The 144,179-nt window shown below is 43.7% G+C and overlaps 2 protein-coding genes, 2 non-coding genes and 1 pseudogene across 4 annotated transcripts; all 5 read left to right on the top strand.

Moving 5' to 3' along the window:
- Positions 1-16,461: 16,461 nt before the first annotated feature.
- Positions 16,462-19,149, top strand: LOC136377209 (small ribosomal subunit protein uS14-like; annotated as a pseudogene).
- Positions 19,150-33,426: 14,277 nt separating this feature from the next.
- Positions 33,427-33,530, top strand: LOC136377990 (small nucleolar RNA U13). Its single transcript, XR_010746582.1, has one exon. It is a non-coding gene; the product is annotated as a small nucleolar RNA U13 (small nucleolar RNA).
- Positions 33,531-79,323: 45,793 nt separating this feature from the next.
- HSPA9 (heat shock protein family A (Hsp70) member 9) lies at positions 79,324-98,166 on the top strand. Its single transcript, XM_066388184.1, has 17 exons — positions 79,324-79,508; positions 80,863-80,921; positions 81,156-81,243; positions 83,379-83,560; positions 84,321-84,445; positions 85,004-85,077; positions 85,174-85,280; positions 85,827-85,989; positions 86,419-86,511; positions 91,058-91,267; positions 92,685-92,912; positions 93,855-93,959; positions 95,707-95,824; positions 96,232-96,326; positions 96,686-96,778; positions 96,972-97,112; positions 97,419-98,166. Exons 1-17 carry the CDS (start codon positions 79,428-79,430, stop codon positions 97,494-97,496), a joined length of 2,040 nt encoding a protein of 679 aa, XP_066244281.1. The 5' UTR covers positions 79,324-79,427; the 3' UTR covers positions 97,497-98,166.
- LOC136377876 (small nucleolar RNA SNORD63) lies at positions 91,755-91,829 on the top strand. The gene has a single exon (XR_010746491.1). It is a non-coding gene; the product is annotated as a small nucleolar RNA SNORD63 (small nucleolar RNA).
- An 8,205-nt stretch (positions 98,167-106,371) lies between the features above and the next one.
- On the top strand, positions 106,372-136,032 carry ETF1 (eukaryotic translation termination factor 1). The gene is made up of 11 exons (XM_066342975.1): positions 106,372-106,513; positions 106,675-106,778; positions 125,436-125,611; positions 125,977-126,116; positions 129,165-129,303; positions 129,614-129,804; positions 130,162-130,291; positions 131,107-131,262; positions 131,715-131,779; positions 132,967-133,114; positions 133,724-136,032. Exons 2-11 carry the CDS (start codon positions 106,693-106,695, stop codon positions 133,804-133,806), a joined length of 1,314 nt encoding a protein of 437 aa, XP_066199072.1. The 5' UTR covers positions 106,372-106,513; positions 106,675-106,692; the 3' UTR covers positions 133,807-136,032.
- Positions 136,033-144,179: the final 8,147 nt, after the last annotated feature.

The following is a 144,179-nucleotide window of genomic DNA, read 5'->3' as shown; positions in this document are numbered from 1 at the left end:
TGCCTAGATGTTGCCAGCAAGCCCAAAGCCCTATTGGATGTACTGGTGTTCCCCGCAGAGCCAGACTCCAGGGAGAACCAGAGGCGCTGGTTTCTGATGTCAGAAACCAGATCTGAGGATGACTTGGACATGTCCTTCCTCAGAATAAATTCATAAACTGGGGCCTGTGCCCTCAGCTCTGTTGTCAACAAAGTCCTTGTCTTCAGCCGAGAGATCCCTTCCTCCAAACCAGCCACATGCCCCATTCTTTGGACAGGGAGGACCTGGAGGTGCTAGAGCTAAAGGCCAGGCTTTCTTTTTTTTTTTTTTTTTTTTAGAGAGAGACAGAGTGAGAGTCAGAGAGAGGGATAGATAGGGACAGACAGACAGGAACGGAGAGAGATGAGAAGCATCAATCATCCGTTTTTTTGTTGCGACACCTTAGTTGTTCATTGATTGCTTTCTCATATGTGTCTTGACCGTGGGGCTACAGCAGACCAAGTAACCCCTTGCTGGAGCCAGGGACCTTGGGTACAAGCTGGTGATCTTTGCTCAGACCAGATGAGCTCGTGCTCAAGCTGGTGACCTTGGAGTCTCGAACCTGGGTCCTCCACATCCCAGTCCGATGCTCTATCCACCAGCCTTTCTTTAAAGGCTGTATAACCTGATACAGGCATCTTACTCTCCCTGTAAGATGCCCATACAGGCCCTGTTACAGGAAAAGGGGAATTTCTGAGGGTCTGTAAGGTGAGTGGGTAGAGAATGAGGAAGTCTGAGGGAGGCAACTGGAAAGGAAGCAGGAGGGGAGACTTGGGAAGCAACTGATGCGCAGAAAGCCTTGGCCGTGTCAGATACAGGTGAGGAATGTGCCATACCCCACTGACCTGTCAGTCACCTCATCCCCATTTGACTCCCAGACAGGCCCAGGAACAGTCACAGAGCACTGTGTCAGATCGGGAGAGAGAAACAAAAAGGCATTTTCCCCCATGAAGAACCCAGTGGGCAGGCCAGCGGCAATAGCAGCTCATTAATCTGGAAGTCATTGTGAAGAAAAGACAGCCAGACCAGGGTCAGTTTCTGAGGACTGGCAAGGGGGGAGGAGTTTCACTGTGCCCCAAATGGCATTGGCCATGGGCCCAGGATGGTGATCTGCCCCACTAGCTGGTCCCCAAGAGGCAGAAGCCAGGTTCCTTCCTGCCCAACGAACCTCAAGAACAAGTCAGAAAAGTCAGTTTTCTCTCAAGGCTCTGTCTCTGTCTGCTAGAAAAAAAATGCTTCCAGCTCTCAAAGGGTCGGCCTTGCTCACTCTCAGACTGACAAGAGGACAGAAAAAATTTCCAGTGTTTTGAGTCCAGGCTGAAAAGAAAAGAAAAAAACCAAAGCATAACCCTGAACCCTCTCTTGGGGAGACCCAGGAGCGCCCCCTGCTGTCTTGTTCAGCTGAAACCAGATGTGGGGTGAAGGAAGGTTAGAGCAGATTCTAGTTGCCCCCCAGAACGGGCCTGCTTTATGCTGTCCCCTCTGTACACTACCAGCACCTGAGCCAGATCTGGACTTCCCCAGGGGTCACTGGGGAGGCAGTGCCCAGAGAGCAGTCTGGAGAAGGACAACATACTAGGGCCCTGCAGCCTGGCCTCTGGGCACATGCCCAGAGCTCTGATGAGGGCTGTCCAGTCTGCAGATGTCCCTGGCTTTAGAAGAAAAGTCATGTTCTGCATGGCAAGATCAACTGTCTCCTCTGAGCCTCAGAGGAAAGAGGGTGTTCCACGCATCTCAGTGAGTCTATAGTGGGAGACCTCGCAACCTTGGGGGAGCACAGGAGAGACCCCACTTCTTCCCAGGTACCAATGAGACACATCCAAATTTACTATTGATAATACAGATTATAACAGATAACAATAGCTGTTTATAAAAGAACCCCTGGCTACATGTCCATAGATTCTTCAGGTCTCTGTAGCTCTAACACTCCATGAGGCTATAGGATTCCATAGCTCACCCCTAGTAAGTTGCCTTCTCTCCTGATCATCCACTACTCCCCGCTCCTAGTTCTTTTTTTAATCTGATTTAAATCCATCTTGCTGCATCCTGAATAGTGGCAGCTAGAAGAAAGGGTTATTGTCCTACAAGTCCCATTTTCTAATCAGAGAGAGAGAAGAGAGATACTGAAAAACAAAGGGAATAGAAAGAAGCCGCAAGAATAAGGAGTAGAGAGAGGAACAAATAAGACCCAAAATAAATATCTGAGAAAAACCATCTGAACAGCTAGAGAGGTGGGGAGTAAGTCTCAGCACAGTCTCTAGGCATTTTCCCTCTAACACAGTGGTTCTCAACCTTTCTAATGCCGTGACCCCGCAATACAGTTCCTCATGTTGCGGTGACTCCAAACCAAAAAATAATTTTGGTGGTTACTTCATAACTGTAATTTTGCTACAGTTATGATTCGGAATGTAAATACCTGATATGCATTATGTATTTTCCGATGGCTTTAGGCGACCCCGCCGGGGTCGTGACCTACAGGTTGAGAACTGCTGCTCTAACATGTTATAGCTGTATCTCAGCACTCACACTCAATGTAGGAGTGAGTGCACGCACGTGTACACACAAGTTCTTAGATTGTGAGGAAGGCCTGCCTGTGTGGAGCTGGAGGGAGCAGCAGTCCTCTCTTAGCCCAGAGCGTTCTGCCCCCATCTGCATAATTACCTTCCCTGTTCACCGCCCCCCTCTTCCCAGCCTCTGAGGCTTACAGCACTAGGTCTTTGTGTTTCCAAAACAGCTCCCCTGTTGTCTGTATATATGTTATGTGTAGAAGGTGTTATATTGAGTGGGACACCTGAAACCATGTGAACATAATAATTTTTCTTAAATTAAAAAACAGAAAGCAAAAAAGCAGCTCCCTCCCTGATTGCCACCTTCAGGAAGTGCTGAGCTGCTCAGAGGAGGGAACGGAAGGGAGGAGAGCTAGTTGTCTTCTCTCCAGAGCACTATCCCCTCAAATAGCCCCCTTTACCTCCCTTCCCCTCCTCTCCATCTCTTTCATCACTGCCAACAACAGCTGCAAAAACAGCCTCCTCACCCTGAGCAATGGGCTGCAGGGGATATGCCTACTTCCTAGGGCAAGAGACAGCTGGGGGGGAGGGCAGCATTCCCAGCAATGCCAATACCTTTTGCCTCCCTTCCCTCTGTAATTCAAGAACAAAAGGGAAAGCCTTCCCAGTCAATCTCTACAGTCACTCTGCAGGCACCCCAGGTTCCCAACATCCCTAACCAGGTTGCCCCCAACCCTGCCCTCCCAAAGTAGTCTGTATTTCTCAGACCTTGGAAAGTCGCTCCAGGGTGTCACCCTGAAAGACAGATCTTGCTCTTTTTTTTTTTTTTTTGATTTTTTTTTTGATCTTGCTCTTGAATGCAAAGAGACAGTGATGAATTCGCCCACACACTAGCAACCTACTTCCATTAACTCCTATGTCCAAATAATTTCTTTAAATCACCAAGGATGACGTTGGGGGAGGGTAAGGGAAGTTTGTGACATCAATCTTCAATTGGGATTCCTCCTACAAATTTGGCCAGGGCTGGGCAGGAGAAAAACCCTACACACACAACTCTGGGGACTTCTAAGGCAAAGCAAGGAAATGAGACCTCACCTCCCACCCCATCCCCACCATCCCACAGTGCCTCCTCTGACCTAGGTTATTTCCACCCACCCCTTGGGTCCTTGGAGAAACAACAGAGATATGGACTCATATACCCCTTCCTGGAGGTTTCAAGGCTCTGGCTGCTCCTGGGCAAGGTGGGGCTACCTTTTAGGAGCATCCTGACCCCTCAGGCAGACAAGAGAGCATATCCTGTGTGCCCAGCATCCAGGAGGACCCAAAGGAACAGATCAAGAAAACTAAGATCTGTACTACAGTCCCAGGTTTAATCATTCCTTTGCAAATTACTCTACTTAATGACCTCATTTCACAGATGAGGAAAGTGGAGTGTCAGAGGGCTTGACTTGGACTTGTCCAAAGCTACCAGCCAGAAAAGGAACAAATATGCATCAAGCACAGGTCTTCAAAGCCTACTTCAGGGAGATCAATCCTGGTAGGGAGGGGCACCAAGAAGCAGGTGACCTTTCATTTGCTAAGTGTGCCCATCTATTCTTGGATCCAAAACACAGGATCATGAAAAAATAAAATAAAATAAAACAAAACAAAACACAGCCTCATGAGTTCAAAGCCTACAGTTCTAGCCTCTGCCCAGCTTATACTGCCTGCCTGTAGGCCAGCCTCCAGCTGGAAGGTTTGTACATCTTGGGGATGGGCCAGGTGGGGCCCAGAAAGGCAGAAGGGACAGAGAAGGGAAATGCTGGCATTTCTCCAGGGCCCAGGAGCAGGAGAAGGGATGAGAGCTGCGCAGATGGGCCTGAATAGGCCATGTGGGAAGGTTGGGCTATAGGAAAAGTGTGGACACAAAGTGGCCTGGCTGAAACATGGCTTTGCCCAGTTGGCGACCTAGCACTTCTCCCTTCCTCTATTCTCCTCATCTCCCTCTAAATTGCCTGCTTTAAATGTGATTCTTTCCAAATGCCCCCCTCCCCCCAAGGGACTGGCATGTGGAGGGATGCTGCAGACTGATGACTGACATAACCTTCTTCCAGCAGCAGCAGGCTGGGGTGCTGGCGGCCCAGACCACACAGGAACAGCTTGTGATGTTCTGTTCCAGCAGATTGGAGAGGGCTCCCCATGGCTCAGACCTGAGGCTGAGGAGCCAGGATGGACAAAGCAGGAAAGAGGAGGCCACCAAACTATTGGCCAACCAGTGGCTTATTGGTGCCTGGAAATATAAGAGCCCATATGGGCTCTCCCTGCCCAGAAGGAGAAAAATCAGCATTGTCCAGCCCTGTGATGCTGAGGGATGTTGGGAGCTCAGTGTTGGCATCCCCATTAGAGGTAGTTAACTTGTCCCAGGCCCAGTGTTCCCAGAAATGAGGGGCGGTGAGCATAAACCAGTCATCAGCACTTTCTAGCTCCTTCCATACTTTTTTTTGTTTTTCTTTCTGAAGCTGGAAACGGGGAGAGACAGTCAGACAGACTCCCGCATGCGCCCAACCGGGATCCACCCGGCACGCCCACCAGGGGCGAAGCTCTGCCCACCAGGGGGCGATGCCCTGCCCCTCCGGGGCATCGCTCTGTTGCGACCAGAGCCACTCTAGCACCTGGGGCAGAGGTCAAGGAGCCATCCCCAGCGCCCCGGCCATCTTTGCTCCAATGGAGCCTTGGCTGCGGGAGGGGAAGAGAGAGACAGAGAGGAAGGAGAGGGGGAGAGGTGGAGAAGCAAATGGGCGCTTCTCCTGTGTGTCCTGGCCGGGAATCGAACCTGGGACTTCTGCACGCCAGGCCGACACTCTACCACTGAGCCAACCGGCCAGGGCCTCCTTCCATACTTCTTAATGGCAGAAACTCATCTCTTCTCTCGAGCGTTTCACTGAAAGGGGTGTGGGGAGAGAGGAGTGTATCTTTGCCTCTTCACATCCTGTGGAACTACCAGTAGTAGTTGGAGTTGGTAGGACCAAGAGGAGCAAGAGACAAATACTTTGAGATTGGATTCAAGGCATAGCCTCCTGTCTGAGAATATGATCTGGTCACACCTAAATGAGGGCACTCCCAGTATTTCCCCCGTAGACTAAAGCCACAGGACCCGAACTCTTCAAGAGCAGCTGCAGCAATAGCAGCCAACATAGAAGCACAGAGTTTTAGAATTGAACAGCCCTCAGGGATCCCCTAGTTCCAGGCCAAAGGACCTCACCACCTATTTGGTGACAAAACAATGTGTGGGTTTGGGATTTTGGAGGGGGAAGCAGGTGATGTGGGAGAGAGGCCTTCATGGAGAGAAGTGCTCAATAAATGCTCGATGAGGGTCCTGGTACCAGAATATGCTTCCAAAGGAGCCCACTGTCCTTTCATGTGGGGAGTGAGCGGCCGGAGTGGGAGAGGGGAGGGTCTTGCTATCTCACCCACGGTGAGGAAGGGACCTAGTCCGGTATCTCTGCCAAAATGGAAGTGGAAGGACAGGTTCCCATTAGATGGGCCACCTACACTGGCATGAATCATTTTCAGGGCACCTCTGAGCCTGTCTTGGGCCCTGATCTTTGTCTAGATGCTTCCTCTCCAGCTGAGGCCGGGAAGCTGGTGCAGACACTCACAGCCGCACGCTCCACAGTGCTGCCATTAAGGAACCTGATTAGCAGAGCCCCATGCCAGGCTGCTAATGGGTTGGGGACATTAAGCATAAATTGTTTCCCAGACATCAGCATTGGGCAGAGCCCAGGAACAAACAAATATTTTAATTTTAAAGAAATAGAAATGTGGGAAGAGAGGGGGTTCCCTCTGCCTCTTTGGCATCTATTGTTCTCTCATCTCCCCCTTGCAACACTTTCCACAATCCTCAGGACCAGGGCTTCCCTGCCCTAGGAGGGCTGTGCAGAGGGGTTGGGAGACCGGGTGCATGCAGACAAGAGACCTTCACTTTCCTAGACATATGGGAGTGGAAGAGATTCTCAAAGATCTACAGGGAGGGAGAATTCTGAGACTGACTTGGCTAACAACTCTTGTCGGTCAGAAAATGCTTGACATCTAATTTGAATTCATTTTCTAAAAACCCAAGACCCAGTTTCCTGTGTTTGGAGAGTGGGAGGAAAGGACTGGAGTGGAAGATCAAGAATGGAACATTTTGGCCCTGGCCGGTTGGCTCAGCGGTGGAGCGTCGGCCTGGCGTGCGGGGGACCCGGGTTCGATTCCTGGCCAGGGCACATAGGAGAGGCGCCCATTTGCTTCTCCACCCCCCCCCTCCTTCCTCTCTGTCTCTCTCTTCCCCTCCCTCAGCCAGGGCTCCATTGGAGCGAGGATGGGGCGCTGGGGATGGCTCCTTGGCCTCTGCCCCAGGCGCTAGAGTGGCTCTGGTCGTGGCAGAGCGACGCCCCGGAGGGGCGGAGCATCGCACCCGGGTGGGCAGAGCATCGCCCCTGGTGGGCGTGCCGGGTGGATCCCGGTTGGGCGCATGCGGGAGTCTGTCTGACTGTCTCTCCCCATTTCCAGCTTCAGAAAAAAAAATACAAAAAAAAAAAAAAAAGGAACATTTTTAGACCCAAATTAGTTGTTCTAGAGGCTAATGGTTCCACCCATTAGCCTGTGTGTTTGGGATCAGCAGGAGCAGCCATCTGAGAACTTGCTAGAAATGAAAATTCTCAGGCCCCATCCTAGAAGTACTGAATTAGTGAACTCTGGGTGGCAACTGGCAAACTTGTTTTAACAAGCCCTCCAAGTGGTTCCAGTGCATGTTACAGTTCGAAAACCACTGCTCTTGGCATTACCTCTGAGATGGAAGGGGGATGTCAAAAGAGAAATAAGAATTAGAAGGGGGTGCAGACAAGCAGCCTTGTCTAAGGGGGGAAAAGATGGAACTTTCCCACTGTGGAAATTCAAAGGCAGGCCTCAGAGGGGGCCTCTGATCTTTTCAGGCTGTAAATGTCAAAGCAGTGTGTAAGTGGCCCTGCATGGAGGAGTCTGGGAAAAAAACCCAACCCTGACCTTTTGCATTTTGCCTAGAGCAGGAAAAGATAATGGAACAATTGTTTCAGGTAATATATTTCCTACCCAACTTTTCTGAGCTACCTTATCCTCCAGCTGCAACGCCCCCCACAACCCCACTCACCACCCCCACTCCCATCCCTCTCCTCCATCTCCCCCATCTCCCCAACCCTCTGGCCACCCTACTAGTCTTATGTCTTTTTCCTTAGCTATTGAATGAGAACAAGTTCAAACTGTTTCTTAATCAGACCAGCAGTGAGTGAGGCCTTACTCCTAAGAGAAAAAGCACAACGTAACATAGAACTATAACCTATACTGTATTGGGTCAACCTCTCTTTTTTACTTTTTTGTTTTGTTTTTTCTTTTATTTTTAAAGAGACAGAGAGAGAGTCAGAGAGAGGGATAGACAGGGACAGACAGACAGGAATGGAGAGATGAGAAACATCAATCATTAGTTTTTTGTTGCGCATTGCGACACCTTAGTTGTTCATTGATTGCTTTCTCATATGTGCCTTGACCGTGGGCCTTCAGCAGACCGAGTAACCCCTTGCTGGAGCCAGCAACCTTGGGCCCAAGCTGGTGAGCTTTTTGCTCAAACCAGATGAGCCTGCACTCAAGCTGGTGACCTCGGAGTCTCGAACCTGGGTCCTCGGCATCCCAGTCCAACGCTCTATCCACTGCGCCACTGCCTGGTCAGGCTCTTTTTTACTTTTTAAATTTTTTTAATGTTTATTTTATTTATTTTAGAGAGAGAGGAAAGAAGATAGAAAGAGAGAGAGAGAGAGAGGAACGTTAATCTGTTCCTGTATGTGCCCTGACCAGGGATTGAACCAGCAACCTCTACACTTTGGGACGATGCTCTAACTAACTGAGTATACCACCAGAGCAGGTCAGCCTGTCTTTATAGTCTACCCTCTTCCCCCACCCAGGCCACAACAGTTCATGGTGCTGTCATAAATAAAGGAGTCACTCTTTCCTTGATCTTTTATACTATACCTGAGTCGTCATACTTGTAAAGAAAAATAAAAAGGATAATATTAAGGCTCCTAACAAACCTGTAACTCTCCTGAGGGCCAGTGGTGGTCTATCACTTATTTTCCTTTTAAATCCACCATATTAAATACCTAACATACAGAATGGCTAATGAACATTTGATAAATTGAACTGAAATAACAAACTAAAGTGTCTCTGCTTCCAAACTGGAACCATGGCAGAGATCAAGAAATTGGTCCTTCCCTGATCAGTCAGCTCAGCAGTAGAGTGTCAGCCTGGCATGTGGAAGTCCCTGGTTTGTTTCCCTGTCAGGGCACATAGAAGAAGAGACCATCTGACTTTCTACCCTCCCCTTTCTCTCTCTCTCTCTCTCTCTCTCTCTCTCTCTCTTTCTTGCAGCCATGGTTCAAATGGTTCAAGCAGGTTGGCCCCAGGCACTGAAGATGGCTCCATGGCCTCACCTCAGGTGCTGAAATAGCTTGGTTGCTGAGCAATGGAGCTGCAGCCCCAGATGGGCAAAGCATTGCCCCCTAGGGGGCTTGCCAGGTGGATCCCTGTTGGGGTACATGCAGGAGTCTGTCTCTCAGCTTTCCTGCCTCTCACTTAAAAAAAATAAAAGAAATGGGTCCTTTCCTGAAACAATTAGGAAAGAAACCCCTTCCTGCCATTTTTGAGACCAGGCACTGCCATCTTCATCTATCATTCATTTAACAAACATGTATAGCACATCCACTGTATATGGACCCTCAATGTCATGTTCTAGTTGGGAGAAACAGATATAAGGTAAGTGAACATGAAATATTTCAGGTGACATTCATTGACTTGGGGAAAAAAGTAGTGTAAAGGGGCTAGAGATGGTGGGAATAGGCATCACGAAAAGATGCTCTTCCTGACCAGGCAGTGGCGCAGTGGATAGAGCATCAGATTGGGATGTGAAGGACCCAGGTTCGAGACCCCGAGGTCGCCAGCTTGAGCATGGGCTCATCTGGTTTGAGCAAAGCTCACCAGCTTGGACCCAAGGTCGCTGGCTTGAGCAAGGGGTTACTCGGTCTGCTGAAGGCCCGCAGTCAAGGCACATATGAGAAAGCAATCAGTGAACAAACAACTAAGGTGTCGCAACGAAAAACTGATGATTGATGCTTCTCATCTCTCTCGGTTCCTGTCTTTGTCTGCCCCTGTCTATCCCTCTCTCTGACTCTCTGTCTCTGTAAAAAAAGAAAGAAAAAAAGAAAGAAAGAAAGAAAGAAAGAAAGAAAGAAAGAAAGAAAGAAAGAAAGAAAGAAAGAAAGAAAGAAAGAAAAGATGCTCTGAGGAAATAGCATTTGAGCAAATATCTGAAGGAAATAGACTTGCGCTATCTGGGGGAAGAGTGTTCCAGGCAGAGGGAACAGGAATTGCAAAAGCCCTGAGATGGGAGCATTTTGAAAAAAGTACAGCATGGCTAGAGTGGAATGAGCAAGAGGGACAGATGTAGGAGATGAGATCAGAGGACCTTGTAGACCACAGTAAGGATTTTAGATTTCATTCTGAGAGAGAAGTCATTAGAAAGTCTGCACAGAGAAATGGCATGTTCTGATTGTAGAGAATGATGTGTTGAGAGCATCCTGATGAGACGTGAGCAGGGGGATACCTGCAACTTTCAGGTCATTTTCTTAAAGGAATAGCCCTGCCCTCTACTTCTTCCTTCTCCCCTTTCCACAGGCTAGACTCCCATGGGCATGATAGGGGCAGCTGCCACAGCTAGCTTAGGCCACAAGATGAAAGTTACATGTCGAAGATGACAGGGTAGCAAGCCAGCAGAAGCTAGAATCCCTGACCTTGTGGAGTGACTATATCAACCCCCGACTACTAAGCACAGGTTCACACTTGAGAAAGAAGCAACCTTCTAACTTGCTTAAAGCACGGTATTTTGGAGACTCTGATAATACCAGCCTAATCTGAATTGTAACTCATTCAGAGGTGATTGCAATTGCCTAGGTAATGATGGTGGCTATGATGAGAGTGGGAGTGGTATAAGTAGCCAGATTCTGGAGATAATTTAAAAGGTAGAATTGAGAGCATTTTCTGAGAAATCAGATAAAGGTATGAAAGAAAGAGAAGAGCCAGGAATTATTCCCAATGCGTAACCTGGGAGACTAGCTGCACTTATTGCAGTGGAGAAGACTGGGGACCAGTGTGTTTGAGTGGACTAGGACTGACATATACATGCAGGTGTCCAATAGCAGCTGGATATTATTCTACCATTCAGGAGAGAGGCAGGGGCTGAAGATATCCATTTGGGATTTATTAACATGTAGCCGAATTTAACATCCCGAGATAGATGAGATTTTTTAGGGAGAGTAGATAAAGTAGAATAGAGGTGTGATGACAGTCCCCAGGCATCACAGAAATGGGGGAGATGAGAAGGAGCCAGCACAGGAGACCAAGGAAGTAAGAAAAGAAATGAGAGAGAGGTGTTTTGGAAGCCAAACAAAAGGTTTCTTGGGGATTTTTTTAAATTTATTGATTTTAGAGAGAGAAGAAGGGAGAAGGAGAGAGAAAGAAAGGAATACTGATTTATTGTTCTACCTATTATGCCTTCATTAGTTGATTCTTTCTTTTATCATTTGTTTGTTTATTTTTGCAGTAAGTAAAGGAAGATTTTATTGGCCGTATAGGAAGAAAGTTAAAGGAAAGGGGGACCATGGAGACAAGTTCAAGGGGTTTGCCCAGGATGAACTGCTGCTGCCCACTGCTCCCCCAGCTACAAGTCTCGTGGGGTCCCTTAGAGCTTAGAAGAAAGAAAGAGGCAAGGAGAACATGCCCTGGAGAAGAAGAGAAGAAGGAGAAGGGGGAAGGAAAAGGCATGAATGTACTCCTGGAAGGGAGAGTGCCCATTGGTCGATTCTTGCATGTGTCCTGACTGAGGATCGAACCTGCAACCTTGGTGCATTGGGATGATGCTCTAACCAACGGAGCTACCTGGCCAGGGCAAAGAGAGTGTTTTAAGAAGGAATGAACAACCATCCATGTCAAATGCTACTGCTAGGATGAGTAAGATGAGGACAAAGAGATGAACTATGAGATTAGCAACAGGGAAGTCGCTGGTGACACTGACATGAGAATTTTCAGTGGAGCGTAGAGGACAAAAAAGAATAAAAAGAGAGGAAGTACAGACAACTCTGAATTCTGGGCAGGCATAAATCATTCCAGCAATCTAACTCCCACCCTTCCTATCACAGTTACAAGCATTCTGAAGGACATCAGTGTACCCAGCTGCCCTTCCCCGCATGTCTGAATGACCCTGCTGTCTCCTCTCCTGGATTCCCAAGGCTTGGGAGCCCAGCCCTCCCTGCTGCTTTGCCTCTGCCCTGCTGGCTCCCAAGGCCACTGTCAAGGACTGCCTGCACAGCCCAGGCAGCCAGGCCTGACTTTCCTGGATCATAATTAGTGCTGCTGCTAACAATGTTTGGCCCCTGTGGAATAGCAACCTGGGAAATTCTGATAGTTGCAATTTTCTCCCTCAGTGCTTTCCTGGATGCAATTTCCCAGCCAGTGCCTGTGCTGCCTTTTCACCAGGGAGAATGAAGACAGTTCCTCAGATGCCATTCCAGGGAACCTAATCAGTTAGCTGAAGTCATGTCCTAGCCATTATCATGGCATTATCATATTAACACAGGTACCAGCTTTGGGGAAGGTAGGGAGGTTGGGAAGAGGTGAGGGCTCCAAGCCAGCTCTACACAGCACACAGTGAGCATTGTTAGTGGCATGACCAGAAAACTGATGGCTGGAGAGAAGGGAGCCCTCCTGGAAGAGCTCTGCAGTTTCCAGCAGAGATGCAGCTGAACCATTCCCTCTTCCCTGGTGAGAAGCCTCCCTGGAACCCTCTCCCCAGGGGAGAGAGCCTCAGCAGTCAGAGCCCTGGACACTGTCCCACGACCTGCCATCCTGAGGTGGGGCCTGCGCAAATCTCAGACCCAGCTCTCTTCTGCCCCAGCAGCCTCAAGTCTTGGCCTCATCCCATAGCAGTCCTGACCTCCGGGGTCTGGAGACTTCATCGCCCCAGTGGGCCTCCAGCTCTCCAGGGCAGGGGGCTATCGTGGGTGCCATGCATCAAAGTCTTGGAAGAGAAAGTTGTGTTGGCTTAAGGCCCCTGGGGTTGCTAGACCTTGGCTTCTGCTACAGGAGATAAAGACAGAAACCAACAGCCTGACCAGGCAGTGGCGCAGTGGATAGAGGGTTGGACTGGGACGCAGAGGACCCAGGTTTGAGACCCCGAGGTCGTTGGCTTAAGTGCGGGCTCATCTGGTTTGAGCAAAAACTCACCAGTTTGGACCCAAGGTCGCTGGCTCAAGCAAGGGGTCACTCGGTCTGCTGTAGCCCCCTACTCAAGGTACATATGAGAAAGCAATCAATGAACAACTAAGGTGCTACAATGAAAAACTGATGATTGATGCTTCTTATCTCTCTCCGTTCCTGTTTGTCTGTCCCTATCTGTCCCTCTCTTTGTCTCTCTCTATCTCTGTCAAAAAAAAAAAAAAAAAAAAGACAGAAACCAACATTTATAAGACATCTGCTACCTGGAAGACCAATGTAAAGTTATCGACTGTTATTCTATAACCATTTGAGTCCAACTCTTAGGGCACAGTAAGCTCAAATAGGTTAGTGTCAGAATGCATGAAGAGCCACGTGGGGCCTCTCAGGACACTCCAGGGCAGGCACTGAAACTGGGAAGGGATTTAGATTGACACTCTTCAATGGCTGAAGGTCATGGCTCTTCCTTGCCAGGCTCCAATTTGCCTTAAAGTGATTCAGACACACTGGGTAAGTCTGGTTGCTGCTGGGGAACTCTTTACTTTAGGTTGAGGTTTCTAAGAAAGGTAATCTGGCCCTATTTGTCTTTTTTTCATGGGCCCATACATTAGAGTGTCTGGCCAGCCTATGTACTGACTTACCTTGGGCCAAAACCTCCCTCTGGTCCAATCACTTAGGGCAGAGGAGGTGGGTAAGTGGTGGTTTAAGAAACTGGGGGGGGGGGCTGATCAGGCGGTGGCACAGTGGATAGAGCGTCGAACTGGGATGTGGAGGACCCAGGTTCGAGACCCTGAGGTTGCCAGCTTGAGTGCGGGCTCATCTGGCTTGTGCAAAAAGCTCACCAGCTTGGACCCAAGGTCGCTGGCTCAAGGAAGGGGTTACTCGGTCTGCTAAAGGCCCATGGTCAAGGCACATATGAGAAAGCAATCAATGAACAACTAAGGTGTCACAATGAAAAACTGGTGATTGCTGCTTCTCATCTCTCTCTGTTCCTGTCTGTCTGTCCCTATCTATCCCTCTCTCTCTCTCTGTCCCTGTAAAAAAATTAAATAAAAGAAAAAAAACTGGGGGTGGGGGTGTCATGTGGTATATAATATGGCTTACATTCAAGTTTTGGCCAGTACAGAGTCTCTTAAAGGGGGCTGTGGAGTGGGTAGGTGGGTAAGCAGATTTAATATACCCTAATAAATATACAAATTACTTAACCTCTCTGGGCCTTAGTTGTTTTCTCATCTATATAAATGGGATGATAATTCCAACCCCATAGGGTTGTTGTAAAGACTAAATGAGAGAACAAAAGTCAAAGTTGCTAGCAGGTACTTAATAACACAGTAGATGCTTAATAAATGTCGGTTTCCCTTCCCTCTTATAGGAAAGGCCACTTCCAATGCTATATTTACCTGAACTAAAACAATTTTTTTTAAACCAAGAGGGATTCTGTCTTCTACAGCAGATTAAAGTCTCCCTGAGGATAAACATCATGACTCATTCCCCTTTTGTCTCCCTTTTGGCACCTCTACGTGATATATTTTATTCTCTCATGCTGAAATGAGCCTCCTAGCCAAGCACCTAGTAGGAGAGAAATGAGGTGTCCTCCTTTATATTCCTGGAAGGCCAGTATTGCTAGCTAACCTTCTCTGAAAGCCATTGGCAGCATGAATGATGTGGAGCAAAAAGGAATGCTATGTCAAAAGGAAGATAAATGTGCCCCAGCTCTTAGGAGGACACTTTGATTGAAAGCCCAGGACAAGGCAGCATTTTTCTTTTCTTTTTTTTCTTTTTAAAATAGCATTTTATTTTTATTTTATTTATTTTTTTTTTATTTTTATTTTTTACAGAGACAGAAAGTGAGTCAGAGAGAGGGATAGACAAGGACAGACAGACAGGAACGGAGAGAGATGAGAAGCATCAATCATTAGTTTTCCATTGCGTGTTGCAACACTTTAGTTGTTCATTGATTGCTTTCTCATATGTGCCTTGACCACGGGCCTTCAGCAGACTGAGTAACCCCTTGCTGGAGCCAGCGACCTTTAGTTCAAGCTGGCAGGCTTTTGCTCAAACCAGATGAGCCCGCACTGAAGCTGGCGACCTCGGGGTCTCAAACCTGGGTCCTCTGCATCCCAGTCCAACGCTCTATCCACTGCGCCACCACCTGATCAGGCAAGGCAGCATTTTTCTCTGAAAGCTATGAGACAATAGAAATAAAAATAGGTCTTCCCCCAACTCAGGGGCCTGGGGTAGAAGATTTACTTTTCTATGGTTATTCTATGCTCAGAGGAGTTGTCCTAGGCTTCATTTGATCAGTGACTCAAGAAATTAAATATTTATAAAGTGTCTGCTGTCATAGAACTTACAAGCTCATGAGGGAGAGACAATCAAACAGTCCCACTCATGAATATGTAAGTGCAAACATGATGAACATTATGAAACATGTTCTAGTCCAGGCTGGGTAACTCAGAGCATTGTCCTGATATGCCAAGGTTGCAGGTTCAATCCCTGGTCAGGACACATACACAAATCAACCAATGAATATGTAAATAAGCGGAACAAGCCTGACCAGGCAGTGGCACACTAGATAGAGCATTGGCCTGGGACACAGAGAAACTAGGCTCGAAACCTCGAGGTCACTGGCTTGAGCACCGGCTTATCTGGCTTGAGTGCAAGGTTGCTAGCTTGAGCATGGAATTATAGACATGACCACATGGTTGCTGGCTTGAGCCTGATGGTTGCTGGCTTGAGCCTAAGGTCACTGGCTTGAGCAAGGGGTCACTGGCTTTAGAGCCCCCCAGTCAAGGCACACATGGGAAAGCAATCAATGAACAAATGAGGTGCTGCAATGAAAAATTGATGCTTCTCCTTTCTGTCTGTCCCCCCACCCCCATCACTCTCGCTAAAAATAAATAAATAAATAAATAAGTGGAACAATAAATTGAGATTTCTTTCTCTCTCTTTGTTTAAAAACAAACACAAAAACATGTTCTAGGAGAGTATATACCAAAGAACCTGACTTAGATTGAGGAGTCAGACCATGTTAAAGATTTTGACCTTCATTGTGAGAGCAATGGGAGGTTATTGAAAGGTTTAAGTAGGGTTGCCTGACCAGGTGGTGGTGCAGTGGATAGAGCATCAGACTGGGATGCGGAGGACCCAGGTTCAAAACCCCAAGGTCACCAGCTTGAGCGCAGGCTTATCTGGCTTGAATGCGGGCTCACCAGCTTGAGCACGGGGTCACTGGCTTGAGCATGGGATCATAGACATGACCCCAAGGTTGCTGGCTTGAGCCCAAAGGTCACTGGCTTGAAGCCCAAGGTCACTGTCTTGAGCAAGGGGTCACTTGTTCTGCTGTAGCCCCTCAGTCAAGGCACATATGAGAAAGCAATCAATGAACAACTAAGGAGCCACAATGAAGAATTGATGCTTCTCATCTCTCTCCCTTCAGGTCTGTCTGTCCCTATCTGTCTCTCTCTCTGTCTCTGTCACACACACAAAAAAAAGGTTTAGGTAGGATTTTGGCATATGTTTTGAAAAGATCACTCAGCTACAATGAGGAGAATAGGTTGTAAGAATACTGTTGTATTGATAGTAATTCCAGGAAGAGATGATGGTGTCTTTAACTTGGGTAGTGGTGATGGTGGTGAAGGTAAAGAGAAGTTATGAATCAAAAGGATATTTGGGAGATAAAATTAACAGGTTGGTGATGCAAAAGTGCATGTGGTAAGGACAAGGATTCTGGTTTGTATAAATGGATGGAAGACAACAAGGGAGAAGAGCACAAGTGAAATCTTAGGTTATCCTGGAGGAGCCTTTGAGGTATCAAAGTGCCAGTGTTGAATTGGCAGCTGGATACATGGTTCTGGAGCTCCAGGGAGAGGTCAGGGTCAAGTATATATGGTATGTCATTTGTTCAGACATCGTTCGAAAGCAGTAGAAGAACTCACCTAAGGAGAGAGTAGAGAGTGAGAAGAAAAGAGGACCTGAAGAACTCAGACATATCACTTAGGACAATGATTCTTAAGATGTGATCCATGGACCTCAGGGAGGTTTCCAAGATCCTAAGGGTCCACAAGGTCAAAACTGTTTTTGTAGCACTATTAACGCCTGACCAGGTGGTGGCGCAGTGGATAGAGCTTTGGACTGGGATGCAGAGGACCAAGGTTCAAGACCCCGAGGTCGCCAGCTTGAGCCCGAGCTCATCTGGTTTGAGCAAAGCTCACCAGCTTGGACCCAAGGTTGCTGGCTTGAGCAAGGGGTTACTCGGTCTGCTGAAGGCCCGCAGTCAAGGCACATATGAGAAAGCAATCAGTGAACAAACAACTAAGGTGTCGCAACGAAAAACTGATGATTGATGCTTTTCATCTCTCTCCGTTCCTGTCACAACAAAAAACTGATGATTGATGCTTCTCATCTCTCTCCATTCCTGTCTGTCTGTCCCTGTCTATCCCTCTCTCTGACTTTCTCTCAGTCTCTGTAAAAACAAACAAAACACTATTAACGCATTATTTGTCTTTACTACTGTGTTCACATTTACAGCAATGGTACAAAAGCAATGGTTGTTAAATAGATTGCACATTAGCTCAAATCAAAGCAGTGGCACTAAACTGTACTAGCAGTCCTTATACTCCTCACTGCCACACACATTCAGTAAAAAAAAAAATAAAAAAAAAAAATCTCTTTTGTTTAAGAATATCCTTGATTAAACAGTAAAAGTTATTAATTTTTACTAAATTCAATCTCTGAGTACATCTTTTAAATATTCTGCCCGATGAAATAGAAAGTACACATAAAATATTTCCTCTGGCCTGACCAGGCAGTGGCATAGTGGATAGAGCATCAGACTGGGATGCCAAGGACCCAGGTTCAAAACCCTGAGGTTGCTGGTTTGCACGTGGGCTTATCCAGCTTGAGCATGGGCTCGCCAGCTTGAGCGCGGGGTCACTGGCTTGAGCGTGGGATCATAGACATGACCCCATGGTCACTGGTTTGAGCCCAAGGTCACCAGCTTAAACAAGGGGTCACTCGCTCTGCTGGAGCCCCCCAATCTAGGCACCTATGAGAAAGCAATCAATGAACAACTAAGGTGCCACAACAAAGACTTGATGCTTCTCATCTCTCTCCCTTCCTGTCTGTCTGTCCCTCTCTCTGTCTCTTTGTCTCTGTCAAAAAACAACAACAACAAAAAGCCTTCCTCAGTATTCCAAGTGCAATAGTTGTTATGCGTCCAGGGAAAGCACTTATGCAATTGTTTGAGTTTCAGGCTGAACTAGCCTCTTTTTCCATGGAACATCATTTTTACTTGAAAGAACAACTGAAAGACAAACTATGATTATTCATATTTGAGTGTTTGGCAGACAGTTTCCCAAAAATGAACAAAGCAAGCCTGTCACTTCAAGGATAACAACTGAAAGCATTTGTTGCCAACGATAAAACCCAAGCTTTCAAAAGAAAATTAGAATTTTGGAACACTTGTATCTGCCATCATGAACTTGACAGCTTCCTAATGCTTAAAGACCCCTCCAATGCGCTGGTTTCTCTTCAGATCGTATAAATCTTTCGCCTTTTAAAGACTCCTCTAAAGAGATTGATGGTGATATAATAAATGTGATTTTTTAAATTTATTATTATTATTGATTTGAGAGAGAGTGAGAAACATCAATTTGTTGTTTTACTTATTTATGTATTCATTGGTTGATTCTTATATGTGCCCTGACCAGGGATTGAACCCATAACCTTGGCATATAAGGATGATGCTCTAACCAACTGAGCTTCCAGGCAAAGGCCTAATGGATGTGATTTTTAAAATATAGTAAAATATATCAACATTTGGAAGATCTGTATAACTCAAGAGAATCTATATTTTCCAAATGATCAATGCTTGATGTTACAAAATCTATTCATGGGGCAAGATAAGCTAATGGATTTTAATGTAATAGAGTAGGTATTGATTGATATGGTTTCAGATTCCACATTGCAAGTAACCTTTAAGAAATTACCATATGTAGAGTTTTGGTGTAGTATCAAAGAAAAAATATCTACAATTGTTTGAAACCTAAAATACTCTTCCCTTCCCAAGTCTATGGAGGCCAGATTTCTTCATGTACTTCAACCAAAACACATATTGAAACTAACTGATGCATCTGAGAGAGCAAGGTGAGTCACCAGCAGCTCTTCTGGAGTCATCCAAGAAAATCTGGCCAGGGTGTTCATTCTTGCAATGTCTGCTCAAATTGGCACGGTCTGATCCGAAAACATGGCCTTAGTATGTGCTCCCGTGTTCCCTCAGCACACGAAGGATATAGGCTACACTAAGTTGGACTAAGTGAACCTCCTTGAATGGGTCATTCAAGACATCTACCTTACTGCAGAAACAATGCTAGCTAGCTTTTTGTACAGAAAACAAAAATTTTTTAAACTTAAAAAAAAGCTTATTGCCAGTTGGCTCAGTGGTAAAGCGTCGGGCCAGCGTGTAGATGTCCCAGGTTCGACTTCCAGCCAGGGCACACAGGAGAAGCACCCATCTACTTCTCCACCTCTCCCCTTCTTGCTTCTTTCTATCTCTATCTCTCTCTTCTCCTCCCTTCCAGCAGCCATGGCTTGATTTGAGCGTGTTGGCCCCGGGTGCTAAGGATGACTCCATGGCCTCTGCCTCAGGTGTGAAAAAATGGCTCTGGTTGCAATGGGGAAAGGGCTCCAGATGGGCAGAGCATCACCCCCTAGTGGGCTTGCCAGGTGGATCCTGATTAGAGCGCATGTGGGAGCCTGTCTCTCTGCCTCTACTCCTCTCACTGAATTAAGAAAAAAAAAACTAATTGAATGCAAGATTAGAAATGATAATTCAGGTGTCTTCTATTAAGCCAGATATTAAAGAGATTTTTAAAAATGCAAAACATGCCTGGCTGGGTAGCTCAGTTGGTTAGAGCATCATCCTAATATGCCAAGGTTGTAGGTTTGATTCCTGGTCAGGACACATACAAGAATCAACCAACAAATCCATAAGTAAGTGGAGCAACAAATCGATGTTTCTTTCTTTTCCCTCTCTCTCTAAAATTAAAAAATAAAAATTAGCCTGACCAGGTGGTGGTGCAATGGATAGAGAGTTGGCCTGGGACACTGAGAACCCAGGTTTGAAACCCCAAGAAGGTTGCCAGCTGGAGCGTGAGCTCATCTGTCTTGAGTGCAGGCTCACCAGCTTGAGCACGGAGTTGCTGTCTTGATTGTGGGATCATAGACATGACCCATGGTCACTGGCTTGAACCCAAAGGTCACTGGCATGAAGCCCAAGGTTGCTGGCTTGAGCAAGGGGTCATTGGTTCAACTGGAGCCCCCTGGTCAAGACATACATGAGAAAGCAATCAATGAACAACTGAGGTGCCGCAACTATGAATTGATACTTCTCATCTCTCTCCCTTCCTGTCTGTCTGTCCCTTTCTCTCTCTCTCTCTCTCTCTCTCATTCTCACTAAAAAAATTAAAATTACCCCCCCAAAATGCAAAACATGACAATCTTATCACTAATTTTTTAAATATAGTTCTCTTTTAAAGAAAATGTGCTATTTATGTTTACATATGATTTATTGTTGTTAAATGGGTTAATAAATATTCTTTCAATTTTTCAGTTTTAATTGTTAATACAGTAAATATCAATAGATATAACTCATATAAACAAAAGCTCTGAGAGGCCCTCAACAATTTTAAAGAGTATAAAGAAATCCTGAGACCAAAAAATTTGACAACTGGCCCTGACCGGTTGGCTCAGTGGTAGAGTGTCAGCCTGGCGTGCAGGAGTCCCGGGTTCGATTCCCGGCCAGGGCACACAGGAGAAGCGCCCATCTGCTTCTCCACCCCTCTCCCTCTCCTTCCTCTCTGTCTCTCTCTTCCCCTCCCGCAGCCGACGCTCCATTGGAGCAGCGTTTGCCCGAGCGCTGAGGATGACTCTGTGGCCTCTGCCCCAGGCGCTAGAGTGGCTCTGGTCATGGCAGAGCGACGCCCCAGATGGGCAGAGCATCGCCCCCTGGTGGGCGTGCCGGGTGGATCCTGGTTGGGCGCATGCGGGAGTCTGTCTGACTGCCTCCCCGTTTCTGGCTTCGGAAAAATACAAAAAAAAAAAAAATTTGACAACTGCTGATTTATAAACTGCAACCCCCTCATTCTATTCATCTCCATGAACAAACAACTTGGAATACAGTATCTCTCTTAATTTGTAAATATCTCTAGGGAAGAGGAAACATTATGACTGGCACTTACAATGTTTTGGAACTGCAGGGATGGACCCCCCCTGAAGTTTCCAAAATGTACCAGGAAAAGTCTTCTATTGGAAAGCCCCACCCACCCTGTCCTTCTCTCTTTCCCCCAAAAGTAATGGTTCAAATGAGTCACTAAATCTAACATCTTACTCCATCAGTGCCATCACTTCTTCCCATCAGCACATCCTACTCTTGATTTTTTATTTTTATGCTCATAGTGATCTTTTGTTTGTTTTTTGTTTTTTAATTCAGTGAGAGGAGGAGAGTCAGACTCAGACTCTTGCATGTGCCCTGACTGGGATCCACCAGACAAGCCCACTAGGGGGCAATACTCTGTCCATCTGGGGCGTTGCTTGGTTGCTCAGCAACTGAGCTCTTCTTAGTGCCTGAGGCAGAAGCCATGGAGCCATTCTCAACCCCTGGGGCCAACTCCCTCCAATTGAGCCATGGCTACAGGAGGGGAAGAGAGAGAGAGAAAGAAAGAAGCAAGAGAGGGAGGGATGGAGAAGCAGATGGGCACTTCTCCTGTGTGCCCTGACCAAAAATCAAACTCAGGACATTTACACACCAGACTGACATTCTACCACTGAGCCATCCAGCCAGGGCGGTCTTTTGTTTTTAAGTAAATTTATTAGGGTGACATTAGTTAACATAATTATACAGGTTTTAGGTGCCCAATTCTACAACATATCTCTGTACACCATATTGTGTATTCACCCCCACCCATCCATGTCAAGTCAAGTCTTCATCCATCACTATTTATGTTCCCATATCCTCCTCCACCGCCCTGCTCTCCTGGCAATCCTACCCTTGATTTTTCATTCTGAGAGCGAAGTAGTGCTAGAGGAAGGGAACACAAAGAGGCAGGTAGGGTCAGATGTGTTTCTAAAATGCCAGCACATTCAATTTGTCGGATATTTTGCGTGAATTTCCTCTTGAGTTCTCAGTCTCCTAACTCAGCAGAATTAAAATGGAATGAAGTAATTAGAGCAGCAGGCAGTGAGGATGTTCTGGGTCTGGTACATATACAGAAAATGTGGAGCAGAAGGAAATGAGAGGAGAGACCTTTAAGGCAAAGGGCTAGGCAAGAGACCCATCCTAAGGACTAACTCCTTGGGAAAGCCTTCCCCAACCTCCCTAGTCCCTGGTTCAGGAGCCCTCTCCTCAGCTTTGCTTCCTAAGAATCTACTCCCGGCCTAGCCCCTCACAATAAGGCTCTGATCTTCCTTTCTAATCCTCTTTCCAGACATTCCCACCAGACGCACCTCACCTCTACTCATACTAAACCTATCATTATGCACTTACAGCTTGGTTCTTTGTGCCTTTGTACCTGCATTTACTACACTGTATTGAAATAATTGCTTATTGGTCTGACTCCCTTGTGTAACAGCCATCAGTAGTTCCCCAATGTTCATGTGATAAAATACAAACTTCTTAGCAGCGTGCACTAGTTCATTCACAATTCGTCTCCTATTTCCCTTCCTTTTCAGACACTCTCACAGAATGTCCCTAACCTCAACTCATACTAAACTCCCCATTCTCCCCATTCATTTTTTGTAATTCCTATTCCTTCTGCCTAGAATCTGCTTTTTCCCTCCTTCCAGAATGGCCAACTCCCCACTCATCCTAAGTAGATCCAACCTACATGCTTCTTTCCCTCTCCCCTTCATGTTAGCTGTGCTCTCCTCTGAGATCACGTTCCCTGTACAGCGGCAACCACCAACCTGATCACCAACCCTGATTATACTTATTTTCTTTTTTTAAAGATTTTATTTATTGATTTTTAGAGAGAGATAGAAAGGTGGTGGGGGAGGAGCAGGTATATGCCCTGACCAGGCAAGCTCAGAGTTTCGAACCAGCAATCTCAGCATTCCAGATTGACAGACACTTTATCCACTGTGCCACCACAGGTCAGGCCTGGACTGTGCTTTATTTTATGCCTGTGTTCCCCACAAGACTGTGCCTCTTGGAGGACAGGGACTGTGACTTTTTCTATTCTCACATCTCCAATGTCTGGCACTGTTAGTAAATAAATGAATGAATGTAAAAAGAAAAAGAAAAAAACTCAAAACCTAGTTAACCCTCTCTTTCTTGCTGGGCAGTCCAGAGTTAGAGGCAACTGTGGATTCAGCCAATAAAGTCAGAGTCCTTCTTCTGCAGGGTATGAAAGCCATATGAGATAATGCCATCCCTTGACCAAAACTTTAAATGCATCCTTCACTACCTTTCGTGCCTGAGGCATTGCTGAGGCTGAGCAAGAAAAATTCAGGTATCGTTTCCCCCTCAAACGCACTTACACAAACCCACTGAAGTTACCAATACCAAGAGCACCAACAGGGGCCTTGGTGCTCAGTAAAGGAGCACTTCACCTGGGTTGAGGGCTTCAAATTTAAATTTTGGTTGAAACTGAAGTTACAGCTGAAGGGAGAGTAGAGTCTTGGTGTGTTGTTCATTCTTACACTCTCACCAAATATAAAACGTGGGAAAACATAATATCTCACCCGTGAAACAATCTTTTCATGTGGTCTTTCTCTGCTTGTTCCTAATTATTATTATAATTTTAATGAGTCACCCTCCCATCAATTCCTCATTAATTTCTCCCATGTCTTTTAGCCATGACACTTAAAAAGAAGGGACAGGATGTGCTTCTTGACTCATATCTTATATCTTTAATATATACTGCTCACAAAAATTAGAGGATATTTCAAAATGAATATGAAGTGATAAAATATTCTCTAATTTTTGTGAGCAGTAGAGCTAGGGCATGGCTAAGACTCCTCTGACCCAGGCTCCATTGTCTCTGACAGATGAGTGCATTTGAGCAGTTCCTAAATTCTGGGAAACCAGGGATTCCTATACCTGTCTACTACCAGACACACTTGCAGGGCCAGAGGGCTTTAACCTCCATTGGAGTCATACAGCAATCTGGAGCTCACCGTGTAGCCACTTTATCTTCACCCCAGGGCAGAAGGGGAGTTGGAAAGACCAAGAGACAAAGCACACAGAGATTAGGAAAGACCAAGTGGGAGAGGGAGAACAAAGATATTCAGAAAGGAAAATGGCTAAAGGGAGTGGGAAAGGGCCAGAAAGCAACTATGACAAGAAAAGAGGAGAAAGAGTATTGAGGTAAATGACCACATAGGTGAAAACAATGAAGAGGGAACAGGCTGAAGGAGATAGGGCCAATTCCATCAAAAGATATGTTAACTTCCTCAAGAGTAGGGGCAGTCTCATGCTTTTTAAATGCATCTCCCATATAACTCCCCACAGTGTTCAATAAGTACTTATTGAGTCCAGCACTGTGGGTGGACAAGGCTTTCAATAGAATTACTCTTTCCATGCCAGGCTCTCAACCTTGCCTGTTAAAGACAGGATTTTAGGCTATGTAGACCTTGTGCTAACAGGGTCTACCTCAGGGGCAAGATTGCTGTGTCTATATACCCCAAGGGGGCTGCAGACCTTGGCTAACTTATCCAGCTGTGATAATTGCCTACTTGTCCCAACCATTAGTAAATAACTCCCTTTGGCTGGATGCAGAGGAGATTCAAATAAATCTCTGGTGCACACTCTGCCTGTATCTCCTTGCAGGGAATATGTTTCCACAGAGAACGTCTCATTAATTTCAGCATAGGGGCTGTTTTCCCATGCTAGGTCCCTGAGCCAGCCTCTCTTTCTGTTCCCTTCAGGCAGCCATTTACTGAACTGCCTCTCTCTCCCTGTTCTCTAGCCTGGCTTCTAAGGGAAGGCATGAAGGCAGAACTGCTCCATGTGTTCTCTACTCTGCCAGGCTTCTCAATGGCTCGGTAAAGGTGTTTCCAATTTCTTCCCTTCTAGATCCCTCAACCAGTGGTGGGATTCAGCTGGTTTGCACCGGTTCAGAAGAATCAGTACTTAATTTTTTGTTGAGTTCAACGAACCGGTTGCTAAAATGGTACTTATAATCAGGGTTTTCTCTCTAAGGTGGTGCCTGGGCAGCCATCCAATGTGGAAGTCACAAATTTACATTCCTTACTCTTTACTTTTTTCTTTTTTTTTTTTTTTTGGTATTTTTCTAAAGTGAGAAGCAGGGAGGCAGAGAGACAGACTCCCGCATGCGCCCGACAGGGATCCACCTGGCATGCCCACCAGGGGGCGATGCTCTGCCCATCTGAGGCATTGCTCCATTGCAACTGAAGCCATTCTAGCACCTGAGGCAGAGGCCATGGAGCCATCCTCAGCGCCCTAGCCAACTTTGCTCCAATGGAGCTTTGGCTGTGGGAGAGGAAGCGAGAGAGAGAGGAAGGAGAGAAGGAAGGGTAGAGAAGCAGATGGGCGCTTCTCCTGTGTGCCCTGGCTGGGAATTGAACCTAGGACTTCCACACTCCAGGCAAACGCTCTACCACTGAGCTAGCCAGCCAGGGCTCATTCCTTACTCTTTTTTAACTTTCATCTGTGCAACAGCATATTCTAAGTGCCTGTAGTAATGTTCATTCTGTCCATAGGTGAAAAAAATCTGATGGAACTATGCTTGTAATATTTAATTATTCATTTCATAAAACTCATTATACCTTTGATGAAATATTATATATTTTAATTCCCTTGCATTTGTTACTTCAGTAAACAAACATATAATGTAAAGAGAAAAAGTGCCATACAACTAGGGGATGACAAGCTTTCATTGGAAATATTTTAAATAACAGTTATATTGTTTTTTGTCAGGTTTTATTTAATATTTTTCATTAATATTTTAAAACTCTTTCTTATAATATAGTTTTATGTACCTCTTTTATTGTTCTTATATAAGTATTAAATGCATGAAATAATAAACTACCTTTTGTTTTTTGATACTTAAAAAGGTCATTAGGGCAGAGAACCGGTTGTTAAATTATTTGAATCCTACCACTGAATAGCTCATATATTTTTAAAAAATCCTTCAGCAACTAGATAACTAGTCCCCAACTTCCAGAACCTCTTTTCTCATAACCAAAATTAAGTTTTCAGTACAAGCCCTACTGGAACCACCTTTTTTTTTTTTTTTTTTTTTAAGTGAGAGGAGGGGAGATAGAGCAGAGACCACATGCGCCCTGACTGGGATCCAACCAGCAACTCCTGTCTGGGGCTGATGCTCGAACCAATCAAGCCACTTGCTGCGAGAGGGAAATGGAGACAGAAGGAGGAGAGGGAGGGAAAGAGAAGCTTCTCCTGTATGCCCTGGCCGGGGATTGAACCCAGGACATCTACATGCCAGCTAACACTCTATCCACTGAGCAAACTGGCCAGGGCCCCCAGTGGAACCTCTTCGAGCTTCGCCATTTATTTCTAGAAAAGCATTGAATGCAGTAAGAGGCTAAGAGCATGCTGACATGTGCTCGTCAGCAGGCCAGAAATGATGGCTTCACTTTCCTTCCTCATTTCATTTATTCCCAGGCTGCTCCCTCCCCATCTTCATAAGGCAGTTCTTAATTCAAAAAGTCAAATTAAGCCCTGGCCGGTTGGTTCAGCAGTAGAGCGTCGGCCTAGCCGTGCGGAGGACCCGGGTTCGATTCCCGGCCAAGGCACACAGGAGAAGCGCCCATTTGCTTCTCCACCCCTCCGCCGCGCTTTCCTCTCTGTCTCTCTCTTCCCCTCCCGCAGCCAAGGCTCCATTGGAGCAAAGATGGCCCGGGCGCTGGGGATGGCTCTGTGGCCTCTGCCTCAGGCGCTAAAGTGGCTCAGGTCGCAACATGGCGACGCCCAGGATGGGCAGAGCATCGCCCCCTGGTGGGCAGAGCGTCGCCCCTGGTGGGCGTGCCGGGTGGATCCCGGTTGGGCGCATGCGGGAGTCTGTCTGACTGTCTCTCCCTGTTTCCAGCTTCAGAAAAATGAAAAAAAAAAAAGTCAAATTAATAAAGCTTATCTCCTTTATTCATTGGGTGTATGCTTCCTTCATGTCACATATATCTCTCACACCTACTCCTCCACTTCTTCCCACCACCTCCCTGTTCTCCCTTTGTTTCTCCCTCACCCCTTCCAGAGGGAATTTAGGGTCCTTCATTACCTTTCCTCAAAGTCCTACACTATTCCTAGAATCTTCTGAAATTGTTCTTAGCTGGGTTGGTGATCACAGTGCTAAAATACATAATTTATTATATGCTTTGTATTGGTTGATTTCCTCATGTCAACATCCCATGCTATATACATCAGAGAAAAACCTGCTGTCCTAGAGAGAACTGAAAAATCCCAAGGGGGCCCTGGCCAGTTGGCTCAGTGAATAGAGTGTCAGCCTGGCATTCGATTCCTGGTCAGGGCACACCAGGAGCGACCATCTGCTTCTTTCCCCCTTCTCTCCCTCCTCCCCTCCCACAGCCAGTGGCTCAATTGGTATGAACATTGGCCTCAGGTGGGTGCTGAGGATAGCTTGGTTGATTTGAGCATCAGCCCCAGACAGGGTTTGCCAGGTGGATCCCAGTCGAGGTGCATGTGGGAGTGTCTCACTACATTCCCTCCTCTCACTTAAAAAAAAAGAAAAGAAAAATCCCAAGGGACTCATGGGCCTTAACCTGGCTGGGTTTATCCTTGCCCATTTCCAAGATGGGCTGACCCTAACACAAAGGCACTGGCCCTGCAACAAGTTGATGCTTCCCACTCCTCCTGCCCTTTCTCTCTCTCTCTCTCTCTCTCTCTCTCTCTCTCTCTCTCAAAAAAACAAAAACAGCCCTGGCTGGTTGGCTCAGTGGTAGAGCATTGGCCTGGTGTGCAGGAGTCCCAGGTTCGATTCCCAGCCAGGGCACACAGGAGAAGCACCCATCTGCTTCTCCACCCCTCCCCCTCTCCTTCCTCTCTGTCTCTCTCTTCCCCTTCCTCAGCTAAGGCTCCATTGGAGCAAAGTTGGCCCGGGCGCTGAGGATGGCTCCATGGCCTCTGCGTCAGGCGCCAGAATGGCTCTGGTTGCAACAGAGCGACACCCCAGGTGGGCAGAGCATCGCCCCCTGGTGGGCATGCCGGGTGGATCCCTGTCGGGCGCATGCGGGAGTCTGACTGCCTCCCCATTTCCAACTTCAGAAAAATACAAAAAACAAAAAAACAAAAACAAAAAAAGTACACAATAGAGCATGTGGGGTAAGACATGGGATAGAAACTTGAATATAAATTCTGCCCTGACACTTATTACCTGTACATGAACTTGGTTAGGCTACTTAACTTTGCTATGCTTTAGCTTAGCTGTAAAGTAACAGTACCTCCCTGGTTGGAAGGACCAAAGGAACACATATGTAAAGTATTTAATGCAGTGCCTGGTACATGACAGCACCCAATAAGTGTTAGACATTATTATGATCATATATGAACAGACATTAATAAGTCAGATAAACTGTTCAAACTCATTATAGGCCTTTACATAAAGAAATACAGCCTTACTATTTTTTTTTAAAGGGAGACATTGAGACTTTATTTATTTATTTATTTATTTATTTATTTATTTATTTATTTATTTATTTTACAGAGACAGAGAGTCAGCGAGAGGGACAGACAGGGACAGACAGGCAGGAACAGAGAGATGAGAAAGCATCAATCATTAGCTTTTCGTTGCACATTGCGACACCTTAGTTGTTCATCGATTGCTCTCTCATATGTGCCTTGACCGCAGGCCCTCAGCAGACCCAAGCAACCCCTTGCTTGAGCCAGCGACCTTGGTTCCAAGCTGGTGAGCTTTTGCTCAAACCGGATGAGCCCGCGCTCAAGCTGGCGACCTCGGGGTCTCGAACCTGGGTCCTCGGCATCCCAGTCCGACAATCTATCTATCCACTGCGCCTCTCCTGGTCAGGCACAGCCTTACTATTTTTTAAAAAGTATTGCCTTCAGGAGTTGTTTTAATGAGTTGCTAGAAAGGAGTGATTTATAAGTACCATATTGTTGGGATGCAAATAGATACTTCAAAGAGGTGAAAAGAGACTTATTTTCTTAAGTGGAATAAACATTTCCTTTGGGATTTTATTTGTTTACAAGCTCAACTACTTTGTAAGCAAATAGTACTAAAATGAACTGCAGCACTTATTTAGGTGAATGATTGCAAAACTATTCCTGAGCTTTGAACAAATGAGGTTTTACTTTACTGAAAAGGAGTCATTGCTCAGATGAGATGCCCTAACTTCAAAAACACAAAGAAAAATGTCTATCTTGAGGTTTTCCTTTTATACATCTTTATTCTAACTTTGTAAAGTTTTGGATCATGGCGAACCTATTGAACAAATACAGTAAATTTTTAATTATTTATGGGTGGACTATTTAAGGCAGATATTTAACCAACCCTGTGTTTGCTTCTTTCTATTCTGTCTGCCCTTCATCTTTAAAGTCCCCCTGAATTCACACACACATACATACACTCATATACTAACAACACACACTCTCACAGACACACACTCTCACATACATTAACTCTATTTCACAAGCACACACACACAGAGACGCTCACACCCCACTTTGCCCAAAGCAAGCAGAGCACAGAACTGTCTATTCTGGTAGTTATAGAAAATGTTGGAAATATTTCTGTAGGCAAAGCATCTTTGTTCCTTTTCTCCCCTCACTGCAGGTCTCCCTTTTCCTGATCTCATGAGGGCAGGAAGGGAAGGGAAGGGAAGGAAGTAAGAAGGAAGGAAAGGAAATCGTGGTGGATGGCCCCCAGGAGTGCAGGCTGTGAGAAACAGAAGGCTCCAGTTCCCTGTGTGCTGGCATCTCTCTTGCCATTTTACTGAAACTTTGGGGTGTTTTTCTCTCTACAGCACCCACGCTCCCTCCCTTTCTGCCACAGCTACTTATGACAGAATGAGAGGATGATGGGCTGGGGGGAGTGAAATGTAGCTAGGTAGCTTGAGGACAGAGTTACAGCTCCCCCTCCAGGAGCAGGGAGGGGAGATGAATCCTAGAAGCCCCCTCCTGGTGTTGAACCTCATACATGCCCAGAGCAGCTGTATACACACAGAGCTGTGCACGGGCCCCCACCTATACACACACACACACACACACACACACACACACACACACACACACACACACCCTGACTGGAACACGGCAGACACCACCATGCATTCAGTAATACTTGGACAGAAAATCCCATGTCACACTGGTGTGGATCTGTTCAAAGCAACATATGCCCCAGGTCCCCCTTCTTTGATCCCTGTCCTTTCTGATGGGTCAGAGAATGCTGCTGGGTGTTGGGTATACTTACAGTATAAGAGAGTGGCAAGTCCTGAGTGTACAGACTAGTCTGTATCACTTGGCACTTCGCACAGAGGGAACACCAATGGCAGGGCCAGCAGACTACTCAACCCGCTTCTCAGCAGTCTTTACTCAGAGCACCCATGGGTTCTCTTCCAGGACTCCAGAAGCACACCCTGGATAACAGACCGAAGTTCTGGTTAGGTGGCAGAGAAAGTCTGGGCCACAACCCACAGGCTGCACCTCCTCACTCCCCTCTGGCTTAGCCGATATCCTGGGCTTGTCTGAAGAAGAGGCCCTCTATAGTAAGGAAGGAGAAAGGACCCAATGAGCTCTCAAAGCTCCAGGAAGACTAATCAATGAAAGACAATTAATCCATCTGAACATCAGGCTAAAAGATAGATGACCAAACATTGCCAGGCTAGACCCTCACCAGGATAGTCAAAAGGAGGTTCTCAACTGTGTGAGATGAGGCTTTATGAGCTCAACTGCAGGTAGCCAGGCTAAGATGGACTCGATCCTTCTCCCTAGCACTGCTGGACAAATAAATACTCACAGCCTTCCTGTCTCCCTGAACGCTTCTCTTTATTAGACATCTACACTATTCCTTGTACTTTATGCACATTATTTATTTATTTTTTTTAATTTTAGTGAGGGAGGGGAGGCAGAGACAGACTCCCACAAGCTCCCTGACTGGGATCCACCTGGAAAGCCCACTAGGAGGCGATGCTCTGCCCATCTGGGGCCCTTGCTCCATTGCAACTGGAGCCATTTTTTTCCTTAACACCTGAGGCAGAGGCCATGGAGCCATCCTCAGCGCCCAAGGCCAACCCACTCCAGTCAAGCCATGGCTGCAGAAGGAGAGGAGAAGAGAGAGACAGAAAGAAGTGAAAAGGGGAGGTGTGGAGAAGAAGATGGGCACTTCTCCTGTGTGCCCTGACCAGGAACCGAGCCTGGGACATCCACACGTAGGGCCAACTCTCCACCACTGAGCCAACCAGCCAGGGCTATATGCACATTATTCTAATTTAAATCTTCACAGATGTTATAGTAGAGAAAGTTGAGAAAATTTGAGGTTCAGGGATTTTACATGAGTTGATCAAGATAACACACCAGCAAGTGAGGGAGCCAGTATTCACCCCCATGCCTGGGTGACGCCAAAACTTTGCCCTTTCCACTGTTTCTCAAGAACACTCCATTGGGAACCCTCCCATCTGCCTCTGAGTAAGTGTGAGACATTGTCTGGTGGTGAAGATAGTGTTGAAGGAGTTAGAAGAGGAGAAACCTTCCTGCTGACCTTCTTCCAAGGGAGAAAGAAAGCAGTGCAGCCAGAGTCTCCCGACACTGATAAACCTCCAAGTATTGTGGTTGAGTGTAGTTCCCCTGCAGCAGGGCCCCAGCCTGAGTTGGCAGTGCCCGGTGGCATGGGTGATTCATCTAGGGTTGTTTCATCTTTAGGACCCCGTGCTTTCTTGGCCAGTGGGCTGCATAGCTGCAAAACGCCAAGCCCTAGACATGCAGAGAATGTGTTGATTCAGAAACTTTTCAAAAATTAATCAGCACATGGTGATGCAGGCTGTTTGTTTAGGGCAATGTACTGCCTAAATTGTAATGTGCCAAACCCCCTTCCCTCTCCCCCTTGCCCTCCCCCTCCCCAGATCCTGGCCATTACCCATGTCATTATGGCATGAGTGTAGCTCCTTCATTCCCTCAAGGGTGACTGTTTGCAAAGCTCAACTTGCCAACTGAGCAGCTTCCCCAGGTATGTGTGTTCTCATCTTTCTAAACTGAAAAGTGATGAATCTATTGGTTTCTCTACTTTCTGAAACATGCCCTAGGAAGACAGGTACTTCATTTCAGTTTCAAATCTGCTTTCAAGAAGCAGGTATTGCCTGACCAGGCGATGGCGCAGTGGATAGAGCGTTGGACTGGGATGCGGAAGACCCAGGTTCGAGACCCCAAGGTCGTCAGCTTGAGCGAGGGCTCATCAGGTTTGAGCAAAAAGCTCACCAGCTTGAGCCCAAGATCGCTGGCTCCAGCAAGGGGTTACTCGGTCTGCTGAAGGCCCGCGGTCAAGGCACATATGAGAAAGCAATCAATGAACAACTAAGGTGTTGCAACGCGCAACGAAAAACTAATGATTGATGCTTCTTGTCTCTCTCCATTCCTGTCTGTCTGTCCCTGTCTATCCTTCTCTCTGACTCTCTTTGTCTCTGTAAATAAATAAATTTTTTTAAAAAAAGAAGAAGCAGGTATTAGCAGCTACTCCTTGAAGCAAGAATTATGGGTCAGACTTTCTTGAGAATGACCAAACTAGAGATAACAGTAGTCTCCTTTCATCCGGGAGAATATGTTTCAAGGGCCCCAGTGGATGCCTGAAATGCCGGATAGTACTAAATACATATATAAAATATATAAATTTTTCCCTCTACATACATACATACATACCTGTAATAAAGTTTAATTTATAAATTGGGCACAGTAACAGACTAACAACAATAATAGAACAGAACAATTATAACAATATAGTGCAATAAAAGTTATGTGAATACAGTCTCTCTCTCTCTCTCTCTCCCAAGATGGCTACTAAGTGACTAAGGGGTGGGTGGGGTAGCATACACAGCATGGGTGTGCTGGACAAAGAGATGATTCATGTCCTGGGTTGGACGGAGCTGGACAGCGTGATATTTCATCACCCTACTTAGAACAGTACACAATTTAAAACTTACGAATTATTCATTTCTGAAACCATAGTTGACTGCGGATGGGTAGCTGAAACTGTGGAAAGCATAACCATCGAAAGGGGGTACTGCTATATTCCTACTGAAGGGGCTTCCATCGAAAGCTTATTTTATCTTATCTCCTTCCCAACAGGGTTGCTCTTCCCTTTAGTCCAGATAAACAGAATTTATTCAAACACTCAGTTATTCAACAATTATTTATTGAATACCTACTATATGAGTCAAAAACTGTTCCAAGTGCAAGGATACAGTGGTAACAAGACAGAAAACCTCCCACCTTTCATAAAGTTTGCATTCTAGTGGGGGAAGGCAGATAAGAAACAAGTAAACCAATAATCAGTGCCAAATATCAAATAAAATGACATAGTAGGGCAGGGATTAGCAAACAAATTTGCCCACTGCCAGTTTCGTAAATAATTTTTTTAAAGATTTTATTTATTCAATCCTTTTTAGGTTCATAAGTGTGATGATTGGGTGTTCACGCTTTTGTGTGACATGTGCCTCCCTCAAAACTTGTTACGACGTCGGCACATTACCCGTCTGACGTGAAAAAAAAAAAAAAAAGAAAAAAGAAAAAAAAAGATTTTATTTATTCATTTTAGAGAGAGAGACAGACAGAGTCAGGGACAGAAGAAGGGGGGAGGAGCAGAAAGCATCAACTCCCATATGTGTCCTGACCAGGCAAGCCCAGGGTTTCGAATCAGTGATCTCAGCATTCCAGGTCGACGTTGTATCCACTGCGCCACCACAGGTCAGGCATAAATAAAATTTATAAAGTAAATAAAGAATGCTCAGCAGGGGACTACTTTCTTTTTTCTCTTTTTATTTGTATTTTTAATTAACTTTTAAATAGATAGTTTATCCAATGACTAAATTAAAAAGAAAAAATAGAAAAAGATATGCAGCCTGACCTGTGGTGGCACAGTGAATAGAGCATCGAACTGGAATGCTGAGGTTGTTGGTTCAAGACCCTGGGCTTGCCCAGACAAGGCACATATAAGAAGCAACTGCAAGTTGATGCTTCCCGCCCCTCCCTTCCTTCTGCCTTTCTCTCTCTTGCCTCTCTCTAAAATCAATAAATAAAATCTAAAAATGAAAAGGATATACATAGAAGTTCTCTCCCAGCCCTGTTTCCCAGCTATCCAGTTTCCCTTCCCATAAGCAACAAGTTAATTTCTTGTGCATCTGTCCAGAGAAATGTACACATATAGAAGGCAGATACATGTATATAGGCTATATTTTTCCCTCAAGGAAGCTATTTTAAATTGGGAGATCAGGAAAGACTTGTAATTTAGGCAAAGACTCAAATGATATTAAGGTGCCAGCCACGCGAAGATCTATCTCTGAGCAGCAGATTCCAGGTTGTGAGAACGGCTAGTACAAGGGCCCTAAGGCAGGGGTCCCCAAACTACAGCCCATGGGCCACATGCGGCCCCCTGAGGCCATTTATCCGGCCCCCACCGCACTTCCGGAAGGGGCACCTCTTTCACTGGTGGTCAGTGAGAGGAGCATAGTTCCCATTGAAATACTGGTCAGTTTGTTGATTTAAATTTACTTGTTTTTTATTTTAAGTATTGTATTTGTTCCTGTTTTGTTTTTTTACTTTAAAATAAGATATGTGCCGTGTGCATAAGGATTTGTTCATAGTTTTTTTTATAGTCTGGCCCTCTAATGGTCTGAGGGACAGTGAACTGGCCACTGTGTAAAAAGTTTGGGGACCCCTGCCCTAAGGTGAGACTGAACATTGTGGGTCCTAAGATTTAGAGAAAGGAGGCTCCATTTGTTAGGGGCACACTAAGCCAGAAGAAAGTGATTTGAGTAACTTTTTTCTTTTATTGATTTTAGAGAAAGAAGAGAGAGACAGAGAAAAAGAAGGATGTGGAGGAACAGGAAGCATCAACTTGCAGTTGCTTCTCATATGCGCCTTAACTGAGCAAGCCCAGAGTTTCGAACCAGTGATCTCAGCGTTCCAGGTTGAAAATTTAGCCATTGTGGTACCACAGGTCAGGCTGTGATTTTAGATAAGTTGGAGAGAAATTAGGAAGCAGGAAGTCTACTCTTAAAGGCTCTATAGGGTCCATATATCCCTGCTCCTGAGGCTCCATACTGGAGTGAGGGAAGTCATTCCTGATATCTAACTCTAGTCTTCTTTACTATCCTCTTGAATCTGAAGAGGGGCCACTCTGTCTTTCAGTAAAAGAATTCATCTGTATATGCTGTATGTACTTATATGGACACAGAGAAAGGTACAGAGCAGGGCAAGAGGATAGGAAGGGGAGTAGGGAGGAGGTAACACAATTTGCATTTCTAGAGGCAGGTCCTGCAGTAAGAATTCTCAGTCTGGTAGCCTGGTAAAGACTGTGTAAAGATGATGACAATCAACCTGATTGGAGCAGATGGGTCCTTTCCTGGTGGCCAAGGGAGAGAGCAATAATGAACTCTTCACCCAGGGCTTTGCTTTGTAAAGTAGAGGAAATTCTCCATTTATGCAACACCTGTGTGGCCAGAAAATTTGAATCTCAAGTTTTCTAGAGTGCCGACTATGTGGTTAGTACCTTGAAGACAGCAAGCGAAAGAGAGCAACCTGAAGGAGTTAATAGTGCAGCTGGGGTGAGAAGTTGAGCTTGTAAAATAATGGTGGGCTTACCTAGAAGGTGCGAGCTAGTTTAGAAAAGTTAAGAACCAATGTGAGCAAGAGCTGTCCAAGGAGCTCTCATGGAATGGTGAACTGTAAGCTTAGTCTTAAAGGACTGGGCAGGGGACGGGGGAATCTCAATAAACATAGTATCTTGTGTGTGTGTGTGTGTGTGTGTGTGTGTGTGTGTGTGTGTGTGTGTGTGGCAGAGACAGAGAGAGTCAGAGGGACAGACAGACAGGAAGGGAGAGAGATGAGAAACATCAATTCTTCGTTGTGGTTCCTTAGTTGTTCATTGATTGATTTCTCATATGTGCCTTGACTGGCGGAGGGGGAGGGAGGGGGCGGGAGGGGCAGGGAGGGGGCGGGAGAGGAGGGGGCTATAGCAGACTGAGTGACCCCTTGCTCGAGCCAGAGATCTTGGGCTTAAGCTGGTGAGTCCTGCTCAAACTCGAACCCGCGCTCAAGCTGGCGACCTCAGGGTCTCGAACCTGGGTCCTCCGCGTCCCAGTCTGACGCTCTATCCACTGCGCCACCGCCTGGTCAGGCAATAAACATAGTATCTTTCTTTCTTTTTTTTTTTTTTTCTGAAGCTGGAAACGGGGAGGCAGTCAGACAGACTCCCGCATGCGCTCGACTGGGATCCACCCGGCACGCCCACCAGGGGGCGATGCTCTGCCCATCCGGGGCGTCGCTCTATCACGACCAGAGTCACTCTAGCGCCTGGGGCAGAGGCCAAGGAGCCATCCCCAGTGCCCAGGCCATCTTTTGCTCCAATGGAGCCTCGGCTGCAGGAGGGGAAGAGAGAGACAGAGAGGAAGGAGAGGGGGAGGGGTGGAGAAGCAGATGGGCGCCTCTCCTATGTGTCCTGGCCGGGAATCGAACCTGGGACTTCTGCACGCCAGGCCGACGCTCTACCACCGAGCCAACCGGCCAGGGCCAAACATAGTATCTTGATTAAAAAGAGACCATGTGAATAAAAAGGACAGCAATTGACACAGTAACCACTTAATGGCAGCAGCTGCTTCTTATTATTTTTCTTTTTATTATTATTCCTACTACTTACAGTTTACAAAATACTTTCTATAAATTACTTCATTTGATATTATAATAACCTTGTGATTGGGCAGGGTGGGTGTTACTGTTTCCATTTTTACAGGTGAAGAAAAAGAGGCTCAGGATGATTAAATACATTGCTCTAGTCACAGAGCAGAAACTGAAACCCACGTTTGTTTTGAATCTACCTAGTGCAGGCTTCCCTCCCTGCAGGGAAAGCAGCAGGCAGTTCAAGCAGGCAGAACAGTAGGAACCACAGAAAGAAGCAGGGAGCCTTGGTAAACCCAATTACATCTCTCTCTCTCTCTCTGCCTACAGGCTCCACTTTCTCCCCTAGAAAAGGCCCATATTCCCAGATCACAAGTCCTAGATCAGGAAAAGGAGAAACTTATTGGTGGACAACCTCAACAAAGTAAAAAATCTGTAACCAAGAGAAATTCACCATTTCTACAATCTCATTAGCACTACAGACGTACACACACCCATTGGAACCTGCAGGTTGTCAATAGAAGTTACTAAGTCTGAGGCCTAAAGTAAATTAGGCTGCGTCACAGAAAAACAGGCTACCCTTACTCATATTAAGTCCGGTGAATTACAATGCCATCTGTTTTGCGAGTCTTTTCTTTTCTCAGGATCTTGCTGCGTGGCTGGAAGGGCTATTTTCCACACCCTTCACTTACACCCACCTGAGCACACTGACCCTGTCCTGTCACTTCCCAGAGGGGACTGACTGAGACCTGCCAGTTGTCATCAGAGCCCTGGGGCAAGGGGCTTCAGGGACTGCCTTTAAAACGAGGCTGCCTTCTGGGGTTGCCCCTGGCAACCAAGCTGCTCCAGTGGTGTCATCTCTTTGATGAGACAGGAGCCTGGGGAGGTTGCTAACCCACAGGATGCAGTGAGCATGTCAGTCATTGTCCTTTCCTCCTTCTAGCCCCAGACTCCACTCCCCTGATGCATACATGTGCTCTCCCCTCACCTGCTGTCCCCAGGTCAACAGGGTCAGTCTAAGAATCTCTGTGAGGATTTTCCCTGAGGTAGGGAGAACCTGTCCTGTTTGCCCCGCACCAAAGATCTGGGTATTCAACACATCCTCAGCCAGCCCCTGGCACACCACATGCCTTTTTACCCTTTAAGTATCAACATTCTTTTCTCCAAGAAACCTACCCTGAATTGCCTTTGGTGTGCCCTAGGCAGGGATAGATGCCCATGAAACCCTGAGTGTCACTACATCATGTGTGCACCACCCTGCATGGATTCATCTGTTTTTATTAGCTCCTTGAGGTTAAGGACTATGTCTTATTCTAGCACAGGATCTAGCATACCGGTGGCACAAAATAAATGCTGTTGAATGGGATAAGTGAATGAATGAGAACACAAGATTCTGACAGGAGGAAAGGGGTTGGAGGTTGGGGTGAGAGACAGATGTTCAAACACTGGGTGAAGAAATCAGCACACACAGAGCACAGAGGGGCCCCAGGATGATGATTCAGCTTCATCTAAAATGCAGGATGTGAGGAGGGAGTGGGAAAGGAAGGCGGGGCCAACCAGGACAGTCTTGAAAAACAAAATTAATACTTTTGGAACAGGAGAGTGACAAACTCAAAGCAGCATTTTAGGAAGACTGATCTGGCCAGGTGTGCGGGATGGACTGGAACAGAGAGCCAGCTGGAAGACAGACTAGTCAGGGGGCTGTTTTGACAGCCCCCAACTTGACATGTAAAGGGTCTAGACAAAGGCAGTGACAAGGGGAAATGAAAATAAAGGATAAGGCCCTGGCCGGTTGGCTCAGTGGTAGAGCGTCAGCCTGGAGTGCAGGAGTCCCAGGTTCGATTCCCAGCCAGGGTACACAGGAGAAGCGCCCATCTCCCCTTCTCCTTCCTCTCTCTCTCTTCCCCTCCCACAGCCAAGGCTCCATTGAAGCAAAATTGGCCCGGGCGCTGAGGATGGCTCCATGGCCTCTGCCTCAGGCGTTAGAATGGCTCTGGTTGCAACAGAGCAACGCCCCAGGTGGGCAGAGCATTGCCCCCTGGTGGGCATGCCGGGTGGATCCCTGTCGGGCGCATGCGGGAATCTGTCTGACTGCCTCCCCGTTTCCAACTTTAGAAAAATACAAAAAAAAAAAAAAAAGAAAAGAAAGGGATAAACTACCCACTCTGTTGGATGGCTTCCTCCTACAGCCTAGGAACATCAGTTAGTGCCTGATGTTGGTTAATTCACATCTTCTTATTGCCATCTGAGCTACTGGTCACTGACCACTCTATGCTCTCTGCAGAAATCTTAGCTGCCGTCCTAAGTGCAGCCATTACTTCAAGTGGACTGAGTGGTACTGGGGTGGAGAGTAAGCCTAGAAGAGCATTTCCCAAACCAGTCGTCCTGGAACAGTGGTCTATTCTATACTAGTGGGCATCTGGCAAAGAAAAGAATGCATTCTCTGCTCAGATAATTTTAGAAAACTATAGATCCTTCAAAGGACAAAGCCATTTCTTTACTGTAGTATCTCAAGTGTGCCATATACCCTCAAGTGTTTATCAACCTTAAATGGCAATGGAGCCTTATTTATACCACTTTCATTCCTAGCTCCTAAAGGAGCACTAACAGGGGAGCTGAAAGACTCTAGAATCAAATTTGTTTGCCTTGACTCCTGTAGGAGACATCTGGATTACATAGGCAGATCATCCTGCATGCATGCCCACCACCTTTGCTTACAGAAATAGCTTCCCATGACCTTACCCAGAAGCTGTATAGAAGCTGCTTATAAGCTCTGGCTTTGAAGCCAGTCTGCCTGGATTCAAACCCTAGCTCTATCACTTAATAGTTATCTAGCCAAGCCTGACTGGTGGTGGCACAGTGGATAGAGCATCGACCTGGAATGCTAAGGTCCCAAGTTTGAAACCCTGAGGTTGCTGGCTTGAGCATGGCCTCATCCGGCTTGTGCACAGGCTCACGAGCTTGAGTGCAGGGTCACTGGCTTGAGCGTGAGATCATCAGTCAACATGAGCAAGGGGTCACTGGTTCGGCTGGAGAAGCAATCAATGAACAACTGAAATGCCACAACTACAAGTTGATGCTTCTCATCTCTCTCCCTTCCTGTCTCTCTCTCTCAAAAAAAAAAAGTTATCAGCTTCTCTGTGCTTCAGTTTCCTTATCTACACAAAAGGGAAAATATTAGAACCAACTTTAGTGGGGTTGTTTGGACAATTATATTCATGAGATAAACGATTAAGAGCACTAAACAGTGCCTGGTACACAGTAATACCTCAATAAATGTGAGCTACTCCTTTTATCTTATGTGGCCAAGTAGGCTATGATGGGAGTGCATGGCTCTGAACTGAGACAGCCTGGTGAGGCCTGCTATGAAAAGGTAAGGGGGTTAGATGCTCTCTTTGGAGAATTAAGATTGGAACGTGGCTATAAATCTGGCATTTCCACCCCCCCCCCAACCCTCCTCCCCAGGTGCAATAATTTGCTAGAACAGCTCAAAGAACTAAGGAAAGCACTTTATTTATGTTTACTGGTTATAATAAAGGACATTACAGAGGATAAAAATTAACAGCCAGATGAAGAGGTGCATAGGACAAGGTCTGAAAGGGTCCCGAGTACAGGAGCCTCTGTCCCCGTGGATTTGGAGTGTACCACCCTCCTGGCATGTGGATGCATTCACCAAACTGGAAGCTCTCTGACTTTTCTATTTAGGGGCTTTTATGGAGGTTTCATCACATAGGCATAGTAGATTATTTATTCAATCTCCAACCCCTCTCCCCTCTTCAGAGGTTAGTGGAAGAGGAGCTGAAAATCTAGGCTTCTAATCAAGGATGAATCTTTCTGGTGACTAGCCCCCATCCTGAAGCTATCTAGGGTCCCACCAAAAGTTGCCTCATTAAAACAAAAAGAGGCTTCTATCACCCTGGAAATTCCAAAGAATAGCCTGACCTATGGTGGCGCAGTGGATAAAGCGTCGGCTGAAACACTGAGGTCACTATTTCAAAACCCTGGGCTTGCCCAGTCAAGGTAAATACAGAAAGCAACTATTACAAGTTGATGCTTCCCACTTCTCCCGTATCTTCTTTCTCTCTCTAAGATAAAATTAAAAATTTTTTTAATTAATAAGTAAAATGAATTTTTTAAAAATTAAATTCTAAAGAATTTAGCAGTACTGTGTCAGAAATGAAAGATGTTGCTATTCCCCTTCCCACTCAGGAACTTACAAGGGTGTGAGGAGCTCTTTGTCAGAAACTAGGGACAATAATCAAATATGTATTTCCTATTATACCACAGGTACCAACTGAGTAGGTGTTTATAGATTCTTACTGTATGAGAAGCTCCTGTCACATCCTCCATGACTACAGAGGACACAGGGGACACCACTGCACCATACCTTTTACTCTCCTGTCACCCCTCCTGCCCACACCACATCCACATCTGTCCAGATGCCTATCTTGACCCTAGCAGCTTTCACACCTTCCAAGCTGAGGTCTTCATCTTTATCAGATAGAGTGAAGGAATGGGGAAATAATTCCTTCCAGCAATACAGCATTTTATAAAGTGCTTGCATAGTACCTGGTTTTGATAGAAAGCCCTCTGAGGGACATATTATTAACTCTATTTTAGAGATAAAAAACTACTCAAGGTCATACAGCTACCTGAGGTAGCATTAGGACCTGAACCTAGTACTTCTGACTTCTAAGGCAAGGGCCTGTTCACTGTACTCTCCAATTTGGCCTCCACCCCAACCCAGGATGCAGGGTCAGGTCTTGTACTCAAGAATCACAGTCTTGCCCTGGCGAGATAGCTTGGTTGGTTAGAGCATCACCCCGAAGCGCAGAGGTTGCCAATTAGATCCCCGGTCAGGCCACATACTCCTGTAGATTGACGTTCCTGCCTCTCTCTTTCTCTCCCTTCCTCTCTCACTAAAAGCAATAAATAAAAATTTTAAAAATTAAAAAGAATCATAGCCTTCATCTGACCTAGAACTTGTCTCTGGACAGGCCATACTCAGTTCTGTATATTTGTGGGTAGGCAGCACCCTAAATACCTAGCTTTACCTCTGGAAGTGACTTTTGAGAAGAGGTGAGCTGGCAAGGGTATCAGAGAGGCCAGGAGCAAGGTCTTGGGTCAGTACTGCTCTGCCACTTTTGTCACAACATTCCTCTCTGGGAAAATCCCTAGCTGTTATGATATGATTGGCTCAATATTCTGTGCTGATGTGGTCTGACAGCAGCTAAAAGGCTGGAGTGAGAAGACACTAAGACTGAAAATCACTCAGTGGAAAGAAAGTGATTTCTTGTTACTACTCTTTGTGTTCTCTGGGTACCACAGGAAGTCTCAGGCACCAGGATAATCTGACAGTTTTTTAAGTCTCATTCATTAGCCATGGTAAGAGCCGTCTTATCCTTCTCTCGCTTCAGAGAGAGCCTGAACCTAGGCACCCTCAAGCAGAAGATGGGTGTTTGCTTCCCTTGTTTTTCCCTTCAGACCATTCTCACCTCTCCTCCTGCAGTGGGAACCAGTTTCTTCTTGTTCATGAACCAGCTGCTGAATCCTGGGACTTCTTTACCTTTCCATTCCCCTTTTCTCCTCATTCACCAGCATTATCATAACTCTCAGAAGGCACCCCAAGTCCCCCATTTTTTATCTTCTGAATTCCACGACCTACAATTTTTTCATTACAAGGGGAGAAGATATATCCCTTCCTATCTTCCCTATCCTGTAGGGATCAAGAGGCAGGTGATTTGAGCCCTCATCCTACCCTATCCAAATTGCTCCCCTTCCCAGCTTCACCTCAGCTCCAAGCTTTTTAATTTCTCCCAACACATACACATACACTCATTCACTCATCTCTCTCACCCTCTCTCTCCTTCTCCCTGTCTCTTCCTCCCTTGATGCAAGATGTTAATGGAGCACATTGTCCATTAAATGCAGCACCTCACCAGAGTATTAGGCTGACTGCGCAGAGGGCCTGAACCCGTTGATCCACACTATAGCTCCTATCACATATCTCAGGTTTTCACCTTTTCATTTCCACATTGCATCTCAGCCAGGTTGCTAAGTGCCAACTTCAGGTCTGAGAGCCCACATGCTTCCTGGAGCAGACACTGATGCTTGCTTGTCTACCAGCCACAGAAGTAGTGCATGGAGACATGGGAGGGAGGATGGTGGAAGGGGAAATTAGTATACATCTTCCAAAGACCACCCACATCCAAGAAAATATTGCTTAAAAAAAACCCATTGTGGAATCTTTCTCTGACATTTGTCTATAATTGTGACAATCTACTACAAGGTCAGAAACCTAGAAGCCACTCTCAAAAGGAACACTGCCTGTTTTCTGAAGACTCTGGACCTGAGACCAGTATCTGCCTGTCCTTGCTATCTGATACCTGCCTTGACCTCCATCGTGAGTTATTAGAAGGTCATATACTTATAGTAGCAAAGCAATAACTTGAGTCATAGTATGGGAAAAATCCTAGAGTATCAGCTGTTGTATAATCTGGCAAATTGTGGAAACACAGTTTGGTCTAAGAATGAAACTCTGGCATAGCACATGAGTCTGCTTGAACTTTTGGTTCTTCTGCTTCTCCCAGCTTTCTCTTTGACCTGTGATTCTCAGAGAAGCCATTCCACAAATACTAAGTGCCACTATGTTCCAGGCTGCTCCTTCTGGCATAGCCCTTGGGTTAATAGCAAGACTGCCTCCTCCTTATGGTTCTCTGATACCCTCATCTGGTTCTCTGGATACTATGAAGAGACTCTCCTCAAACCAGGTGAACTGATTAGATCCTTTCTTGGGCTAAGATTTCCTTTCTTCACATCTGAGTCAGAAAGCACCATTCCCATTGACTGCTGAATCCCAAATTTGTGTCATAAGCACTTTCATTTGAATCAGTGAGATATACTCTACAAAGAGGAAAATGCACACATGCTGTCATGGACATATGTTTTCTCTAAGCATCACTTCCTTAGGGGATCAGTCGTTCTCATTCTCTAGGTTAGTCTAAGACCACATGGCTCTAGAGAGACAAGATCCTTCCCCTAACTTCAGAGGTAAGTACATGACCCAGCCCTAGCCCATCAAATTACTCCACAACTCTGGGCACAGCAACTGGTTCAGATAAGGATATATGACTCAAACTACACCAATAACAGTCTTTTCTGGGCTTCTGTAGGAGCCATGGGGAAAGGAAAAAAAAAAAAAAAAAAAAAAAAATATATATATATATATATATATATATCCCTCTGGAATGGTGAATTCTAAGGGTAGCACTGGTGGCCATCTGGTTGCATATGTGGAGTACCTATCTAAGAAAGAAGCAATAGAGCAGCAAGCAAAGCCCGGAACAAAAATAGTCTACAACTTGGTGCATCACTTGATTGAACTCATGGATTTAATCTTCTTCTTTTTTTTTCTTTTTTACAGAGGCAGAGATAGACAGGGACAAACAGACAGGAACAGAGAGAGATGAGAAGTATCAATCATTAGTTTCTCGTTGTGCATTGCGACTTCTTAGTTGTTCATTGATTGCTTTCTCATATGTGCCTTGACTGTGGGCCTTCAGCAGACCGAGTAACCCCTTGCTGGAGCCAGTGACCTTGGGTCCAAGCTGGTGAGCTTTTTGCTCAAACCAGATGAGCCCACGCTCAAGCTGGCAACCTTGGGGTCTCGAACCTGGATCCTTCCGCATCCCAGTCCGACACTCTATCTACTGCGCCACCACCTGGTCAGGCGGATTTAATCTTCCTGAAGCAAGTCTACTTTTTGTTAGAGATGTTTGGGATTAAAGCTGATAGCTACCTTTCAGTTGTCTGATATAAGATCCTTATACTACTTCTATTTTATTCTCTGCCACAAAATATGTCAGGAGAAAAGTTACGGAAATGGGTAAAGTTGTCTAAATTTCCCTTTTTCACCTTTAGATCTAAATACAAGCTCCCAAAGCTCTTGAGAACAAGGATTGGGAGCCACTCTCATTCTAGCAAGTCAACAAAATAACTGCTAAAAAGCTTAGGGATATTTGAGGCATGTCCCTAAATCTTTGGGAGCATCTAGATAAGCATTTACTATGCTCTCTCCCAAATTTTTCCTGGGGTCACTATCAAAATAGATGGGTCAAGGTATGTCTGTGGCAAGCCAGGACCCAGTGGGAGTTCTCTGCACCTTTGCCTGCTCCATTCCTTCCTATCTTCACCACTAGTGGAAAGGCAGTTCAACTCAAAGAGGTAACCAGAAGCAGTAGGGAGCTGTCTTGTGGCAGCTTTCTTGGGAGAATGTAAGAATCTACCTGCATCTTCCCAAGACGGAGTCAGCCCCAAATTTTACAGGTGCTGATGATATAAATCTGAGAGCGGAAAGCAGGAGATAGAAAAGAGGGAAGGAAATCATAGGAAACTATCACAAAAAGAGTGAAAAAGAATCTCCCAAGTACAAAATAGAATCATGAAGAAGGCAATAAGCTGAGCCAAACACAGCAGAGGGATGACAGGACCTGAGGACCCGAGGACCTGAAGCCCCCATCAGAGCAGGCGGGTCCTGGGAAGGTGATGGGCTTCTCCTTTCAGGGAACTCTGGCCCCTGCCCCGGGGGAATGTGGAAGCTGGTGGGCTACCAAATCAGAGCACAGACCTGCCTGACTGACTGCTGCCCAGTCATGGCTCAAAGGTTCTTGCAGTCAAGATGCTTTCATATTCGGGTACGCCCATGAACCTCGGCCTGTGGCCCTCTGCTAACAAGGGTATTGAAGCCCTTGCTGCAAGGAAAGCACAGCCGTTCACCAGGTGTCTGTGGAAGAAGCCGTCTATTGTTAAAACATCCTCAGTCTCTTTCTCGGTGGACCTTTATGCCTCTACACTTTCTGGACACAGAAATAGGGGATGTTGTTCCTAATATTCACTATCATTGGGCATTAATCATCAAAGCTATACTCACAAGATACTAGACAGTCATTTGGGTTGCTCAATACTCTATTACTCGGGGCCCTGGCTGGTTGGCTCAGCGGTAGAGCGTCGGCCTGGCGTGCGGGGGACCCGGGTTTGATTCCCGGCCAGGGCACACAGGAGAAGCGCCCATCTGCTTCTCCATCCCCTCCCTCCTTCCTCTCTGTCTCTCTCTTCCCCTCCCGCAGCCAAGGCTCCATTGGAGCAAAGATGGCCCGGGCGCTGGGGATGGCTCCTTGGCCTCTGCCCCAGGTGCTAGAGTGGCTCTGGTCGCGGCAGAGCGACGCCCCGGAGGGGCAGAGCATCGCCCCCTGGTGGGCAGAGCATCGCCCCTGGTGGGCGTGCCGGGTGGATCCTGGTCGGGCGCATGCAGGAGTCTGTCTGACTGTCTCTCCCCTTTTCCAGCTTCAAGAAAAATACAAAAAAATAAATAAATAAATACTCCATTACTCGGGAGAAGTGCTGCCTTAAGTTGGGTTCCCCAAAAGCAGAGCCTGAGACAAAATTCAGGTCACATGATTTATTGAGGTATGTGTCAGGAGGAAGAAAACGAAGGAAGCAGGAAGTGGTAGGAAAGAATGTGGTCGCAGCTTTGTATCTTTCTTTAGCCTGATCCCACAGGGGAACTTAGGAGCCTACATAACTCCAAAAGAATTGGTCTTTGTACCCTCTTGGCTAACAGCTGTAGGGAGGTACAGAAGGGGTCTTCCATCCATCAGAAGCAATTTCCTGGAGAAGGGCAGGCATCTGTGAGCCACTGGTACCCAATAGAGCAGCTGGGGAGATGGATACACTGATGTTGAAGGGGGATTTGGGCCAGCTACCAACAGCATCCACTAGAGCTACTGTATTAGTCAGCTCAGGTTGTCACAAACTACCATAGACTGAGTGGCTTGCACTTATTTTCTCATAGTTCTGGAGGTTGCAAGTCTGGGGTCAAGGTGCCAGTGTGGCTGAGTTTTTGCAAAGGCTTTCTTTTCTTTTCTTTTCTTTTTTTTTTTTACAGAGACAGAGAGAGTCAGAGAGAGTCAGAGAGAGGGATAGACAGGGACAGACAGACAGGAACGGAGAGATGAGAAGCATCAATCATTAGTTTTTCATTGCGCATTGTGACACCTTAGTTGTTCATTGATTGCTTTCTCATATGTGCCTTGACCACGGGCCTTCAGCAGACCAAGTAACCCCTTGCTCGAGCCAGTGATCTTGGGTCCAAGCTGGTGAGCTTTGCTCAAACCAGATGAGCCTGCGCTCAAGCTAGCAACCTCGGGGTCTCTAACCTGGGTCCTTGGCATCCCAGTCCGACGCTCTATCTATGCGCCACCGCCTGGTCAGGCTGCAAGGGCTTTCTTTCTGGCTTGTGGAACTGCTGCCTTCTTGCTGTGTGCTCACATGGAGTGGGGGAGATGGGTGAGGGTAGACAGCAAACCCTCTTGTGTCTCCTCCTTACAAGGGCACTAATTACATCATGACAGTCCCACCCTCATAACGTCATCTAAATCTAATTACCTCCCAAAGGCCCTTCTCCAAATACATATTACCATGTTTGGGGGTTAGAGCTTTTACATATGAATTTTAGGGGGACACAATTCAGCCCATAGGAGCTACCGTTTTGTAAACATTACAAAGAGACCAGCATTAGCCAGATTTGTTCAATGAGAGCCATTTCCCTTGCACCCAAATTCTTCTGAAAGTCCATTTATTAACTGATGCAGGAATGACAGTTAAACCTTAACTAACAGAGCCAGACCAGGATCTCCCAATAGTTTCATTTTTCTCAGTCTCAGCAGGTACTGCTTCTTGCCCTGGAAAAGTCAGGCTGTGACTGTTTGCAAGCAACAGTCATCAGTGAGTATTCTGCAGGTTACAGCAGAGGCAGAGGTATCTGAGTGCGAGCCTATCCAGCTCAGGCTTTGAAGCTCAGGAGCAGAGCCATTAATATTCTCTTCAGTCACAGACAGTTCTCTTCAGCCCTTGTTAGTCTCACTTTTCTTCCCTCCTGACCTTTCCATCAAGAGCAGCAGCTTCCTTGTTCTTAGAACCTTTTCTTTTCTTCAAAGAGCTCTGGGCTCCCAGGAGACCTGTAGCCAAGAGACTTGCCAGATACCTCTGGATTCCCAATGAAGAACAGCCTGTGCTGCCTGCTCTGCAGTGAAGAACCCAGCACCTCCAATTCCCCTCACTTTAGGACCGAGCAAAGGACAGCTAGGAGCCACCTTGGGCTTCCTGGACAGTCTGCAGTGGGTAGACATTGGGTTATGGGAGCTATCCTGCTGCATCCCCCAATCCACCCCTACTTCTGGATTTGGGTTATTTAGAGAGAGGAAGTTGGTAGGAGGTGGGGGTGGGGAAGATTCACAAGCCCTGCCCTCAGAAAGTAGGACTCCTCCACTGCTTATCCTTTATTTTGAAGCCCTTTTCCATTCTTATGGGAGGAGGCAGGGAGGGCTCTCCATTTCACAGAAGGGGTCCTGTAGGCCTGAGAGTAGAAGAGAATTATCAATGAGAGTGCCAGTCATATCTCCATTACTTATTAAGAGCTGCCATATATCCAGCTACTTCTTAGAAAATAGAAGTAATCTTGCCCTAGCTAGGTAGTTCAGTTGGTTAAAGTGTCATCCCATTACGCCAAGGTTGTGAGTTCAGTCCCTCATCCCCAGTCAGGGCACATGTAAGAAGCAACCAATGAATGCATAAATAAGTGAAACAACAAATCAATGTTTCTTTCCCCCCCCTTCCTCTCTCTATCTCAAAAATCAATCAATAAATAAAAAATTTTAAAAAGAAAATAGAAGTGGCCTGACCAGGCAGTGGCACAGTGGATAGAACGTTGGACTGGGATGTGGAGGACCCAGGTTCGGGAGACCGAAGTCGCCAGCTTGAGAGCGGGCTCATCTGGTTTGAGCAAAAGCTCACCAGCTTGGACCCAAGGTCGCTGGCTCAAGCAAGGGGTTACTCAGTCTGCTGTAGCCTCACGGTCAAGGGACATATGAAAAAGCAATCAAAGAACAACTAAGGTGTCGCAACGAAAAACTAATGATTGATGCTTCTCATCTCTCTCCGTTCCTGTCTGTCTGTCCCTATGTATCCCTCTCTCTAACTCTCTCTCCGTCTCTGTAAAAAAAAAAAAAGAAAGGAAGAAATGATGGGCCCTAACCGGTTGGCTCAGTGGTAGAGCATCAGCCTGGCATGTGGATGTCCCAGGTTCGATTTCCGGTCAGGGCAAACAGGAGAAGTGCCCATCTGCTTTAAAAAATAAATAAATAAATGAATAAAAAGAAAATAGAAGAAATAGAAGTAATCTCAGGGAAGCTTAAATTCTACTCCTGGCCCCAAAGTAAATTTCTTAAGTAATGTAGAGATTTTAGTAAGAGAGACCCCAGTGCCTACAGTTCAGACAAGAGTGAGCCGGGCAGATAAATGGTAATGCAGCTTCATTGTTCAAACTTTCCCATTAAGACAGACTGCCCTTTCCCATCCAGAGCCACTGCTTGTAGTTCTGTCTCCCTCAAGGTTTATCAGGGTGAGGGGGTCATATATTCCCTCACCCAGGACTTGATTCTGTCATCTCCATGTCCTCCTTCCTCTTACGCCTCCCAGTTCTGTCAGGCACACAAGCACTCACTCCTCACAATTGCTTCTGCAGTAATTCCAGGGGGACACATGAAAACAACTTTCCCTGGATCATATTTTACCAAACTCCTCCACAGACAGGACAACAGTTATGGCAATGAGGTGCAATCATTTGTATTCATTTCCTTGTCCCCTCTGGCCACAGGCTGGGCCCAACATCATGCAGCATAGCAGCCCGGGTGGGCCCAGAGGCACCCAGAGAAGGACTGCTACTCCATCTGCTGGCTTGTCAGCAGCTCTGGGTTGCAGCCTTTGAATTCCTTACAAGGCAGGCTCCGGCTGAACCTGGAGACCAAGATGTCTTTTCATCATGATAGAGTAAAGATATTCAGCCATTTTGTCAAAACTGATGACATCTACCTTAAACCCACAGACACAGACACAAATACAGCTGGAAAACACAGAGCCAAGGATTATTGATTTAAAAGGAGCTGGCTCTGTTCTAAACGAGCATTGCTTTAGGGCTATAACGGGGACCTGCTTATAGCAAGGACACAGCTCCAAACCGGGTAGGGGAGGGAGGGGTAAGGACGGGGTGTAGAAAAACACTGATGAATTGGGCATTTTCTTGTCTTTCCATTAAGCCCTTCATCTCTACTTCTCTTTATGAAAAATGATTGCTCTGCAGATTACTTAACTATTCCCCAGGGCCTGTAGTCCATCCAGAGTCATTTTATGCTCATAATTTCTTATTTCTCTATCTTTACTGAGGCAAGGAAAGGATGCAGGTCCATTTTACAGGTGAGGACAATTAAGCTTCCTCAACAGAAGAGAGATGGAGATAATGATATTACCTAACCCTTACCCAGAAATTAATTACTTGGTTTCTAAAATCCCTGTTTAAGTGCAGTAACTACATGGTTTTATTTGGAAGTTGACAGGCTCCAGTCTGTAGTATCCATGTCGTGCCAGCAAAGATGTAAATTTTCATAGAAACCAGTTGAAAAACAATAATAAAACTCTAAAACCGCCTAACCTGTGGTGGCGCAGTGGATAAACCGTCGACCTGGAAATGCTGAGGTCGCCGGTTCGAAACCCTGGGCTTGCCTGGTCAAGGCACATATGGGAGTTGAAGCTTCCTGCTCCTCCCCCCTCCTCTCTCTCTCCCCTCTAAAATGAATAAATAAAAATAATTTAAAAAAAAAACAAAAAAACTCTAAAACCTTCACCCATTATCAAGGGAAAAAAGAAGCTGGCGGATTAGGACAAAGTTTTTGGAAAGGATTTATTTGGTGAGAGGTATTCAGTCCCTGTCTGTCTTTTTCTCTCGCATGCACGAAAAAAAAAAAGAAAAGAAAAGTGACTCAGGGCTTTTTTTTTTTTAGACAGACAGAGACAGATAGGAACACACAAGACAGGAAAGGAAAGAGATGAGAACCATCAACTCAGAGTTGTGGCTCCTTAGTTGTTCATTGATTGCTTTCTCATACATGCCTTGACCAGGGGACTCCAGTTGAACCAATGACCTCTTGCTCAAGCCAGTAACCTTGGGCTCAAGCCAGTGACCTTGGGCTCAAGCCAGCGACCATGGGGTCATGTCTATGATCCCACACTCAAGCTGGTGAACCCACGCTCAAGCTGGTGACCTTGGAGTTTTGAACCTGGGCCCTCAGCATCCCAGGTTGACTCTATCTACTGCACTACCACCTGGTCAGGCACTGCAGGGCTTCTTAATACCTGTAAGAAAAACATTTCTCCAGGAGCAGAGTTAGGACCATCACTACTGAGCCTGTTTAAGGAACAGTGGGAGCCAAAAACAAAGTATCTTTTATGACTACTCCCAGAGTCCTGCTTGTCATTTTCCAGTTACAGTTGTAAAAGTTGTTCATCAACCTTTATTTTAAAAGTAATAAAACCACCAACAAAAGGGTCATAACAAGTAGAGCTGCTGTTAGAGCTAAATGTTTTTCACTTAACAGCACTCTAAGGACCTTGTGGAAAATGAGGCCTTTGGATCCAAGCTCTGTCCACTTCCCTTTCTTCTCAATTTCCCATAGCATCCTTCCCTCCCTCTGATACCCTGAAAGTATGTACCATAGTTCTGAGTAAAGTCACTTTTAACAATGTCCTAAAACCTCCTGTGCTGCCGCAGTACTAGCCCACACCCTGCCCCTTGCGTCCTGACCATCCTCAGGGATAACACGGGAAGTCAGAAGTCACCCCCACAGAGTTACAGAATCTCCTCCATGGTACCACTGCTATCTTTCCTATCTTACCTCCTTAGGAGAGACACCCACCTACATCCACATACAAAGCACTATTCAAAGAAAATTATATACATGGATTCTCTGCCCTCCAATAAACTGCAGCGTAAGACAGCTAACATTAAACAGACAAGCATAAATGTATATAGAGCAGAAAAGCAGTAGTAAACCAGTACATGGATGGACAGCACGGGGAATGCGTGATTAAGAGGGGAAACAGAGTTGTCCAGTCAGTGAATGTTTACTGAACAGCTACTAGGTATCAGGCATAGGACTAGGTTCTAGCAATAAAATTTTAAACAGAATAGACATAGAGTCCTTATACATGTGGAGCTTTCAAAATACTGGAAAGATAAACACTAAACAAAATTTTACTAAAATGTAGTTTAGGCCCTGGCCAGGTGGTTCAGTAGATAAAGCATTGTCCCGGTGCATGGAGCTAGTGGGTTTAATCCCCAGTTAGGGCACATACGAGAAGCTACCAATAAAGCACAACTAAGTGGAACAACTAAATGGAACAACAAGTTCTCTCACTCTCTCTCTTTCTCTCTCAAACCGATGGGAAAAAAAAAAAGTTTTAAGGAATCTAATCTAGGGGCGGTTAGAGAAGCTTGCCTAACATAAGTGATATTTGAATGCGTAGGAACTGGAACATGTCCTGTGGTGGTGCAGTGGATAGAGCATCAACCTGGAGCACTGAAGTCATCAGTTCGAAACTCCAGGCTTGCCTGGTCAGACACAAGAGAGGAACAAACAATGAACAACTAAAGTGAGGTAACTACTTGATGCTTCTTGTCCTTGCTCTCTCTCTCTCTCTCAAAATCAATTAATAAAATATTTTTTAAAAAGTAACTTCATGTTCATGATAGAAAATTTGAAAAATATAAAAAAAAATTGGGACTAGAAATAGGGCTAGACAATGGCTGATAGAGAGAACAGTAATCTAGGAAGAAGAAAGGGCATACGGAAAGGCAAAAACAACATATTCAAGGAACTAAAAGAAGGCCTGTGTGGCTGCTGTGAATCTATCAAGTGGGAAAGAGGCCAAGCTGAGGAAGCTAAAGGGATCAGCAGGAAGCTGGGGAATTTTAAATGTTAAAAGCAAGTGAAAATTATAGGGTCAAATATTCAAAGGATTGAAGGAACATAAAGGTCTGAGTCCAACTACCTAGATACTGGAATCAGCCTCCTGCCTGTTTCCTACCACTGGATCAATATAAATGGAGGCCAGACAGGGCTCAGCATGGGGTCACAAAAGGCTGGCATAAGGGAGCAACTGAAGTACCCATGGAGCCCCAAGGGTTGAGGCAGTAGGGCTCTTGATCCCATTCCTCCATCCCAGAGTATGAGTTGGAACTTTCTGATTAATCAGCCTGCTTATTTGTATAAATACACCCTCATAGAATTGGCCAAGGAGATGCAGACAGCAACCATAGCTTGGTGGGAGAATCAGTCTGAACAGGTGTCAGGAAGGTTGGTTTATTTAAGAGGGCTTGGCTAGTTTGCATTCATGATAGAGTCACCTGTTGTTTCTCTAGGCAGCCTGTGAAGAAGCCAAAGGACCAGAATGCCCAGTGCCAGAGGAGCCTGGCCCATTTACTCTGATAGTGGAGTTTGGTCATCACTATTGGGGCAGGTGCTTCTTCTCATGCTGGAGGGAGGACAAGGAGGCTACTCCTTGTTGGTACAAACCAATAAAACACTCATGGTTTTATGTCAGTAATGAAACCTGGGACCCCTTTTCCCTTATTCCCCTGCTTCTCATTGTATGGTAGAGCTTCTCATTGTATGGTATGTGTGCTCAGGAGGGTCCCAGGTCCATGTCATTATTTTTAATTAGAATTTAGTAAGCACCCCCCACACACACACACACACACTGTGAAGATCCCCGTGGTGGCTCAGGATACAAGAAAGTGGAGTCTCTGAATTTGAGAGGCTCACAAATATAGATAAAGAGGTAGAAACATACACCAGAGGATAAACCATAACCTCAGATATCAAATGGATATACAGAGAAGAGCTAGGTGTGGTGTTGGGTTTTTTTTTTTTTAGTTGAAAGTGAAAGGGAAGTGAAGGAGTGGAACAGAGAGAAGGCTACTCCATAGGCAGAGCAGCCAAGAGCGAGGCTTTATGAAGGACTATCACTGTGGAATAGGCGAACCCTCAAGCTCTCTGAAGGAGCTGGCACTTGATCTGGGAGACATACTAGAGTCAGGTGTGGTGAGGAGGCAGGAAAGCATTGGGGGAAAGTGGAAGAGAAACCAGGCTAGACCAGGGACTTCCAATAAAGAAGTAATGGGAAATTAGATTTGAAAAGTAAAGAAAATCATGAAAAGTCCTAATGGTAGACAAAGGCACTTGGAGCTTTGATTTTATTATGGAAACAGCCAGAAACCACTGAGAGTTTCTGGGAAGGAGTTTTAAAATAACTATGCTGATTGAAATGTGCAAAATAATTTGAATGAAGAAGAGGGGAGGAAGAAGGCAAGGAAGCCAGTTAGAAAATCAGCATATGGTAGGATTTGATAACTTTTAAATTTTGCTTCTCTCTCTCTCTCTCTCTCTTTCCTGAAAGAACTGGAATAGAGCTATTTCCCTTAACCTCTCACGGAAATTTAAGGAAAAAGAAATAAAAGTTTTGGTAGTAGTGATTGCAAATTAAAAAACCATCAAGACTACAGTAAAAGAGTACAGCAGAAGCTAGAGCTTGAGGAAACCAGCCTCCGAGCAGCATGATGCAGGGAAGTGCTCCAAGTAGACAAGAGATCCCCTCCTGGGTTGCAGATACGATGAGTTTGTAGGACCTAGAATAGGCCTTGCTCTCTGGCAGCACCTGTAGAGGGAACACAATCCTAGAGAAGACTGGCTGTATGAAGCAGCTAGGAGACAGGACACTAGATCACAGGATTCACAGCCTCTCAAAAGAGGTATGGAGGAAGGACAGGCAGTCAGAACCTGGACTGGAAGGGATGGTGCAAATGACCAAACAGCATTTCAGCAATCAGCAGCAATTCAAAGCCCCCTCTCATCTCCTAGCAAAATAGAAATTCAAGTCTATAGAAGAGAAAAAGGTGAGGTTAAATTTCCCACCAGTCAGATCAGATAGAAGCATATAATTGTAGTTTACCTTTATTTAAGATTATAAATAAATGTGATACTTCCCAGATACATGAATTTATAAGCTGCAAGTCATACCTGCTATAATTGCTATAGTTCAATAGTGAAAGGATGACACCTAGATTAGAATGATTGCAATGAGAAGACAAAGACATAAAGTCCTAGAGATATTATATAGCAATTAAGAACATGTCTTAATCCGCCCAGAATCTATGGAAAACCCCAGGACACATTGAGAATGCAGGAAGTTTCTCTTGCCTGTCGCTCTCTACCCTTAGGCATCCCTGTAGGGGACTTAAGTAAATGCTCTATATGTTAGTCTTAGCATCCATAAATTATGATGAAATGCAACTTTAAAAAGCTTTGTTCTCTCCCAAGGTTATATGTTCGTGCTCAGGTATACAGGGTAAAAAAATAATAATATTCAATCACTGAGCTTCAACGTGTCACTAGCAATACCAAGATTAATAAAGCTGGTCCGGTCCTTGAGATGCTCACAATTTAGTGGCAGGAATGGATAAGCTGACAAATAATTAAACCACCTGTGTCATAGCAGAACTGTGAATAAATGTTCTAGAAGCACAGGGGACCAAGTGACAAGCTCTACCTCAGGAACCCAGAGAAGGCTTTTCAGAGTAGGTAAGAATTAAGTGGGTTTTACAGAATGAGTAGGAGTTCAACATTTGGATAAGAAAAAAAAGAACATTCCAGGTAGTGGGTAAATTCATATAGGCACAGTGAGTTTACAATGGAGCAGCAGGAGAGGGATGAAAAAAAAGTTGGAGAAATAAGCCATCTATTATAGTATTTTCTCCAAGGTTAATTAAATCACAAAGGTCATCAGCCTTGGCCATTAGCTCAGTTAGTTCGAGTGTTGTCCCAATAGGCCAAGGTTGTGGGTTTGATCTCTACTCAGGGCACATACAGGAATCAAGAATGAATGCATAAATAAGTGGAACAACAAATCAATGTCTCTTTTTTGTGTGTGACAGAGAGAGAGAGATAGAGAGAGGGAGGGACAGATAAGAAGGGAGAGAGAAGAGAAGCATCAATTCTTCATTGCACCTCCTTAGTTGTTCACTGATTGCTTTCTCATATGTGCCTTGACCTGGGGGATCTACAGCAGAGAGAATGACCCCTTGCTCAAGCCAGCGACCTTTGGGCTCAAGCCCAGAGACCTTTGGGCTAAAGCCAGCAACTGGTAGCTCATTTGGTTAGAGAATTGTCCCAATACACGAAGATTTCGGGTTCAATCCCTGGTCAGGGTACATACAAGAATTAACCAATGAGCCTGGCCTGCAGTGGTACAGTGGATAGTGCCAACCTGGAGCGCTGAGGGCACCAGTTTGAAACCCTGGGCTTACCTGGTCAAAGCACATACCACAAATAATCAATGAACAACTAAAGTGAAGCAACTATGAATTGATACTTCTCACTCCCTCGCCCTTCTCCTCTCTCTGTAAAATCAATAAATAAAATTAAAAGAAAAGAATCAACCAATGAATGAACAATTAAGTGGAACAATAAATTGCAGTTTCTCTCTTTCTCTCTTCTTTTCTCTCTAAAATCAAGAAATAACAGATTTTTTAAAACACTAATTTGAAAATATATATGCACCCCTATTCTCATTGCAGCATTATTTATTATAGCCAAGATATGGAATTGACCCAAGTGCCCCTCAATAGATAAGTGAATAAAAAAGTGGTGGTACATATACAATGGAATATCACTTGATCATAAAAAAGAATGAAATCTTACCATTTTTGATAACATGGATGAACCTAGAGGATATGCTAAGTGAAATAAGTCAGAGAAAGATAAATGCCATATGATTTCACTTATATGTGGAATCTAAAGACCAATATAAAAAAACAAAACAGATTTATAGCCATGGAGAACAGATTGATGGTTGCCAAATGGGGGTGGGGTGGATGAAAAGGGTCAAGGCATTAGGAAGTACAAATTGGCCTGACCAGGCGGTGGCACAGTAGATAGAATATCAGCCTGGGATGATGAGGATCCAGGTTTGAAACTCTGAGGTCTCCAACTTGAGCATGGGCTCATCCGGCTTCACCATGGGGTCGCTGGCTTAAGCATGGGATCACAGACATGATCCCATGGTGGCTGGATTGAGCCCAGAAGTTGCTGGCTTGAAGCTCAAAGTCTCTAGATTGAGCCCAAGGTCACTGGCTTGGCTGGAGCCCCCAGGCAAGGGACATATGAGAAAGCAATCAATGAACAACTAAGGTGCTGCAACTGTGAGCTGATGCTTCTCATCTCCCTCCCTTCCTGTTTGTCTGTCTCTCTCTTATTAAAAAAGAAAGAAAGAAAGAAAAAAGAAAAGGAGTACAAATTGATTGTAACAAAATAATCATAGGGATATAAAGCATAGCACAAGTAATATAGTCAATAATATTGTAATAACTATGTAGGGTGTTAGGTGGGTACTAGACTCACTGGGGGATCACTTCATAAATTATATAGATGTCTAACCACTATGCTGTACACTTGAAACTAATATTATATTGAATGTCAACTGTAAATGACAAATAAAAATAAATAAGTAGCCTGACCAGGCAGTGGCGCAGTGGATAGAGCGTCAAACTGGGATGAGGAGGACCCAGGTTCGAGACCCCAAGGTCGCCAGCTTGAGCATGGGCTCATCTGGTTTGAGCCAAGCTCACCAGCTTGGACCCAAGGTCACTGGCTCGAACAAGGGGTCACTCAGTCTGCTGTAGCCCCACGGTCAAGGCACATATGAGAAAGCAATCAAAGAACAACTAAGGTGTTGCAATGAAAAACTAATGATTGATGCTTCTTATCTCTCTCCATTCCTGTCTGTCTGTCCCTATCTGTCCCTCTCTCTGACTCTCCATCTCTGTAAAACATAAATAAATAAATAAATAAATAAATAAATAAAAATTTTTAACCAAAAATGTTTAGTTTTTATTTATTCATTTTAGAGAGAAGGGGGGAGGGAGAGAGAGAGAGAGAGAGGAATCAAGAGAGAAGGGGGGAGGAGGAGGAAGCATCAACTCCCATATGTGCCTTGACCAGGGAAGCCAGAGTTTTGAACCAACAACCTCGGCAGTCCAGGTCGATGCTTTATCCACTGCGCCACCACAGGTCAGGTGATATAAAAAAATTTTAATTACAAAGGTCAAATAAGTGATTTTGCAAATTCACTAATAGGTTAGGACCTATTTCTAAGCCTCAAAATTGGGATTAACAGGGTTAATTGGGATAATCTCATCAGAGAAGAAAATTTGATTGCACTCAAAAAAGATCTTCTATCTGGAATTGACCTTTACATCCTGAACCAAAGGTAGGCTACCCCCATGATGAACATAGGAGGGGTAGCTGTTCACATATTCACACCAAAAGGACTTCTCACCAGAGAAGTCACATGTCATCTGTGACATCATATGGCCCCCTGCTGGAGACTACACAAAAAGATGCAGACACTCAACTGGTGGACCTAATAGCCTCAGGCAAAACTTCATTTTTCTCTTTTTCTCCTTGAAGTCCTCACTAAAAGCACTAATTTGTTTCCCTTCAATACTATCTAACCTCATAGCCTTCTTCCTCTACCAAATAGGCAACTTTCAGGGAAGAAAATTTCGTTTATTTTTTAATTTTTATTATTTTTAAAAATTATTGATTAATTTTTATAGAGAGAGGAAGGGGAAGAGAGAGACGGGAAGGCACTGATTTGCTGTTGTACTTATTTATGCCTTTATTGGTTCATTCTTGTATGTGCCCTGAATGGGGATCAAACCTGCAACCGTGGTGTATTGGAATGACGTTCTAACCAACTGAGCAATCCAGCCAGCGTAGACAATTCAGTTTAATATCCATATTCCAGGAGTTTAGATATAGCCTGGGAACTTAAAGGGGTACATCACACTGCACAGCTTTCTGTCCCAGGGAATCAGTTCCCTTCAGGTTCTACCCCTTCCCCTTCTTTGGCCCTGAAGGTACAAACAGTGTGAAAGAGGTTGTGCTTGCCTACTATCCATGGTAACTTCATGTAAAAAAATGGCACAAAAAGAAAGCACCCCTCCAAACTTCAAAGAGTTTTTTCTTAATATTGTGCCTCAAGATTTAATGAAACAGCCTGACCTGTGGTGGCGCAGTGGATAAAGCGTCGACCTGGAAATATTGAGGTCGCCGGTTCAAAACCCTGGGCTTGCCTGGTCAAGGCACATATGGGAGTTGATGCTTCCAGTTCCTCCTCCTCCTCTCTCTCTCTCTCTCTCTCCCTCTCCTCTGTAAAATGAATAAATAAATAAAAATAAAAAAATAAAAAAAGATTTAATGAAACACCTGAATCTCCTTTTCTGCACATTGAAATCTGGATTGCAGATGTTCAGGTTATATATTTTGTAATAGATTTCTGATAGAATGCAGGGATCAGGGAAGAAAAAATATTACTGTTGGTGGATCCTTTGAAGGTGAAGAGAGGGTCCTAGAAAACTGACTTCAACTAAAAACAGAAAGGTAATCTGGTTTAACTTTTCAAATAAAAAATACATTTGATTTTGAAAAACAATCACTGAGACTCACATTTTTGTGTTTAACAACCACCTTGAAATTGGTCTCCCTCAGAGGACAGCATGATTCTGGGCTACCTTGGCATGAATGATTTATGACATTCATGAACTTGGCAACTACATCACTTTTTCTAAACCTGGCACCTAACACCACCTGCATGTTAAGTGAAGATTTATGATTTATAAAACTCAACTCATTATGCAGAGATACATACATTGTCTTATACGTGCAGTCTCTAAATCCCAAGACAGATAAGGAGGCAGCTATATCACAAAATTTATGGCTCCTTCTTGCAAAAGCTAAAGTTTTGGAGAAAAACAAGAGAAATAACTGACCCTTTAGAGAAAAATAGCTTGAGCTAATCATTACACCCCAAATGATGAACTGGCTCTACCCCAACACTATATCTTACAGTAGCTAACAGAGAAAGTCACTTTAATCGCAGCATGAACTATGTGTACATTTTGAACATGGCAGTAATAGGCAGAACCTAAGTGACACTTTGAAACTATCAAGCACTCTGTCAGTTTAATTTCTCTCCCCTAGTTTGGTGTCTGAGATCTCTTGCTGAGATTTCCCATCAAGTAACCCAGCCAGACCCACAGATATGGAAAGAGAATTCAAAACCTTAGTGTGTCTAATGGCTTCCTGCGTGCACCCTCAAAATGAAGAAAAGGAAATGCTGGTCTAGGTTATGAAATGCACCTGTTTTCAGAGATATTTTAGAGATGCAGTAAATCTCTCCTCGTACCCTGCAAAAAAGTAGAAGCATAGAAGATTCATAAGATTAAACTTATAAATCTTAAGAAAGAATGAGATTATATAGACAGCCATTGAAAATGACAAGTATATGGGACCAGGTTGACAAGCAGGTAGGTATCTTTAGACAAGATAATACTAAGCATAAAAAGCAGAACTCAAAAATGGTAAGCATACATGCCAGCTGGAAAAAGGCAAGTGACAGAAAAAACGTTTCCAGTCTAGAGATCTTCAATAGTATAAAGCTTAGTAAAAAACAATAAAATTCTAAGTAACTTATTTTTTTATATCCCTATCAATCAGGAAAAAGATATCTATTCATGGCTGCTAACTGCCTTGAATTCAAGAAGTACACTGTTCCTCTCTTCTCAGCAGAGCTCTCTAAACAGCATTCTACCCTCCCTGGCCTTTGAGAGTACAGAACACTTGCATTCAAATACCTGAGGGCAACAGAAGACAGCTGAAAACATAAGTAGGGGTAGGAAAACTACTTGGAAAAAAGGATATGGGGAACCCACCTCCAACTTTAATAGCTAATTATTAAGTCATTTGATTTATGAAATGTATCCAGGATTTGTCCAGTTCTGACTTTCAGCTCTAATATTGAATGCCCTATGTCCACTTGTCCCAATGTGGTTGCTCTAACTCAAGCAAATGATGTTCTACTCATGAAATGGCACCCTTGGGCAAGAGAGTAATATCAAAGAACCACAAATTATGCATCAGGAAAAGTGAAGCCTCTTTGGCCACTGGGAGTATATCCAAGAACAGAGTAGATGCACAGGGAAGAACTGCATTTGGGTTCAGGGACTCAGTTGCTACTTCTCATTAAGCTACTAGTAAACATTTAACCACTCAAATACAGGTGCTGTTTTTCAGGGCTCCAAGTACTGGTGTTCTGTTGACTGCTTTTAATCTTGAGAGTGAACACCCCAGCTCAGGCCAAAGAGTCAGGCTAAAAATGGAATGAGAGAGAAGTAGGCAAGCACTATACACAAACACACACATCCTGGAACAGCAGCCTGGGCAGAGCAGACTTCCTCCTGGGAAGCCATTCAAAAGCTGTGGAGAGCACACACAGCCTCATCCACAGCCTCTGTGGCGTCACCTTTGCACTATGTCAGGCTCAGAAACAGTTCATAATTCTATGATGGAAGACAGGTGTTCTTGAGACCCATGGCAGCTCTCATGCTCACAGATTCCCCCTTTCCTCTGCAGGGTCACAGGGCTCCTTCCAGATAAATTGCTGTTTCACATTATGTAACACACACACAGAGTCACCACCCCAACCTCAACTGCTAGTTGAATAAAATGAGAAATTGGCACTTAAACCAAAGGTCTATGAGCTGATCCTTGAGACAACTTGGCATCTTCTTGTGCCTTCCTGTGCCCCAATAATATTGTGGGATCAAACCCACAATAAAGGCGCTTTATAGGGAAGGTGCAATTTAAGCCACACAGAACAGTACCAAGGGAAGTACAAGCAGCCCAAGGGGTACACTGGGGTTCAGGAAGGAAATATTCAATCCACTTATATTTATCTTTTCCATTTTTATTTTCTATTTTTATATATATTTAATAATAGTACTATATAAATATACAGTTGACTCTTGAACAACAGTGGTTTGAACTGTGTGGGTCCACCTATACATTCTTTTTGGTAGATTTTCTTTTTTTTTAAGTTTTATTTATTGATTTATTTAAGAAAAAGAGAAAATCTATTTGTTGTTTGTCCCGCTTATTTATGCATTCATTAGTTGATTCTTTTTAAAAATTTTAATAATACATTTATTTAATGTGTTATATAATACATTAAGTATGTAAATGTATTGTTTAATGTATAACAATAATAAATTTTATTTAGTCCAATATTTAATAATATATTTTATTTAATCCCATAGCCAAAGTATTATCATTTCAGTATATAAAATGATAAGTAAGCCCTGGCCGGTTGGCTCAGCGGTAGATCGTTGGCCTGGCGTGTGGGGGACCCGGGTTCGATTCCCAGCCAGGGCACACAGGAGAAGCGCCCATTTGCTTCTCCACCCCCGCCCCCTCCTTCCTCTCTGTCTCTCTCTTCCCCTCCCGCAGCCAAGGCTCCATTGGAGCAAAGATGGCCCGGGCGCTGGGGATGGCTCCTTGGCCTCTGCCTCAGGTGCTAGAGTGGCTCTGGTCGCGGAAGAGCGACATCCCGGAGGGGCAGAGCATCGCCCCCTGGTGGGCAGAGCGTCGCCCCTGGTGGGCGTGCCGGGTGGATCCTGGTCGGGCGCATGCGGGAGTCTGTCTGACTGTCTCTCCCCGTTTCCAGCTTCAGAAAAATACAAAAACAAACAAACAAAAAAAAAAAAACGATAAGTGAGTTAGTTTATTTTTTTTTCATGCCGTGGCTTTGAAATCTAGTATGTATTTCACATTTACATCTCATTTTATTTTATTTTTTTAATTGAATTTATTGGGGTGACAATGGTTAATATAATGATACGTTCAGGTGTCCAGTTCTATAGCATATCTGTGTACACTGTATTGTATGTTCTCTCCCTTGTTGACTGATTCTTATATGTGCCCTGACTGGGGATCAAACCCGCAACCTTAGAGTATTGGCATGACGCTCTAACCAACTGAGCTACCTGGACAAGGCCTATACATGGTTTTTTTCAATAAATACTGTAAATATATTTCTCTCCCTTATGATTTTCTTAATAACATTTTCTTTTCTCTAGCTTACTTTATTATAAGAATACAGCATATAATACAATCAACATACAAAATATGAATTAGCAGATTGTTTACATTATTAGTAGGGCTCCCAGTCAACAGTAGGCTATTAGCAGTTAAGTTTCCAGGGAACCAAAAGTTATATGCAATTTGTGACTGCCCGGTGTGGGGGAGGGTTCAGCACCCTAATCCTCACATTGTTCAAGGTCAACTGTATATAGTTTAAACTTTTTTTTTTTTTTTTTTTATTTTATTCATTTTTAGAGGGGAGAGAGAGAGGGAGAGAGAGGAGAGAGAGACAGAGAGAGAAGGGGGAGGAGCTAGAAGCATCAACTCCCAGGCAAGCCCAGGGTTTCGAACCGGCGACCTCAGCATTTCCAGGTCGACGCTTTATCCACTGCGCCACCACAGGTCAGGCCTCAACTGTATATAGTTTATAGTTTATTATATGTTTATAGTTTGTATACATAAATATACAAATAATGGAGGTGTGTGCTTAAATATTTTTTAAAATTTATTGATTGATTTTTAGAGAGAGAGGAAAGGAGAGAGAGAGACAGAGAGACAGAAACATTGATCTGTTCCTATATGTGCCCTGACCGGAGATCAAACCCACAACTTTTGCATATTGGGACAATGCTTTACCCAATCAAGCTATCCAGCCAGGGCTCAAATATTTTTTTTTTAATATTTTATTTGATTTTTTAGAGAGAGAGGAGTGAGAGAGAGAGACAGAGAGAGAGACAGAGAGAGAGAGAAGGGGGAGGAGCAGGAAGCATCAACTCCCATATGTGCCTTGACCGGGCAAGCCCAAGGTTTCGAACCAGCGACCTCAGTGTTCCAGGTCGACGCTTTATCCCACTGCGCCACCACAGGTCAGGCCTCAAATATTTTTTTTAAATAGGGAGGTGTAACGAAAATGTTTTGAGACCAGAAGATACCATTGTACTTGGGGTGTTTCTGTGTAAGGTGTGGTCCTAATCGCCACCCCACCCCCATCAGAATTCCTGTGGAAGTTGTTAAACAGGCAGATTCCTTGACCCATCACAAATCTACAGTATCTGAATCTCTAGGAGTTGGATGCTTTAAAGAACTTCCCAGTCTGACACTACTGGAGTTTGGGAACTACTGCAATAGAAGAATTCGAGAAGCAGTGCCTGACCTGTGGTGGCGCAGTGGATGAGGCTTTGACCTGGAGCGCTGACCTGAGGTCCCCAGTTTGAAACCCAGGCTTGCCCAGTCAAGGCACATGCAGGAGGCAGCTGCTAAGCGTTGAGGTTTCCTGCTCCTGCCCCCCTTTCTCTCTTTCTCTCCTCTCTCTAAAATCAATGAATAAAATCTTTAAAAAAGGAAAAGAATTAGAGAAGCAGATGTAAAGAAAATGGGCTACGGAAAGGGCAGAGTCAATGCAGACAGGAGTATCAGAAGCCCACTTCTGAGGTGTTGGGGAAACACGTATGTTATAAGTGTGTTAAGCTTGCTTGCTTGTACTTTGCCTGATTGTTGCACGAGCACAAGGCAGTACCATGTGTATATAGTCTATGTAAGGCTGCAGGTGCTTGCCCTCAGGGCAGCAGATTGTAGATTGCGGATTGCCTGCCACCATTGGAAGGGGCCATTTTTTGCTACTGTTTCCTAGAGAAGGGGTTTTACTCCTGGCCTGTTTTGCTTGTGAATCCTGAGAGAGAAAGAGAAGTGGTCTTCCCTGCCTGCTTGCTCGTCTGCCATTGCAAGACTCCGATAAATGGAAGGGCCCACCATTTTCCAGCTTCGCAGTTTCTCTACTCTGCCCAAATCCAATGTGAACCTGCATGGCCATGGCTACTGGCCCTACAGGAGGGGCAGGTCATTCGCAGCAGCTATAAGCAGTTCCTCCTGGGGCCTGACCAAAGAGGAGCCACCCTCCTTGTTCTTCCAGAACTCTGGCTCTAAAGGTATTGAGACAACACCTGTACCTCCCTAACTAGCCTGCACTTAAATCCTCATCACCTAAGGTAACCTGGGCACTTCCTCTCCTGATGTTTAAGGAGAGCAGAGGTGTGGAATCTTAGAAACCAACAGTGTCTGTCCTGTGGCGGCACAGTAGATAGAGCATCTGTAGGAGTAATATAATGTTATAGTAACTAAATATATAGACATATAGAAATATATGGAAGATATATAGAAATAAGTTAGGATATAATATTTATATTAAAAGCCATTAAGGCAAGTGAATAAGGCTACACCCTCTGGGTGGGAAATAATCTAGTATGTACAGATATGATAGGCGGACTATGCCTTTTGCACAGGGCCCAGTTAGTGTGTGTGTGAAGTTATATGTAGATAAAAAGTGGCTTGATGTGACAATTCTGTAAATTAAAAAAAAGGGCTCCCTGCTAAGACCTCCAAAAAAATGGCTTGATGTGATAATCCCATAGATTAACACCTGTTAGAAGGCATAGGTAAAGCTGAGGGGCCCCCACCTGCAGTTAGTCGTTCAGACTCCAACATTGAATGTGGACTATCTCCACGCCCTCTGACCAAGGACAACTGGGGGGAGCAGGCTGACAGGGCCCCATTAGGCTGTAACCAGGCACCCCCTAAGGATTTGTGAGTAATAAACTACTGCCTGTGTGTTTCTTGCAACTAACTTGTGTGTCGGTCGTGTCTTTCCTCCAGTGGCAGTTGTCTCGGTACCAATAAGTAGAGTTCCTCATAGCCACCTCAAAAGTAGTCTCGAACAGACTCCTGTTAAGCAGGAGTGTCCCACTGTAGAGAAGTTGAATTGGGGACACCTGATTGACGTAGAGCTCGGGCTCTACTGGAACAGCATCTTCTTGGAACGCTTGGTTGCCAGTTCAAAACCCTTGGCTTGCCCAGTCAAGGTACACATGACAAGTGTGGACGAAAAAGGGACCACATACTGAACCTGACAAGCCCAGGGAAAGCCGGCATGATGTCCTTAAAGACTCTGGGACTTAAAGTAATACACAGGATGGACTGAAATTGAAACTTTTTAACTAAAAGCAGTTTATGGTGGGTAGTCATGTCCTAGGGAGTTATTCTTTATCTGAACAAGGCCAATGTCTGCTTTAAAGTCTGTCTGTTGTCTTTTGCATCTACAATAATGTACCTGATAACATGCCTTTGAAATGTAAGGTGTATGGCCAGTGGCTGCTGCCTCTGTGGCCATTCAGGTTCTCATTGAATTCAGGCAGGCAGTAAAGAAAAAGTGGAGTCAAATAATGGTGGGCCATTCCATTTATTAAAGTCTCATACTGGCAGATGAGCAAACAGGCAGGGAAGGCCATTTCCCTCTCATTCAGAGCTCCCAAAGCCCTGACGCATTCTCTCGTTCTACAGCCTGGAAAATCTTCTCCAGTTCCTTCTGGAATCAAAGGCCCCTACCAGCCTCAGTGGAGCTCCCAAAACTTCTTAGCTTCGGTTCCACTTCTGCACTCCTTCTCTTCCTGCAAAACCCAGGCTGGGGGGAAATAATCCCTTCTCCAGCAAACATTAGCAGTACAATGGCCCCTCCCAAGCAGGAGGCAATCCACAATTTGCAATCTGCTGCCCTGAGGGCAAGCACCACAGCCTTTCACAGACCACATATACATGGCGCTGCCCAGGCCAATGCAAGATATAAACCAGTGTTGTAAAGTACTGTACCCCAGCCCTGGTCGGTTGGCTCAGCAGTAGAGCGTCAGCCTGGCGTGCGGGGGACCCGGGTTCGATTCCCGGCCAGGGCACTCAGGAGAAGCGCCCATCTGCTTCTCCACCCCCCCCCTTCCTCTCTGTCTCTCTCTTCCCCCCCCCCCGCAGCCAAGGCTCCATTGGAGCAAAGATGGCCCGGGCGCTGGGGATGGCTCCTTGGCCTCTGCCCCAGGCGCTAGAGTGGCTCTGGTCTCAACAGAGCGATGCCCTGCCCCAGAGCCTCATCCCTGGTGGGCGTGCTGGGTGGGTCCCAGAAGCTGGAAACGGGGAGAGACAGTCAGACAGACTCCCGCATGCGCCCGCCAACGGGATCCACCCGGCACACCCACCAGGGGGCAACGCTCTGCCCACCAGGGGGCGATGCTCTGCCCCTCCAGGGGCATCGCTCTGTTGCGACCAGAGCCACTCTAGCGCCTGGGGCAGAGGCCAAGGAGCCATCCCCAGCGCCCGGGCCATCTTTGCTCCAATGGAGCCTTGGCTGCGGGAGGGGAAGAGAGAGACAGAGAGGAAGGAGAGGGGGAGGGGTGGAGAAGCAGATGGGCGCTTCTCCTGTGTGCCCTGGCCGGGAATCGAACCCGGGACCTCTGCACACCAGGCCGACACTCTACCACTGAGCCAACCGGCCAGGGCCAAGTCCAGATGAATTTGAAAAGTTTTATTAAAGGAGGAGATTTATTAAATATGCCAGCTGCATATGGCTGACATAGGGCAGTTGCAAACCCAAATCATGTGTACCCAAGATACATCTCAGGGGCTGGTTATATACCCTTGATCACACACGAGCTGGGGAGAGAGCATGACATCATGGCACAAGCTTACAACATGTGTTTAAGACAGGGGTCGGGAAAACTTTTTGGCTGAGAGAGCCATGAACACCACATATTTTAAAATGTAATTCCATGAGAGCCATACAATATGTTTAACACTAAATACAAGTAAATGTGTGCATTTTATATAAGACCAACACTTTTAAAGTACAATAAGTCTCTGAATTCTTTTTAATAATGTTGTTATGCTATTGCTAACCAATGATGAACAAAGTACTTCTTACCATTAATGCGACTTCTGGTGCTGCATGGTTTTGCTGATGGCTTTGTAGTCTGGTTGATACGTGGTGAGGTTAAGCTTCATGCAGGCATTGAGACTTCCATCCGTTAAATGTGATCGTAGGTTGGTCTTAACATTTTTTAGATGTGAGAAAGACTATTCACATGCATACATAGAGCCAAACATTGTCAGTACAGCAATACTCACACACTGCAGTGTGTGGTATGTGACGGGAAGTGCGTTCCAAGTTTAGACAATCAGCTGGTTCGTGGGTTGAAGTTTTCTCATTTCTCCACACTTGTGTTTGCTTGCCAACTCTGCTTGCTGTCATGCAAGTCTTTCCAAATCTTCATTCAGTGACTTGAACTTATTCACCTACATGTCTGAGGCCTTCAGGTCAGCAGCTTGTAGCTCAAAATCTCTGATGGAGACACCGGGGCTGTAACTCAGGTTGGTGCTGTCCACTGCACACTCGTGTGGATGGGTGATGAACTTAAAAAGATGAGTGCGCTTACAAAATTCTCCAAAGTGCACTTTGAATAACTGCAGGAGATTAGATGTGAAGCCCGCTAGCTGCTGGAGATCAAGATGTTGAGCAGGGTCACTTGCTGTGCATGCATCTTTAAACTCTCCCAGTTTTTCAAAGTGTAGTAAACAACCTGTTTAAATGTCTGCGATGAAGAGTTCCAGCTTGTTTTCAAATGCAAACACTACTTGTTGAAGGGATAAGACTGTATTTGCAAGGATTTTCACATTGAGGTGGTTCAGATGTTCAGTCATGTCCACGAGATAGAACTTAAGGAGCCACTCAGTGTTAGCTAACTCAGGATGCTCAATATTTTTCATTTCAAGAAAAGTCAGGATTTCACTCAGACAAGCCACGAAACAGCTGAGCACCTTCTCTCTTGACAACCAACACACATTGCTGTGCAGAAGCAGACCAGGATAATTATTCCCAACTTCATCCAGCAGTGTTTTAAACTGGCGATCATTTAAAGCTCAGGCAACAATAAAGACCACCTGAATGACTAGCGACATCACCTCACCAAGCTGCTTACCACACATCTGAGCACAAAGCGCCTCCTGATGTAGGATGCAGTGAAAATTTAGGATAGGTCTCTTTTCATGTTCATGAAGAAGCACTACAAATCCTCTGTTTTTCCCCACCATGCACGAAGCACCATCAGTACACACCAAAATAAGTTTATCCATCGGTAGATTTTTTTCTTTAGCAAACTCAGTGAAAGACTTGAATAAATCCTCCCCACTTGTTGTCTCTTTCATAGGCAAAACAGTAAGACTTTCCTCACGTAGTGTGTCACTGACAGCATACCTTGCAATCACGCTGAACTGGGATAAATAGCTTACGTCTGTTGACTCATCCAAAACGAGAGAAAAGAATGGTGCTGCATTTATATCCTTCACTTGTGTTGCCTCAATTTGATTTGCCATCATGATGGTACGATCGTGAACAGTTCTTGCTGACTGTTCTTTTATCCATTTAATTGTCTTGTCTTTATATGAGAAGTCATAAAAAAGTTCATTGGCAACATCAAGCACGAATGTTTTGGCATACTCTCCATCTGTGAATGGCTTTCCGTTTCTCACAATTGCTAAAGCACCAGCAAAGCTAGCCAAATTCCAGTCACCTTGTTGGGTCCAAACATGGAGTCGCTGCTGACTAGCTTGCACTCTGCACAGTAGCTCTTGACATGCTTTCTTCCTGCTGTCCCTGCTGGATATTTCGATGCAAATGTAGTATAGTGTATGTTGAAGTACCACTTTATATTTGACCATTTCATCAATGCAATTTTATCACACTGCAGAACCTGTTCTCTCCACAAAGGCAAATTTCTCTGTTCATTCCTGCTGAAAAGTACAATACTCTTCATCTTTTTTTCTTTTAGCCATCTTCTTCGTCAAAAGGGTTTCTGCAATTAGCTAGCTGACTACTTGATTAAAAGGAGGCAAGTTTACTTTCTGACCTCACAACGGCCCGTGTACGTTATGCATTATCCAATAAAAATTTGGTGTTGTCCTGGAGGACAGCCGTGATTGGCTCCAGCCACCCGCAACCATGAACATGAGCGGTAGTAATAGTACATGAGAATGTTTTATTATTTTTTTATTAAAGATTTGTCTGCCAGCCAGATGCAGCCATCAAATGAGCCACATCTGGCTTGCAAGTCATAGGTTTCCAACCCCTGGTTTAGAAGATACACAGAAACATTAAGACTTTCAAGGTAGCCTGACCAGGTAGTGGTGCAGTGGATAGAGCATCGAACTGGGATGCAGAGGACCCAGGTTCGAGGCCCTGAGGTCGCCAGTTTGAGCACAGGCTCATCTGGTTTGAGCAAAAGCTCACCAGCTTGAACTCAAGGTTGCTGGCTCGAGCAAGGGGTTACTCGGTCTGATGTAGCCCCACGGTCAAGGCACATATGAGAAAGCAATCAGTGAACAACTACGGTGTCGCAACAAAAAACTAATGATTGATGCTTCTCATCTCTCTCCCTTTCTGCCTGTCTGTCCCTCTCTCTGTGTCTCTCGCTAAAAAAATAAAAGAAAAAAAGAAACCAAGAGCCCCTCACATAGAGAGAGCATATAATCCAGATGAACTGAAAAAGATAGCTGACATAATTTCACTAATCATGTTCTCTAAGGAGGGAGAATGAGGTAGGAAGAAAGGAGCATATTGGCCAGAGTTGTCAGTAAGCATTTAAAAAAAGTCCTGTACTAACTGAACATTTAATCTGAATTCAGGTAGGTGATTTCTTTTTTTTTTTAATTTTTTATATATTTTTAAGATTTTATTTATTCATTTTAGAGAGAGGAGACAGAGAGAGAGAGAGACAGAGACAGAGACAGAGAGAGAAGGAGGGAAGAGCAGAAAGCATCAACTCCCATATGTGCCTTGACCAGGGAAGCCCGGGGTTTCGAACCAGCGACCTCAGTGTTCCATGTCAATGCTTTTACCCACTGTGCCACCACAGGTCAGGCCAGGTGGGTGATTTCTAAAAAGCATACCAAGTAAAAAAGAAGGCTGTAGAACAGAAGCTAATGCTATCTATGTAGCCTTGGACAAGTCACTTATTGTTAGCTTATAGCCTATCTCTCACACTCATCTATTAAACAAAAGGTTAGACTTTAAATGATCTAAGGTCTTTTCTCTGTTTCTAGACTCAAGTTTGCATTCAACTCCTAGTTCAGGGCTCCTTTTACTATATCAGGCTAATCAATAATATATTAAAATTCTGGCCCTTTAAACTAAAAAATTCAGAAAAGTCTCCTAAAGCCTTAAGTCTTTTTTTTTTTTTTTTTTAGCATGCACACGCAAGAGAGGGAAAGAGAGAGAGAGCGAAGGAGAGAGGGACAGACAGACAGAAAGTGAGAGATGAGAAGCATCAACTTGTAATTGCGGTACTTTAGTTGTTCGTTGATTGCTTTCTCATATGTGCCTTGCCCAGGGAGCTGCAGTAGACCCAGTGACCCCTTGATCAAGTCAGCAAACTTGGGCTTCAAGCCAGCGACCAAAGGATCACATCCATGATCCCACACTCAAGGCGGCAAACCTGTGCTCAAGCTGGTGAGCCCACACTCAAGCCAGATGAGCCTATGCTCAAGCTGCCGACCTTGGGGTCTCAAACCTGGGTCCTCTGCATCCCAGGCCAATGCTTTATCCACTGATCCACAACCTGTTCAGGCTAATGGATCTTAAAAAGCAAATCTTTTGATGAGTATACAACATAATCAACAGTTAAAAAGCTATAGAAACGTTTACCTGAAATCTATGTACTCTTATTGATCAATGTCACCCTGTTAAATTTAATTTTCTAAATAAAATTAAAAAGAAAAACAAAACAAAAAAAAAAACCAAATCTTTGCTTTTGTCAGCCCTCCCCCTTTCCCAAATGGGGACTTCATATACAGGTCCTTGACCTAGCCAATAGACAATTGTTTTCCAAACCTGAATGAAAACCCAGAGTAAGATTAAATGGCTGATCTTTACCCTGTGTAATGAGACTGCATTATCACTGGGATATAAATGTTCTACCTAATCAAAGTGACTTTTTTTTTTGTTTGTTAGTGGGGGGGGGGGGGAGAGAGAAAGATGGAGGTACAGACAGGGATGGACAGACAGGAATGAACAGACAGGAAGGGACAGAGATGAGAAGCATCAACTCATAGTTGCGGCAACTTAGTTGTTAATTGATTGCTTTCTCATACATGCCTTGATGGGGTGGGGGGAGGCTGCAGCAGAGCCAATAATCCCTTGCTCAAGCCAGCAACCTTGGGCTCAAGCCAGCAACCTTGGGGGTCAAGCCAGCAACCTTTGAGCTCAAGCCAGAGTCATATTTATGATCCCATGCTCAAGTCAGCAACCCCACACTCAAGCTGGTGAGCCCGCGCACAAGCCAGAGACCTCAGGGTTTCAAACCTGGGTCCTTAGTATCCCAGGCCAATACTCTATCCACTACTCCACCGCCTGGTAGGGCTCAAAGTGACATTATATTTTAATTTATTGCTGCCTCACTTTTCTTTCAGGGTCACTCTCCATTTCTTTATTCTCCTATCAGGAGGGTAGGTTGAGGGGCTACCAGACATTCAGTACAAAATGAAATCTGCTAAATCAGTGGTCCCCAACCCCCGGGCAGCAGACTGGTACTGGTCCGTGGGCCATTTGGAATCGGTCCGCAGAGAAAGAATAAATAACTTACATTATTTCCATTTTATTTATATTTAAGTCTGAACGATGTTTTATTTTTTTTTAATGACCAGACTCCCTCTGTTACATACGTCTAAGACTCACTCTTGGCGCTTGTCTCGGTTACGTGATACATTTATCCATCTCACCCTAAAGGCCAGTCCGTGGCCCAAAAAAGGTTGGGGACCACTGTGCTAAATGACACCATCTCTGGAGACAGAGACATCACCTGACATAATACTTCCTATGCTTCACCGGAGCAAGGTCTCTTGAATCAGGCTTGAATGGAGTGACACCATGCAATGCACTCCAATATAGTGTAGCTAATGCCAAACAGAAAAGTGGGGACTGTTTCCTGAAATCTGCTACAGATACATGAAAAATTCCAAGGAGAACAAAAGTGACACATCCCTGCAATATGTCACATTTTTATTTCATGAAGATGGAAGATGCCACAGCATGATATTCGTCTTTGGCAAGACTGAATAAAACCTCATCTGAGTCACCAGTTTAAAGAGACTTTGCTTTAAAAATATAAACTTGATTCTGAGCTATATTACAGATTGAGCTGTCTTTCTAGTTGTCCTGGAATCTAAACTACTTAAAATTTTGAAAATGTATTTCTAACATTTTTATTTTATTGCCTAAAATAACTGTTAATAATGGATTAAACCAGTATTATAAAATCTATCTTCTGTATACATGGAGGTAAAAAAGATCAGACCTAGTTTGGTTATGAGGCAGCAGAGCCTAATGATTAGCATCACAGATTCTAGAGCCATACAGTCTGGCTTCAAATTCTGGCTTTATCATTCTATTATGTGACCTATACAATCACTCTAAGCCTCAGTTTCTACATCTGCAAAATGGGAATACCAATAGTATTTACTTGAGACTATTGTTGGGAGTATTCCATTAGCTAATGTATTTAGGGCAGCAAGTGGCATATAACTAAACACTTAACAACTATATATTAGTGATTACTATCCAATGACAATTCTTATTAATGTCTGGGAGTTACTTAAATACTGAAACTAGTTTCCTGTCTTCAGATATGCTAAAATATCATTTCAGTTAGGATATAATTTAAAACATAGGAAGCACAGGTCTTACACAGCCCCCTATTCTGTCTGGTAAACATTTACCCACATGCAAATCATATACCATCTTCTTTTACTTTTCACTGTGACGCTGGACAAAAGTACAGTACTGTGCTCTATGGTCAAAAATTATACCATCTGGCTGTGGAACTAATTATCGTTCTTATTCATTTGCACCCTATTTCTTTTTAGATTCACACTCATTTCTTCAAGTTCAGGCTGTAAACTAGATTAATTTGCAAAACATCCAGAAGCCTGCCCTTCAAAACGGCTAATACAATATGGCCCCTCTCAGGCTCCTGCTTATCTTCTAGAGCCATCACATCCCCCTGGTGGTCATGGTGAGAATTTGTTAGGCTCTTGGGAAAATATCCAGGAAGGAACATGTACTGCACCTACAAAATAAAGGTCTTAGACACCCTTTAACTCAGTGGTCCCCAACTTATTTTGGGCCACGGACTGGTTTAATGTCAGAAAATATTTTCACGGACCAGCCTTTAAAGTGGGACGGATAAGTGTATCACGTGACCGAGACAAATGTCAGAGCGAGTCTCAGACGGATGTAACAGAGGGAATCTGGTCATTTTTTAAAAATAAAACATCGTTCAGACTTAAATATAAATAAAACGGAAATAATGTAAGTTACTTATTCTTTCTCTGTGGACCGGTACCAAATGGCCCACTGACCTGTACCGGTACGCGGCCCGGGGGTTGGGGACCACTGCTTTAACACTATTTTTTAACTCATTGATTTTATCTTTTTTACAGAGACAGAGAAAGAGTCAGAGAGAGGGATAGACAGGGACAGACAAAGATAGGAACGGAGAGACGAGAAGCATCAATCATTAGGTTTTCGTTGCGCATTATGACCCCTTAGTTGTTTATTGATTGCTTTCTCATATGTGCCTTGACCGCGGGCCTTCAGCAGACCGAGTAACCCCTTGCTTGAGCCAGCGACCTTGGGTCCAAGCTGGGAAGCCTTTGCTCAAACCAGATGAGCCCATGCTCAAGCTGGCGACCTCGGGGTCTCGAGCCTTGGTCCTCGGCATCCCAGTCCGATGCTCTATCCACTGCGCCACCACCTGGTCAGGCGAACTCATTAGTTTTAGAGAGGTGAGGTGAGGAGGAGGAGGAGTGAGAGAGAAATCTTTTTCTTGTATGTGCTCTGATGGCGTCTCAAACCCTCAATCCTTGCATATAATCAACCAAGCTATCCGGCTAGGGCTGGCTAACACTATTTGTTACCAGGGTTCCTTTGACAAACACTTTGCAGCTTTTAAATGTATGCAGGAAGAAGAAAAGAAAGCAAACTCTTTTTTTTTTTTTTTTTTACAGAGACAGAGAGAGAGTCAGAGAGAGGGATAGACAGGCAGGAAGGGAGAGAGATGAGAAGCATCAATCATCAGTTTTTCATGCGACCCCTTAGTTGTTCATGATTGCTTTCTCATATGTGCCTTGACCGCGGGCCTTCAGCAGACTGAGTAACCCCTTGCTCAAGCCAGCGACCTTGGGTCCAAGCTGGTGAGTTTTTATGCTCAAACCAGATGAGCTCATGCTCAAACTGGCGACCTCGGAGTCTCGAACCTGGGTCCTCAGCATTCCAGTCCGACGCTCTATCCACTGTGCCACCGCCTGGTCAGGCAGAAAGCAAACTCTTTTTTTTTTTCTTTTTTTGTATTTTTCTGAAGTTGGAAACGGGGAGAGACAGTCAGACAGACTCCCGCATGCGCCCGACCGGGATCCACCCGGCACGCCCACCAGGGGGCGATGCTCTGCCCCTCCGGGGCATCGCTCTGTTGCGACCAGAGCCACTCTAGCGCCTGGGGCAGAGGCCAAGGAGCCATCCCCAGCGCCCGGGCCATCTTTGCTCCAACGGAGCCTTGGCTGCGGGAGGGGAAGAGAGAGACAGAGAGGAAGGAGGGGGAGGGGGTGGAGAAGCAAATGGGCACTTCTCCTATGTGCCCTGGCCGGGAATCGAACCCGGGTTCCCCGCACGCCAGGCCGACGCTCTACCGCTGAGCCAACCGGCCAGGGCCGAAAGCAAACTCTTAATAACACATTGTTGACCACTCACAAGTTACCTCATGTTTGCACTTGCATTAGCTATTTCAATTTTTGAAATTCAGGGTAATAAAGGATTATTGTATTTGTGACTCTTCGCACTGAGAGTCAAAGTTAAAAACAGCACATCGTTCTATATTCTCATGAGGACTCCTTTTCTTCCCACTCCTCCAGGCGTGAAACTGCAAAATCGAAGGTATGGTAAACAAAAACAATCAGTGTCTAGCCGTCTAAACTTGGAGTATCTTCTAACCACTTGCAGTTTGAACATATATATCAAGGATATTGTAAAATCTTTCTTCATCATGTTCGTGTTTGGTTTATTATAAAAAAGTGACTTTTCTTGATATTTAGGTTTTTATCACAATTATAGTACTGTATTACCCAAGTTTCAACCATGACGGATTGTGAAGGTGAAGAACTTTTCAATGAATTATATGCAGACACTTTATCTGTAGCAGATATGTACAAAGTTTCATTTAAATTCATTATGTATAAATAAAGTATACGGAAGTTTATTTAGATTGTTTCACTTTCATACTCAATTACGAAAAAATAGCCAGTGATATGAGATGACTTCTGCTTAAAACTGCTGGTCAACAATTTGAGGGAACCATTTGTGATAAGAATGTGGTGACTCCAATTATTCCACTTGCCCTCCTCCCTTCCTGTCATATACTACATAAAGATGTAAACTTCTTGATTTCTATTTTGCTTCAATGTTTAATATTATTTCTTTGTCATCCCCCCCCTTTTTTATTTTTTTATTTTTTATTTTTCTGAAGCTGGAAACGGGGAGAGACAGACAGACTCCCGCATGCACCCGACCGGGATCCACCCAGCACGCCCACCAGGGGGCGACACTCTGCCCACCAGGGGGCGATGCTCTGCCCCTCCGGGGGGCGTTGCTCTGTTCCGACCAGAGTCACTCCAGCGCCTGGGGCAGAGGCCAAAGAGCCATCCCCAGCGCCCAGGCCATCTTTGCTCCAATGGGGCCTCGCTGCGGGAGGGGAAGAGAGAGACAGAGAGGAAGGAGAGGGGGAGGGGTGGAGAAGCAGATGGGCGCTTCTCCTGTGTGCCCTGGCCGGGAATTGAACCCAGGACTTCTGCACGCCAGGCCAACGCTCTACCACTGAGCCAACCGGCCAGGGCCTGCCCCCCCTTTTTTGCATCAATATATTGTCTTAGAATATTAATCAAACAGGGGTCATTAGCTGTCCCAGTAGAGCCCAAGCTCTACGTCAATCAGGCATCCCTGATTCAACTTCCCTGTGCAGTGGGACACCCCTGCTTCTCAGCAGGGCTGGCAGCCTCTTTGAGACTACTCTTGAGGTGGCTATGAGGATTGAGGATTCTACTTATCAATGCCGAGACTACCACCGGAGGAAAAACACAACCGACACACTAGTTAGTTGCAAGAATTACACAGGCAATTTATTACTCACAAATCCTTTTGGCGTGCCTGGGTACAGCTTAAGGGGGCCCTGTCAGTGTGCTCCTCTCCTCTGTCTTTGGTCAGAGCTCAGAGTGGCATGGAGACAGTCCACGTTCACGTTGGAGTCTGGGTGCGACTACCACAGCAGGAGGCCCCTCAGCTTTGGTACCTTTTCTGGCCAACGCTTTCTAACAGGTGTGTCAATCTATAAGATTATCACCTCAAACCACCTTTTTGGGAGTTCCTTGAAGGGAGCCTTTTTATGTTAATCTACTGAAATGTTACATCAAGCCACTTTTAAGATGTTCCTAGGGAAGCTTCTTGTTTATATTAACTTACAGTTATTACATTAAGCCACTTCTTATGTATAACTTCACACACACAGTAACTGGGCCCTTCTGGAAAGAGTCTGTTTATCATATTTTTACACACTATATTAATTCCTATCCAGACAGCATAACTTTAATTTCCTTAATTGATTTTAATATTATATTTTAATTACTTCTATATATTTTCCATATTTTTATATATTTAATTACTATAACATTGTAGTATTACTACAACATTTGTAACTTGGATGACCTCAGCAAAGTCTACCTCTGAGGGAATTTTTTAAAATGTAAGAAATGGGTGTCAAGTAGACTAGGGAAGATAGTATAATAGGAACTAACATGGGGGGGGGGGCTTTTTTAAAAAAAAGAATTTGTATAATCTACAACCAGTGTTGTCTTCTAGTTTCTTACTTCCACTTTCATACCCATCACAATGTAAACTCTCCAGTTATCTTTTCTTCCCCAATTTCCACCAACATTTCCTTCATAATTCTTCACACAGTGACCACTTACTAGTGGACTATCTTTTTTATTTTGAAATAGCACTTTAAATCAGTGGTCCCCAAACTATGCCATGCGCCCCCCCCCCCCCGCACTTCCGGAAGGGGCACCTCTTTCATTGGTGGTCAGTGAGAGGAGCATAGTTCCCATTGAAACACTGGTCAGTTTGTTGATTTAAATTTACTTGTTCTTTATTTTAAATATTGTATTTGTTCCCGTTTTGTTTTTTTACTTTAAAATAAGATATGTGGCCTGACCTGTGGTGACGCAGTGGATAAAGCGTCGACCTGGAAATGCTGAGGTCTGGAAATGCTGAGGTCGCCGGTTCAAAACCCTGGACTTGCCTGGTCAAGGCACATATGGGAGTTGATGCTTCCAGCTCCTCCCCCCCTTCTCTCTCTCTCTGTCTCTTCTCTCTCTCTCTCTGTCTCTCCCTCGCCTCTCTAAAATGAATTAAAAAAAATTATTTAAAAAAAGAAGATATGTGCACTGTGAAGAGGGATTTGTTCATAGTTCTTTTTATAGTCCGGCCCTCCAACGGTCTGAGGGACAGTGAACCCGCCCCCTGTGTAAAAAGTTTGGGGACCCCTGCTTTAAAGCTTAGAGGACAAATAGCTTCATTTGCCAAATCAAACTCAAGCTGTGATCAGTGAATTCATGTTTTTTCACAGTATTCTCACTACATGGAAGTGTCTGACACATGGTGGGCACTGCAGAACATATTTGTTGAATCAATGAATTAATTATTTTTCTTAATTCCTGGCCTGTGGGGACGTAGTGGACAAAGCCTCAACCTGGAATGCTGAGGTCCCCAGTTTGAAAGTCTAGGCTTGCTGGGTCAAGACACAACAATGAACAACTAAAGTGAAGCAACTATATGAGTTGACACTTCTTGCTTCACCCACTCCCCTCTGTAAAATTGATAAAAATAAAATCTTTCAAAAAAACAAAAAATCTGAAACTGGTCACAGCGCCGTGGCCATTGCATCTTGTTACAGAACCTATAGCCTGGGCCTAGCAAGCAGCACAAGGTTTGCGATGGACCTGAGGAGTCTCAGTAAGACCCAGCACAGCCCAGCGAAGGAAAAGCCTTAATACAGTATTTTTTCTGCGGGTTTGCATGATAATCAGCCTAATATAACCCAATGCGCTGTGGGAACGGAGATCCCTGTGATAAAATATAGAATGAATTTGCCGAAGGTCTGAGTCTTCAGCTGTTTCAAGTTACTGCAATACGGACAGCCAACCAGAAAATGAATATAAAGGATTGAGACGAGCAACAATTGTTGTGAACCTGATATTTACACTGAACAAATACCCAGGACAAAATGGCGCCCTCCGCGTGGAACGGGAACAGGAAAAACGTCCCCGCGCGAGAAATGTACATACGCCCGGGATCATTCCCGTCTACGTTGGGCCCAAACTCTCAAGCGCCCGAGCATCCAATGAGGATTATAGTTAGACTCCACCCACGTTTTCCGCCACTATCTGAGCACATGCGCTCCAGGCACTCAGCAAGATGCCTACTACGCAAGCGCAAGACGTCCGTTCTCTCACGCAACTGACGCAAGGAGCCTGTAATAATTTCGCAATTCATCCCGTGTGACCTTGAACCTTTGTAGCCTCCGAGGACCGGGACTGTCCAAGGTATTGCCTTTATAACTCTCTTAGTCCTCTCGCCGCTCACTGAGCTCATACATGCCTCAGCCAGGACGGAAGGACATACTTTTTCAACCATCATGATTTGGAGCGTACCAGCCCGTACGCCCTGACTCCAGGGGCGGCGGTCAGATAGTTTCTGGTCAGGCAGTGCAGGCGGCGCCTCAGCGGAAGAGCGGGCCTCCAGGTCCCAGCAACCAACCCCGCCCTGCCACCCCACGTGGTTGGAGGTTTCCAGAAACGTTTTCCCTGTCGCGCTGCGCAGCTCTCGGCTGTTTGAGTGTGTGTTTGCTCTCTCGCAGTTAACATTTAGCCGCCATGATAAGCGCCAGCCGAGCTGCGGCATCCCGTCTCGTCGGCGCTGCAGGCTCCCGGGGCCCCTCGGTCGTCCGCCACCAGGTAGGACTCTGCCAGGCCTTCCCCGATGGGCTCGCGGCTCACGGTCTCGGGCTTTGCAGCAGTGGGCTGCGCGCCCTTCGGGGTCAGTCCTTTGGTAGAGACTAGTGGGAAAGAAGATGACGGGCCTTCCCTTAACCAAGGTTGCCGGCTCAAGGCTTATTTCAGGACTTTGCCTATGCGTCTCGGGCCTTGCTGAGTCTCACCCCTTGCCAGCGTGGAGTCTTTATTTCACGAGGTAGCGGATAGTGGTCAGTTCTGAAGCTGATTGGATGTTTGGCCTTGGCGAGGGACGCAGTTCTAGTTAGGGAGAACCGCTGTTCTAGTCTGTACTCTCACCTACGAATCGGAGACAACTGTCCTCTGTGAAATACAGTGTGTGCAAAGACTCCTTTGCTACGATGAAATGAAAGAAGAAAACATCTTAGTAAATAAAAAAATTAAAATAAAACAGTTCCGAGGCTTTTGCTTAAGAATGTTTGTGTAGTTAGTTCCACAGAGTCTTTGGGGTAAAATTGCTATTATTTCAGAAAAAGTCGGCAGATTAGGTGAAGGCCATAGTGCTCCTTACTGTATAAGAGCAAAAACATACGTCTTTGGAGAACTGTAGTTGTCTCCCTGCTCTCTTGTAGGATTAAAGGAGGGCTTGGAAGTAGCCTGAGGTTCGGTAGTAACAAAGGTCTTTCTTTGATCCTGGTTGAAGGCCACTCCTGAAAAAAAAAATTTTTTTTCTAAACTGATTCCACAAGATTTCTAATCCTATCCCTTTAAAGCAGTTGTTTGGCAAGGTCAGGGAAAATGTCTCTAAATAATTTTATATTTATACTTGCAATACACACATGTATATATAGGTCTTAGATGTAAACTGCTCCTGACAACGAACTTGAGAAGTTTCTGAGTAATATTTTGTAATGCAGTGATTCACAACCAGGGGCAGTTTTGTCTCCCCACAGGACATTTGACAATGTCTGGAGATAATATTGTCACAAGTCGGGGAGCCATGCTACTGGTTTCTAGTGGTAGAGGCCCAGTATGCTGCTAAACATCTTACAATGCACAGGACAGACCCCCTTCCCTAATAAATATTTGGTTCAAAATCAGTTATGTCAGGGTTGAGAAACCATATCGTAATTGAGTTGAGACTATTTTATACTTGCTTTTATTTATTTTTATCTGATTTATTTGGAGAACTCATACCTTATTAAATTTGTTGGTACAGTGCTTTTTATACATGAAATACTTTATCTCAGTATACTTCAAACATAATAGCCACATTCATTTGTTCTTCAGAATAACTGGAACAAGCTTACATTTTCATGCATAGTAATGGCTGGTGCAATTTCTTTTTCTTTTTTAGGATGGTTGGAATGGCCTTAGTCATGAGGCTTTTAGAATTGTTTCAAGGCGGGATTATGCGTAAGTGGAACTTCATTTCTTTTGAGAAATAAATAGTAAACCCCCAACAGTGGTCTCTAGATTTTTGCTTAACAATTCTAATTCTGTTCAGGAAATAATGACACATCTATATTTATTTGCAGATTATGTAATTATTACTATTCTTATAGTATCAGATATTTTCCTATGTATTTCTATAACTATTTTGGAGAGCACTATTTAAATAACTGTATCATTGTTTTAAATGTCTTACAGATCAGAAGCCATCAAGGGAGCAGTTGTTGGTATTGATTTGGGTACTACCAACTCTTGTGTGGCAGTTATGGAAGGTAAACAAGCAAAGGTGAGCATGATTGGAAGCTCTGGATCATGTAATGGTAGCTAGTACCCAATTTGGAATTCTGTGTCCTTCAGCTTAAAGGGACATTTTAAAAGCTTGTAAGTTTTTAAGATCTTTGTGCTTATTTTCATGGTGCTGATAACTGAATGGATTTGACTTCCCAGGATTTAAGTGTGTCCTCTTGGACTACTGAGTTACCATTACACCCATTAGGATGGCTTGCAAATGGATTACAGGTTACTTCTGTAATCAGTCCTGCACTTTTGTGAATCAGTTCAACCAAGGTTGTAGATGCAGAATAGTCTAGAAGCAAGTGGAACTCCACATAACACATGGGCTGAAGCCCAAGTAAACCATGTTCATAGGAGCTTTCTGCTTTGGTAGAGGCTATTTAACAGAAGCCTCCTTAATCTTTTTTTTTTCTTTTTCTTTTTTATGACAGACAGAGCGAGGGGCAGGCAGGCAGGCAGGGAGAGAGATAAGAAGCATCAGTTCTTTTTTGTGGCTCCTTAGTTTCGTTAGTTATTCATTGATTGCTTTCTCATCTGTGCCTTGACCAGGGGCTACAGCAGAGCAAGTGACCCCTTGCTCAAACCAGCAACCTCAGGGTTTCAAACCTGGGTCCTCTGCATCCAGTTCAACGCTCTATTCACTGTGCCACCGCCTGGTCAGGCACTTTTTTTTTTTTAATTAATTTATTTTTTTTTTTACAGAGACAGAGTGAGTCAGAGAGAGGGATAGACAGGGACAGACAGACAGGAGCAGAGAGAGATGAGAAGCATCAATCATTAGTTTTTCATTGCGTGTTGGAACACCTTAGTTGTTCAGTGATTGCTTTCTCATATGTGCCTTGACCGCCGGCCTTCAGCAAACTGAGTAACCCCTTGTTGGAACCAGCGACCTTGGGTTCAAGCTGGTGGGCTTTTCCTCAAACCAGATGAGCCCGCACTCAAGCTGGTGACCTCGGGGTCTCGAACCCGGGTCCTCTGCATCCCAGTTCGACACTATCCACTGTGCCACTGCCTGGTCAGGCTGGTCAGGCACTTTTTACATGAAACCTTTATCCCACTGTGATTCAGTTCTTAAGAGGACCTGGGATTCTTTATTTATTTTATTTATTTATTTTTTAAATAGAACAACTGTATCTTGAAGTGATAAGTGCAGATAATTGGTTTTTATTGTTGATCTGTGAATTTAATGATTTTTTTTTTTAATATTATTCTGAAGTCGAAAATGGGGAGGCAGTCAGACAGACTCCCGCATGCGCCCAACCGGGATCCACCCGGCATGCCCACCAGGGGACGATGCTCTGTTGCAACCAGAGCCATTCTAGCGCCTGAGGCAGAGGCCATGGAGCCATCCTCAGCGCCCGGGCCATCTTGGCTCCAATGGAGCCTTGGCTGCGGGAGGGGAAGAGAGACAGAGAGGAAGGAGAAGGGGAGGGGTGGAGAAGCAGATGGGCGCCTCTCCGCACTCAAGCTGGCGATCTCGGGCTCTTCAACCTGGGTCCTTCCGCATCCCAGTCCGATGCTCTATCCACTGTGCCACCGCCTGGTCAGGCCTGAAACTTTTAAAAAAAAAACACAAGAGAGAGAATGACAGACGGGAAGGGAGAGGGATGAGAAGCATCAACTCGTTGTGGCACTTTGGTGGTTTCATTGATTGCTTTCTAATACATGCCTTGATGGATGGGGGGGCGCTCTTGCCAGTGACCTCTTGCTCAAGCTGGCGACCTTGGGGTCATGTCTATCATCCCAAGTCAGTGCTCTATCCACTGCGCCACTGCCTGGTCAGACCATGCCTAAAACTTTTAGCCATTACAAAAATATTGGGAAGTAGATTTAATTCTCCTGGAAGGAAAGATTCCTTTGGTCCTACATTGACTATGAAAGATCTGATTTATATACTGTATTTTTTTCTGTAGTTTTTGGTTGTTTCAAAGTCAAGGACTAAATATGTTTTAAATACCTATTATTTCTAGCAGAAAGTATTTCTGTATCAGCATTCACAGTAGAAAAGTGTGACCATTAGTATTCTTGAGAATTTGTTTTGCGATTTGGCATCAGTTATAAATCACGGATACAGAGACACTAGGGTGACTAGAACCTCATTCTCTGTCTTTACTTCGGGTGTTTTAGGTGCTGGAGAATGCTGAAGGTGCCAGAACCACCCCTTCAGTTGTGGCCTTTACAGCAGATGGTGAGCGACTTGTTGGCATGCCGGCCAAGCGACAGGCTGTCACCAACCCAAACAACACATTCTATGCCACTAAGCGTCTTATTGGCCGACGATATGATGACCCTGAAGTCCAGAAAGACATGTGAGTAATTGCAAAGGTCACAAGAAAAATCTTTTTATTAGGACCCCTGGAGCACCTTACCTTAGTTATTTTACATGTCCCTGAGGGCAAGCCCTACCCCTGCCAAAAGGTTATCTCCTTTAAAAATTATTTTGGCTCCACAGATTAGGTCTTTGCTTTATATAGACATGGTCTATGAAGGTTTGGCTGATCATTCTTGGGTCATTTAAATTGTTGTTAAACTCATAAGGCAGATAGTGGTCCAGGCTCCATCAGGTGCTGATCAGATATGTTTTCAAGATTTGTCCATGTTGTGGCATATATCAATACTTGGTTACCTTTTATGGCCAAATAATATTCCATTGTGTGGGTATATACTACATTTTGTTTATCCCCTTACAGTTAATGGGCACTTGGGTTGTTTTCAGTTCTCAGTTATTATAAATAATGTTGCCATAATTACTTGCATACAGGTTTTTGTGTGTATATGTTTTCATTTCTCCTGGCTATACACCTAGTAATGGAATTACTGAGCCATATGGTGGTGTTAACTAACCGTTTCCCAAAGCAGCTGCACAAATCTTTTGTTTGGTGAGAAGTCCAGAGTGTTCAGGTTTCACCAGTATGTTTACTTACCAAAGGTTTTCATTGCATGAATTTGAAGTTCTCATTGGCCATGGATCTCTTGGGATGGAGGGTGGATATTCATGGTGTATGGTGGTAACTTTGTTGTGGATTGCACTGGCATGTTTTTTCAAATGTAACTTTTTGTGTCTTGCAGTAAAAATGTACCCTTTAAAATTGTTCGTGCCTCCAATGGTGATGCCTGGGTTGAAGCTCACGGAAAACTCTATTCCCCAAGTCAGATTGGAGCATTTGTGTTGATGAAGATGAAAGAGACTGCAGGTAAGAAGGTATAGTTCACATCTGGGAAAGTGCCAAGAACTGGGTGATTTCTCTGAGATCACTAGCTTTCGTACTCTTGTGTCCCTTGGATGATTCTGATGGCTTTCATACAGAAAACCTTAGGAATGGCAAAACTTTGTTGTTATTCATACTTTCCCTGCAGATTAAATATATCTGCCAAGTTTTCGTGATGGTGGCTTTCTTCTTTTTTTCCAGTAGAGTAGTAGTGTATTGAAAGTCAAAGGACTACACAGTAAGCTTTTGTCTGTTAGGCAGAACTTCCTATTTGAAGAAACTAGTGGCTATTTTAAGTCATTCTAGTTGGTGAACCTTCACTAAAGTGTTAAAGGTGAGGTCTTGGTTTTTAATCAGTATCTTTAATTGGAGTGTTTTCCTGCAGGATCTCTACATTTTAGATCACGTGCTGAAAAACATTAATGAATGCTATTTGTGGCTACAAGAGGATGACATAGGTTGTTAGGGCTACATTAGTAATTCTGTTACCTATTTCACCTGACAGACGCTCATGATTGGATTCTTTCCTTGATTCTTTTCCAGAAAATTACTTGGGGCATACAGCAAAAAATGCTGTGATCACAGTCCCAGCTTATTTCAATGACTCTCAAAGACAGGTTAGTCATTTAGTATTTTTATTTAGGAAAGTAGTGGTACCTGGGACACAAAAGTAAAAAATGCTTTTTTTTTCTTTTTTCTTTTCTTTTTTTTAGGCCACTAAGGATGCTGGCCAGATTGCTGGACTCAATGTGCTTCGGGTGATTAATGAGCCCACAGCTGCTGCTCTGGCTTATGGTCTAGACAAATCTGAAGACAAAGTGTGAGTCTGTACAGTAAACTCCACCAGGACTTATCCAGTCATCTTCATTTCATAGTGAATGAACCTTGTATTTAGAATAAAAATGGACTGCCTTGATTTGTTAAAAGCTATATAATTTGTGATTTTCATTCAAGACTTTTGGTTTTTTTCCCCCTTTGGTATGTATGTTGACAGGTATTTATCCAAAAGAGTGGTTGAGTGCTGTTGATTTTACTTTTATTTTTTATTTATTTATTTATTTATTTTTTGTTGTTGATTTTACTTTTAAATGAATTTCTTTCATTTCAACTGTATGTGTACTTGGCCCGTAACTGTTAGGACCATATGTTAATACAAATGTTACTTAGCAGTTATCGGATTTCATAATAATTACACCTTGGGGAAAATATCCAAGTTTATATTCATTTACTGAAATACGTAGTGGTATAGGCTCTTATCATATACTGGTCAAATATATTTTCAAGGTTTGTCTATGATGTGTAGTATGTATTAATACTTTGTTACCTTTTGTTCCTTAAGGCCCTCTTTTTTTTTCTTTCTTTCTAGCATTGCTGTATATGACTTAGGTGGTGGAACTTTTGATATTTCTGTCCTGGAAATTCAGAAAGGAGTATTTGAAGTGAAGTCCACCAATGGAGACACTTTCTTAGGTGGTGAAGATTTTGACCAGGCCTTGCTACAACACATTGTAAAGGAGTTTAAAAGAGAGGTTAGTTACAAGTGTGGTTAATATATAGATATGAGGGTAGTGGAAATTTCCTTGTTCAGATTGCTGCCTTCATGGGTAGACTTAACTATTCTGGTTATTGTAGCTTCAGAGTGGGAATAAACAATAGATTGAAAGCATATGGCACTCTGTGTGTAATATTGGAAAAGGAATTCTGGGAACTCCTTTTATTGAGCTAGAAGAATCCTGTGGCTGAAAGAACTGAAATCACTTGAGCCCTCTGGCTCTAGGCACAGATAACTTTTAGATTAGGTTTTCTTTTGCCTACAGATTTTTAAAGGTAATAAGTAATTTATGCTTATTTATAAAGGTATGTATGGCTTTACTTTATGCTGTTTACAGCTTATCACTGAAATTTAAGTAGTAGTTATCACCTCATTAATATTAGTTTTGTGTGTTTTCACTTCGTAGACAGGAGTTGATTTGACCAAAGACAACATGGCGCTTCAGAGAGTTCGGGAAGCTGCTGAAAAGGCTAAATGTGAACTCTCCTCATCTGTACAGGTGAGACATAGATAAATGCCAGCAGTCTTTATGGGTCTTTTTAGCCTGAGCTTTACTTGAATGGCATATTTTAAATGCCTTAAGGCTTTCTGGTTGGTGGTAAAAAAACAAACACAAAAGAAAAAACTTCCCTAGTTCTTTTTTTTTTTTTTTTTTTTAATGGACTAGCTTAATTTGTTAACTGTCCAAATAAGTTACACATACTAGAGCTAAAATCTAGGCTAGCACTGTTCAATATTAGAATTGCTAGCCTGTAAATACTAGACTTTCAGAACTGCCACTCAAGATAACCTCTTTGTGTGAGTCACTGATTGTCTCTCATTTAATTTAATTATTTGGATCACCAATCTAGAAAGGGAGCTGTGAAACCTGGCTGAAGGCTCGGGTTTATTTTTATTTTTTAATTTTTTTTTTAAATGTCAGATTATTTTCTTTAAAGATTTTTTTTTTTGGCATGATATATTCTTTTAAATTTTATTTATTTGTTTTTTACAGAGACAGAGTGAGTCAGAGAGAAGGATAGACAGGGACAGACAGGAACTGAGAGAGATGAGAAGCATCAATCATTAGTTTTTCATTGCGAGTTGCAACACCTTAGTTCATTGATTACTTTCTTATATGTGCCTTGACCGTGGGCCTTCAGCAGACCGAGTAACCCCTTGCTACACCTGAGCAAGTTTTTCCCTTTGGGCATCAGATTTGCTCAGCATCTGCTTAAGGTATCAGCTTGTATTTCGTTTCTGAGAGATGAGGCTGCACGTCGTCTTAATCACTAGAATAGAATTGTAGAAAGCATGTTAGATCCAGGTCAGAGACGATGCAAGGTGGAAGGCATGAGGTGTAATTCTGAGGTATTGGGTGGCAGCAGAGACACAGAGCCTATGACTACATTAGTTGTCAGTTTGATTACCTTCTGGGAGGGGAAGAGGTATTAACCTTCAGTAAAACCTGGATTTTTTTTTTTTTTTAAGTAGCTGTAAGGAGTAACAAAGTTGTACAAAGTCACCCATGACATTGATGGTGTTGCTTTGTTTCCTGCTAGTAGAGTGGCAGAACTTGGCATGATAGGTAGGGTTGCAGTTGAAATATTGTGGGACTGCAAGAGAATAGCTTAGAATTCTTCCTAGAGATCTTATACTTCCTGGAAGGAAAGGTTGGTATTAGCATGGCTGTACAGTAAGTCCTCACCTAACATCATCAATAGGTTCTCCACCTTTAAGCAAAATGTTGTATAAGGAAACTAGTTTTACCATATGTTAATTGATAAAAATGAGTTAAATTCCTATGACATTTTATCACTGTTATAACACAATGTTTTTATTCAAAGGCCTGCTGTATCCTGTTGATAGGTATTTGGATTGTTTTCCAACCTCTTGCTATTTACATTGACTATCCTTGTACATTAATGTTCTTGCATGTGTGATTGTAAATCTGTAGGATAAATTCTGAGAAACATCCTAATGAAGTTCAATGTGGTAGGGGAGGTGGGCATTATTTAGAACATTATATTAAACATCAGACCAGAGGTATCAAAATAAGAGTGGCTCTACAAGTAAACTGCTAGGATTCAAGTCCTATTTCATCATCTCAAGCATTGTGACCTTGGATGGATTACTTAACATTTCTGTCTTATCTATAGAATGAAAATAATAGTGCCACTTTCTCCCTTAAAATTGTAAGGATTACTAAATTAACATATCATACATGTGTAACATGCTTAGGACAATGTATAATAAGTAATAAGTACTCTAAATGTAAGCTATTATTAGTGTGATAAAAAAGGTAAATTTAGCTTGTCATAGAGGAGGAGCCTGATGGTTGTCAGAGCTGTTTGACATAACGAGGAGAGCTTCTGAAAGGTGAATTAATCAGGAAAAGATAATGGGTCAAATAAGAGGGACTGGGGTGAAACCCAAAGTGCAGACAGGCAGGAAGAGCATGGGACATGAGGCTGGAGTCTTTATAGATTTGTGATTTGGCATCTGTCCTGAAATGAGTGAGTGTAAACCACTGAAAACATGCTGTGTGGGGCAGTAACATGGTCAGGTCTGGATTTATGAAAAGCACTTTGGCCGAGGTGGAGTGGAGTTTTCAGTGGGGAGAGGTTCTGTGACGGAGGTCAGCCTGAGTGGATGTGGGAAGCCACTGGGAGGCTATTTGTAGTAGATAGACCCTGTGGTGAGAGAGGATTTGGTCTAGAGTGACAGTGGGAGGTACTAGGTTGGATTTGAGAAAGATGAAGGACAGAACTTTGTCGTGAAGGGTTTTTCACATGGTCACTAATTTTAACAATGTCTGGCACTACACGAATACAGTAGCCACATGTGGGTGGTTAAAATTAAGTAAAATTTTAAAATTCTATTCCTCAGTTGTACTATCTGTATCTCAGATGCTCAGCCTGAATTGAACAGCACAGATTATAGAAATTTCTGTTGGATTATGTTGGTTTGGATGATTAAATTCTATTTTCTGGTTTAGGTTATTGACATTTTGCAAAGAAGGAAAGAAATTGTCAATGGTGTTCTTTAAGGCAGTACCCAGTAACACTATATTGCTAGAGAAGGTGAGCCAACTTTCACTGTTTATTAAGCAGTTTAGTAGTTCCAAGTACTTTACCTGAAGAAAGGTGGTTTAAGGATTTCTTCCCCTTCATCTTGATTCCCTGCTGGCTGTGCTTTAATGTGAAGTTAGAGGAGAGGCATAAGGAATTCTGTTCCTGAGGATCTACCCCTCGGATGCCTGTTTCAGCATGTTTAGTGATGAGTTTTGTTAGTCTAAATAATTATAATCTATGCCTTATTAGGATTTATTAAATAATGAATATTACATGGTGTGACTGTGGCTATGTTCGCTGCTCTGTGGATGTGATGTTGGTAAAGTCAGTCCTTGTAATTCTCTCTAAGCATTTCTGTTTATAGCTGTCTAACTATCTTCCTGAAACTTACAAAACCCTGGCTTGGTGGTAAGTTATTTGATTCAGAGCATACTATTGATGGGTTTTTTTGTTTCTGTTTTTTTTTTTTTAACAGAGACACAGAGAGTCAGAGAGAGGGATAGACGGGGACAGACAGACAGGAACAGAGAGATGAGAAGCATCAATCATCAGTTTTTTGTTGCGACACCTTAGTTGTTCATTGATTGCTTTCTCATATGTTCCTTGACCACGGGCCTTCAGCAGACCGAGTAACCCCTTGCTCAAGCCAGCGACCTTGGATCCAAGCTGGTGAGCTTTTGGTCAAACCAGATGAGCCCGCGCTCAGGCTGGTGACCTCGGGGTCTCGAACCTGGGTCCTCGGCATCCCAGTCTGACGCTCTATCCACTGTGCCACCGCCTGGTCAGGCCATTGATGGGTTTTTTTCATGCACATGGAATTTTTTAAAACTTGGTGGAGAAAAACAAGTGTAGTTTTTAATACACAGGGTGGGACTAAAGTAGGTTTGCAGTTGTTTATATGGAAAATAATACATTAATAACAAGCATAAACTATGTTTCATGTACTCACAATTGTAGATGTACTTTTGCCCACCCTGTATATTTATTTTTATTTTTATTTTTTTCCACCCTGTATATTTAGTGTTAGAATGTTTATCTCCTGAACAGAGTTTTTTCTGCTTCTCTACTCTGTACTTCATTATTTAATAATAGATGCTCTAGTGTTTACCTTTGGAAAGATAAGAGGTTGAATCTTAAAGAGGCAGTCTCTTTTTGGTGGCTGTTCCTTTAGAGTGGGTATAACCACTATGGCATTCAGTCTTAGTTTTTTTTGTTGTTGTTGTTTTTGTTTTATTTATATTTATTTATTTTCCAGAGACAGAGAGTCAGAGAGAGCGATAGATAGGGACAGACAGACAGGAACAAAGAGAGATGAGAAGCATCAATCATTAGTTTTTTGTTGAGACACCTTAGTTGTTCATGGATTGCTTTCTCATATATGCCTTGACCGTGGGGCTACAGCAGACCAAGTAACCCCTTGCTCAAGCTAACGACCTTGGATTCTAGCTGGTGAGCTTTGCTCAAACCAGTTGAGCCCGCGCTCAAGCTGGAGACCTCGAGGTCTCGAACCTGGGTCTTCTGCATCCCAGTTCGACACTCTATCCACTGCGTCACCGCCTGGTCAGGCCAGTTTTTAATTAAATAAGAAACTTCACGATGGCCCTGGCCACTTGGCTCAGTGGTAGAGCGTCAGCCTGGCATGTGGAAGTCCTGGGTTTAATTCCCAGCCAGGGCACACAGGAGAAGCGCCCATCTGCTTCTCCACCCTTCCCCTTCTCCTTTTTCTCTCTCTCTCCCCCTTTCACAGCCAAGGCTCCATTGGAGCAACATTGACTCTGGTGCTGAGGATGGCTCATGGCCTCTGCCTCAGGCGCTAGAATGGCTCTGGTTGCTACAGCAACGGCCCAGATGGGCAGAGCATCGCCCCCTTCTGGGCATGCCGGGTGGATCCCAGTGGCATGTGGGAGTCTGTTCCCTGCTTTGCACTTCAGAAAAATACAAAAAGAAAGAAAAAGAAACTTCACAACTACTGGTCTTCTGTTTCCTTTGCAGACCGACATCAATTTGCCATATCTTACAATGGATGCTTCTGGACCTAAGCATTTGAATATGAAGCTGACCCGGGCTCAGTTTGAGGGGATCGTCATCGATCTAATCAAGAGGACCATTGCCCCATGCCAAAAAGCCATGCAGGATGCAGAAGTCAGCAAGAGTGACATAGGAGAAGTGATTCTTGTTGGTGGCATGACTAGAATGCCCAAGGTATAGATGGACTCATGAAATTCTCAACATGGAGAGGAGAGAGGGCTGGCACATAATATACTGCTCAAAAAATTTAGGGGATATTTCAAAATGAATATGAAGCTGTAAAATATCCCCTAATTTTTGTGAGCATTGTATATATTTTCTTATGGCTTATGGGACAGATGGCTTATGATGTGTAGGGACATGAATATGTGGCCTTTCATCCACAGTAGCCCTGATGAATTTTTGCCCTAATTAAGAATTATTTTTAGCCTCTTTTTAAAATCCAAGGGTATAAGAAAAAGGAATAGGAAGGGCAAAGTGTCATTGGGGTGGTAGCAGAAAGAATCCTGAACTGAAGTCTGCAGAATTTTAGGAATGAATGTTTGCAGTCAGAGATAGCTTAAAACCTTGGTACTAATGAGCCTCCATGAGGCAGTATTAGGCGTATGTCTTTGCAGCATAGTGTTCAGAGTTTCTCATTGTATCTCTTCAACAAAGATATGTGCGGTGATGCATTCTGTTCATCAACACATCATGCTGAAAAGACAGGTGTGTAGAAAGCTAACGACTGAGCACAGAACCTGTTGAAGATGCACTTCTTTATAGCTTTCATAGAATTATTTTGGGCCTTCATGTTTTCTTAATTTTTTTGAGTACATGCTCTTAGGAAAATACGCACAGAATAAATCAGGAGAGAAAAAGAGAGGCTGTGGACCAGAAAGATACCTTTATGTTGACAAATTATTCCAGATGCTATTTAAGTAGTATTTTTCCCTAACATTAGTAATAAGGGGTGGGGGGTGGGGGGCAAGGAAGAACATGTCCCACATTAGCACTAGTGTTGTCATTGTGTATCCACCACTTCTTGGATGTTGGTTTTACAGATAACATAGAAGAGGACTTAGACTATGTAATTTCTGAGTCACCATGCCTTGTACCCTCTATTTCTTTTAATCTTTTTATTTTGAAATTAAAGTTAATGAGTGACATTGATCAATAAGAATACATAGGTTTCTGGTGAACATCTCTATAGCATTTGAACTGTTGGTTGCATTGTGTGCCCATCACCCAAAGTCAACTCATTTTCTGTCACATTGTTGTCCCTCTATATTCCCCTTTCTCCCCAACCCCACACCCTCTATTTCTAATTTAATGTGTTGTGTGGGAAATTAGATGACAAAAATTCTTTCCAAATTTACAAGGACTATGAATGAGCTGTCATGTAAGAAAAGTATATGAGTGTTACCTACATGATACACTCAGATTATTAACAAGAATTCAACTAAAATACTACAGTAATTTGAGTGGAACTCTTAGATCTGAAGTAACTTGTCCTTTGATTTGCTGTGGTCTTGGGACACGTGTTCTGTCTCCCTTCCTGGGCAGTTAGTTGCTTTGAGTAGTGGGTGACAGTTTTTTTCTTGATACTCAGGTTCAGCAGACTGTGCAGGATCTCTTTGGCCGAGCCCCAAGTAAAGCTGTTAATCCTGATGAGGCTGTGGCCATTGGAGCTGCCATTCAGGGAGGTGTGTTGGCTGGTGATGTTACAGATGTGCTGCTCCTGGATGTCACTCCCCTTTCTCTGGGTATTGAGACTCTGGGAGGTGTATTTACCAAACTTATTAACAGGAACACCACTATTCCAACCAAGAAAAGCCAGGTAAGAGCCTCCACTCTCTACCTAGTCACAGAGATACCAGGGTCTGGGAGGGATGTGATTGCAGCCACCTTTGTGAGCTTTTCTGGGAAATGTTTTGTTTATAGTCCATACTAGGTGAATGTGGGTGGTAAGACTGATGTTTTCTCTCTTTTTTTTTTTTCCAATTAGCAGCTGAATTGTGCCTTGGATAAACCTCTGGCTCAAACTACCACTGCATAGATCTCAATCATTTTTTTTAGTTTGTTCCTGGAAAAATTCTCTTTGCTGGTTAGCTGATAGTGATGATTGTAGGGAAGACATTAATAGTCTCCGTTAATAACCTGCCAAAAGGAGCGTCATCATTTGGGACTAAATTCCCTATACTCTTTGTTGTCAAAGGAAGTAAAAATAGTGGTGGGGCCAAGACTGTGGAATGTGCTTCTGTTCATGGTGAACAGTGGATGGCCTGGGGTGCCAAGTCAGGGCTATCTGGACAATGCCTTGGGTCTTGGATTAAGTATTTTCCCTGATTTTCTAAATTTTTATGTTTTAATGAAAAACTGGCTATTGCTATATTTGTGTGGTGATGTGTTGCCAACACATCATTCTGAAGGTGTGGTGACTTCCTGTGACGAGCAGAAAATACATGTCCTGTCTCTGACGTATTTCCCCAGATGAGCATGTTTCAATGTCCCATTTTTTTTAGCTCCTCCTCTTAAGGCCGCCTGTGCCAATGCTGCATCTTTGTATGATGCGTTTGCTTAGCAGAAACAGTAGCCATCACATGACCTTTTGCTATGCTAATCCTACTCGTTTCCCAGCAAAGACATAAATCTTTGTTCTGAAAATAGTGTACATTAGGATTCTTCCACTGTTGGGGTATGAATATCTCTTTGGCTTATACTTTGTGTTAGGCAAGTAGTTTAATTAGACTGCCAACCCAGGAAGTTTCTTTTTCTCTAGGTGTTTTCTACTGCTGCTGATGGTCAGACTCAAGTGGAGATTAAAGTGTGTCAGGGTGAGAGAGAGATGGCTGGAGACAACAAACTTCTTGGACAGTTTACTTTGGTGGGTATTGGGAATCCTAAATATGTTCCTCATTCTTTTAATTTATTTTTTATTTTTTTATTTTTATTTTATTCATTCATTTTTAGAGAGGAGAGGGAGAGAGAGGAGAGAGAGACAGAGAGAGAGAAGGGGGGAGGAGCTGGAAGCATCAACTCCCATATGTGCCTTGACCAGGCAAGCCCAGGGTTTCGAACCGGCGGCCTCAGCATTCCAGGTCGACGCTTTATCCACTGCGCCACCACAGGTCAGGCTGTTCCTCATTCTTTTATACTGTAAAGTTAGACTGTATTCTAACCCTTATTAGTAGTACCATAAACTGCTGAAGCACTCTGTTAACAGTATACATACAAATTCTGCAACTGGATAAACCTTGGCTTGAGTTTTTACTTGAAAGCCTTGCTTGTGTTATAAGAGCTTTAAGAATAGTATGCCTGGGCCCTGGCCGGTTGGCTCAGTGGTAGAGCGTCGGCCTAGCGTGCGGAGGTCCCGGGTTCGATTCCCGGCCAGGGCATACAGGAGAGGCGCCCATCTGCTTCTCCACCCCTCCCCCTCTCCTTCCTCTCTCTCTCTTCCCCTCCCGCAGCCGAGGCTCCATTGGAGCAAAGATGGCCCGGGCGCTGGGGATGGCTCCGTGACCTCTGCCCCGGGCGCTAGAGTGGCTCTGGTCTAGGCAGAGTGATGCCCTGGATGGGTGGAGCATTGCCCCCTGGTGGGCGTGCCAGGTGGATCCCGGTCGGGCGCATGCGAAGTCTGTCTGACTGCCTCCCCGTTTCCAGCTTCAGAAAAATACACACACACACACACAAAAAAAAGAATAGTATGCCTGGCCTGACCTGTGGTGGTGCAGTGGGTAAGGATTGACCTGGAATGCTGAGGGCATCAGTTCAAAACCCTGGGCTTCTCCAGTGAAGGCACATATGAGAAGCAACTATTATGAGTTGATGCTTCCCACTTCTCCCTCCTGCCCCCCCCCTCTCTCTCTTTAAAAAAATTAGTATTTAAATAAATTTAAAAAAATATTATGTCTGACCAGATGGTGGTGCAATAGATAGAGTGTCGGCCTGGGATGCTGAATACCCAGGTTTAAAACCCTGAGGCTGCTGGCTTGAGCGTCTCGTTACCCTTGAATGTGGGCATTGCTGGCTTGAGTGTGGGGTCTTAGAAGATAGGACCCCATGTTCGCTGGCTTGAGCATGGGGCCACTGACTTGGCTGGAGCCCCCCTCCTCCCAGTCAAGGCATATGAGAAAGCAATCAGTGAACAACTAAGGTGCCACAACTATGAGTTGATGCTTCTCATCTCCCTCCCTTCCTGTCTCTTGCTTCCAAATAAATTATTATAAGAGACAGGGAAATGTTCATAGATAATACTAATTAGAAGAATTACTGGCTACTAATTTAAGACACATTGATACTGGCTTCCAGTTAGCATTGTTTTTTGTTTCTTGGTGAGATAAACAGTGAGGGAGAGTTTGCTCTTGCTATAATATATGTGCCCCCAGGTACATAAGCCATTATGGTTACTTGCTACAGCTAACCTTAACTGGTATGAGCCCTATTCATTTTAGGTAGCAATGGAACTAAACTACTACCTTTACTTATAAACTTGTTTTTGTATAATTAAGCAAAGTTATAGCTTGCTCTTACCTGGAACCAAGTGACTTGTTCCCCAGAAGACTACAGGTTTGGAACTACAGCACTGGATCTCTTTGTGAAGGAGTTTCGTTTACTCTATTTGCTTATTTTAGATTGGAATTCCCCCAGCCCCTCGTGGAGTCCCTCAGATTGAAGTTACATTTGATATTGATGCCAATGGGATCGTACATGTTTCTGCCAAAGATAAGGGTACAGGACGTGAGCAGCAGAGTAAGTTTCCTCATTTATCAGACTGTTAAGAGTGAGGTGAAGGACCTTAGAGTTCCTTTATGTGGGGAACATGACCTTCTAGAATAGATTATGCATGTCTTTTCTCACCACCTTGGGAGATGAGTCCTCTTTACCCCTTTTCTCCTCAGTTATCAGATTCACATCGACAGATGTGTTTCAGAAAATAGGCAGTGGATTGCTGAAGTTTGGGTAGGTAGGCGAGACAGTTGGTCGTTGTATACATCATACCCTTGGTTTCTCTGCTTATTGTAGGACAACAGGGTATTCCTCTTCATAATTCACATCAAGATTGGCTATTTTGAGCAGTATTTTCTTTTTTAAATGCAGTAGATGATGAGATATGTAATTTTAACCTGAAGTAATGAAATGCTTTCTTTTCCCTGTAGTTGTGATCCAGTCTTCCGGTGGGTTAAGCAAAGATGATATTGAAAATATGGTTAAAAATGCAGAGAAATATGCTGAAGAAGACAGACGAAAGAAGGTGATTAACACATTTCTGCCTTTTCAGCAGGAAGGTGAAAGAGGGAGCTTGGACATTTGTCATTGATCTTATATCTTCTGTTATCCTCATCTATCCCTTCTCCCCTTTGCTCATAACTATGTGGAATGCCTTTATTTTGTATTTTCAGTTTTCCCATGTTAATTCTTATGTTATAAAATCCAGCTAAAATCTGTTATCAACATTTCAGACTACCTCAGACCACCACAGTGATTTTTTTCCCCATTTATGTTTTTATTCTGTAACAATATGCAGCAGAGTAAGCATGTTGTTTTTCTCAGTGAGATAGATGTTCAGCGAAACAACAATGGGGAAGTCTTCCAATTTTCCATTTCTCTTAGGAACGAGTTGAAGCAGTTAATATGGCTGAGGGAATCATCCATGATACAGAAAGCAAGATGGAAGAATTCAAGGACCAATTGCCTGCTGATGAGGTGAGCCCTCTTTTATAATGGAATAGTTCATGAAGTTGAGAGGCATTGTAACCAGTGTTAATGAGGTTTTATCTGTCTGTGTGCATCTTGGTAGGAATTTAGTTTTTAAGAAATGTTTCTGAATATTTCTGCTTCATGTAATGGAACAGGAAACCCAGAAAAAGGGAGGGATTTGTTTCATTTTGTTTTTAAGTGCAACAAGCTAAAAGAAGAGATTTCCAAAATGAGGGAGCTCCTGGCTCGAAAAGATAGTGAAACTGGAGAAAACATAAGGCAGGCAGCATCTTCCCTTCAGCAAGCATCACTGAAGCTCTTCGAAATGGCATACAAAAAGGTATAAGGACAAAAGGGTCTTTTGCTTCTAACTTGAAACTTGATGTAACTGCTGTTGATTATCCTCACGAGTGGCTCCCAACATAGCCATTTATAAAACTGGGAGTACTGAAAATATCCTTCTTGGCTTTACTTTGGAAGGGAGAGAGGGTGGGGTCAAAGGGAAGGAGACAGAAACCATCAGTAGTGTATAAGGAGGGAAGAAGGGTGGAATAGGTGGGATATGGCTTCTCGTTTTATAGGTCATCAGTGAGCAAGCTGTCAGTCTTAACATTAAATGAATGGCTATCCAATGTTTTCTTAACAGATGGCCTCTGAACGAGAAGGCTCTGGAAGTTCTGGCACCGGGGAACAAAAGGAAGATCAAAAAGAGGAGAAACAGTAATGGCAGTAAATGTTGGAGACAGATAACATATGACGCTTGGGAGTGAAGGGACTTCCTGAGCAGAAATAGGCAAACTTCAGTCTTACTGTGTTTTTGCAGTATCCTATATATAATTTCCTTAATATGTAAATTTAGTGACTCTAAGCTAATGATCATTTAATGAGTGATAATGCCAGCAGTACAAAGCTCACAATGTCCTATCCCTAGCCTATCGTTTTTCAGCTGCACGTAAAAGGGAAGATGATTTATTGATCATTATAAAGACTTTACATTGTTTTGTGCTGAAGTAGCCATATTTCCAAGGGGTGAAACCATCCCACACACCACAATGAAGGTAGTCAGTGATAGACCTAGAATGAAACTTATCTGGGGATAAGATACTTAAGTATTGTTGTACCAGCCTGTATGTACTTGGCATCCTTCAACTGAGGCCTTGCAAGGCAAGCCCGCCCTGTCACATTCAGAGATAGAGCAGGGGAAGCTAGGTTGATGGAAAACCTAAGCTAAATATTTATGTTAGGTACAGTTTTTGAAACAAGGTCATAAGGCTTCCTAATTTTCCTATGGTGTACTTTTATAGCTACCTTCTGGCCTTTGTCTGGCACCTGTATCCTTGATTGTTCTTTTTGATCCATTCTGGACTTTTTAAAAAAATAAACATGAAAAGCATTTTGATCTCCTGTTTGTGAGGGGTGAGGCTCTGAGATTTAGCTTTGATAATATAACATGCATCATACTTTCCAATTCCCTGACCTAGGGTCACTCAGGTAAAACACAGGATTTGGAAAGGCTGGTATAATGAAATAATTAGCATGTCACCAAGGACAAGTCTGGTTCTGAGGGTTTTGGGTTTTTTCCTCTTAGAGCCCCATCTTTTGTTTGGAATGTTAAAAGGCTAGACTTTGATCTAGCATGAAAACGGGCTACTCTTTCCTGGTTGCTTTCAGTTCCAAGTAGCTTTATTAATATAAGTCTAGTAATAAATCCTAAGGTACAAGTATAGTGGCTTGGTAATATTAGGTACCAAGTCTTTCCATATTTTTGCTTTCATCCTCAGTGTCTTATTTTGTCCTTAATTCTGATGTAGTTCTAATTACCGAGTGTTGACAACTTCAGAAGCTTAAAGGTGACTGCATCTTTCTTGTATCTCAGTTAAGGGTTGAGACTTAGTCCCCAAAAGTCTTCCAACAGACTTCCCCCTCATGTCATGGATTACTGTTGTATGCAGTGCCTCAAAGAATCTTAATCAAGAACATGGGGCTCAGATCCCTTCAGAGGTAATGCCTCCTTTTATTTTGTGGTGAAAGTATAAATGAAATTCATATATTATATACTTTAAAAATCAACACAAGGCTCTAATGTGAAGGACATTGTTTACATGATAATTACATTCCTGGAAAATTGTTCATTAACACCCATGTAACTACTTCTTGAGAGTCATAAAAAATAAATTCTAGGCTCAAGTTCTCAGCCACGTGAACAAGTGGGAACTTTGTGGGATGTGAAGTAATTCTTTATGAAGGATTGTTTTGTGCTGTGTTGTTGAAACGTTTAGCGTTGGCCCTTGTCCACTAAATACCTCTAATATCTCTTAATCACTGTGATAACTAAGCCCTTCAAGGATTTCCAAAGTACCCTAAATAAGAACTACTGGCTTATATGATTCAAGATCTGTCCTTGGAAGAGTACCCAAACATCCCCTGAACAATATGGGTTCTATTAGGAAGGAAGGAGAGTCTAGAGCAGCTTGGATAGGTACCCACAACTGTCAAGCTTCCCAAAGTGCAGTAAATGCAGCAGTATTCCAGTTACAGACCAATAAAACTCATATTGGTGCAGCCTTGAAAAACAGATTTTTATTCAGATACAGTCTCCCTTTTATGACAAGTGCTTGAATATTGAATAGGTCCCAAAAGAAACCTTGTAATGAACAAATCTTAGCTACCTTCAAAGTACATCCAGGACCATCATCTCCAAAGCTACAACTCAGTGTAAGTTACTACTTGGATTATTACAAGTACTTTCCCAGAACTTAAAATGACCTTGCTCCTGCTTTCCCACAGCACTTAGCAGTCAGAGGCCTAATAGGCTTCATGTGATCAGGCCCCTCACTGCCTCTTTCTTCCTACCCTCCAACTATTTTACTTTGTAGTCTCTGTTCTCCCTTGCTGGAAAGGCCCCCCACCTTTCACTTGGCCCACCTCACCTTTTTCCTCAAGTCCTTGCCATTGAATCTTTTACCCTTCTCTGCTCTTTTCCTTGGCAATTACCACATATTTGTTTCTCCTTCCCCCACTGCTATGGTCTGAATTTCTGTGTCCCCCAGTCCCATATCCATATGTTGAAATCCTAACCTCGCCCTGGCCGGTTGGCCTAGCGTGCGGAGGACCCGGGTTCGATTCCCAGCCAGGGCACACAGGAGAAGCGCCCATTTGCTTCTCCACCCCTCCGCCGCACCTTCCTCTCTGTCTCTCTCTTCCCCTCCCGCAGCCGAGGCTCCATTGGAGCAAAGATGGCCCGGGTGCTGGGGATGGCTCCTTGGCCTCTGCCCCAGGCGCTAGAATGGCTCTGGTCGCGGCAGAGCGACGCCCCGGAGGGGCAGAGCATCGCCCCCTGGTGGGCAGAGCGTGGCCCCCTGGTGGGCGTGCCGGGTGGATCCCAGTCGGGTGCATGCGGGAGTCTGTCTATCCTCATTTCTAGCTTCAGAAAAATACAAAAAAAAAAAAGATTTGATGCTTCTCATCTCTCTTCCTTCTTGTCTGTCCCTATCTGTCTCTGTCTCTGTCACACACAAAAAAAATCTTCAAAACAAAAACCAATGTTTATCAGGGTAGTAAAATTGCTGATATATATTTTAAAAAGACCCCAGCAGCCCAATATTTTCCTTTCTTAACTGGTATAATAAGGTGCTTCAGGCTCATCTTGTTCATTTCTTTTTTTTTTTTGTATTTTTCTGAAGCTGGAAACGGGGAGAGACAGTCAGACAGACTCCCGCATGCACCCCGGGGTCCACCCAGCACGCCCACCAGGGGCGACGCTCTGCCCACCAGGGGGCGATGCTCTGCCCCTCCGGGGCTTCGCTCTGCTGCGACCAGAGCCACTCTAGCGCCTGGGGCAGAGGCCAAGGAGCCATCCCCAGCGCCCAGGCCATCCTTGCTCCAATGGAGCCCCAGCTGCGGGAAGGGAAGAGACAGACAGAGAGGAAGGAGGGTGGGGGGGTGGAGAAGCAGGTGGGCGCTTCTCCTATGTGCCCTGGCCGGGAATCGAACCCGGGTCCCCCGCACGCCCGGCCGACGCTCTACCGCTGAGCCAACCGGCCAGGGCCCTTGTTCATTTCTACCTCAGTCCTGATACTTCTTTTATACCGTTATCTATTTGTTTAACTTTCCTGTATTTTCCTCTGAAAAAGACTAAGTTTAAGGACTGTATACTACATCTTAAAATTTTCAACATTTTATCCCAGTGCTAAAAAGAAAAATGATACACAAATATGGAATTGAACGAAAAGACTAGATATGTTTAGGTATTCTGTAAGTATCTCAAGAGTAAAATAAGAAAAGGTACCTCTGAAAACATTAAGCACTTGCCTGACCAGGCGGTGGCGCAGTGGATAGAGCGTTGGACTGGGATGCAGAGGACCCAGGTTAGAGACCCCGAGGTTGCCAGCTTGAGCGCGGGCTCATCTGCTTTGAACAAAAGCTCACCAGCTTGAACCCAAGGTTGCTGGCTCGAGCAAGGGGTTACTCGGTCTGCTGAAGACCCGAGGTCAAGGCACATATGAGAAAGCAATCAATGAACAACTAAGGTGTCGTAACGCGCAATGAAAAACTAATGATTGATGCTTCTCATCTCTCTCCATTCCTGTCTGTCTGTCCCTGTCTATACTTCTCTCTGTCCCTGTAAAAAAACAAAAACAAAAAACATTAAACACTTACTTTCTCCCCAAGTAGTCTACAGACATGGCTCAATCTCACCCTGCTAATTATTCTTTCATGTCATAGGAAGACCGACTGTAGCTAGTGAGGGCTCCCTAAAGCAAAGAGTTCTTTAAAAAAAGAAAAAATAATAATCTTTTTAACAAGTCTACAAATTGGTATAATGTTTGGTCATACAGGGAGGAAACTGCTGTCATTTCTTAGTAGTAACTCCCCCTCCCACTGAAGGGTTACATTTCACCAGTGGGTGTCCACAGGAAAGGAAATGCTACCTTACATTTGCCTACTTCTTTTTTTTTTAAATGATTTTAGAGAGAGAAACATTGATTTGTTGTTCTACTTATTCATGCGTTCATTGGTTGATTTGTGTATGGTGCCCTGACCAGGGATCGAGCCCACAACCATGGCATATCAGGACAATGCTCTAATCAACTGAGCTACCCCGCTAGGGCCTACACTTGCCTACTTCAAGTCCCTTTCACATACATTACACTCCATAGTTAAGCAATGTTTTATGTCAATTTACACACATCTTAAATCCTTTGAGTTTTATACTGTACTACTAAAGCTTAATTACCATAACATTTCTCTATGTAAGGACAGAATCTACAGAATGCATTCCTCAAATTCATTATGCTTAAGTATAGCCAAGAACTTCAAGACAGACTAGACATTCCTGTATTGATCTTCATCTACTTCATGAAGTTGTTAGCACTTTAGAGGTAGTCTAATCCAGAAATTTATTTATTTATTTATTTATTTATTTATTTAATGATTTTAGATTGAGAGGACAGGAGAGAGAAGCATCGATCTGTGCCCTGTCCAGTGATAGAACCAGCAACCTTTGTGTATCAGGACAGTGCTCCAACCAATCAAGCTATCCAGCCACAGCTAATCCAAAGATTTTTCAAATTAATTTTTATTTGTATAGGCACAAAATCTTTTTTTTTAAACAAAATCTTACATGGAACTCTTTGATTGATGGATCAGGGGCAGGGAAAACCCACACATAACTATAAAGGTAACTAAGAAAAAGTCATTTATTCTACATAATATAGTTAGGGTATAAAAATACCCAATATTTTAAACTCTGACTCTGGAAAAATCCAAATTTCTAACAACACACTAGCCAGTGAAGCAGGAAAAACATCCCAAAGACCTATTTTGCTGGCTCTTTCCACCATGAGAAAAAAAAAGTATCCCTAGGAATTATACTTTGGATCTGCTCTACTTTTAGTATTTCAACTTTATTTTCTGCAGAATGATGAAGTTGTTTCACAGGTCCTAGCGAACAGAACTAGGAGAAACTAAAAATACAACATCCAATTATGATAATGATGATACATGCTTGCTATAAATGGTACTAGTCACTTTATGCAAGTAATGTAATCCAACAATACTCCCACAAAATAGGCATCTTCATTTTACAGATACGAAAACTTGAGATTCTGTGAGATTTAAGAAGTTGAACTGCCCAAGGTAAGAAGCAGAGTCTGCATTCAACCTTACGGCTGCCTAGATCGAGAGGTCTTTCCTTTATAACTGCATCAAATTCCAGAAGAGTCAAGCGTATTTAACAGTCCTTATCAAACCTTCCACAACCATCCCTCCCATTTTTTTTCATCTTGGCTCCTCTTGAACTGGCCACCACATTAGCAATCAACTATCTCTGTACCTAACAGCACTATATTCTCAAACTGCTACTGGTGTTTTTAACATCAAAAACAATCTATCCCCGCCTGACCAGGCAGTGGCACAGTAGATAGAGCGTCGGACTGGGATGCCGAGGACCCAGGTTTGAGACCCCGAGGTCGCCAGCTTGAGTGCAGGCTCATCCGGTTTGAGCAAAAGCTCACCAGCTTGGACCCAAGGTCGCTGGCTCGAGCAAGGGGTTACTCCGTCTGCTGTAGCCCCACGGTCAAGGCACATATGAGAAAGCAATCAATGAACAACTAAGGTGTCACAATGCGCAACGAAAAACTAATGATTGATGCTTCTCATCTCTTTCCGTTCCTGTCTGTCTGTCCCTGTCTATCCCTCTCTGACTCTCTGTCTCTGTAAAAAAACAAAACAATCTATCCCTCTTTTCTCTCCACCCATACCAACTAGGAATGTCATCTATACCCAAAGCAATATTTAAGTTTATTACCTGCCCTGGCCAGTTAGCTGGCACATCATCCAGATACACCAGGGTTTCAGGTTCATGTGCAGGAGTCAACCAGTGAATGCATGGATGTGTGCAACAACAAACCAATGTTTCTTTTTTTCTTTCACCTTTCCTCTCTAAAAAAAATATATATTTTTTAAGTTTATTACCTAACATTAGAGCTAGGAAAGAAATTCTACGGCCAACAAGTACAAATCATTTTCCAGAGAAGGGCAACCAGAAGTTATTTATTCCATTCTCACCATACAGCATTTAGAAAAAATTTTTATTACCCTATCACAGGATGTTCCTTCTACACACAGAATGGTCATGCTCCCATTTAAAAAGGCCTGTCTTTGCTGAAAGAAATAGCATCTCTTTTCTGTTCCTCCCAAATTTCTTCTGCTAAGGATCCATGTCAACCTTTGCCTGTGACACACTGATTTCCAATACTAAATTTGGAAACTGTAAATTTGCAGCAAATTGGGGTTACAGTTAAACTACCTGAGTCTAGACTACTCTAAGAAACAAGTTGCATATCTTGGTAATCAACAAGTTTGAAGGATTCAAAGGTTGAGAAACAGCAATTCTCTCCAGACTATCACCCTGTTTGCTTCTTCTGCATGAATCACACAGAAAAGCAAGCTTGGAAGTTAAGTCTACAAAACCTGTGAAGCCATCCACTATGGACAAGAAACAACACTATAAGCATAAACATAAAAATGAGCAGGAGGCCCTGGCTAGTTAGGTCAGTCGGTTAGTGTGTCATCCCAACGCCAAGGTTGTGGGTTCAATCCCCGGTCCGGGCACATACAGGAAGCAACCGATAAATGCACAACTACGTGGAACAAGAAATGAATGCTTGTCTCTCTCTCTCTCTCCTTCTTTCTCTCGAAAATCAACAAATAATAATCAACTTTTAAAAAGTTATGTAGTGTGTGAACATATGCCAAAAATTACAAAATAGAACCTTAAGTGGAGATTCCAGCCTGGGAATGCATTTGCTGGGGGAGAAGACTTGCTCTACAGGAAGTCTGTGTCCCTACCCCATGGAAATACTGCTGCTGCATGATTAAATGCACTGAACATTGAGTCTGGAAACCATAAACTAAATTTGTGATTACGAACAAGTACCTGTCACCTTTCTTTGCCTCAGTTTCCCGATCTGTGAAATGTAGGTAACACCACTCGCCCCATAGTGTGAAGAGTTACAATAACATGCAAAAAAAAGATTCAAAGCCCAAACAAATGCAATCGCCTTACTGACATCACCATTTTTCATGTCTCATAAGCAATCTCAAATAGGCCTAAGATGAAGTTTTCAGTCATCTTCCAAAACCTCATTTTTCACATCTCAGTAAATGTAACTCTATCAGTACCCTGGGAGCCATTCTTGCTCTTCCTCCGCATCTAACCCATCATCCAATCCTATCCAGGCTAAGCCCCACACATCACTCACTTCTTTCTGCACGTCATCTCCCTATTCTAAGCTACATTGATGTCACATAAATTACTGGAGCAACCAGAATGATCTTTAGGCTTCCAATTCTGCTCTCTCCAATTCAAGCAAATCCATCTCCTTAAAAACATAACTGTATCTTCACGTCACCTCCCCATCTCTACACCCTTTATTAAGCTGTGCATTGTTCTTAAGAGAAAGCGGCTAAACTCTTACACCTAGCATCCCAGGTTTTACCCGATACCCTGCCTCCTCCTCACGCCATTCTCTCCAATCCGGACTTTGCTCCAGCACGCTGACTTTTTGTAGTTCCTCAAATGTGTTATGCTTCTTCCTGACAAACTCCAGCTTATCCTTTGGGTCTCATTCCGAAGTTAGGCACTTTTTCATTATACTCTCACAGCGGTCTGAACTACTCGTAATTATTTGATTACATAAAAGTAGTATAAAAGCAAAAACGGTGATTAAACCAACTAAACTGAAAGCTCTACGAAGGTAGGCACTGTTATCTGGTTCACCTCAGCATCCTCAGGAAAACCGGGTTTGCCCAAATCTGGGGCCGAATATTTGAATGTTCCAGAAGACAAAGTAGCTAACTAAAAATCCTTACTCAGAAAGAAAAAAGTTCTAACTTACATAGCTCCCCATATTACTTCAACACTCTTGCCACTTGCACTCTGAACAGATCAGACTAAACCTTAGGATCGGACACCCTTGGTCTCAAACTTCAAATAGCTCTGTCCCCCACCCGAACACTGAGGCGAGAAGGAACGTGCCTTTTTTGCCCCTGCAGGTGGCGGGGTTGCGAAGCACCCGGCGGAAGTTTCCTCATCCGGATACCCTGGCTGAGAGTCAGAACTCTAAACCCAGCAATAGTGACGCACGAAAGCCAGAACACTTCGTCAGCTGTGAAGCCGCGAAGGGCTCCTCTGAGGCTTCTCAGGCGCAATTCAAACGCCGCGTCCGGGCCCGAGCGCCTACCCGCGCGTCTCAAACCTTCAGAAGTCTATTCGATTCAAAGAGGTGGGGCAGTGCCTCGCCCTTTAAGAAACTCCCCTATTCGAGCCGGGCGGTGCTGAGTAGACCCTCGCGAGAGCCACCGGATTCGCCCGCTTCCTCCTCTCAGCTTGCCGGGCCGGAAGGAAGACGGTACTTCCCCGCCCCTGGCCTTATCTCACAAGCAGCGCGGTCTCAGCTGTAGCCAATTGGCAGGCTCATTGTAGGCCGCGGCGCAGAGAGCCAATGGAAAGTCGCGGCGCGCGCAGAGCTTTCCCTTTTCCTCACAGGTCCCCTCCCTTCCGCCCGCCGACTTCCACTCAGCCCTTGGCGGAGGAAGTGATGTCACAGGCCCCATGTGAGCGGATTGCAACACATGCAGCTGCCAGGAGAGAGGGAGCCGGTGTCCTACGTCAGAGCCGCCGCCGCGGAGCCGCCGCCGGGGAGGAGCAGCTGCTGCCGCCCAGGACTGGGCCTTTAGGTAAGCCAGGGGGAGAGAATGGCCAGCTACCACCACGGCGGGTCGCACGGGGCGGGAAGAGGAGGGCCTCTCGGGGGTGGCAAGGAAGGGGGCCTCTCTGCCCCAGTGGCGGCGCTAACTCTGTGGTCTTGGTGTCTCCGGGCTCCGCCGGGCCGCTCTAGGGAGGAGGAGGCGAGAAGATGGCGGACGACCCCAGTGCTGCGGACAGGAACGTGGAGATCTGGAAGATCAAGAAGCTGATTAAGAGCTTGGAGGCGGCCCGCGGGTGAGCGCTGCGTCCGCGTCTCCCCCCCCCCCCCGTGCCCTCTTGGTAGCCGGACCCGTAAGGATGGCCGCCCCCGCGCCGCATGGCCAGATGAGGAGAACCAGACACTAGCTAGCTCCCGCCTTCTGGACCTTTGAGTAGTTGTCCCTGACCCAGGGGCGGGGTCTACGCGATTGGCCTGAGAAGGGTCCTTCCCCCGCTTGAGGGTAAAAAGGGCCTGGTCCTAGGGCTCAGACCACTCGACCCCCTCGTGACAGGCCACTGCTACTTTTGGACCCCTCCTAGGTCCTCGAATCCAGCTGCTTCCTCTTCGAGCTCCAGGTGCTGCCACCAAACTCGGGTGTTGTTGGGGAAAAGGGCTTGGCCTTCCTTTCCGAACGCCCTTCCCTAATTTACTCCCTTCCTCTTCCTTCACGTTCCTCAGCCAGACCTTGTTAAAATGGCCTCTCCTATCCAGGCCTCTGGGACTCGGTTGGGTGAAGTTTGGATGGGACAGGAAGGAGAAATGGTCAGAGACAATCTCTTTCTGACATCCCCTGCTTTCTCTGGGTCTTGCAACTCGCCCAAGATGACTTCTCTTAAATCCTCTAATTACTCCGGAGCTTCCTAGTTTTGTCTATTTGAGGACTCACCTATAAACTGAAAATGCCAATGTGTGCTGGCTGGGATAGTAGGGGAGGTTTTGGTTGATGAATCTATATCTGTATATCCAGGAAAAATCCAGGTTATAGGTCGTTTATATGAATGGCAACAACAAGGGTCCCTTTTGGCTTCTCTGGAACTTCTGGGGTTAGAGGTGGCTGATGCTTGCTGAAAATCAGAGTTGAATTAGGTGGGCTGGAGTCTCCTTTTGTAAATTTTGATAAGGAACTGTAGGTACATCCACTGTGGAAAGGGTAAACTAGTTTGAAACGGGCTTTATGTGCTTTAAAAAGAAATGTTTTTAATTACTCATTTGGGGAAGGAATGTCAGAGGTGTTCCTGTTTTCTCATTTATTTTTCCCCAGTCATAGAAATTTACTTCTAGGAAATAGCTCAAAAAGAAACTGGGACGTTACATATTTGTGTGTCTGAGCATTCTTAGAACAGCAGAGTGACTTGCCCCAGGCCATTATGAAAATTCTCAGTGTAGGAATTAAACATTTTGGTTTTGGGTTCCAGCCCAAGTTTGTCCTTGATTGTTAGTAAGTTCTTAATTGTTATTGCTTTATGAAATAAGGTAAACTTAGTTCCATGGAGGGCCCAAATTCTTTGAATTTTATAGAATATTCAAACCTAGTTAATAATTTTGCAGGAATTTGAACACAAATAGTTTTTGCTACATAGTAGAAGAAATAATTATTCCCCAAATGTGAGAATACTGTGTGTGTGTGGGGGGGGGGTAATATAGGTCATGACCCATTATGATGCACTACCAAGAATTAGCCGAGTTCTTTTGTTTCACTAGGATCTTCTGTTGTGTTACTTGAATCCCTCAATTGAGTATGGCTTTTATTTATTTATTTATTTTTTTAGATTTTATTTATTCATTATAGAGAGAGAGAGAGAGAGAGAGAAGGGGGGAGGAACAGGAAGCATCAACTCCCATATGTGCCTTGACCAGGCAAGCCCAGCAACCTCAGCGTTTCCAGGTTGACACTTTATCCACTGCGCCACCACAGGTCAGGCTGAGTATGGCTTTTATAAGTTGCTGCTGTTGCAGTGTTGTTTCAAGTTGGCTGTGACTTACCGATTTGTTCTCATTTAATTTGGAAGCAGGTTTACACATTAGCATTTGCATACATTGTATTTTCTGAAGAAGTCTAGCCTATGATTAACACCTGTAATTTGTCTGTTGTCCTTGTGAAGTAACATTGAAGAAATAACACTGCTTAATAAGTAACAGCATTCTTTTCTACTGCTTCAGGAAGCTCATTCTTAAATTTGTTTCTAGCCCCTTGAAACTTTTATGCTCCCCTTTAAAGCTTTAAAAGTTTATCTCTTTGATTTGCAAAGTGCATTCAAGTTTAAATGAAGTTCTTAAACACAACTTTTCTTCCAAGTGCAGGAGTTTATAGACATTTTAGACTGGATTAAAGCTGTTTAAAATATCCAGGAGTAATCTTCTCTAAACAAACAATGTGGTTGATAATCCTGTCCTACTTTGCCTACTTTGCTTTTTATTCAGGATTTGGTTGCACCCTGAGCCCATGAAAATTTAAAATCTTGGCCCTCTCTAGGTATCAGTAAAGGAGTCACAAGTTTATTCTGTTTGGTTCAGAAGTTTCCCAGGACATACCAATTTATTTTCAGGACTAGCAAGATTGTATTTTTATGGCTAAACTGTATTATAGTCTGACTCTGAGAATTTTTTTTTTAAATGCTTAAGGAGAAATGTAGTGGACTAAAAAGACAAACTGGATAGCAAAACAACTCTAGGTGTGCTGGTGTTTTGAGGCCAGCCTGGGTTTCAGAAGAAAACTGAGGTTGTATACAGGTGAAACTTGGTGGATTAATAGAATTGTTTGAGTTGAAAGGGGTGTTAAGTTGGGTGGGACCATCCCTATTTAGTCATAGATAAGTCTGGGTGAATGTTTCTGTGTATGCTAGTAAAATAACCAACCAGTTCTTTTGCTATACACATAATGTCCCACTTAAAGTTAGTGGTAGTTTATTCCCAATTTGCAGTTGCTCCTGATGTATTCCCCACAGTTGGTTTAATGAGCATAAATGTGGACATAGCCAAAATTGGAACCAGGGCCATGTGAAGAGACTGGTGGTTGCAGGTATTCTGAATAAAAAACTAAAGCTGGTGATTGGAAGGTGGGAAATTTTGGTTGTTTTTTCTTAATGTTTTGTGAACCAGCAAGAAGTAGTTCTAGAAATAGTTTTGGAAGCTTTACAAGTTTTAGGTAGTAAAATTATAATCAGAGCCTGTTCTAACCAAGGACAGCAGTGAATGTGATAGAGGAACAGACAAGGTTAAGTTGGGTTAAGCTGTGTCTGTAGGTGTTAGAAATATTTGTTCACTTATCTTCAGCGGGGAACCTTGTATATTTCAGACAGAATGAGGGCTTCATAAGATAACCCATGTTAGAAGAAAATCAGTGAAGTTTTTAAACTTCATTTGGGTGTTGTCTGTGGTCATTGGGAATTTTTAAAGCTTACTGTTTAGTTAAAAACATGTAGATACCTTGGCTTTGAAGAAAATAGAAATTAACTGGCTATATATAACTGTCTTTCCTGCCCCCAATAAAACTTTAGGGGGGGAAATTGCTCTCTTCTCTTTCAGTAATACTGTTACCAGATGTGTATGGGCTTTTTCCGTACCAAGCATTTTAATTCTTAGCGACACCAGCCGAGTGTCCTACAATTCAGTTCACTTCTGACAGTACCTGGAATCAACACCAAATCCCACAAGGTAAAAGACTCAGCCACACAAGACTGCCCTACTTGCGAACTTGGCCTTTCTTACTTCTGACCTTCAGGCTACAAATTGGGGGTTCAAATATTTGCTAGAAGGGCCCTTGGAGCTCAGGGAAACACTTTACTTGTGTGTACTGGTTTATTGCAGAGTATATAGTATAAAGCAGTGGTTTGCAACCCTTTATATTTGGGGACTGGTGAAAATAGTAGGAGAATTGTTTCAGGCACTGCTAAGGCAGAAATACCCTGAGCATAAGCAAATTTGACTAAGATCATTGGGTCTGTCAAATGGTCAATAGACAGCATCAGGGTATTAACTCATTTACATACGCACGAGAAATTTCTGGCAGACTGGTCTGTGGAGCAGCAGTTGGAAAACACTGCTATAAAGGAAAGAGATGAACAGCCAGGTGAAGGGGATGTATAGGGCAAGGTCCAGAAGGATCTAAGTGTGGGCACTTCTGCCCCTGTGGAGCTGGGATGCACCTGGATTTACCAACCTAAAAGTTCAGTGCAGCCCTGGCCAGGTAGCTTAATTGGTTAGAATGTCATTCCCATATGCCAAGGTTGCAGGTTCGATCTCCAGTCGGGACAGACACACACGAGTCAACTAGTGAATGCATAAGTAAGTGGAACAACAAATTGATGTTTCTCTTTAAAAAAAAAGTTCAATACATCTTGTTCAGGAATTTTATAAAGCTTAATCTTCTGCACATTACTCCCTTGTCTCCTTCCCTGAGGCCCATGGATGGAGCTGCAAGTTCCAATCCTGGATTCACTTGGTCTTTTTGGTGACCAGACCCATCCTAAGGCTGTCCAGGAGCCCCACACTAAGTCTTATTAGTATAAACCCAGATGTGCTCCATAGAAACTTACAAATAACAAAAATAGTCCCATCAGGGAATTCTAAAGTTTTTCAGGAGCTTTGTTGAAAGCCTGGGACAAAGACCAAGTTTATTTCTTATTACATTGATATATACACCATGATAATTTTTTTTATCTCCACAGAATTCCTTACATTGTGTTTATTAAAAGTAATTTTGAGAGATCATTGAATAGGTTTTGTAAAAATCTTGTAAGGCAGATAATATGTACAAATTGTTAATATATCTATAATTTAAATAAAGTATGTTAAATGTGTTTGAGTAACTTCCCCAAGTGAAAATCATTGATTAATAGAATATTCACTTAAATGGTAACTTGGAATGTTCTCAAGGTGATGAATTCAAAAGGTAGTAAAGGGGAGAGGGGCAGATAATAGTATATTTCAACGGTTCTCAACCTGTGGGTCGCGACCCCGGCGGGGGTCGAACGACCCACAGGTTGAGAACCACTGGTATATTTGATAGGGTGTGGTGGTGTCCTCAGTCCACTTCAAGTGTCACAGGCTGCCTGCCTCAACTCTGAACTTGTCCTAACAGCCCTTGTATTCTGGCATGGTGTACTATGCACTGTGAACCTAATGAACAATTACTCTCTTTGAATTTCAACTCTTGACAGACTTCTCATTGTAATAGCAGATCCTTCCAGGAAAGGAAGGCCTACTCTGGACACACTCCTAGGGTAAGCAAAAGTACCTAATTAGAATACCATTGAAGGCCTATTGCAGTGTGTATTATAGGTGGCTGTCACCCACCTGACCTCTCCCCATACATACCAGTAGGACCCTTTTTCTAGTGTGCACACTCAACTCTGGCCCCTGGTACTGGGAAGGTGTTCGATTGTGAGGAAATTTTAAATGTTTGTTTTGTAGCAGGACTAAGTTCTCTTTAATCGTATTGAAAAGTCAGAAGAAGGAATTTCTCTTTTTTTCCCTAGATCGGCTGCTAGAACTGTCCACTGAGAATTTGGGACAATAGAAATTTCTTCTAAGTCCACCTTATTCTCTAGGGATCTCGGGAATACATTCTGTAGGTGTCTCTTAATTCTTCAGCAGCCTGCTCTCTTAGTGAGGAGAAGAAGGAATTAGGGAGGTTCAGGGCTCTTCATTCCATCAGGTTAGAAATTATGAGGTTTCTCACTTTGGGACACTATCTTCGGAGAGCATAATAAAATTCCCTCTGATAGCTTTATCTTGTGCCACTGGACACAATTACTTTTTTAGAGAAAGGGAGAGAGAGAAAAACAGACAGGAAGGGAGAGAGATGAAAAGCATCAACTCATAGTTGCAGCACCTTAGTTGTTCATTGATTGCTTTCTCTTGTGCTTTGACTGGAGGGGGGGCTCCTGCTGAGCCAGTGACAGCTTGCTCAAGCCAGTGACCTTTGGACTCAAGCCAACCACCATAGGGTCATGTCTATGATCCCATGCTCAAGCCAGCGACCTTGTGCTCAACACACCGATTTTGGAGATTTTTTTTCTTTTTTTAAACTTGAGAGAGAGAGAGAGAAACATCAGTTTGTTGCTCCACTTAGTTGTGCATTCATTGGTTGATTCTTGTATGTCCCTGGCCAGGGATCAAACCCACAACCTTGATGTATTGGGACTACACTCTATCCAGCTGAACTACCCGACCAGGGCACCACTGGACACACTTTGAATCCTTGCCTACTGTATATTAGAAAAGGAGAATTCCCTTTTTTCTTATTGTTGTCACTTTTCCTGAATAGGTATATTTTTATTCCTTTGGATCTAAATGAATGGAAGACCCCCCCCCCCCAAAAAAAAGTAATGCTTGTATTCTCAACCCTAAACATAGTTGAGTTTTAGTTAAGAGCCTTAATTTTACTACTTTCTTCTTGTAGATACAAAAATGAAAATATTAAAATAAACATTAAAGCTTTCTGTGTTTTAATCCAGGCCTTTCTCTCTTTCATCTACCTAATTTGTATGTAATGGGTGCCTTATAAGTCTTTATATGTTTGCTTTGTCCCTTTTTTTTAACCCTCCAAGTCACTTTATATTTTTCACACATTTTCAGACATGTGGCTTTTCATCCAGTGTTTATTTTGTCTTTTTTTTTTTTTTAATTTTTTCTTTATTTTTTATTTATTCATTTTAGACAGGAGAGGGAGAGACAGAGAGAGAGAAGGGGGGAGGAGCTGGAAGCATCAACTCCCATATGTGCCTTGACCAGGCAAGCCCAGGGTTTCGAACCGGCAACCTCAGCATTTCCAGGTCGACGCTTTATCCACTGTGCCACCACAGGTCAGGCTATTTTGTCTTTATTCTCGCTACCTACCCGGTTCAAAAGACTTGATATTTTCAGATGCCTGATACTGCTTCTTGTCATGTAGGTAACTCAGGATATTGGTCCTGCAAGTCTTCTGTTTTCACATTTTTCTTTGATTCTCTACAGTCTCTTTTAGAGGAATTATAGTCAAAACAAAAAAATTTTTATGCCTTATCTGTGGCCTTCTAAATTAGTTTTCCCCCAAACTTACATCTCGGTGTATGAGAAATGAAGTCCACTAATATTTTTTTATTATTGTTAACCAGTCAGCTTGCAAGCTCATCAAACATCTGCTGTGAGTTGGACACTAGACACTTTGGAAGAAATGTGTAATGCAATGAGAACGTGATTTGACACATAACCTGGTGTGATGATAGGAGCCATTTCTATCCCCATATTATAGTAGTAAGTACAAAATAACATGGTATATGTTGAAGGGGTGTAGTGTAAGCAGGTGGTTTGGGTCTTGAATAAGGTGTTGGATATTGTCAGAAACCAAAGAGATTTTGTAACTCTCAGGCACATTTCCTAGGAGAGGCAAGTGTTGTCAAAAAATGCTATTTTGGGCATTGATATTATTTGGCTGATGATACAGTGGAGTGGAGCTGTAATTGATCTGCAACATTGAAATTGTAATTGAAATTCATTCTTGATTAAAAGCTAGTTATCCTAAAATTAGATCCAAAAGCTTTGTGTTGGTTGATGGCTGGTGAGCTGTCAGGGTATTGAAATATATAGTCTAGATCAGCGGTTCTCAACCTGTGGGTCGCGACCCACAGCTGTATAGATTATTTGCACATGCATACCTTGGTAAAGTTAGCATGACAGAGCTTATGATAGTTCCAACACAGTTTGCTTTTGGCCTAAATAAACTTTAGTCTGCAAGCAGTGAAAATGTACTTATTCTCAAACATTAATTCCTTATCACCTCTGGACATTTTTAGCTTTTTACCGGAGGAAAAAAAGAGTTTCCCTTTCTGGCACCTTAGAGTTTTATGACCTAACTTAAATGGATCCTCAGGAAAGACTAGGTTAGAGGTTCATAGATGAGATGTGTTTTAATCAAGTAACGAAACTAGTTTTCTGAAGATAAATTGAATAGCATACATTTTGACTCCTTACAACAGCTCTGTGAGAAAGGCTGTCACTATTTCATGGACAAAGAAATTAAAGTACAGAGCGATTACTATTACAGCCTAGTAAGGGACAATGCTAGATTCTGCTTGTACTTTTCTAATTTCAAAGCATGTGGTCCTAGCTGTTATGTACCACAGTGCCTTGCTCTTTGATTAATATTTCTTTTGTTGAGTAGAAACATCTCCCATTCCCATCTGAAAAGATGGCTCTTGTCCAAGGAGATTTGCAATTTACTAGAAGGAGCAGGTGTGCTGAGACCAAGGAGTAAAGATAAAAGGAAAGCACGCATTCAGTTTGCAGTCTCTCCTAGGAAAAACTTGGGTACTGAACATGTTTGTTCTTAATGAGCGTCCATGGTGAGGAAAAGAACTTGCTTTTAAATCCATCCTTAGAAGCTCATGTATTAAAAAAGATTTAACAAGGCCCTGGCCAGTCGGCTCAGCAGTAGAGCATCGGCCCTGCGTGCAGGGGACCCGGGTTCGATTCCCGGCCAGGGCACATAGGAGAAGCACCCATTTGCTTCTCCACCCCCCCCCCCTCCTTCCTCTCTGTCTCTCTCTTCCCCTCCTGCAGCTAAGGCTCCATTGGAGCAAAGATGGCCCGGGCGCTGGGGATGGCTCCTTGGCCTCTACCCCAGGCGCTAGAGTGGCTCTGGTTGCAACAGAGCGACGCCCCGGAGGGGCAGAGCATCGCCCCCTGGTGGGCAGAGCTTCGCCCCTGGTGGGCTTGCCGGGTGGATCCTGGTTGGGCGCATGCGGGAGTCTGTCTGACTGTCTCTCCCAGGTTCCAGCTTCAGAAAAATAAAAAAAAAAAGGTTTAACAGGAAGGCTATGGCTTTTTTTTTAAATGGTACTGGCATATAGTGGTCAAGATTTTCATTTATAGGGTCCCATGTAGAACACTGGTAGTGAGTACCTAATGCTGTTTGTGATTGATATCTCCTGGCTTTGCACTGATTAGAGAACACTAGAGAAATTTTCCAGCTTCTGCTGCTCCCTGGTGGAATATTCCACTAGGTTAATTTTGTGAAGTTGTCATTTTTTCTTTAAGACACAGTAAATGTTGTAGAAAAAAATAACAGTCTGTCAGATATATACTTTTTGCTTTGGATAACTGAGTAATTGTAGTGTTTTTGAAGTTAACACTAAAATGAACCTTTCTGCTGCAAATTTTTGAGACAACTGAATTATTTTGTCATGTAGGGTAGAGGCTGCTTTATGTTCGGAATTAATCGTTTATTCATTTCTCAAATGTTTGAACATCCAGTATGTACTAAAATGATTTCTGCCTTCAAGAAGCTTGTATAGGCCTAGTGTAAGCAACGTGTTGTTTTATTGGTACTTGGTTGGAGAAAAAAACAGGTCACATCTTTGAAGTGGTTGATTCAGGTTTTATCAAAATACTGAACCCATGCCACAGCTGTAGGGTAGAGCCACTTAAGCTTTTACATAGTATGACTATTTAAAGTTTTAGCAGGGAATGAAAAATAATTTTTTTATTGATTTTTGAGAGAGAGAGGAAGAGACAGTGAGAAGCATCAACTTGTAGTTGCTTCAGTTTAGTTCATTGATTGCTTCTCACAGGTGCCTTGATGGGGTGTGGTGGGGTGTTCAAGCCAGCAACCTTGGTTTCGAACCTGGGACCTCAGCATTCCAGGTCATCACTCCGTCCACTGCGCCACCACCGGTCAGGCAAGAGGGGAATGAATTTCATTCCCTTATGATAAATTACAAATAGTTTCTGGTGTCCTGGCCATATTATTTTGAACCAAATTTTTGGCTCGGCACTTTTGTTATGTTGGAAGACTTGGCAAGTCCTGTAATCCTGTAAAGGTAATCACCACTTACCACAAGGTCTACTTTTTTCACTTTCTTTGGACTTACTCAGATTCAAATAAGACTTCAGCACCATCTAACAGTGCCCCTCCCCCACCCTGCCTCTAGCTGTGCTATGATGATAATTCTGTTAAAGGTGGGCAGGACACAAGGAGCTAGAGTTCCATCTAGTTAACATTTAGTGAGTACTATCTATTCTCCACACTAGGTATTTGATATATTATCTTGATAGAATCCTCATGACCTTGTAAAGTAAGTAGAAACTAGGGCCCAAAGGGATTTGTATAATTTGCCCCAAGTCACAGAGGTAGGGCATGAACCCAAATCTGATTCTAAAACCTTTGCTCACTCATAACCACCTTCCTGTTCTATTCCCGTATTAAACCCATATCAAAAGGATTGCTTTTAGCCTGACCTGTCAGTGGATAAAGCGTCGACCTGGAATGGTTCAAAACCCCAGGCTTGCCCAGTCAAGGTACATGTGAGAAATAACTACAAGTTGATGCTTCCCAACCGCCCCCCCCCCTCATTTTTCTCTCTCTTCTCTCTCTAAAATGAATAAGTAAAATCTTTTTTTTTTTAATGATTTTAGTCTCAAAGTTTAAATTTAGCTTTGTGCATGTGGTAAAAGAAAAAAAGTGCAAGCCCCACGATAAATAAAAAATAAGGCAAAGGGGCCCTGGCCGGATGGCTCAGCGGTAGAGCATCGGCCTGGCGTGCGGGGAACCCGGGTTCGATTCCCGGCCAAAGCACATAGGAGAAGCGCCCATTTGCTTCTCCACCCCCGCCCCCTCCTTCCTCTCTGTCTCTCTCTTCCCCTCCCGCAGCGAGGCTCCATTGGAGCAAAGATGGCCCGGGCGCTGGGGATGGCTCCTTGGCCTCTGCCCCAGGCGCTAGAGTGGCTCTGGTCGCGGCAGAGCGACGCCCTGGAGGGGCAGAGCATCGCCCCCTGGTGGGCAGAGCGTCGCCCCTGGTGGGCGTGCGAGGTGGATCCCGGTCGGGCGCATGCAGGAGTCTGTCTGTCTCTCCCCGGTTCCAGCTTCAGAAAAATACAAAAAAAAAAAAAAAATTAAGACAAAGGTAGTAAAAATTGGAGAGGAGCTGATTTTCAGCTGGTGAGGTAATGTGGCTAGCTTGTCAACTTATAGAAATGATCCAACAGGTTAATTTAAGCTTTGTGAGCTTGAAAAGGGTATGGTGGCAAACTTAGCCATCCATATCCCGGGCACAACCCAGTCATCAAACATTGATGTAAAAGCTTCTTGGAGAGTATATTCTCTAAATCGGGGGTAGTCAACCTTTTTATACCTACCGCCCACTTTTGTATCTCTGTTAGTAGTAAAATTTTCTGACTGCCCACCGGTTCCACAGTAATGGTGATTTATAAAGTAGGGAAGTCACTTTACTTTATAAAATTTATAAAGCAGAGTTACAGCAAATTAAAGCATATAACAATAATTACTTACCAAGTACTTTATGTCAGATTTTCGCTAAGTTTGGCAGAATAAATCTTTATAAAACAACTTACTATAGTTAAATCTATCTTTTTATTTACACTTTGGTTGCTCCGCTGCCGCCCACCGTGAAAGTTGGAACGCCCACTGGTGGGCGGTAGGGACCAGGTTGACTAGCACTACTCTAAATTCTAACTAGAGAAGATAGTTAGCAGTCTTTAATATGTTTCTGGTCCTAACCTGAGAGTAATTCTATTATGTTTGGATGAAGAGATGGATGGCAGTGCATTTGATGGGGAAGGGAGTGTTCTAGCTGGAAAAAGTTGGACATCTCTTGAGCCTTGACAATTAAGTGATTGTTAGTGCTATGGTGGACTACAGCAGCTCACTTGCAGCAAGTAGGCTGTGACTTTATCTTTAGGAGGGGTGGGACCTGGCCAGTTGGCTCCGTGGTAGAGCCTTTGCCTGGTTTTTGGAAAACCAGGTTTGGTTCCTGGTCAGGGCACACAGGAGAAGCGACAATCTGCTTCTCCACTCCTCTCCTCTCTGTCTCTTTCCTCTCTCTCTCTTTTCCTCTCCTGAAGCTGTGGCTCAAATGGTTTGAGCAAGTTGGCCCCGGGCGCTGAGGATGGCTCCAAGGCCTCACCTCAGGCACTAAAATAGTTTGAATGCCAAGCAATGGAGCAGCAGCCCCGATGGGCAGAGTATTGCCTGGTAGGGGTCTTGCCAGGTGGATCCCGGTTGGATCCTGGTTGGTCAGTGCATGCAGGAGTCTGTCTGTGCCTCCCTGTGTCTCAATTAAAAAAATAATAATAATAAAGGGAGGGGGTAGAGTCATGGAATATCTCTGACTTCAGCTGGGCAAGACATCTTGCTTAAAGGTGTATATAGAAAGCAAATCAGATACATTGATTCTCAATCCTAGTTGTGCGCTAGAATTTATCTGATTCTATTTGAATCTATTTAAAAATCAAGATTCTTCTTACCCACAGTCACCATCTCTCTCACTTTCCCTTTTTAAGAGCTATTGAATTAGAATACAGGCAGGGGAGATCTTTTTGTGTCTGAGTTAATTTGTTTTTGGTGTTTGCTTTTAGAAAGTTCTCCAAGGATTAAGGGTACTCCTGCAAATTGGTCAGTGGGCAAACTTGTTGGAACATTTTTTTATACCTACCTTTCTAAAGTGTCCTTGAGCATTGTTGATGATGAGCTTTCATAAGATATTTAAGGTCAAAAAGTGCCTGCTACATTTTCTTGTTTGCCTGTCATTCTTTTTATTTTAGAGAGAGAGAGAGAAACATCGATTTGTTATTCCACTTACTTATGCATTCATTGGTTGATTCTTGTAAGTGCCCTGGCCAAGGATCAAACCCCACAACCTTGGCATATACCTGGCCAGGGCTGCCTATCCTTCTTATGGATGACCAGAAGGCATCCAAAGGCTGGAACTCCCTAAAGTTACATACCACCACCACCACCCCTCCAGGCATTGCTCTAATTACTTTGAGTTTTCTTCCTTCTTAGAGACCTGTCAGTCTGGCAGTTTGGGTGACCTATTAAATGTTTTCCTGTTCATAGTGTTCAGGGGCCATAAAACCTTGTATTGGATGAGTAACTTGTGGTACTATTCTAACCTCCCATCCTAGGGAGACTTTTCCTTCAACAGTCTCTTTAAGAGTGAGGGAAAGAACTATCAGTTTTTTGTTGTTGTGTTGTTGTTTTTTTTAGAGACAGAGAGATAGGAACATTGAGCTGTTCTGTAAGTGCCCTGACCGGGGATCAACCCAACCAAGCTATCCAGCCGGGGCTTAATTTTATTATTATTATTAATTGATTTTTAGAGAGGGGGAGGGGAAAGGGAAGCATTCTTTGTTGTTGCACTCAATCATGCTTTCATTGGTTGCTTCCCGTTTGTGCCCTGATCAGAGATCGAACCCACAACCTTGCCATTTCTGGAAGACACTCTAACCCACTGAGCTAACCAGTGGGGCATGTCAGCTATTTTTTAAAATTCTCTTCCTTCCCAAGTTGTCTAGTTTTATTTACTCTCTGTATTTAGTCTATTTACAACTACTACTTCCTGTCTCCCAGCTGTTTTATTTCTCAGAAGTTAGACCTCTGCATGGAAGCATTGATGAACCCTTCTTAGGGAAAGTGTCACTATAATTAGAGCAAGAAAAAATCTGAGAGCAGAGGTCCCCAGAAGCCTTATGTTAACACATTGTTGTATATTGTGTCCTGCTTTTTTGCCTAGTTTTTATAACCTGCATGTCACTGCTGTCTATCATAATTCACTGCCTCTGGAATGAGTGCCTTTGATTGTGGAGAAGGGAGGGATACAGTGACAAAGCAGAAGAGTGGATGAAAACTGAAGATTTTAAAAGAGTGTAATTTGTATAGGTAGCCAGCAGCTCCTTGGCTTTATTTCTTGTTTTTCCCTGGGGTTGTCACTCTAAAATTAAATATTCAACTTCCTTGGTGTTACTTTGGTGTTTACACAACCGGTTTAACCACTTTGATTGGTTTGCCTATGGGGTAAATGAGTGTTTATTTTGTATGGAAACTTTCCTGGAAAAACTTTACTCTGCTTTATTAAACCCAAGATACAAAACACCACAGACTATAAAGTAGCCTTTACATTTCTAAAGTAGAAGCCATGCATTTAATAATACTTAGTTTCCTGTTCACTAATCCGGTGTCTTATAATAAAGATGAATTCTGCAACTTAAGGTTACCTCCAGAAAGTTTTCCCACAGATGAGATAGGAAGAGTCAAGTCACAAAGGAAAACTAGTGAACGGTAATTTTTTGAACATTAGTCAAAATTCAAAAGGAGTAAGAGGCCAAAATTAACTGGAGTAGTGATTCAGATTTAGCAACTTGCTAGAAATCTCAATTTTTTTGACGAGCTGCACTTCTGAACCATGTTTTGAGTGCATTCCTGTAACAAGATTTTGTTCTTAAGTACATATTTTCACTACTCTGTCCCCTCTAGAAGTTATTGGATGTGAGTGCAAGGTTGCCCACCTCTGGCGGCTATACCATAAAGTTGCTTAATGAATGCGTATCTTCTTAGCCTATCTGCTGTAGGAGGTAAATAACTACTTATCTTAAAGTCCTTGTCTTGTCATCCACTTGATTATCTTGCTTTAAGGATTTTCTTCAGGCACTTTTTTGGGCTCACTCCATTAATTTGTCCCAACATCTTCTTTAGCCTCAAACTTTCTATCCTTTTTTTTTTTTTCCTTTGGAGACTTTATTAGAGTTTATTTGAGCCAAACTGGTGACATCTGCCAGGGAGCAAGATCGCAAATGCTCACAAACTTTCCATCCTTTGGGGTTTGGTGACTGGAATTCTGAGCCTTTGTTCCTGCTATCTTTGGAGCCCCTTCTCATTTTATTCCCTACTATTGCCTCTTTGCTAGTTCCATCTCCTAGGAAACTACTCTGTAAATCAGAGCACGTCAGCTTTTAAAAACTGAGCCCTTTTGAGAAATAACTCCCTTGGTCCCTAAAGATTCCAGGAGCCTCCAGGGCAGGGGTCTCAAACTCGCAGCCCGCCGAACAGTTTTGTGCGGCCCGCAGACTAATCCACGAAGTTCAAAATATTTTGGATAAAATTAAGTAAGCCTAGGGGCCTACTTGTATTTTTCATTTCTCTAGCATCCTAGCTAGATATTAGCTTAGTTAACAGCAGTTGTGATGCGAACTACGGTTTCTGGTCGTTTTGTGACACTGAGTAAACTGCATGTACAATTGTGCTTGTTGTACTGATTTTTTTTTGTTTTCAACTGCAGTGAGAAAAGTGTTGCATAACAGTTGCCTTTTGTAGACCTAGTGCGGCCGCTGAACGGTTGTGATCTTGCTCTGCGGCCCACGTGCTGAGTTGAGTTTGAGACCCCTGCTCTAGGGTGAAGAAATATACTCTCTTGAGAATTGTTCCTCTGAGAGGAAGCACAAGCTAGTATTCAAACTTATCTTTTTTCCCTCTACCTTGGATATTATACATTTGCGTAAGTTGAAACTTTGTAGAGATAGGTAGGTGGCACCAACAGTCTAGACCATGATTGAAGTTAAATGTACTTGTCCAATGTTTCCAGCCACTCCCAAGCCAAGCTCCTTTTCTTTGCCTTGTTATCAGAAAGGTTTTTTGGAAATTTCTCTTCAGAAGCCTAGCAGGATAAATTATTGGAAGAAAAGTTTATTACGTATGATTGCTTAAAAACCGGATCCAAAGAACACTCACTGACTGGAAAGAGCTTGTACTTTTTTTTTTTTTTTTGTATTTTTCTGAAGCTGGAAACGGGGAGAGACAGACAGACTCCCGCATGCGCCCGACCGGGATCCACCCGGCACGCCCACCAGGGGGCGATGCTCTACCCCTCCGGGGCGTCGCTCTGCTGCGACCAGAGCCACTCCAGCGCCTGGGGCAGAGGCCAAGGAGCCATCCCCAGCGCCCGGGCCATCCTTGCTCCAATGGAGCCTCGCTGTGGGAGGGGAAGAGACAGACAGAGAGGAAGGAGAGGGGGAGGGGTGGAGAAGCAGATGGGCGCTTCTCCTATGTGCCCTGGCCGGGAATCGAACCCGGGACTTCTGCACGCCAGGCCGACGGTCTACCACTGAGCCAACCGGCCAGGGCCTTTTTTTTTTTTTTTTTTGGCAGTAAAAGATACTAGTTTGTTTCACTTCTTTTTCTATCTAGTGGGGAAATTGGAACAAGGCCACAGGTGGAATTTTACTTGTGTCCAATCTTTTTATTTCTAGGTACCTTATCCTGTTTTTTTTTTTAAGTTCCTTTTATGTAGTTGTGCTAGGAAAATTAAAATGGAAAACAGTGTAGATCAGGGGTAGTCAACCTTTTTATACCTACCGCCCACTTTTGTATCTCTGTTAGTAGTAAAATTTTCTAACCGCCCACCGGTTCCACAGTAATGGTGATTTACTTCCTCTCAGAGGAACAATTCTCAAAAGGGAAGAAACTTTACTTTATAAAATTTATAAAGCAGAGTTACAGCAAGTGAAAGCATATAATAATAATTACTTACCAAGTACTTTATGTCGGATTTTCGCTAAGTTTGGCAGAAGAAATCTTTATAAAACAACTTACTATAGTTAAATCTATCTTTTTGTTTTGGTTTGGTTTGGGTTTTTTTGTTTGTTTTTGGTTTTTGTCCTTTTTATTTATACTTTGGTTGCTCCACTACCGCCCACTATGAAAGCTGGAACGCCCACTAGCGGGCGGTAGGGACCACGTTGACTACCTCTGGTTTAGAGAAGGATAACACCTAAGTTGATATGAGTGAGAGTGTGTTGTGTGTGTGTGTGTACCTGTGTAGACACACACAAACAAGAAATTGTTCTGGATCACAATACTGACTGTCAGTATTGTAATAAAATTTTAGCTTGATTTGAATATTGGGAACTACATTTGTAAATGAAGAGAGAAGTATGGCTCAGGTTTGGTGTTTTGGAGATTCATCTTATATGAAGTATATCTTGGAAACAGCTTGGTTTTATGATCATTTTCCTTGTGTTTATGATGGCAACCAAAGTTGCATCTCAACTTTGCTAGATTGTCTAGTTGGGCTAGAAGACTTGCTCCCTTATCCAAGGGGTGGCAGCAGAGCACACACCATACTTGACCTGGTACTGTCATTGATCAACTTATGTTCATTGGGGAAAGCATCACAAAGGTTTTGAACCAGCCCTCTAGGTCTTGAGTAGAAACCCCAACAGAAACCTACTGTTTTGAGAGCTATAACATGACTGGCAATCTGAAAGTAACTATTTTGATAATGGAAGGGCTGGATAGCCAGCTTTTCTGCTTGTAAAGAAAACTTGTCTGAGACAGAGAACCTGTGGAAGTTACCACTAAGTGAAAACTGTCAGAAGGCAGGGTCTTAGGTAATAAGATCCTGTTCCAGTGTTAAAGGTGAGGGGAAAGAAATTCCATGTTGCATATTTGTGAAATTAATTTTACATGAAGATGTTTCTAGACATTTTCCGTTTTCAAACACCTGTAGTTATAAAGCAACAGGGGTTCTCTCTAATTTTTGTTATTGTTCCTCTGACTGTGCTTCTTTCTTATTAGTCACTTGACACATAAGCCCATTTTACTTGATGTTGTACCCATCTTTCTAATTTCTTTTTCTTGCCAGCTTTCACTGGACACTGGATATGTGAGATTCTATTAAAGTTAGCATATTGAGGCCTGACCTGTGGTGGCACAGTGGATAAAGCATCGACCTGGAATGCTGAGGTCGCCGGTTCAAAACCCTGGGCTTGCCTGGTCAAGGCACATATGGGAGTTGATGCTTCTTGCTCCTCCCTTCTCTCTCTCTCTCTCTAAAATGAATAAATAAAATCTTTTTTAAAAGTTTAAATAAAGTTAGCATATTGACTACTGTAAAATTGTGTAAGCTCAGTAATTAGTGGAAAGTTTAGGCATTTTTGAGTATTCCCAGTTTACCTAAAGAAAGCCCTCACCTGTTTCCCCGTGATACTGATAATTAACAATGATTACATTTGGCATAACCTTTAAGGGCACCATCTATAAGAATCTCAGGAAGTGACATATAGAAACATTGTAAAATGATAACACATTTCTTAACATGCTTTGGCTCATATCGGGTCCATTTTTGCCTTCAAAATATATACCAGCTCAATTTATACTGTAGCTATTGTGAGAAAGCCAGCCATTAGGTGTGGTCAGGGCAGATTTAGGGCTTTTAATTTCCTATGTATATGTGTGGCGTAAATTCGGTTGTTTATATTACCATTTATTTGTTTCTTTATGAAATTGATTATCTAGTTTTTTAAACAAAATTAACAATTTATTGTTAATTTGGTAAACATAAATCAATATTTCTTTAGGAAAATCCATTCTTTGGCTTCTCTAGTAAGCTGTCAGGTTAAAAGACCCTAACAGGAAATGTTCTGTTATGGACTGAGTCTTTCTCATAGATTTTTTTTTTTTGTAACAGCTTTATTGAGATAAATGTACATGCTGTAAAATTTACCCCCCTTTTAAAGTATACAATTCACTGGGTTGTCTTTTGTTTTTTTGTCTGTTTTCAGGTATAGTGATAACCACTGTGTGGTTTTCATCAGCTCAAAAAAGAAGGCCCACCGGTACCCGTTACCAATAATTCCCCATTTCGCCTTGGCGATCATTCGCCTTTCTCTGTGTCTAGGTTGCCAATTCTGAACATTCTTGTATTTACCCACTTTTAATTTTGATGAATTCCACTTGATCTAAATAATCTTGTAAATAGTAATTTTCCATGCTGTTTGGATGATAATAAGAGCTTATTGCATTTGCATTTTCTAAACTAAGAAGAAAGTTAGAGATGAGAAAAGTACCTTAAGGAATGCAATTTACAGAAATCTTTTTGAAAGAAACCACCTAGAATGAACTCCCAGGTGATTTTAATGTACAGCCAAGGTTAAGAGCTGCTGTTTTAAGGGAAGTATGTATTTTAGTTCTGGGTATCCTTTGATTACACTGATATGCTCCCTACCTTCCTGGTCACTTTGAGAGTGATCTAATTCTACTATTTTAGGGAAAGCTCACTCAACCTCCCTTTACTAATGATACACATAAATTTAAACTCTTTGTTGTACTTGAACCTCTAATGTTATTGTTTCTTCCACAGCAATGGCACAAGCATGATATCCTTGATCATTCCTCCCAAAGACCAGATATCACGAGTGGCAAAAATGTTAGCAGATGAGTTTGGAACTGCATCTAACATTAAGTCACGAGTAAACCGCCTTTCAGTTCTGGGAGCCATTACATCTGTACAACAAAGACTCAAACTTTATAACAAAGGTAATCTGGGGCTTGATCATTTTCCTCCTCTCCTTTGTTTGTCTTAGTTATGTTTTCCACTTTGATCCTGCCATCATGCTTTTGGTCACTAGTGTTTCCTTTAGCTAGTCAGTGTTCAGCAGTATCCCTTTGACCTTGGAATTTAATCTTTTTTTTTTTTGAAAGTTTAGTATTAGAATTAAAACATTTCAAGAGTTAAGTTTCAAAATCTAGGATAGAGTTATGCCTGAGAGATTTATAGACATTTCTGCTTTATTTAAATTATGATTTAAAGGGCAGGGACTGTAGGCTGTGGAAACATTTTCTATCAATGGGGGGAAATTAGCTGTGGGTTTAAGTAGAGAAATTGTTTGTGTTCTTTGCAGTACCTCCAAATGGCCTGGTTGTTTACTGTGGTACAATTGTAACAGAAGAAGGAAAGGAAAAGAAAGTCAACATTGACTTTGAACCTTTTAAACCAATTAATACATCATTGTATTTGTGTGACAACAAATTCCATACAGAGGTAAGAAGTTCAAGCATAGAATATTTAATCACCCAAAGCCCTGGCCAGGTAGCTCGGTTGGTGAGAGTGTCGTCCCCATATGCCAGAGTTGCAGATTCAATCCCCAGTCAGGACGCATACAAGAATCAACCAATGAATGACATGAATAGGTAGAACAAGTTGATGTCTATTTGTTCATTTCTCTCTCTTCCCCTCCCCTTCTCCCTCCCTCCTTCTTCCTCCTTCCCTTCCTTCTCTCTCTCTTTCCCTCCCATCTCTCTCTAAAATCAATAGATTAAAAAATATTTTTAAGCCCATACCCATTAGCAGTCACTCCCATTTTCTGTCCCCCCAAGATCTCTCCTCTCTATGGTACCACTGATCTATTTTTTATCTCTGTAGATTTGCTTATACTGGCATGTCATGTAAATGAATTCATACAATTAGTGACCTTTTGTGATTGGCTTCTTTCACTTAGCATAATGTTTTCAAGGCTCATCTATTTTTATTACTAGACATTTGCCACATTTTGTTTCTCTGTTCATCAGTTGATGGACATTTGTGTTTCTACTATTTGGCTATTATGAAAAATTTTGCATTGAACATAAATGTTGTACAAGTTTTTGTGTGACTGTGTCTTCATTGGAGGGAGTATATAAACCAGGGGTCCCCAAACTTTTTACACAGCGGGTCAGTTCACTGTCTTTTAGACCGTTGGAGGGCCGCCACACACAGTTCTCCTCTCACTGACCACCAATGAAAGAGGTGCCCCTTCCGGAAGTGCGGCGGGGGCGGATAAATGGCCTCAGGGGGCTGCATGCGGCCCGCGGGCTGGGCCGTAGTTTGGGGATGCCTGATATAAACCTAAGAGTGGAATTTCTGGATCCTATGATAACTTCATTGTTGTTGTTCCACTTATTTATCCATTTGTGTGTTGTGTTTGTGTGACCGAGACAGAGAGAGGAACAGACAGGAAAGAAGAGAGATGAGAAGCATCAGTTCTTTGTTGCGGCTCCTTAGTTGTTCATTGATTGCTTTCTCATATGTGCCTTGACTTGGGGGCTACAGCAGAGTGAGTAACCCCTCACTCAAGCCAGTGAGCTCATGCTCAAGCTGGTGAGCCGTGCTCAGGCCGGTGACCTCAGGATTTCAAATGTGGATACCCCTGTCCCAGTCCAATGCTCTATCCACTGTACCACTGCCCGGTCAGGCTATTTATGCATTTATTGGTTGACTCTTGTATGTGCCCTGACTGAGAATTGAACCTGCAACTTTGGCATACAGGGATGACGCTCTAACTGAGCTACCTGGCCAGGGCTTTGTTTAATTTTTTGAGGAATTGCCAGGCTTTTTAAAATCATTGTGCCATTTTATAAGGCTGGCTATAATAAAATAGTAGCATTTACATTTATTTTAACACACTGGAAGATGTAATCATTCCACATGTTTGAGGAAAGTGCTAAACTGGGCTTGGAGAACTAATTGGAGGTGAAGAAATCATTGGCTACCTGATCTCCACTTCTCCCTATGTACCCATGATGCTTGCTATATTCCTTGAACCTTTTGTTTTCATGCTTACAATATAAAAATCTTTAGTAACAGGACTGTAAGAGCTATTTTTATCCATGAAAATTCTGAGTGACAGAACTGCTATAAGATGAACTTTAAGGGTAAAAAGGAAACCTCATTAGAGTGACCTAAATCAGTCAACAGCAGAACAATCAGGAATTCACAGCTGGCTCCTAGTTTAGTCTCTTGCCTTTCATCAACCTAGGAAAAAGTCTCTACAGTGGAATTAGAACTGACATTCGTTGACACAGTTTACAGTGGATGATTTCTGCTAACTTGACAGGAAGTCCAATTCCAGTTGGGTCTTGGTTGGTTGCATAGATGATCAAGACTGTTCTTTTGGGTATCACAGCCTCCTGGCAAAACGTTTATTGGGAGGCTCTCAGCCACCCTGTCCCCCTTCCCTATATCTCATTTGATGAAAGCAAATTTTGAATCTTATTGAGTTATATAGTACTTGATACTCATGTTATAGAGCTTTAGCTTTCTTATTGTTAGCTTCATCTTTCAAGGTACCATTTATTTTACCTAGCTGTTTATTTTAACTTTAGTTGATGTGTTAGTAACAAGATATAAATGTGACATACTGCACAACACAATTTATGTCCTCTTTAATCAGGATAATTATACCTTTCTATGAAGGATAAGTCTATTCCCTGATGAGCAAACTTGTTGAAAGCCTAAATTAATCAAGCCACCTGACAGATCATTTCACTAAGCAAATTTTTTAGCATGTGCAATATTTATGTCTTAATGTTCATTATAAAAAAATTTAAAATGCTAATTATCAAACATGGTTTAGTTGAAGATTGGTTCTTAGTGATTAATCTGCTTTCTAATCAATTCTTGAAGACACTATTTTCTTCCTTAGTTAAAATGGAATGGGTGATTTTTCTTAGCTCTAAAGAGGCTGCCACCTAGCAATCAGTCATCTCTCATGCCTATGGTATTCAAAATCCATCATGAAAATTTTTGCCAATCTATGAGTCCCAGAACTATTTAAATACAGTACTTGCTTTCTCAGGAGGCAGAAATACAAGGATATAATGCTAACCCAGAAGGAGGGTTCCCCCCCATAAAAATATCAGAATTATTAGCTATAATACCTTAAAAATTGAGTTTTGTATCTTGATATCATATGTGCTCAAGACACAGGAGTTAAACATTTCAAAACATGTTCATAGACTCTCCGTCCACTTCACATCAAGGACTAGGAAGAATTGAGCCTTTTGTAACTCTGGGTTTTGTAATCTTGTGCCCAGGTCAGTTTTGTTGAAAGGTTTCATATCAATATCATTAGCTTTTTCCTGTATCAAGAATTCAAATTTGTCTTTGTGAGTTACATAGCTCAAGTCCATAAATTACCCCATGGGTTTTCCGTGGTATTCATGCCATTCTGAGTAGGGTGAAAGGGCTCATATACGTATGTCCTTTCAGGGTTTGTCTTGACCCTGTCAGAGTTTGGGGATTTACTGTATGGTACTTGTGTTTGCTTTTCAGGCTCTTACAGCACTACTTTCAGATGATAGCAAGTTTGGCTTCATTGTCATAGATGGTAGTGGTGCACTTTTTGGCACACTTCAAGGAAACACAAGAGAAGTCCTGCACAAATTCACTGTGGATCTCCCAAAGAAACATGGTAATATAGGAAGAGAACATTAGCAAATTTGCTTTGTTTCTGGCAGTAAGGAAACAAATGGGGGTGGGTAGTAAATCCAGTGATGGGAGAAGCATCATGAAATATCTGTGGTGCTTATGGCTCTTTCAATAAGAGAATTGGTAGTCACTCTGAAAACAAGTAAAGGTTTATGCCAAACATTTAGTTAAGGAAATAGTGGTTTTTCTCTTTGTCCTTTTTTGGGGGAGTAATAGCATGATTAGTTTTCAATTAGCAGAGCATCTTGTACTTATTAATAATTGACTTTCTTCTCACCACTTTTGTGTCAAAGGTAGAGGAGGTCAGTCAGCCTTGCGATTTGCTCGTTTAAGAATGGAAAAGCGGCATAACTATGTTCGGAAAGTAGCTGAGACTGCTGTGCAGCTGTTTATTTCTGGGGACAAAGTGAATGTGGCTGGTCTTGTTTTAGCTGGATCAGCTGACTTTAAAACTGAACTAAGTCAATCTGATATGTTTGATCAGGTAAGTGAGAAGTAAATGCTCCATTATGTAATTTTCTGGTGCGAGTCAAAGAAGTTGCCTTGTACTTTACCACCTTGTATAGCGGGAACCAATAATTTTCCCTTTCCTTCACAAGATACTTAGTTTTGTTTATATTTAATGAGTTAACCTGTTATAGGTCTAATAGAATGGATATGACTTGGCTGTTTTGCTCACTGAGACCTAATGACTAAATTGGGCACTTTCCCCATATTCTCTCTCTTTAGACTTCAGTGATCGTGTTGCTGAGTTCTACATGCCATTAAGAGGTCCTGGGTCTTGGTAAAGATGTTTTGAAGTACTAATTATTGTTTGTTTGTGTTTTTTTAATTATGTCAGAGGTTGCAATCAAAAGTTTTAAAATTAGTTGATATATCCTATGGTGGTGAAAATGGATTCAACCAAGCTATTGAGTTATCTACTGAAGTCCTCTCCAACGTGAAATTCATTCAAGAGAAGAAATTAATAGGTATCAGTGAAATGCATGTTACTTGTTTTGTGAAATGTTTTTATATATATTTACATGATTGTATGATGAAGTGATGCTAAAAAGGTAAGAGGAAGATTAGCATTTTTATTAAGATCTTCCTCAGTGGAATCATTCTTGATATTTCTCTAGTCATTGGGTCTAATAAATGTTTGTATTTATCCTTTGTAATAGAGGGGTGAATAGAGAGCCTGAATTAAAGATTAATGTGGCCATTGTTTGGCTTGTTTGCTTTAATTACACACACATTTCCAATGGCTCTGTGTTTGGCTCAGCTATTGGCCCCTTTAGAGTCAGTTTTGGGGTCCTCAGTGATATAATTCTTCACTGGTGGTATCGTTTTTAATTATTAAGTGGGAAACAGAGAAACAGACTCCCTATGCAACCGGGATCCACCCAGCAAGCCCTCTATGGGGCAGTGCTCTGCCCATTTGGGGCATTACTCTGTTGCTTATCAACTGAGCTATTTTAGCACCTGAGGCCAGGCCATGGAGCCCTCAATGCCCGGGGCCAACTTGCTGGAACCACTTCTAGCCATGGCTGTGGGAAGGGAAGAGAGAGAAAAAGAAGGGGAAGGGGTAGAGAAGCAGATGGTCACTTCTCCTGTGCCCTGACCAGGAATCAAACCTGGAACTTCCACATGCCAGGCCAGCTACTACTGAGCCAACCGGCCAGGGCTGGTGGTATCATTTTAAGTTGCTTTTTTACGTCTCTCTGTCTCTGATTTTGAGTGTAAAAGGGTCTATATCTACAAAGGAAACTTTAATATATACTTATTGACCTGTCCATATTCACAGGACGATACTTTGATGAAATCAGTCAGGACACGGGCAAGTACTGTTTTGGAGTTGAAGATACACTAAAGGCTTTGGAAATGGGAGCTGTAGAAATTCTAATAGTCTATGAAAATCTGGATATAATGAGATACGTTCTTCATTGCCAAGGCACAGAAGGTATGAGAATTAGAAAATCAGATTACTATTTCTTAATGATCTGTGTATTCAGGAATCCTGGGGTGGAGATTTAGGAGAGATGGCTGGTTGCAGAAGCAGTCAGAAGGCACATCTATACCTTGTTCCTGTCTTTCACTCTGTAGCATATTCCTGCATAGTTTCTGCTTGAACTGATAAGTGTCTACTTAAGATCATTCAAGTGGGGGAGGAATGTTGTTAAATTTTTGAGAACAGGACTGTACCTTGAATGTCTGGTGTTTCCTCACAATAAGAGCAATGTACCTAGTATACACTCAGTGCATGCTGACTGATAATCATATGATAATCATATGAACAAAAGGTCAGTAGAATGAGTTCAGGAGCCCTTTCATCTAACGTAACTCATCTCATGGGACGTAGACTTGTTAGTATATGAGAACCAGGTTAACATAATTTTTTCCCCAATACTACAGAGGAGAAAATTCTCTATCTAACTCCAGAACAGGAGAAGGATAAATCTCATTTCACAGACAAAGAGGTATGTGATTGTATTCTTTGTTTGGTGAGACATGCAAGGACAGATGAATCTGTATGTTAGGGCACTGGCAATGTAGAGTATCTGCCTGGGAACCCAAACCTTGTGTTTGTCAATTGTGGGCAACAAGAGGTGGTCAGCTCATATCTGTCACATACCAGTCTGATTCCAGAGACGGAGGCCAAGTGGTTTCCGTGGTTCCTTTTTTTTAAATCCATTTTTAGAGAGGAGAGAGAGAGAAGTGGGGAGGAGCAGGAAGCATCAACTTCCATATGTGCCTTGACCAAGCAAGCGCTGGGTTTTGAACCAGCAACCTCAGCATTCTAGGTCAGTGGTCGGCAAACTCAGTCAACAGAGCCAAATATCAACAGTACAACGATTGAAATTTCTTTCGATAGCCAAATTTTTTAAACTTAAACTATATATTTAGGTACTTTGTTATTATCTTAATTAGGGTACTCCTAAACTGGTCTTTGCGCCCGCACATGGTATTTTGTGGAAGAGCCGCATGTGGCTCGCGAGCCAGGGTTTGCTGACCATTGTTCTAGGTCAACACTTTATCCACTGCGCCACCACAGGTCAGAAATGTGGTTCCTTATTTTTAAAATAATTAAATAACTCTCCTTGTAATAGTAGAGAGTAAGATTTGATTGAATAGTGTCTTTCTTACAGCATGAAATCTGCATTTTTCACTTACTGTATTAGCTTTTCTATTGAAATGGCTACAGCAGGATTAGTGTAGATGTACCGCTACAGCATATGGTGCCACCTGCCCACCACAGGTCCCTTTAAGTGGTAGCTTCTTCCAGTTCTGAGATGAAGGAATTTTTGACAAGGCTGCTCCAAAAAGCAATTGTAGCATGTCTCTTCTGGGCTATTGAATACCTAGAGACACTTGACAAAAGAAACAACAGGATCCATAAGTTGAAAAACTGCTAAGTGTGTGTTAACATTTCATTATTAATGCTAGAGCCTGGGGAAGAATGTTGTTTGAATTAATCACAATTTCTTTGCTTTTACAGTTATTCTCTCATTGAGTGCATGTGTGTAAAGCTCTAATACAAAGATATTATATCTGAGTTTTACACGCATGTATTTAGTAAGAATAATGATGGGCAGGGAAGTGAGGGTCACTAAGTCTTGATATGTTCTAATTGCACTGTTTCTGTATCTCATGGTCACCCCTAAAGACAGGACAAGAACATGAACTAATTGAGAGCATGCCCTTGCTGGAATGGTTTGCTAACAACTATAAAAAATTTGGAGCTACATTGGAAATTGTCACAGATAAGTCACAAGAAGGATCCCAATTTGTGAAAGGATTTGGTGGAATTGGAGGTGAGTAGCCAATTAGAAAACTAAACTTAGACCTGGCCAGATATTGATTGGTTAGAATACTATTCCATTATGCAAAGGTTGCAGGTTCAATCCCCAGTCAGAGCACATACAGGAACAGATTGACAGTCCTCTTTCCCTACCTCTCTAAAAATCAGTAAAGTATTTTAAGAAAACTAAACTTGGGTGACGTGTGGTGGCACAGTAGATATACAGCATAACCTGGAATGCTGAGGTCACTGGTTCAAAACCCTGGGCTTTCCTGATCGAGGCACATAGGGAGTTGATGCTTCCTGCTTTGCCTCCCCCCACCCTTCTCTCCTCTCTATAATGAATAAATTTCTTAAAAATTAAAAAAAAAAAAAACACTAAACTTAAAGCTAGGGTCTCGAGCCAAGGCCTTTCCTGGACATCCCAAAATAACATTACTTCAGGTGAGATGCTAACCTCATCCTTCACTGAAGCAGGAGGTTGAGGCAGCACATGACTGCCAGTTCCATGGTTGGGAGCCTTTTTAATCTTTACCTCTTTGCTTTCTGTAATTCTGCAAGGGAATTGGTCCTTCTGCATTTTGTGAACACAGATGATTTATTCTTTGGTTTGTGTCCCCAGGTATCTTGCGGTACCGAGTAGATTTCCAGGGAATGGAATACCAAGGAGGAGACGATGAATTTTTTGACCTTGATGACTACTAGGTAGTCGACCTGGGTCCGGCAAAATGTGCCTCACCCTCCAGCATCCAACCCAAGGAGCATACCCATGGTGGAATCCAAACAGATCCCTGCCTTACAATTGGAACATTTCCAGAACTTAATCCATGAGCATTGGATAATGAAAAGAAAACCGATACAAAACCAGACCCAACCCTACACTTTGGTTTGTCATGGTGTCAGCGCAGCAGCCTACAACTAAGTTCCTATATGCAACTTTGGACTAACTTAAACAAGAATCCCAGTTTTTACTTTTACTCGATGGTGAAATTGGTTGCTCTTGTATTTTATGGGGGAAAAAAAAATTTTTTTAACCTTCATACATAGAAGCAAAAATACTTTAACTGCTGTAAACCTTCAAGTTAATAGAAATGAGGTCATACTGGTTTGTTTCTTATTTTGATTGGAAGAAAATTAAATTGCTGCATTTTGCAATGACCCATTTACATGGCATTCTCAGCTTAGCCTGCATAAGAAGAAATATATGTGGTGAAATGTTGGAACCATTTCTCTCTTGGTCTCTTGTTTAATGTTGAAAGGGTGAACTAATAGGCAATTTTAATTTCACTCCCTTACACTACCCCTCCTCCCTCCAGACTGTCAGTTTCAAGGATGCAAATTGCATTATAGTCAGGCTGACACGTGAAGCATTTGGGCCAGTGCACTGTTTCCTTGCATCTGTTTTGCAGGCACATTTGTGCCGGGGGTTTGGGAGCCTTTAACATCGGTTGCTTTGACAAGGGTTCCCATAATCTTTGCCTACTAGAAACCAGTTTGGGATGGACATGATGGAGCTTCTGTGCTATTGCTGTGATTGGGAGAAATAAAAATACAACTTAAGTGGAAGCAAAGAAATTTAAAGAATATTTTATTTTGCTTGGGTCTGTCCTTGGTAAAGGGAGGTGGTTGTGTTTTCCTTGTGTTGGATGGCATGAGATTATGTGAATATTTTGATTTTTTAAAAGTGAACTGCAAGGTTTTTCACAGGAACGACAGATAAGACATGTATGACTGCATGTAATTATAAACCCCTGACCTCCTGGTGGGGTTGGAGCATCTGTTTCGAATATGGGACTTGCAAGCACCTCTCATATGAGAAATTATGGGAGGGGGGTGGGAAGCGTAGGGGCGGGAAGGTATGGGACTCAGCTTCTGGCACCAAGGACTTACCATGTCGGATCCAAAAGTGGGCCTGAAAACGCGAAGCTCATGCTTCACAGCTGGGCTGTGAGCTGGAATTGAACCCCAGCTGACATGCAAGGTCATGGTGTGCCCGAGGTGGTGACAGTGAACAAAGTGTATCGGATGTGCCCAGTGATAGCAATGGAAAAACGTGTACCAAATGGACTTTGTAGGACCAAAGGTTTTTAAAAGTCAATTGGTATCCCCCCCACACCGATAGGGTAGTGGGGTGCATTTGGTTTTCAAATTGGGTACTTTCAACACTTTAGTGCCTGACTGCTGTTCTTCATTGACTTGACTCAGTCACTTGTAGCTTTATTGGTCTGAACCAGCTCCTTGTTCCCAGGTTGCAGACCTGCCTATCGTTCCAATAATCCTGTTTCACTTGAATGAAGGGAGTATGTCTTAAATGTAAAGTTCCTGGTTCTCACACTGTACTCTGAGGTCCAAATGACTGTCTGTCGATGTGTAACCTGATGTCTCACAACCCCCAATGAGAAGTCAGTTCTTTGGTATTCAGCAATGCGTGAGAGAGGCTTCACTGGAACAGGCTTTTGCTTTGGGCTCTGCTATTTGTTTGCAGAACACCCAGGAGCAAGCAAACAGACTCTCTTCGCAGCAGTACCTTAGGGTTTTGCCATTGTAAATGGGTCTAATGTGATATGACAAGACCAGAGAAATTGGATGTAAATTTACATTTTTGAATATGCTTGTTGTTTCACATGATACACTTAGGGTATGCAGCTCCTTTTGTAGTTTTTATTTTTACTATTTAAGTTTGGAAATGATGCCAAATTTTTGTATTTCTTTAATCAATGTGTTCAGTGATATATATTGCATTATATATTGATGTGTGTATCAATATATACTGATATGTATTACACTTAACATACAAACACATCAATATGAGGGGGTAAAACCGTAGCCTTTGCATTCTCTATAGCCTCTTACAGAGAGATCCTAAGCAGCAAAATCTTGGTGTTGTGATGTACAGAAATGGAGAAGAGTATTAAACCATATTTAAGAATATACTTTGTGTGCTTGAGATTCTTTAGGACTGTGATTAGAAAGATCTGAATGTGGAGATTGAGCTTTCCAAGGCATGTGTCAGTTTAGTAAGGGCTGATAACTTTGATAACTTTCCAGCCTTATTTTAACCGTCCTTACTACATCACCTGTGGAAGGGTATGTGCAAAGGATGCCTGAGGTCATGATCTCAAAGTTAACACCAGAGGCAGGAGGTTCCATTGCTGGGACCTAATTTGTATCTTCTCAGATTCCATGCACAACAAAAGAAAACCTTGTCTGTGCCCCCCCCCCCAATTTTTAAGGCACAAGTATGCTGTCCCATGTAATTCAACATTCCATGGAAGTAGGTGATGTACCCCAATAGTCAATAGAATGGTTCAGATGGAAGAACAGAAACAGCCTCACTATCCTGCATACCTGGCACTGGGTAGAAGAGGAAATAATATGCAAGAGCAAGTCGGAGGCTGGTCCAATTGGAGTACCGCTTCCAGGCCAGGTAACAGCAGAAGAGGATTTGTTTGTTTCGCCCAAAGTCTGAGGTGCTAGAACTGAGTGGCACTTTAGGAAGCCTGTAACCAGGGTAGTGCATGATTTGCTTTCTCTGGATTTAAGAGAACAATATTTTTAATTAAATTGACCCATAATGGCACCTATTTCTGTCACTTTGCTTTTTCAACTCACTTTGGCCCATTTTCTAATCTGATCTAGATAACTGATGAAACCCAGTCACCCTCTGGGAAGGGCATATGTGCCTGCGCATGCCTTTCCTCATGCATCCTTTGGTGCTGTTTGAAGTCAGAAGTTGGAAGGTAGCGCAGTGGTGGACTGCCGTGCTCGCCTGCCTGGGCCTGCAGCATTTGCCATCTTTTGTTCTCTGGCTCCAGCTCACATGCCAAAATACTCCCAGACAGGCACAGTGGGTTCAGGGCTGAACGCCAAGGCGGAATTTTAAACCTGTGCCAGCTTCTACCTTGTCAATTTCAGTAAGCGCCTGTTGGGGTTCACACCTGCCAAGGTCCACCCTGATGGGATTCTGCCTCCAGAGACATAGGGACTGACCAGCCAAAGACTGTGGAAGCACTGGGTGCCAAAGTTGCTGAGGACAGGAACTAGAGGTACTGTGAAAAAAAAATTTACCTCCAGGGTTCTCTGATCATCAACTCCAAACCCTGTCTGGGAACTCTGTTGTGGAGTCAAGTCTGAAAGTGCTTGGTAGGCTCATCCTGAGGCTCAATTAAAAGAACCCAGGGCAGCCTGACCAGGTGGTGGTGCAGTGGATAGAGTGTCAGACTGGGACATGGAGGACCCAGGTTCGAGACCCCGAGGTCACCAGCTTGAGCGTGGGCTCATCTGGCTTGAACAAAAAGCTCACCAGTTTGGACCCAAGGTCACTGGCTCGAGCAAGGGGTCACTTGGTCTGCTGAAGGCCCGCAGCCAAGGCACATATGAGAAAGCAATCAATGAACAACTAAGGTGTCGCAACGAGAAACTGATGATTGATGCTTCTCATCTCTCTCTGTTCCTGTCTGTCCCTATCTATCCCTCTGTCCCTGTAAAAAAAAAAAAAAAAAAAAAAAGAACCCAGGGCAAAGTCGGCTCTTTGAACAAACAGTTCTGATTCTGGCTGCCGTTAGCTGGGCTTGTGGTTTCAGGTAAGTCCCTTTCTATCCCTCAGTTTCCTTAGTGTAAGGATGGTTGTGAATCTGAAGAGTCTAGGTGTAAATGCTCTCAAGATATCACAATGAGCAAGATACATGACATCTTGCTCTATGAAGATTTGGCAAATTGTTTCTGAGCAGAGCAGCAATTCTTCCTGGAACAATGCTTACTCCATTATGATTATGGTCAGGATTAAATGCAGTAAGACATGAAATGCGTAATACAGTGCCTGGCACTTAGCAAGGGCTCAAAGATGAGAGCTGCACTGATGGGCCAACCACTACCAACCTTGGTCCTCCACAAGTGGCCTGGGCGAATTGGCGCTGGCAAGCCACAAGGTGGTGCTAGAGTTAAGGATATTGGCTGTAGAAGAAATTTGTTGCTTCTAGTGGAGAGAGTTGTGACAAGCATTAAGATGTGCCTGGTACAACTTATTTACCCTTAAAATTTGGAGAAATGGAGAGGGCAAACTACCAAAAGTAGGAATGAGTGAACAGAGAGGAAAGCCCAGGAGTCTCATCCTGGGCTACTAGCTACCCATCTATAAAATACCTACAATCTAATAAATACTAGATGTCAGGTAAGGTGTCACTTCATACACATCATCTCACTTAATCCTTAGGGAAACAATGAGGTAGATGCTCTTATATCTGCCAGTCCAAGTTCATAAGCTATTAAGTGGCAAAATCTGGAACTCAAAAGATAAATCTGTTTGGTCCCAAGACGAATACAAACGCAGGTTATTCCTCAGTGGAGAAGGAAGACATGCCCTACACAGACAGCTCAGTTGGTTAGAGTGTCGTCTGGAAGTACAGAGGTTCTGTTCAATCCCCAGTCAGAGCACATATAGAAAGATGTTCCTGTCTCGCTCTCTCTCCCCCTTCCTCTCTCTAAAACCAATAAGTAAAAATTTTGAAATAAAAAAAAAGGAGATAATTGCTGAGAAGATAGGTGATGGACTCACCAACCCTTGTGTTCAGTCAACCAGTGGCTCAGATTGCATCTGGAGGGCACCCATCTAACAGTTCTGACCTTGCCCACCAACACCCACACTTTGGTGAGCTTAGTGTATCCACAGCCACAGTGGAAGATGGATAAAAGGAGCTCCCTTGGACTCTGTAACCCTCTAATTTATCCAGTATCTTCAAACAATACATATGTTGTGAAAGTTTTCCGAGACTAGGGTATCTATCTGCCCCTGCTTTTAAATGTCACCAGTAAGACGAAACTGGAATGTGGACTATAGGTAAAAGTATTGTACCAACGTTAAACCTGTATTTGGTAACTACTGCACTTATGAAAAAGAATACCCTTTTCCTTAGGAAATACGCACTGAAGTATCAAGGGAGTTAAATAAGAATTTTCAGAAATGTAGAAGAGTGTTGTCCCAAAACAAGTTTGTGGGTTCGATCCCTGGTCAGGGCACACACGAGAAGCAACCAAAAAATGCATGACTGAGTGGAACAATAAATGCTTACCTGCCCCCCCCCTTCCTTTCTCTCTAAAAATTAGTAAAAATGAAGCCCTGGCCAGATAGCTCAGCTGGTTGGGGAGTCACCCTAGAGCAGCGGTTCTCAACCTGTGGGTCGCGACCCCGGCGGGGGTCTAACGACCAAAACACAGGGGTCGCCTAAAGCCATCGGAAAATACATATTATACAATACATTTTTAAATAAAAAAATATGTATTTCCCGATGGCTTTAGGCAACCCCTGTGTTTTGGTCGTTAGACCCCCGCCGGGGTCGCGACCCACAGGTTGAGAACCGCTGCCCTAGAGCATGGAGGTTGCTGATTTGATTCCTCCATGCTCTAGGGCAGCGTTCAGTGTTCCTCTCTCTCTCTCTCTCTCTCTCAAAAGAAAAATGTAAAAGAAAAAGGTAAGACCATTATTTAACTGTCTTTATTTTTTTTTAAATTCATTTTTAGAAAGGAGAGAGAGAGAGAGAGAAGGGGGAGGAGCAAGAAGCATCAATTCCCATATGTGCCTTGACCAGGCAAGCCCAGGGTTTTGAACCAGCGAACTCAGCATTTCCAGGTCGACGCTTTATCCACTGCGCCACCACAGGTCGGGCCATTTAACTGTCTTTAATAGTTTAGTCATCATGACCACCCATTATAGAACTAGTGTAATAATGAGTGTTTAGGTTCTAAACTGGTTCACAAGGCTTTTTTTGTTTTTGTTTTTGACAGACAGAGGGACAAATAGGGACACACAGGAAAGGAGAGAGATGAGAAGTATCAATTCTTTGTTGTGGTACTTTAGTTGTTCAATGATTGCTTTCTCATACGTGCCTTAACCAGGTGGGCTACAGCAGAGCAACTGACCCCTTGCTCAAGCCAGCGATCATGGGTAATGTCTATGATCCCGTGCTCAAGCTGGTGAGCCCGTGTTCAAGCCGGCAACCTCAGGGTTTTGAACCTAGGTCCTCTGCATCCCAGTCCTACACTCTATCCACTGCACCACTGCCTGGTCAGGCGGTTCACAAGGTATTTAAAACACAACTTTGGTTTAATCATTTATTCAAGTGTGGTTTTTACTCAGGATTTGGATTTGAGTCAGAGGTCAGCATTTAGAAGAATTAGTTCTGCTAGCAGGTTTTTTCAGTTCAGAAGAGATCCTTACTCTCACTCAGCCAGTGGAGGTGGGGGCTGAGCCTGAGATTTGGACCCAAACTAGAAGAGAAACAGAGGCAGGGCCAGGAGAGGAGTTGCTGTCATATGCCTCAGATATGAAATCGGCTTTGGGGCTGGTTTGGTGCTGGGTTAAGATGAGGCAGTATATGGCCGGTTTGCTCAGTGGTAGAGCGTCGGCCTGGCGTGCAGGAGTCCCGGGTTCAATTCCCAGCCAGGGCACACAGGAGAAGCGCCCATCTGCTTCTCCACCCCTCCCCCTCTCCTTCCTCTCTGTCTCTCTCTTCCCCTCCTGCAGCCGAGGCTCCATTGGAGCAAAGATGGCCTGGGCACTGGGGATGGCTCCTTGGAGTGGCTCTGGTCGCAACAGAGCGATGCCCCGGAGGGGCAGAGCATCGCCCCCTGGTGGGCGGAGCATCGCCCCTGGTGGGCGTGCCAGGGGATCCCAGTTGGGCACATGCGGGAGTCTGTCTGACTGTCTCTCCCCGTTTCCAGCTTCAGAAAAATACAAAAAAAAAAAAAAGAAAAAGATGAGGCAGTATCAAGAGCATGTGCTTGCCTGACCAGGCGGTGGTGCAGTGGATAGAGCATCAGCCTGAGATGCAAAGGACCCAGGTTCGAAACTCTAAGGTTGCCAGCTTGAGTGCAGGCTCACCAACTTGAGCACAGGGTCACTGGGTCACTGGCTTGAGTGTGGGATCATAGACATGACCCCATGGTCGCTGGCTTGAAGCCCGAGGTCATTGGCCTAGCTTGGGCAAGGAGTCACTGGCTCAGTTGGAACCCTCTCCCAGGTCAAGGCACATATGAGAAGCAATCAATGAAGTGACGCAACTTCGAGTTGATGCTTCACATTTCTCCCTTTGTGTCTCTCTCCCTCAAAAAAAATTTTTTTAAAGGAAAGTGAGAGAGAGAAAGTTGAAGACCCAGAGAGCAACATAATGACCTGGCATGCTTTAGCAGCAAACTAGAGCCAACATGAGCACCTGATGTTACAACTCCAAGTTCAGTGATCTTAACACATAGATGTTCTTGTTGTTCTTACTAAAAGCCTCTTTCTGCCCCTTGTTAGGGATGAGAAAAGGGAGGATCAGAGAGAGAGTGAATGAGCAGCCTGAAGCCAAAGACAAAGCCGGGAGGGGAAAGGTGGCCAACATCCAGGTGGGGTTATGAAAGCTGTTTTGAAGCCACTTCCCTGTGAGTCAGGGTTGGGTTGCGTGTGTAGATTAACTTGCTTGTCCAGCCCCCAGGGTTCCAAATTAGCCCCATCTAGGTTTCCTGTCAGACTTCCAGCTCCTCCATTCTGCTGAGGTCCTCTGCCTGGGCTCGGCCCCTTTTCTCCATTCCCACCCAAAGGAGACCTAAAGGGCAAGCCAGTTTCCAGGAAGCCTGGAGACCAGGAAAGAAAGATGGAAATTCAGAGAGAGGCTCTCTAGGCAGGTACAGTAAGGATCTTCTGAGTTAAAGGCAAAGATTCAAGGATAGTCTGCTACATAGGGAAAGGGAGGTGGGAACTGGGCTTGAAAATGAGAAACCAGGGCCCTGGCCAGTGGCTCAGTGGATAGAGCATCGGCCCAGCATATGGATGTCCCAGGTTTGATTCCCAATCAGGGCACACTGAAGCAACCATCCTCTGCTCTCCCCCCCCCCCCCCGCTCTCTCCCCCTTCTCTCACTCTTCTCCTCCATCAGCCAGTGTTCGGATTGGTTCAACTGTGGCCCCAGGCACTGAGGATAGCTGGCTGGTACTAGCAAGTCAGCCTTAAGTGCTAAAAATAGCCCTTACTAGAGCATCAACCCCAGATGAGGGTTGTCGGGTGGATCCTGGTCAGGGTGCATGCAGGAGTCTGTCTATCTCCCCTCCTCTCACCTATAAAAATGAAAATAAAAATAAATGAGAAATCAGGTCTTGCCACATGCCTGCCCCATATTATCTGGTTGTCCAGATCCAAGTACATTCCCAGCATCGCCTCCCAGTGGGGTGAGATGGACCAACCTCCTATATAACCCTACTGGAGGGAGGGCCTGAGAAGGGTACTCTGTACTAGGGCAGGATGTCACCTGGGGAAGAGGGATTGAGATAAAGATACATTCCTGTGCTCAGGGCTAGAGGCCCTCCCCTCCTCCATCAAACTGATTCTGAAGAGATGTTGTCTGGAAGGGGTTATGCCCCACCCTGGGGAGCTGAGCAAAAAGAAATCCAGAATCCCCAGCTTTCAGTTTCCATAGAGAGCCCACTGCCATCTCTATTCCTAAACTGGACTTGGGTTAATCCTGGTCTCATTTTTTCATTCAGCAAGCATGTACAAACATTTCCTGTGTACTAACTCTGTGTTAAGATGCTGGGATACAGGCCCTGGCCGGTTGGCTCAGTGGTAGAGCATCGGCCTGGCATGCAGGAGTCCCGGGTTTGATTTCCAGCCAGGGCACACAGGAGAAGCGCCCATCTGCTTCTCCACCCCTTTCCCTCTCCTTCTTCTCTGTCTCTCTCTGCAGCCAGGGCTCCATTGGAGCAAAGTTGGCCCGGGCGCTGAGGATGGATCTGTGGCCTCTCCCTCAGGCGCTAGAATGGCTTTGTCACAACGGAGCAGCACCTCAGATGGGCAGAGCATCACCCCCTGATGGGCGTGCTGGGTGGATCCCGGTCGGGCGCATGCGGGAATCTCTGACTGCCTCCCCGTTTCCAACTTCAGAAAAATACAAAAAAAAAAAAAAAAAGATGCTGGGATACAGTGGTGACCAACATAAGCATTCTCTCTACCCATCAATGAATACTTATGGTCCAGCAGGGGAGACAACAAGGAATGACAATGAGTATTATTTAAAAAAAAAAAAAAAAAAAATATATATATATATATATATATATATATATATATATATATCAGTCCTGGCCGGTTCACTCAGTGGTAGAGCGTCGGCCCAGCATGTGGAAGTCCCAGGTTTGATTCCCAGTCAGGGCAGATAGGATAAGTACCCATCTGCTTCTCCACCCTTCCCTCTCTCCTTCATCTCTCTCTCTCTTCCCCTCCCACAGCCAAAGCTCCATTGGAGCAAAGTTGGCCCAGGCGCTAAGGATGGCTCCATGACCTTTGCCTCAGGCACTAGAATGGCTCTGGCCACAACGGAGCAATGCCCCAGATGGGCAGAGCATCACCTGTGGTGGGCATGCGGGTGGATCCCAGTCAGGCACATGCAGGAGTCTGTCTGACTGCGTCCCCACTTCTAACTTCAGAAAAATACACACATAAATATATATACATATATTATATCAGATTTGCCCTGGCCAGGTGGCTCAATGAATAGAGCATCATTCCAGTATGCTGTCACAGGGTCAATCCCCAGTCAGGGCACATATGAGGAGCAATCAATGAGTGCACAACTAAATGGAACAAATAAGTGAAACAATAAATTGATGCTTCTTTCTCTCTCCTTTCCTCTCTCCTTCCTTTCCTCTCTCCCTCTCCCTCAAGTAAAGGAAAAAAAATTTTTTTAAATAAAAAAAATCTGCTTTTTATTTTTAAACACTCCAGCAAATATCAAAGAATACTTGTATAGCCTGACCAGGCAGTGGCGCAGTGGATAGAGCGTTGGACTGGGATGCAGAGGACCTAGGTTCGAGACCTGGCTCATCTGGTTTGAGCAAAAGCTCACCAGCTTGGACCCAAGGTTGCTGGCTTGAGCAAGGGGTTACTTGGTCTGCTGTAGCCCCACGGTCAAGGCACATATGAGAAAGCAATCAATGAACTAAAAAAGTGCCACAAAGAAAAACTGATGATTGATGCTTCTCATCTCTCTCTGTTCCTATCTGTCCCTATCTATCTCTGTCTCTGTAAAAAAAAAAAAAAAAATTCACCCACT

This window comes from Saccopteryx leptura, chromosome 6, assembly GCF_036850995.1.
Source record: "Saccopteryx leptura isolate mSacLep1 chromosome 6, mSacLep1_pri_phased_curated, whole genome shotgun sequence".
NCBI classification, from domain to species: domain Eukaryota; kingdom Metazoa; phylum Chordata; class Mammalia; order Chiroptera; family Emballonuridae; genus Saccopteryx; species Saccopteryx leptura.
This window is presented reverse-complemented; position numbering and strand designations above follow the sequence as displayed.

What these genes read in the sequence shown, in the direction of transcription:
- ETF1 (XM_066342975.1), top strand. Translation starts at nt 106,693, where the DNA reads ATGGCGGACGACCCCAGTGCTGCGGACAGGAACGTGGAGATCTGGAAG. An exon ending in ACTCAAACTTTATAACAAAG is followed by an intron (nt 125,612 to 125,976) that starts GTAATCTGGGGC and finishes TGTTCTTTGCAG; the next exon opens with TACCTCCAAATGGCCTGGTT. An exon ending in ACAACAAATTCCATACAGAG is followed by an intron (nt 126,117 to 129,164) that starts GTAAGAAGTTCA and finishes TTTGCTTTTCAG; the next exon opens with GCTCTTACAGCACTACTTTC.
- HSPA9 (XM_066388184.1), top strand. Translation starts at nt 79,428, where the DNA reads ATGATAAGCGCCAGCCGAGCTGCGGCATCCCGTCTCGTCGGCGCTGCA. An exon ending in TAAAGGAGTTTAAAAGAGAG is followed by an intron (nt 85,990 to 86,418) that starts GTTAGTTACAAG and finishes TTCACTTCGTAG; the next exon opens with ACAGGAGTTGATTTGACCAA. An exon ending in AACTCTCCTCATCTGTACAG is followed by an intron (nt 86,512 to 91,057) that starts GTGAGACATAGA and finishes TTTCCTTTGCAG; the next exon opens with ACCGACATCAATTTGCCATA.